The 143,286-nt window shown below is 47.9% G+C and overlaps 2 protein-coding genes and 2 long non-coding RNA genes across 11 annotated transcripts in view; 1 reads left to right on the top strand and 3 right to left on the bottom strand.

The window, feature by feature from the left end:
• KCNE1 (potassium voltage-gated channel subfamily E regulatory subunit 1) overlaps positions 1-3,066 on the bottom strand; it is a 9,766-nt gene extending 6,700 nt beyond the window's left edge. Inside the window, exon 1 of the mRNA XM_042955639.1 lies at positions 2,984-3,066. The gene's annotated coding sequence lies outside the window, so the exon portion shown is untranslated. The remainder of the gene's footprint in view (positions 1-2,983) is intronic.
• A 101-nt stretch (positions 3,067-3,167) lies between these two features.
• LOC122230310 lies at positions 3,168-6,992 on the top strand. Of its 2 annotated transcripts, XR_006207371.1 has the most exons (3): positions 3,168-3,310; positions 3,538-3,755; positions 5,866-6,992. It is a non-coding gene; the product is annotated as an uncharacterized LOC122230310 (long non-coding RNA). The 2 variants fall into 2 exon arrangements; XR_006207372.1 differs by lacking the exon at positions 3,538-3,755.
• A 20,007-nt stretch (positions 6,993-26,999) lies between these two features.
• Positions 27,000-34,501, bottom strand: LOC122230169. Of its 2 annotated transcripts, XR_006207325.1 has the most exons (3): positions 33,915-34,501; positions 32,820-33,004; positions 27,000-27,769 (listed from the first exon to the last, which is right to left on the bottom strand). It is a non-coding gene; the product is annotated as an uncharacterized LOC122230169 (long non-coding RNA). The 2 variants fall into 2 exon arrangements; XR_006207326.1 differs by lacking the exons at positions 32,820-33,004; positions 33,915-34,501 and adding an exon at positions 28,533-28,639.
• Positions 34,502-42,796: 8,295 nt separating this feature from the next.
• RCAN1 (regulator of calcineurin 1) lies at positions 42,797-142,966 on the bottom strand. 6 transcript variants are annotated; one of them, XM_042954787.1, is made up of 5 exons: positions 142,726-142,966; positions 142,153-142,299; positions 51,178-51,351; positions 47,358-47,517; positions 42,797-44,531 (listed from the first exon to the last, which is right to left on the bottom strand). In XM_042954787.1, exons 1-5 carry the CDS (start codon positions 142,732-142,734, stop codon positions 44,359-44,361), a joined length of 663 nt encoding a protein of 220 aa, XP_042810721.1. In that variant the 5' UTR covers positions 142,735-142,966; the 3' UTR covers positions 42,797-44,358. The 6 variants fall into 6 exon arrangements, with proteins under 6 accessions (XP_042810721.1, XP_042810724.1, XP_042810722.1 ...); XM_042954790.1 differs by having other exon boundaries at positions 142,688-142,962; XM_042954788.1 differs by lacking the exons at positions 142,153-142,299; positions 142,726-142,966 and adding exons at positions 54,591-54,799; positions 55,711-56,168.
• Between the last annotated feature and the right edge of the window lie 320 nt (positions 142,967-143,286).

Below are 143,286 nucleotides of genomic sequence, written 5' to 3'. Positions count from 1 at the left end.
ATAAAACACAGGGTTCCCCTGGGCCCTTACTTTCCTTATGGGGGTAGAGCAAGGATAACATTCCTATGGTCTTAACAGCATTCCTTCAGCATTTCCTCAAAGAGCATCCAGTCTTGAAATCCTCACTGGCCTTCATTTGCATCAGGAAGCAGAATGAGGGTAAAACTGATCATGAATTAACCTAATTTTGGTGCATATGATCTTACTGATTCCAGAACTCTGCAAGCATGTTTTCCCTGGAAGCAACTATCAATTATTTTCATCTTTATCTCAACACTGTGTCCAAATTCTGGAGGCATATTTATCCCTGAGCAGAAAAGAAGCCAACAGGGGCCCCCAGACCCTTCCAGGATGGGAATATGAACCAGTGAGCTGGTGAGAGGGACCCAGCCCAACATAATATGGGGAAACGGACGAGCATTTTGGTGTGGAGAATGGACGGCAGGATTCCCAGACTCTGGAGGGCTGCTGAAGTCAGAAGGAAGGCAGGTGGGTTATCACCTTCAGCAAATTTAAAAAAAAAAAAAAAAAAAAAATCAGGAGCCTCAGTATTCTTATCTGAAAACTGGACATAATGGAATCTCCCCTGACTACACCACAGGATTCTGTGAGATATGGAACAAACCCACAACTTTCCTACCTCTAACTTCTGCTGCTCTCTCGGCAAGAGATCCGTGACCGCCATATTTCCTTGTCAAAATTCTACTGGCCCTCCAAATGCCTCCTCCTATGCCAACCTGGGTGTCAACACCCCATTCAGATGTCCCCTCCTTTAACCACATGGCGCCTTGTCTATATGACTCATATTCTAATTGGTATTGTAGCAATTTGTACATTTGTCTGGGCATTTCCTTCCAGAAGCTCAGGAAGGTCAGAGACTATCTTGCTCACCTTGTCCCCACTCCAGCACCCAGAATGGCTCAATAAGAGATTGCTGGATTAAATGTGAATGCAAAGTATTAGGTTCGTTACAACTACAATGTGATTGCGAGTGCAAATAACCAACAAGGAATAATAAATACACTCTTGAAAGAAATTGGGTGGGTCGCCAAATGAAAACCTCTTTCAATAGAGCATGTTTTTTTTCAGTATGTTTTCATATAATAAAATGTAAGCTATTTTTATTTATATTTATATCATTAGTATTATTTATTTTGTATATTAAAATTTAATATTTTAATTAAATTGTACAATTTAAATTACATTTAAAAATGTACATTGTACATTTAAAGTACATTGTAAAATGTACAATTAAAATTAAAATTTTAATTAATTGTACATAAAATACAACATCATTTTCTTATTTATTTTTTTTATTTATTTGTTTTTTCAACGTTTTTTATTTATTTTTGGGACAGAGAGAGACAGAGCATGAACGGGAGAGGGGCAGAGAGAGAGGGAGACACAGAATCGGAAACAGGCTCCAGGCTCCGAGCCATCAGCCCAGAGCCCGACGCGGGGCTCGAACTCAAGGACCGTGAGATCGTGACCTGAGCTGAAGTCGGACGCTTAACCGACTGCGCCACCCAGGCGCCCCTCATTTTCTTATTTATTATGTCCATTGCTTGTTGTTTGTCTTCTCCGCCAAAGCCTACGCATTGGACAAGGGCGTTTGCGTGTGATCTTCCGCATGTATCTCAAGGACTAGAACAGTACCTGGCATATGGTAGGAGCAGAATAAATATTCATAGGACGCAGGCATGCATGCATGAATGCATGAATGAATAAATGTTCCACTCAACTACCAGAAAGCCCTGAGCCACCAGCTCTACCTTCAGAGACTTAAGATGAGAAGACTGAGTCCCTCTGATGTCCTCACGATGTACTTTATTTTCAAAACAGTCCACTTGCTAAGAACCTGTCAAAAGCGAGACATCCCGGGGACATTCTCGAAAGGTAGACTGCCTTCCTTGGACCCATCCTTAGCTCACCTCTGGCGAGTATATGAAATAGATTACAGAAAGCAGGTTTTTTGCCACCTCCTTAGATACCCACAGATCAGAGTCAAGGTGCTTTCTGGCAACTCGGCACATATGAATTTAAACAATTGTGTGACCACAGCAAAGTTCCCCACCAGCCTGAACATAAATGGCCCTGGTGGCTACTGGCCAGAACCTTCATTAATGGAACCAGAAGCTCCTTCTTAACCTAAATGTGGACTCGAAATAAACAGCTTACATCTAGCAGTTTAAAAAATCCAGGTGGGAGGGGGCACTTGGGTGGCTCAGTCAGTTAAGCATCCAACTTCAGCTCAGGTCGTGATCTCACCCTTGGAGAGTTCGAGCTCTGCTTCGGGCTCTGTGCTGACAGCTCAGAGCCTAGAGCCTGCTTGGGATTCTGTGTCTCCCTCCCTCCCTCCCCAATTTACAATCTCTCTCTCTCTCTCAAAATAAGTAAACATTAAATTCTATTTTTTTTTAATCCAGGAAGGGACAATGTAACCAAAACACCACCGCAGGCAGCTTGCTTCCAGAAGTTCCACATTTCCCCCAATTACTACAATCAAGATCAGATACCAACAATGATTGCCCCATGCCTTTTCCCCAGGGAGAGGCCAAGGCCCAAGACCCTTCCTGGTCAAAAAAATTCTAACGTTCCCTCCGAGGCTGGGTGTATATGTAAGTATTGCCCGAGCTGGATGGAGGTCTTCGAAAGAGTGGGGACTGGGATCTTGGGCGTCTTTAGTTCTCTTTGGATGCTTTTAGGCACTTGCCGAGTTTTCTACAAGAATGGCTGAGATTTAATAAAAATGGGGAAGTGTGGTCGTTAGTGGCGGGTGAGATCGTTTTCTGTGCGTGCGCCTCTAAGTGAAGCCGGCAGAGCCGAGAGCGGAGAGGGGGCGCGGGCCGCTCGCCGCAGTACGCGGGTCGCGGCGCCTCCTGCCCTGCGGCTGAGACCGGGGCCCTGGAGCCCCCGTCCGGGTCGCCCGATTGCGGCGCCGGCGCGCGGGGCGAGGAGCCGGGAGGCGGGAGAGTGGACTTACCGGGTCTGGCGCGTCCAGGCGGCCGGGTGCGCAGCGGGTCCGCCGGCCGCGCGCAGGACACCGACAGCCGAGCCCGAGGCGGCGCCCTCCGGGGCAAGTGCACCGCGCTGGCGGGCGGGGCCTCCCGGAGCCGGCGGGCGCCCCGCCCCGTGCCCGCGCGTCCCCGCCCCCGCCCCCGGCCGACCCCAGGCCAGATCCCGGCCCCCTCGGCCCTCCACAGCCTGCGATCCCCTTGGATGGCGCCGGTGGGCTCAGCGCCGGCAGAAAGTCGCTGTTACTGCAACTGCCAGCCGGCCAGCCAGCTCTACCTTCCTGCAGGAGTTTGAGGTTGGCAGGCGAGAAGGGGCTAAGGCCAAGAGAAGGGCATTCCGGGAATCCCCCGCCCCCCCCCCCCCAGCCCACCCCACCCCCACCCCCACCGCCGCCACCACCCTGGGCCCAGCGCCACATCCCTTCCAACAGCTCCAAACAGTAACTTAAAGACGCTCCAAGCCCCGCAGACTCCTTTTCACCGCATCCCGCACCCCAGCTCTGGCCGCGCATCTCTTCGGCAGATGTATCGAGCGCCTACTGACGGGGTGTCCAGCCCCGAGCTGGAGGGGCAGCTATGGAGCACAGGTGCGGTCCCCGCCCGCGGGAGTCGGTCGCCGGAGCCACCCACGCACGCTTTGGCCCTGGCTCTCCAAAGTCCTGGGGGCGGTGGGACCGGCCACGAGGGGCAAACCGCACACCCGCCGAGTGACCTGCCAGCAACTTCCCAGCAGCTGCTCAGGTTTGGGAGGCGAGAATGAGACTGGGCTATTCCCAGTCCTGCTAGAGCCCCGGGGTGGGGGGGGGGCGGGGGGGGGGTAAGGTCCTGGCTCAAGGTCTGCAGGCAGGTAACAGAGAAAGAAGGTTCCTGACCTAGAGCCAGAAGACGCTCCCTCTGCTTGGTCTGCCTCTTTCCTTCTCCTTCTCAGGCCTTGGCCCCCGTCCTCTCCCGGGGAGGAAGCTCTGGGAAGGGTCCACCCCATGTGACAGACACTCCAGGGCTCAGCTCCGCCGGCCAAGGCCGAGCAGGCACCTCCAGGCTCCAGGGGCACCAGTACGAACCCTCATCAGACACTCTGGAAAGCCCTAAAATGTCCTCAGCCTCGATGTGTAATTGTACTGTGTGAAATCTGTTCTGTGGGGAGGGATAATGGATGAAGCTTAGAAAAGCTTTATGCATAGAAAGGTTCTTTGAGTTTTACTTGCAGTAACTAGAATCTGAAGGTCTCAAAATCTAAAAGTGGTTAAAGATGGGGCGCCTGGGTGGCTCAGTCGGTTAGTGGGATTTCGGCCCAGGCCATGATCTCCTGGTCTGTGAATTAAAGCCCCAGTGGGGCTCAGTGCTGACAGCTCAGAGCCTGGAGCCTGCTTCAGATTCTGTGTCTCCCTCTCTCTCTGCCCCTTCCCTGCTCACACTCCTGTCTCTCTCTCAAAAATGAATCAATGTTAAAAAAAATTTTTTTTTTTTAAAAGTGGTTAAAGGGGCGCCTGGGTGGCTCGGTCAGCTGAGCGCTGGACTTCGGGTCAGATCATGATCTCACCCTTAGTGAGTTCGAGCCCTGCACAGGGCCCTGTGCTGACAGCTCAGAGCCTGGAGCCTGCTTCCTGATTCTGTGTCTCCCTCTCTCTCTGTCCCTCCCTGACTTACAATCTGTCTGTCTCTCTCTCTCGAAATAAGTAAACATTGAAAAAAATTTTTTTAATAAAATAATAAAAAAAGTGGTTAAGGGTGGCACCTATGGGTATTCTTCTCCATACCGGAATATTACATGCGGTCATCAAGACAATGTTTACAAATAGTTGGTAACAACACGAGGGATCCTTCTATTGTAATGTTAAACGTGAGAAATAACGAGGCTCTAAATTGCACACACGGGATGCTATGCATTATTTGAAGACTGAAAAAACACACCACAATGTCAATATTGTCTGTAAATGGTGGGCTTATATGCGATCTGTTTTCTTATTTACACTATTCTGTGTTTTCCTTTTTTTTGGGGGGGCAATAACTCTTTATTCTTTAATATTTAGGGGAAAAAATACATACACTGTATCTGGAAAGTCCCTAGGTTCACCGTGCTCAAGGTCAGGCTGCATGGAGGTGGTCTCTTTTTGCCCACCTGTCCAAAAAAGGACTCCACTAGGGGGGAAATGGGTTATGGGTCGAAGCAAAAATGTTTATCTGCCAAATTTATGTAGAGCCCCTTCAGTGTCAACTCACGGGCCGGGTAACTGTGCGTGGCGTGCCCCCCACCAGCCGTGACGTTACTATCTCCCCGGACGGTGGGGGACAATGCCTGCCGCCTGTCACCCCGTTATTGTGGAGACACCGTGTATGTCAGCGTTTGCAAAAGGTGATACGTATGGGAGTGGCGGTCTTCATACCTCTCTTCCTGGTTCTCCCCGGACCACATGTGATGGATTGTTGGATCACGACGATACTGTTTTTGTCACTTATTTTTAATGATGCATTATGATTACAGATGAGAAAGAAGGCACTTTGTGACTTGAAATGGTTTCTTCTTTTCTCTTTCTCTTCCCTCTTTTGCCCTCTTAGTCTCACCTTTGCCCAAGGAGCAGGTGTGACTGAACTTAAAATAATCCTAACAATAGAGCTACAGCCCATCAAGCCCTTGGGTCATTTCTCCCTCTCTTCTCTTTCTCTCTCTGGCTCCCCCACCTTCTGTGCTCTTCTTGGTCCCTTCGTTGGGAACTGGGTCTTGGGAAAGGGGTGGCAAACGTAGCCCCCTTCTCTTCTGAGTGGGTTTATCTTCCTCTTCTGTGAGTTCCCACCTCGAGGCAGGTGGCATCGGAAGTCAGAGCTCCGGCCACTTTTCATTCTTTTTTTTTAGGGAAATCTCATATCTTCATTTGCAATGTGGATGTCGTGCTTCTGTTTCTAACCTTGCTCTGGGGAGGGAAAGGCTCTGCCCTCCGAAGGGACTGATCTTCAGTGTAACCCACCCGGGGTGTTTCACGGACCGTGGACCAAGATCTGTGGACGGTTCATTGCTGTTCCCTCCGGCTGCCCTTCGGTCGGCGTCCAGATGCCCCTGGATTAGCCTGAGGACATGCCCTGCCCCGTGACCCCTCCTTCTTCTTGCCTGTCCTCCCCTCTCCCCCATGGCTTTACCCTCCCACGGGAAACTCTCATTTCTCAGTGAGAAACACAGCTGTAAAGCAAACAACCTTTCTTGAGTAACAACAGAGCATATCCTGGGCGCAGTCACATGCTCCGTTGCATTTGCCACGGGAAGGACAAAGAGGAGGAAGGACACGGAAGTCCTCATTCTGCCCTGCTGGTGACAGATGAGGAGGTGTCGAGTGATGGAAGAGGAGAGGCTCACCCCGCCTGCCCCCTGGGGCGCCGCCCCCCACTGCCCTCCACAGCTCCGTTGGCACTGCACGCAGGTGGCCTGGCACACGTGTCCGTGTCTTCTCTGACGGCCACACAGCGCCCTCATCCCTTCTGCCTCGTTTCCTCGGCCAGAATCTCCCCATCTGATCCACTTGGTTGTAGGAGGCCTGCCTCAGTTTCCTCCCAGGGCTCCTCTTTGGCTGGGCGTCCTGCACACAAGGGGCATCCTTCCCAAATGCTGAGGTCTCCTGGTATTCTCCTAAACCCTCCTAGAGGATTGCTCTTGTTCTGATGAAAAGAAACCCCCCTCAAGCTGTGTATAAGCCATTCCAGCTCCGTGAGCTCACTTCCCACTGCTCTGCCTCACCCCCCCCCCCCCCAAGCTTCCAGACCAGCAAACGAGGCACCTCCATTCTCTGGGCACAGCCCGCCTTTCCCGCCTCCAGGTGGATGATCGTCCTCCAACGTGGGCCCAGGACATCTTTAAACCCCAGATCTCCAGCAAAGGTCTAGGCCAAGGGGCCAGGGGCCAGCTCTGTGCCTCCTGGCATAGGGTCAATTTGTTTGCTTAGGCTTTGAGTTTGTTTCCAAGATTAAAAAATCGAGATCTCCTGCTTCGGATTCTGTGTCTCCCTCTCTCTCTGACCCTCCCCTATTCATGCTCTGTCTCTCTCTGTCTCAAAAATAAATAAACGTTAGAAAAAATTAAAAAAAAAAATCGAGATCTCTCCTACTAAACACTGAGATGTCTGGCTTCCTCTATACAACTCTAGATCTTAGAAACTTTATGCTCGCCTTTGGCAGGGTGACAAGTGACAGGAGCGTCATTTTCCACAAAAATACACGCTAGAGAATTTGCCACACGCCCTACCATTGCACAATCAGCAGGACCCACTGACCCTGCCTGTCTGTAGGGATTGAGTCTGTCGCTCCTGTTCTAGGCCTTTCCCTTCCGGGACAAAGCCCCCTCACCTGGCTGTTCCTTCCCTTTGCGTTCCTAGGAACTCAGGTCCTCCCTTGCTTTGGCCTTGCTAATTTGTTGTGTTGCAGGTGCCAAGTTGGAGACGGAGGTTTTGTTTATCCTTTTAGAGCAGCGCTTCCTAATTTTTCAGGAATCTTCTCGGGAATCTATGGCTTTCCTCCCATCCCTCCAAATGCACGCATGTGCAACACTTTGCTTACAGCTCAGGAGACTTAGGGCCCCCTGGTGTGGTAGGTTCGCGGCTGCCGTATGAGGAGCCACAGGGCAAAGACTCTCTTTTCCGTGGATCAAACTCGACCCCGTGGTACTGATTCCGTGGGTCTCCCCTGTATGCCAAGTGTGGCTGGACTGCTGGACAGCAAGACTGTCCACAAAACCAGTCATCTCAGCTGCCTCTGCTCAGGTCCTGGGAGCATCAGTCCTCCTTCTTAGCATCCCGGAGTCACCTAAGGAAGATGATGTACCAGTTACAGACCCACCGACTCAGGCCTCACAGCTGCCCTTGCCTTTCCCAGCCTTCACCTTGCTATGAAAAGAGCACAGATCCAATTAAGAATGCTTTTCTAAAAGAAATAACAGCGTGGTTCACCACCACCCCCCCCCCCCCACCTCCTTTCTGTCCCGGAATAACGATATGCTGATAGGAACATGGATAAATTAATTACACTCTGGAATGCTATTCATTGCTAGGAAAGAACACTGAATCTACACATAAGGCGCTTGACATTTGAATACACACATTGCCCTTATAAGGTTTCTTTTAACACCCTATTGATCCAGTTTACGCAGGATTTATAGGTATAATCCTTTTAAATGCCGTGGCTTCAGAATCACAGAGGTGGCACTATGCCGAGGGCCAGAGTCAGCCAAAGAGCAAGGCAACTGCGGGAACGAGATTAGCATCTCTTCAGTTCCTTGTATGTCTGATATTATTTTGCGTTCCTCCAATTCCTGATTATACAGAAGCCCCGTTGTGGCCCACAGTCCCTGAAAAGCAAGGACACCGGCAAGCCTGAACCGAGAACCAGCGCAGGCAGCCTTTCTGGGAATGTGTGCGAAGGTCACTTTTTAGAGATGGGACCGTCCACAGCCATTGTCGTGATTTCGGTGCTGTTGCCACCAGGACCTTCTGCCTGGGAGTCCGGATTAATGCCGGAGGCCGTGAGCGGGGATTGAAGCGATAGGCGAAGAAATCAGAGGTGCTATCTATCTGGCATGACTCGGAGGAGGAGAGGAAATGTATTCAGAGGGAATCTTTAGAAAAGCGAATTCCAGGGGCGCCTCTGTGGCTCCGTCGGCTAAGCGGCCGGCTTCGGCTCAGATCGTGATCTCACGGTTCGCGAGTTCGAGCCCCACGTCAGGCTCTGCGCTGACAGCGCGGAGCTTGCTTGGGATTCTCTCTCTCTCTCTCTCTCTCTCTCTCTCTCTCTCTCTCTCCCCGCCCCTCCCCCACTCGCACTCTCTCTCTGTCTCTCTCTCGAAATAAATAAACTTAAAAAAAAAAAGCAAATTCCAAAATACCTTCAACTGTGAAATATGTAAACAGTGAAAAGATTTTGATGACAACCTTGATCTTCGAATCCTTATTCTAAGGAATATCTAGTCTGAACTCAGACTCCCTCCCTTACCATTTGTCTCAATAAATGAATCTTCTCTTTTGATAACTGCTCAGTTTGTTTATTTGTCATGCTTATCTGCTTTTGAGAGAGAGAGAGAGAGAGAGAGAGAGTTGGGGAGGGGCAGAGAGAGAGGGAGACGCAGAATCGGAAGCAGGCTCCAGGCTCGGAACTGTCAGCACCGAGCCTGACGTGGGGCTCGAACTTGTGAACCTCGAGATCGTGACCTGAGCCGAAGTCAGAAGCTCGACCCACCGAGTCACCCAGGCGCCCCAGATGACTTGTCAGTTTAACTCAGTATTTGCCGAGCTCTTCCTAGATGGGCGGGGTGGAGGGCCCCCAATCAAAGATATGTCCAACTTCATCCACCTTGCAGAGTAGAGCTGAGAGGCCACCCTGTTCTCTTCACCAGTCTCCCCCTGCCCCTCCTCAACACACACAAAGTCTTTCTGGCAGAAGTGCAGTCTCTCCCTGCTGGGGACTGCTGTGACAACATTGCCCTTATGTTTTATTTATTTATTTATTTATTTATCTATCTATTTTGAGAGAGACGGAGAGCATTCAAGACTGTGCGTGCAAGTGGGGGAGAAGCAGAGAGAGGCTCGAAGGCAGGCCCTACACTGTCAGCGTGGACTCCATGGCGGGGTTTGAGCCCACGAACCAAGAGGCCATGACCTGAGCCAAAACCAAAAGTTGGACACTTAACCAACTGAGCCACCCAGGCACCCGTCGTTGTTGTTTTTAAGCCCAATCAGTTCCGATAGCACACGATGTCACCTTTGACCATGGCCTTCTGTCCCCCAAAGCTCTCAGAACTATTCTTTTCTCATTTCTGAAGCACCCACCACCCCCACCCCCCGCCCCCACCACCACCAAAAGACGAGCACATATCAGCTTTTGCCAGGAATCGAACAAGGGTTTCCAGGCTGATCTCCTAGCCCAGGAGACCCTCTCCCTCTATCCTTGAGAGGTCCATTTTACCACGCTTCCTTTTCTCGCTCATGTGACAGTGATTGACCATCACATCCGCTGTCCTTGTCAGCTGCCCCAAAGGACAAGCTCTATCAGCTGATTTGCCTTCAGTCCCCTGCTGTAACCAGCAAGGCACGTAACAAGTGGACGGGGATTCATGGATATTTCTTGAGGAAACAGCTGGTTACTTGTCCCTGATGTGGGGGACACCCCTTTCGGGACCAGCCGTAGACCAGACTGTATCACCCGGTGGTCCTGAGCATGACAGAATCTCCGTGAACATCTGCTGAGTCAAGTTGAATTTAATGGAATGTCAGAGTGTGGAAATTTGGACTAGAAAAGCAAGTAGGAGGAATAAGTGTGAATGGCAGTATCTAAATTAAAATCTGTGTTGTGCCAGTAGATCAGACCTTTTCTACACGGATTTTGCTCGTTTGGAAATCCCAAAATGCCCAAGGTATCAGAAGCACTGACCACTGGGCAAGGGAACTGTCGATAACAAATGCCACGATTATTTAGTGTTCCATCTCCCGTGGCAGCGAGTGACCTGAGACTAAAATGAGAAAGAACTCGGAGCCCTGGGGGGGGGGGGGGGGTGTTCTGCCTCTACAGCTAACCGGCCGGTCACTAGAGCTGAGCCGAGGCACCCAAACTCTCCCTTTCTTGTTTTGCTCATTTGCGACTCAGGTGGTAAGAAGTCTTGCTCTGTTTGACTTGGCTTGGTGTGCTGAGTAAAATAGCTTCTTTCAATCCCTGTGCAACAAGGCAGGGAATTTAAAATAAGAAAGATAGGGGAGGAGTGTTCTGGACAAGACGGCTCAATGAGTTCATGCTTTGATCCATCGTTCAGCTGTGAGCACAGCCATGGCAGATAAGGTACAAAAATAGAAAGCTAAAAAGGGACGCCTGGCTCACAGAGGCAGTGAAAAACTGCCGGAAGCCTCTGACCCACGGGGGCTCTTTGGCTAAAATCAGCAGGGGGTTTAGCTCCTCTGGGCAAACCCAACAGGCAAACGCCCAAGATGCCAGACAGGCACCAAGTTACTTGAAGCCAGGAGCCGGGTGGGAGCCCTGAAAGAAAGAAATTGTGGAAAGAAACCATTGCCTGGAGACTCAGGTTCTAGAAGAATGAGGGTCTAAGAATGCGGGGCTGGAGACCCAACCCCCCCCCCCCACCGGAAACTGAGCCTGGTCACATAGTGGCCTCAAGACTGCATGGATGTCCCCAGGATCACTATGGGACAGAACCCCCAAAGTCCCCTTATCAAATCTGGTCCAGGATGACATTCCAGAGTCAGGGTGAAAGTTATGACAACATGCTGGCCAGGGAAGGGCTGGCTGGGTGAGGGGGAGGCAGATAGAAATGAAAATAAGGTACAAAAAGAAGCCCAAAAAAAACCCCAAAACCCCATTCAAAAGGAGCCTAAAAATAAGAATTCTAAAACATGTGAAAACATCTATTATTAAGGACAAGTCAAAAGTCCTTAACTCATTTTATGAAGCAGGAACACTGATACTAAACCGCTTGAGGACAGGACAAAAATGGAAAATCACCCGTCAGCATCAACCCTGAAAATGATTGCAGGGAGGCTGGGTAAAAATATTAGCAAACTGAATTCAACAAGTCTTTTTTTTTTTTTTTTTTTAAATGTTTATTGATGTTTGACAGACAGAGACAGAGTGTGAGTGGGGTAGAGGCAGAGAGAGGGAGAGACACAGAATCCGAAGCAGGCTTCAGGCTCCGAGCCCTCCGCACAGAGCCCGATGTGGGGTTTGAACCCATGAACCGCGAGATCATGACCTGAGCCGAAGTCAGAGGCTTAACCGACTGAGCCACCCAGGTGCCCCCGAATTCAGCAATTCTTAAATCAACACTATATCATAACAAAGGTAGGTTCATTCCGGGAATGCCAGGTTGGTTTAACATGGTCTAATATAAGAAAATCGATGTATAGAAGTAACATATTAGTAGTATTAATATTGACATGAATATGAATGATGTAATGATTAATTTAATTTAGTTTATTTTTTAAATATTTAGTTTGGGGGGGGGGGGGGGAGACAGACAGAGAATCCCAAACAGGCTCCGTGCTGACAGCAGAGAGCCCGATGTGGAGCTTGAACTCACGCACCATGAGATCATGACCTGAGGTGAAGTTGGACACTTAACCGACTGAGCTACCCAGGTGCCCCATGTAATGATTAATTTTATATTACAACTTGGCTGGGCCACACGGTGCCCAGGTATTTGGTCAAACATTATTCTGGGTATTTCTGTGAGTGTGTTTTGCAATGAGATTATCATTAACATCTATAGACTGAGTAAAGCAAATTATACTCCTCAATGTGGGTGGGCCTTACCCAATCAGTGGAAGACCTGATAAGAACAAAAGTCTGACTCTCAAGTAAGAGAGAATTCTCCTGCCTGAAAGCCTTTGAAATAGGACATAGGCTCTTCCTGGTTCTACAGCAGCCTACGGCCCCTCAGACTAAAATTGGGACAGCAGCTCTGTAGATTTTCTATTTGTCAGGTGATCCAATTCCTTAAAATAAATTTTTTTGTAATCTATTGGTCCTGTTTCTCTGGAGAACTTCAACCTATGCATATGTTATTAGCATTAAATTTACTTAAGTGATTAATTTTACAGGGGAAAAACCACATGAGCATTCATTTCTTTTTTTTCTTTTTTTTTAATGCTTATTATTTTTTGAGAGAGAGACAGAGAGACAGAGTGTGAGCGGGGAGGGACGGAGTGAGAGGGAGACATAGAATCTGAAGCAGGTTTCAGGCTCTGAGCTGCCAGCATAGAGCCCGACGCGGGGGTGGAACCCACGAACCGTGAGATCATGACCTGAGCCGAAGTCAGACACTTAAGCCACTGAGCCACCCAGGCACCCCTGAGCATTCATTTCTTTATTTAGTTAACATCTGTGTATTGAGCACGTATTATGTGCGGGCATTGTTTATTTATTTTGAGAGAGAGAGAGCACAGGAGCAGGGGAGGGGCAGACAGAGAAGGAGACAGAGAATCCCAAACAGCCTCCAAGCGGCCGGCGCAGAGCCTGCCTTGGGGCTCGGACTCACGAATGTGAGATCAAGACGTGAGCTGAAATCAAGAGTCGGATGCTTAACCGACTGAGCCACCCAGGCACCCCTGCAGGCACTGTCTTAAGACGTCGGGAGAGAGGGATCAACAAAGCAGACAAAAATCTCTTTTCTAAAGGGGTTTATGTTTAATGTGGTGGGGGAGGTGTAGACAGAGCAGCGGTCAACAAAATAAATAACACTCATAATATGTTAAAAATGTAGAAGTGTTGGGGCACCTGGTGGCTCAGTCAGTTAAGTATCTTGGTTTCAGCTCAGGTCATGATCTCACGTCATGGGATTGAGCCCCACATTGGGCTCTGCACTGTCAGTGCAAAGCCTTCTTGGGGTTCTCTCTCTCCCTCCCTCTCTCTGCCCCTCCTCTGCTCTCCCTCTCTGTCTCAAAATAAATACATAAACACGAAAAAAAAAATGCAGAAGTGTTACGGAAAAAAAAAAAAAAAAACAACAACAACAAGCAGAGAAAAGGGATAGGGAGTGTTGGCCAGGAGTTAGGGGAGGTTGTAATTAAAACAATTTTTTTTTTAATGTTCATTTGTTTTTAAAGGAAAGAGAGACAGAGCGTGAGCAGGGAAGGGTCAGAGAGAGGGAGACACAGAATCTGAACCCAGCTCCAGGCTCTGGGCTGTCAGCACAGAGCCTGACGTGGGGCTGGAACTCACAAACCTCGGGATCATGACCTGAGCCGAAGCCGGTGGCTACACTGACTGAGCCCCCCAGGGGACCCATGAGGGAGGTTGTAATTTTCAATAAGAGGGCGGGGGAAATCCTCACGGAAACTGAGCGATTTGAGTAAAGGTCTTAAGGCAGCAAGGAGCAAGTCATGCAGGCACCTGGGAGGAGGCAGAGGGAGCAGCCAATGCCAGGACCCCGGGATGGGACCTCACACTAGAGGAGGAAGAAATTCATCACCGTGGCAGGAGAGAGGGAACAGGAAGTGGAGGGAAGAAAAGGGAAGTCCTCGAGAGGTGGCGGAAAGGCCTTGGAGGTACTTGGAGAAGATGGGAACATTGGATGGTGTTCAACAGGGGAATGATACGCTTTGATATTTAATGTGCTCGCGGTGGTTACCGTGTTGAGAATTGGCTGAAGACACTGAAGAAGGGAGACTAGTCAGGAGGCCAAACAGCGACGGGGGTGGCTCCGACCAAGAGAGTATCACAGGAAACGGTGTAAAGGGATCAGAGCCTGGATTAAATTCATATGTATCTTTCGATACACATCAGCATGTTTCCTGACGTGTAATTTACATTCAATAAAATGTATCTCTTTGGGGCGCCTGGGTGGCTCGGGGAGTTAAGCCTCTGACTTTGGCTCAGGTCATGATCTCACAGTTGGTGAGTTTGAATCCTGCATCAGCTCCCTGCTGTCAGCACAGAGCCCCCTCTGGATCCTCTGTACCCCCCTCTCTCTGCCTCTCCCCACCTTGTCCTCTGTCTCTCTCAAAAATGAATAAATAAACTTAAAAAAAAAAATGATCTCTTTGAGATATGACATGTGAGGAGTTTTGACAAATGTACAGTCACATAGTCACAATCATAATAAAGGTACGGAGTCTTTCCTTCCCCTCAAAAAATTCCAATGTGCCCCTCTGTAACTATCTGTTGTCCTAACCCTCGTTCCCAGCAACCCTTGATCTGATTTCTGTCCACAGAGTTTCGCCTGTTCCAGAATCTCACACAAATGGAATCGTAGTCTTTTATATTTGGCTTCTTTCACTTGGCATAAGGATTTGGAGATTCATATGTGTTGCATTGGGTTTCAGTAGTCTGTTCCTTATACTGCTGGTCAGTTGTGGATGTGCCACAGTATTTTTCTGTCATTAGTTCACAGACGGTAACATTACATTACTTTCAGGGCTACTTTACGGTTCTTTTCTTCTCCTTCTCCTCCTCCTCCTTTTTCTTCTTCAAATTTTTATTTAAATTCTAGTTAGGGAACGTAGAGTGTAATATTAGTTTCAGGAGTAGAACTTAGCGATTCCACTCCAGGGCTCTTATAAATAAAATTGCCAAAACCACCCACTTACAGGTCTCCGTTTTCATTTTTATCAGGTTAATACTTAAAAAATAGTTGGAGTTGCATATTTATTTATTTTTTAATGTGTATTTATTTTTGAGAGAGAGAGAGAGAGGGAGAGAGAGCATGAGCGGGGGAGGGCAGAGAGAGAGGGGGACAGAGGATCCGAAGCCAGCTCTGCGCCGACCGCAGAGAGCAGAGAGCCCAATGTGGGGCTCAAATTCACGAAGCACGAGATCATGACCTGAGCCAGAGTTGGATGCCCAACCCTGAGCCCCCCAGGTTCCCCAGTATGTTTAAGTTTATAAACATTTTTTCAAACGCATTACACCAAGTGACATTCCTCTTGGCGGCATATGAACGTCTTGGTTGCTCCCTATCCTTGCCAACGTTGGTATGTGCAGTTTTGGATGTTGTGTATCTTTTCATATGTCGAGTGGCCATCTGTATCTCTGGATGGGAATCTTTATCAGATAGGTATTTTGAAAATACTTTCCCCTGGGGCACCTGGGTGGCTCCGTCAGTTAAGCGTCCGACTTCGGCTCAGGTCACGATCTCGCGGTCCGTGAGTTCAAGCCCCGCGTCGGGCTCTGTGCTGACAGCTCAGAGCCTGGAGCCTGTTTCAGATTCTGTGTCTCCCTCTCTCTCTCTGACCCTCCCCTGTTCATGCTCTGTCTCTCTCTGTCTCAAAAATTAATAAACGTTAAAAAAAATTAAAAAAAAAAAAAGAAAAGAAAAAAAGAAAATACTTTCCCCAGTGTGAGAGGTGCCCCAGCCTTTCGTTTTATTGACAGTGCCTTTAAAAAAAAATTATAGGGGCGCCTGGGTGGCTCAGTTGTTTAAGCGTCCGACTTCGGCTCAGGTCACGATCTCGCGGTCCGTGGGTTCGAGCCCCGCATCGGGCTCTGTGCTGATGGCTCAGAGCCTGGAGCCTGTTTCAGATTCTGTGTCTCCCTCTTTCTCTGACCCTCCCCTGTTCATGCTCTCTCTCTCTCTGTCTCAAAAATAAATACATGTTAAAAAAAAAATTATAAGGGGCACCTGGGTGGCTCAGTCAGTTGAGCGTCCCACTTTGGCTCAGGTCATGATCTGGAGGTTCATGGGTTAGAGCCCCGTACTGGGCTCGCTGCTGTCAGCTCAGAGCCCTCTTCAGATCCTCTGAGCCCCCCCCCCGCCCCTCCCCTGCTTGCACCCTCTCAAAAATAAATACACATTTAAAAAATAATAACAAAATTTTAAAAATTAAAAAATGATGAAATCTAAATTATTAAATTTAATTTTTGATGCTTTTTTAATCTTAGCTAAGTGTCTAACCCGAGATCGCTGTGACTTTGTTCTATGTTTTCTCTTAGAAATTTTTATAGTTTTAGATGTATAGTTGATGATCCAATTTGAGTTGAAATTTTTATAAAAGGGAAAGAAGAGGTTGAAGATCCCGCTTTTGCATGGCAATATCCAGTTTTTTCAGTAAGATTTGTTGAAAAGACTGACCTTCCTCCACTGAATTACTTGGGCTTAGAATACTACAACCAGATTAACTACCATTCTGGAATAAAGCAAAATAAACAGATTTTAAGAATTTCAAAGATAAAGAGAATTCACATTTACTAAAAGTGCACGTTAATAATGCACAATTATACATAGTATGTCTTCTGTAACATTAATAGATGTATGTACATGCCTAATATTCATGGGGGAGATCAATAATGCACGATTATACATAGGGCTTGAAAAATACACCTTACTTTTGATTTTAAAAAAGCTATAAATGGGGCACCTGGGTGGCTCAGTCGGTTAAGCGTCCGAGTTCAGCCCGGGTCACGATCTCGCGGTCAGTGAGTTCGAGCCCCGCGTCGGGCTCTGGGCTGATGGCTCAGAGCCTGGAGCCTGCTTCCGATTCTGTGTCTCCCTCTTTCTCTGCCCTACCCCCGTTCATGATCTGTCTCTCTCTGTCTCAAAAATAAATAAACGTTAAAAAAAAAAAAAAAAAAAAAGCTATAAATTGGGACGCCTGGGTGGCTCAGTCGGTTGAGTGTCCGACTTCGGCTCAGGTCATGCTTTTGCAGTTTGTGAGTTCAGGCCCTGCGTTGGGCTCTGTGCTGATGGCTTGGAGCCTGGAGCCTGCTTCGGATTCTGTGTCTTCCTCTCTCTGCCCCTTCCCCGCTCATGCTCTGTCTCTCTCTGTCTCTCAAAGATGAATAAACGTTTAAAAAAATTTTTTAAAGCTATAAATTAATGATAAATATATAGTCAATGAACATTTATATATCTGGAAACTAAAAATTAATTCATGTTTACTTAACACATTGGTTAAAGCAGAAAACATTGTAAAAATAAAAAGATCTCAAAGGACATAGGAAATATTACATATGAAATCCTTTGGGTTCAAAAGTGGTTCTTAGAGGTAAATTTATAGCATTAAATACATTTTTAAAAAGAAACAATGATAGAAAACAAATTTAACCCAAAAAGCAAAAGAACTGTAAGATAAACTAAAGGAAACAGAATAAATTAAATTTTCAACTAAGAACATAAATTAAAAAAAAAAAAAAAGACAGGAAAATAAAATAGATAGACCAAATGAAAAGCCCCTCAAGAAATACAATTTGAATATTTGGATGAAATATACTTTTTTTTTTTGAGAAAAAACCCATAAATTTCCAAAGTTAATTCACGAGTAAACAGAAGTTCAGAAGAAAGCTAGAGTCTATAAAAAGGATCACATCAGTGGCTGGATTTACTAGCAGATTAGGCACAGCCAAAGAAAAGATTAATGAATTAGAAAAGTCGGTTTAAAACACATAGAGTGACGCACAAGAGGAAAAAATTATGGGAAATACAAAAAACAAGGAGCAAGAAAAAGGATCAACAGAGTGCAGCTGCAGTCCTAGAAATACAGAAGCAAGTGAATGGAACAGAGGCAATATTCGGAGACACGGGGGATCGAGAAAGTTCCGAACCTGGTTTTTTAAAATCAACACGTGGGTTTCTCAGAATTGGGCTTGGAGTTTATAGATCAGCAAGGGGAGGAAAGCCAGAATTATCCATGTGGTAATGGATTTGAGTTGGCGATGCCAGCATGAACTCATGGTTAGCTTAATACAGGTAGAGATATGCGAGTGTTTGTAGGTCAGCACGTGTACATAGCGTAGTCTAAACGTGCATATTTTATGCTCTGTCCTCGGAGGGCTCCACAAGAGAGGACATCCGGGTAACAGCAAGCACACCTCAGCACCCAGACCCTAATATTATTCTCTGGCAAAGGGACAAGGCTCTTTGGAGAAATGGCTGTTTCTAGAACTGGGGTAGGAAATGTATGAGCCGAGCCCGGAGGACCTGGTATTCCCAGAAGGTAAGGAAATGCTCAAAACAGAACATCGAGGGGGGTCAAAAGACCACAGGAGCCAACTGAGAGGGTTCGCGATGGTCAAAGCTGAACTTCTGGGCTGCAAAATCATCAAGTAAATATCCACAAGGCCATACTGATATAAATAAAGGACTGAATAAATTGATAAATGAGGAAGACACCAATCTCCCACGCAGAAGGATTCCGAAGAATTCATGTAGTTACGGTGCCTCCGAGGAGAGGGAGTCAAACTCCCCATCCTGTGAGTGACTTCCTCCCAAACTGCACAGTATAGAAAGGGAGGGAGAAAAACTAACTTTCCACTGGAGACACATGACAAACGCAGCCTCGGCCGGGTGAACGGGGCCACCAACAGTCATAAATCATGTTGACCAGGACGTACGCTTGCCACGATGTGGTGAAAACAGCGCTTGACCTCTGTGGTCTTCCTCCCCGTCATATCACAAGAGAAACATCAGACAAATCCCAGTAGTGGGTGGGTGGGCACCCCACAGAGCACCTGACCAGTCCTCCTCAAAACTCTCAGGGGCACCCCAAGAGGGAATGTCTGAGAAGCTCCCACAGCCATGAAGGGCCTGGGGCCTAAAGCCACGTGACAACTAAATGCAATGTGGGATCCAAGAAGAGAAAAAAAAAAAAAAAAAGAACATTTGGTGAAGACTAAGAAAATCAAAATAAATTGTGAATTTACGTTAATGATGTACCAGTATGGGTTCATTAATTGCAGCAAATGCACCAAACAAATACACAAAAACACAAAATACCAATACAAATACAAAAACACAAAATACAAATACAAATACACAAAAACAAATGCAAAAGGCTAATAATAGCAGGGGAAACTGAATGGGAGGTATATGGGAACTCTGTGTTCTATCTTCTCAATTTTTCTGAAAATCTAAAACTCACCTAAAAAGTAAAGTCTGTTAAAAAGAAACAAAGTCAAGGGGCGCCTGGGTGGCTCAGTCGGTTAAACGTCCAACTTCGGCTCAGGTCATGATCTTGTGGTCCGTGAGTTCGAGCCCCGTGCCGTGTCAGGCTCTGTGCTGACAGCTCGGAGCCTGGAGCCTGCTTCAGATGCTGTGTTTACCTCTCTCTCTGTTCCTCCCCTGCTCACACTCTGTCTCTCTCTCTCAAAAATAAAGATTTTTTAAAAATTAAAAAAAAAAAAAAAGAAAAAATGTTTAGGGTGGTTCAGTGGGTTGAGCATCCAACTCTTGATTTCATCTCAGATCGCAGGGTTCCTGGGCTGCTTGTATAGCCTGCTTGGGATTCTTTTTCTCCCTCTCTCTCTGTCCTGCCCACCCCCCACCGGCTCAAGTTCACTTGAGCATATGCGCTCTCTCTCGCTCTCTCTCTCTCAAAATATATGAATAAACATTGAAAAAAATTTAATTTTTTTTTTTAACGTTTATTTATTTTTGAGACAGAGAGAGACAGAGCATGAACGGGGGAGGGGCAGAGAGAGAGGGAGACACAGCATCGGAAGCAGGCTCCAGGCTCTGAGCCGTCAGCCCAGAGCCCGACGCGGGGCTCGAACTCACGGACCGCGAGATCGTGACCTGAGCTGAAGTCGGACGCTTAACCGACTGAGCCACCCAGGCGCCCCCATTGAAAAAAATTTAAATGAACAAACTACTAACCCACAAGAAAAGACAGATGAATCTCTCTCACAGGAAGTTGAGCAAACGAAGCCAGACAAGCCTACAACTTCTAGGATTTCTTGCATATAGGATTCTTAGGCTGGAGACCACGGCATGAGAAGTTAGGAAGTTTTTCTTTGGGAAGTTCGGCAGATGGTGACCAGATGATGTCACGCAAGGGGCTTCGGGAGTGTAATTAACATCTTCTTTCTTGCTCTCGCTGGTGGTTCCATGGATATGTTCACTTTACGAAAATTAATTGAGCTGACGCTCATTACTTGTGTGTTAATAAACCTGAATGGTAGGAAAGAAGGAAGAATGCACAAAGAATGAATCAGAATGTGTATCCACATGGATAAATGTTAAAAAATGTTGAATTTTAAAAAGTAATTTGCCCAATAATACCGAAAAATATCTATTTCTAAATTGATTTTTTTAACGTTTATTTATTTTTGAGACAGAGAGAGACAGAGCATGAGTGGAGGAGGGGGTGAGAGAGAGAGAGAGAGAGAGAGAGAGAGACACAGAATCCGAGGCAGGCTCCAGGCTCTGAGCTGTCAGCACCGAGCCCGACGCGGGGCTCGAACTCACGCACCGTGAGATCATGACCTGAGCCAAAGTTGGACACTCAACCGACTGAGCCACCCCGGCGCCCCCCTGTTTTTAAAATTTACCATTGGTAAAATAAACTATACCTTTGTTCCATGACAGGGAGGCGTCTGTAAAAAGACCTCAGAAGGCCGGAAGAGCTGTAAGACAAAAGAAAAAGGCTAACAAGTGGGGCTGGATGAGAAATGGTTTATTCACAGGATTTACAGACAGAGGTATGTCCTGGATGGCCGCCAGTCAACTAGATCTCCCCAACCCCACCTCGTTTAAGCCCAGCTTTTATAACCCTAGAGGCTGGGAGTATAGCTGAGGGACCACCTAAGAGGAGAATGTCTGAAAATAGTTGCGTGTCATTGTCCTATCTCCAGGGCAGATCAAGGATGTTATGCCCTGAGGGTGCATTTAAAGGTGCCCTTAAACAAAAGGAGAGAATGTGGGTGAAGTGCTATGCTTAAGACCGTTTCAAAGAATCACAGACCAGGGTCAGCCCAGCAGGTTTGTCCAAGATGGCCTTAGTCTGGTTCACACCATCTTGCTTACTGACTTAGAAAATTTAGTCTAAATACATACAAATGATAGGAGAAGATAGGATTCAGTAGGCAGAGAGGGAAAGATTAGGACCTGAGGTCCCTGGGTGGGGAAAAACACCTCTTTTGGAACAATCCTGGGAGTATCTGACCACAGCAAGCCCCCTCCAGAGTAAGGTTCCTCTGAAGAATGGAACAGACCCCACCTACTCCCCCTCGGATTTTCCTCAGGAATTTGACTATAAAGACCTAAGTATGGCCATAGACCACCCCTCATGCAATGGAAACGAGCCAATCAGGAATGGACACCTCAGAACCTAGAGCTACAAGCCAATAAGGGTAGAACGTGAGAAGGAACAAGGGGAAAGCGGAGGAAGAGGGCTGACCAGAACCTTAGAAAACAAGGACCCTTGCCTACAGTCCTCGGGCATCCGCTTTCCGATGTCCCCTCTCTGTAAAGAGAGTTTTCCTACTATTCTTCCTTTCTGATCTTATGCTCTAACAGACTTTTGCCTGCTGCTCACTTTGTGTCCGCCTCTTTATTCTTCTAAGCGTTGAGACCATGAATCCCAAGAATTGTGGTCAAACAAACGAACAAACAAACAAACAAAAAAAAGCCTTGCAACAGAAACCCACATGAGATTATAAACACCAAGTTCCTGATTGCAGTTACCTCTGCAGAGGGAGGAAGGGAAATAGAATCTAGGAAGGGGCGACAGAGGGTCTCATTTCTACCGATCATATTTTAAATTTATTTATTTATTTTGAGAGAGGGAGAGAGAGAGTGGGGGGGAGAGGCAGAGGGAGTGGGAGAGAATCCCAAGCAGGCTCCGCACTGAGCATAGAGCCTGATATGGGGCTCTATCTCACAAACCCAAGATCACTACTTGAGCTGAAATCAAGAGTTGGCTGCTTAAGTGACTGAGCCACTCAGGTGCCCCTGTACTATTTTATATGTATATAAAATCTGAAGCACAAATTGCAAAATATTAAGTTACAATACAGTTGGGTTCAGCTACATGGGTAATAATGATATTATTCTCTATTCTTTTTCTAGTTTTGAGATATGTACAGATTTGTGTATGTATATATCTCGATAACATGTAACAGCCTAGGAGAATTAAGAAGCATTTTATGATCAACACTTGGCCTCCATGTTGCTGAGGATGAATGGATCCATCGGTCCTTTGCAATACAGAAGCTGTTAGTCTCTCTTTTTTTTTTTTTTATCAGGAGGACTTGCAACTCAAAGACTAATGACCTCTGCATTTCACCAGCCCCTTGTTAACATCATATCTTTCATGACATGTAATTTCAAAGTTTCCTGGAAGATAAATTTCATCTGCTGATAAGGCTTTTTAGAACCACTGGGAACAGGCACATATTAGAGGTCAATGAGAAACCAACCCCGTTGCTCATTCATTCTCTCCAGAGCATGAACTGAGCACCCACACGGTCTATGTGAGATATTATGGGGCTTGAACGATGCTGGTTTCAGAGGAGAGACAGAAGTAAACAGCTCTGAGAAACATTTCGGGGCAGAGCTGTTAGCAGTCCCTGAATGGCTCTGAATAATGTGGTTGAGCCCAAGAGGTTGGGAGAGCCATCAAGGACAGCAAGAGTTGACTTGAGTGAGCATGTGGAGGCTGGCGCCATTAACTGCGATGGGGAAGTTGGGGGGAAATTTTAAGAAGTGTGTCTTTTGAACACGCGAAGTTTGGGATGCCCTCCAAAGTCCACCTCTAGATGTGGGCAGTTGTAGGTTGAATATGAAGCTCAGAGGGGGGTCGGGCTAGGGACACACACGTGGGTGTCGTGATGGTCCTCGATGCCAAGGGACTTGCTGAGACCCCCCCTTGGAGAAGAGAGGTCTGAGGATCCAGTCCTGGCCAGTGGTCCAACAGCAGAGCAGCCAGCCAGTGGGGAAAGGAGGGCCATTCCCCTGGACCACATGGGCTCTTCGAGCAGCGACCTGGGACTACCGTCCCAGGCAGCATCAGGGAAACACAGGTCAAAAGAAAGAGGATTTTCCCTGGGCCCAAAGGGAAAGAAAACTCCCTCCCTCCCTTTTCTTAGGGTGTTTCCTTTAGAATCTTTGCTGTCTCTTTGAGACGCATGAAAGTCTTTCAAAAAATGAAGTAAGCCCCTTACCAGTTTTGCTTCTCAGGAATGTCTCTCTTGGGGGCCTTGGAGCCACCTCTTTGAAACACGAACACTGAGGTGGCCGGTGGCCGGTGTGCCGGTTTCTCTGGGAGCTTAGCCCAGGTGCCCGGCTTCAAGTCGTAACTTCCTACTTATCCAAAAGGTAGGTTAACATTAGTGTTCCCTAAAATTAGCTGCTTTGGGGCGCCTGGGTGGCTCAGACGTTTAAGCAGGTGACTCTTGATTTCAGCTCAGGTCATGATCTCACCGTTGTGATGCCGGGGTAGGAGCATAAGGCAGGCTGACACGTGGTGACACCCTTCCACCCCCAGGTGGGATCTGTGTACCATTCCTCAGGCACTCTTGGCTGCCCAAGAACAAAGGAAAGGACAGAAAACAAATGGTTAAACTGATAGCGTCTCCGTCAATTTACAAACATCTTGGTAAATTACAAGAAAAAGGCAAACTCATCAATAGCTTCATCTCCAGGAACTCCCTACTGTCTTAATGTTAATGCTTTGCTAGAGGGAAAAATAACCTTAGCTTGACAATAGCTAGGGCTCCAGTCACCTGTGAGCCTCCTTGGTATATGGAAATCCCTTTAAGAAACTTCCTCTTGACTGTATCTCCCCCAACTCCATAGTATATAACCAGTCACGCTTCATAACCCCAGTGTAGCTCTTTCTGCCCACGGGTCCTGTCCCTGTGCTCTAAAAAAAAATGACCTTTCCTGTACCAAAGACATCTCAAAAATACTTTCTTGGCCATTGGCTCCGGATTCCCATGACTCCAAAACCTCATCAGTGAGACTGAGCTCCAAGTTGGGCTCAGCACTGGGCTCTGAGCTGGGGGTGCAGCCTGCTTAAGAGTCTCTCTCTCTCAAAAAGAGAGAGAGAGAATATTAGGTGCTTCAACAGCCTGCCAACTTCTGCTCTGGGGTGGATGAGGGAGGTGAGCCTTTGGGGGACATCCCTCCAGAGTCAGCCACCCTGGACCCAAAGCCGCAGGACCTGTTCTGGCCCATCACTGCTGTCCCCAGCTTCAGCAAGGGGGGGTCCAGCACGGGTAAACGCCAGGTAAGGAGCTGCACTGCTGTGGAAGTTGGGCGGTCCAAGAAACCCAAAGGAGCTGATCAGAGGAAGGCCGTCCCCAGTCTCACGGAAGGGGAATTATGTACGAGTCACAGCAGAGAGTAGGATGGGGCAAGTCACGGCTGTCCGTGTGATAAGTTACTGCTCAGAGAGAAAATGGAAAAAGGGCTCCCACATTCTTCAACTCAGAAGCAGTCTGCTCCAGGCAGAGGATGACAGCAGTTCTCCAGGTAGAACTTGTCCCAGAAGGAGACACTCAATGGTCTGAGAAGGAAAATGAGATCATCTTACTGGTTTCGGGGCCTGCGGACAGCATCTCAGGCCCCTGAGGGCAGGGTGGGGCGGGTGACCTCTGGGTCCGACAGGCATGGTTGTTGGTAAGCTTACGGGAATATTACAGAAGCGTGGGGGTGTGTAAGGCTTGGTAAAAGCTTTAAGTAGTCGGGCCAGTGCCAGTGTCCCAGGGACAAACCCAGACATGAGAACCCGCCGTGAACTATGATCTTATCCTTGGCAGGTCCCCACTCTGCAGCTTGAGTGTCCAGAGCTTCTGCAGACGAAAGGCAGCCTCTGTTAACCTTTAGTCAAGAGGTTAACACACCTCTGCTACATTCGGGGCTCCAGAAACAGTGGGCTCCATACCAACCCCACACTTCTGTAAGCCCTGGAGGATCACTAGATCTCAAGGCGGGCTTTGAACTTGGTGTCATCACCAACCATGGGTGTGGGCCTGGAAGTCTCAAGCCTCAAGAGTAGGAATGCTGATGCCTGGGAATTGGGGGCATAGGAGACAAACACTCTACTTCTACATGTGTTTACTGTTTGGGCCAACCATCTCAGGGGCCTTTCCTTTCTTGATCTTTGTGCCAGAGTCCTTCTCATGAGAATCAACATTAGCATCGCCTTAGCCGAAGGAGCCTCTCTTGGGTCGAAAGGCCAAACCCTTCCCCTCGCATTCAATCCTGGCTGGATTGTAAGGATTTTTGCCTTCTCTCTCTCTCTCCAGCGTTTAGCCCTGTTTTGGGCACCTAGTTGGTACCCAATAACTGTTCAGAGGTGAATGAATGAATTCAACAGGTGAAGAAGAAGCTGGCCTAAGGGTGGTTTGCTTATTTGAGAAAGTCACTGAGCTTGTTAGTTTCTCATCTCTTTCCACCAACCAGGAATAGAGACCAAAACCCAGATTAGTCTTTTCATGCCAGGACGTGTCCTGTCCTTTATATGGTGTACTCTTAACCTTGGAGTCCTTGCTTTTAGCCACTCCTAATACCCTAATACTCTGGTGCTTACCTGGATGGAGCTCACCTTGTGCTCTGATTGGGGAAGCCCATCCTCACCCAACCCCAACCTTCCACACCCCCTCACCTGACTCCGCCTGACAACTCGGCCCACTGGCCCCTCCATCCGTTGGCAAGAGTGCACTGTCGACGGTTCTCTACTGACACGTAAGTACAAACTGATGCTCAGGGCACCGCCTAAGACTGGAATTCAACCCAGGCTGCTAATGGCACACGGCCAGAGATCATGACATTCCTTATTAAGCCACAGCAGTTTCCCTTCTTCTAGAATTTCCGAGCTTCCATACGAATCTCATCATGGCTTACCACCAGGTGTGGGTGAATTTCTCGTCTTCCTGAGCCTCCCCCTTCCTTCGAAAACCATCTGTTTTTACCTTAAGGGAAATAAATCTTTAGGAAAAGTGGGCTGTTTGGGGGTCCAGAATTTCAACATATGGCACCAAACCCTTTCCTTCCCGCTGAATTTTTGGAGGAGCTCCTCGCCTTGTGAATTTGTAGCACTCCAAAGCAGTGAACCCATATAAACACCTGTACATGCAAAGGGCCATCTACTAGTAGGCCCCTGCTGTATACCAGTTACGCAGAGGGGAAGAAGATAGAGAACACTTCATCCAAGCAGCTGCTGTGAGAAGCCTTGGCTTTGTCAGGCAAGCCCACTGTGGCAGACCCTGAGCCGTGCTGACTGGCACTGGGCCTTCGGGGGGGGGGGGGGGGGGGAGTGAAAAGTCTGGATCTGAGTGCGTGTTTGGGTTGGGTGGGATTCAGGAGGGCAGAAGAGGAGGCGGCAGGGGGAGGGAGAATGAGATGGTAGAATGTTCTGCAAGATGAAACCCCTCCTCTCGAGCCAAAATGAGTAGCCCCTCATGCACAGGAAAAGATGCTTCACATCACTTGCCCCAGGGAAAAGGAAACGCACACCACAGTGAGATGTCACTTCATACCCACTGGGTGACCAGACCGAAAAAGTCAGGTCACACTAAGCATCGGTGAGGAGGTGGAGAAAATCCAAGCCCTCATACACTCCTGGTGGGCATGCAAAATGGTTCAGCTGCTTTGGGAGACAGGCCAGTCCTCAAATGATTAAACATAGAGTTACCATATGACCCAGCAATTCTGCTCCTACGCATAGACCCAAGAGTAACAAAAGTGTGTCCACACACTTTTATGCAAGTATTCATAGCAGCATGATTCATAATAGCCGAAAAGTGGCAACAGCCAAATGCCCCTCTACTAATTAATGGGTAAAGAAAATGTGCCAAAGTATACAACAGAGTATTATTCCATCATACAAAGGAACGAAGTGCTGATACGTGACACAACGTGGATGAACCACGTAACTGTTCATGATGGGTGACAGGAACCAGTCACGAAAAGATCACATGTTCTAGGATTCCATTCGCACGAAAGTCCAGGACCGGGAAATCTACAGGAACAGGAAGTAGATTCATGGTTGCTTACGACTACGTTGGGGGTGGGGTTTGGGGCGGGGGGTTGGAGGAAGGTTGGGGGATAATAGCTAAAGAGTTCGGAGGTTTTTTTGAGGTGACAAAAATCCTCTAAAACAGACGGTGGTGTGCTGGTTGCACACGTGTGTGAATACACCCAACGCCCTGAACTGTACACGTTAAACGGGTGAATCGTGTGCAATTACGTGTCAACGAAACCATTTACGAAGAAACAAAGCGAAATGAAACCAAAAGTCTTCTTCCCGCCTTGTTGATTTCTTGTGGAAATTAACGAGGGAGGCACACTTTGCCACCGGGGAGGTGTGGCAGAAAGGGAGGCAGAGGCTGGTGGGAAAAGTGCAAACAGGCGCCACGCGAGGCCTTGGGCTCCCCCAGGCTGGCCAGTGCGCCTTGCTCTTTCCCTGGCAGGATGCTTTGACATCGGGGTCGCACCCAGACGTTCTCCAAGCGGCACCACAATCCTCCGGAGCGATGTGCAGTGTCTTCCTGTTCGTGCTCTGACCGTGTGTCCTGAAGGTCGCGGAGCATCAGCGTGCAGACTTCTCCATCCCTCACTTCGCCTGAAAAAGGTACAATCGAGTGGGTGCCAAAACTCTCACTGGCTAATCCCTCTCGGGAGGGCTTGGACAAGATCCCCAAGAAGGACCCGGGCGGGGAGGGGAGTTCCTTAGAATATTTAAAAAAAAAAGAAAGAAAGATGTCGCTAGGGTGCCTGGGTGGCTCAGTGGGTTGAGCATCTGACTCTTGATTTTGGCTCAGATCATGATCCCAGGGCCGTGGGATCAAGTCCCAAATCAGGTGCTGTGCCACACAACACGCTTGGGATTCTCTCTCTGCCCCTCTCCCCTGCTTGTGCGCTCCCTCTCTTTAAGAAAAAAAAAAAAAGACATTGCTTGGCAATGATTTCAACATATAATATTTGTCAGTTGAGTTGTGTAAGCACTTGGATGTCAAATGGCTTACATCGGGGGATTATTTGGTTCTCAGCCCCTATAGGAAAGTGCTCAGGAATGAATTGTTACTGTGCATTCAGAAGCAAGCGGCTGCAGCTGTTGCAGATTGCAGGTCAAGGTCAGTAGCTCAGCAATGTCCCCTCTGTGCCAGCTCTTTTAAGCTGGGCCCTGCAGATCCCACCGGGACAACTTTTCAGACACCTGCAGGGTGCCTCGACTAATCATGTCTTTGAAATGTTTTCTCATCACTCAGTGATGTCCTACTTCAGCTCAGTTCCACTGGCCAGATAGACGGGGCAGATACGGACGCAACATGGGCACAGCCAGAGGCTGTGGAGATGAGAACCGGCGCCCCCGGCCCCCGGAGCACCTGTGGAAAACCAGGCTGGAGTTTCCGTGTTGGATGCATGGTCTCCGTTAAGAAAACACCTCCTGTAAGATATTTTTGTCATCTGCTTTGCCTGAGGTCCCACCAGCCACACGGACACAGCCTGCTCCATAGTGTTGGGGGAGGCTCTGTATCTTTATGGAAGAAAAAAGAATCAAGTTGGTTCGTAAGCAGTTCAGCCAACAAGTATTTATTGAATGACTATTTCTCTCCAAGCTTCCTATGGGGTGCTAGCAAATCAGCGACAAATAAATTGAAACACTTGGCAAACTGGCTGGGGGTTGGAAGGGAAGCCGGCCGCCAGTTCGGGGTGGTTGGATATGAGCTGGGGACACATCAGATTGCAGGAGCCCAGAGCAGGGACACACAGAGTAGTTTAGTGCGACTTGAGGACATCAGACAAGCGTCCCCAAAGGAAAAGACGCTTGAGAAGGGTCCTGGAGAATGACTAGAAGCTGGAAAATCAGAGAAACCATTGCAGGTGAAGACACAGAGGGAGGGGAGGCGGGACCAGAGCAGTGTGGGTGCCCCATGGCGCCTGCTGGCGAGAAAAAATCCCAAGCAGGGTCCACACCATCAGCACAGAGGCCGACGCGAGGCTTGAACTCGCGAACCGTGAGATTGTGACCTGAGCTAAAACCGGGAGTCGGAGGCTTTAACCGACTGAGCCACCCGAGTGCCCTTCATTTTCGTTTTTTGTTCAAAGGGTTCAGTACTCTGAGTATAAAGCATTTTTGTGAAATGTGCAAAATAAAGTTGCTGTGATTTTCAAAATCGGGCTTCCCGTGATTGTTTGAGCTACTGGGAGAACAGACGCTGTGGTGAAGAAAATGACCCCAGTCTCTCTGTGTGTGGGAACACTAGGGTGAGTATGCTTAACAGATTCATAAAAAGGGAAGAAAGTTCTCTCGTTGTGTTGCATTTCTTACTATTTATATTCACTTCCATGGATTTTTTTTTTTTTCTTTTTTTTTTTTATGAAGCTGCCTATTGGCTGCTCCCTCACTCTTTGCCTCGTCCGTGCTTTAAAAAACATATTCTGGGGGCGCCTGGGTGGCTCAGTCGGTTGAGCGGCCAACTTCAGCTCAGGTCACGATCTCGCGGTCCGTGAGTTCGAGCCCCGCATCGGGCTCTGTGCTGACAGCTCAGAGCCTGGAGCCTGCTTCCGATTCTGTGTCTCCCTCTCTCTCTGCCCCTCCCCTGTTCATGCTCTGTCTCTCTCTGTCTCAAAAATAAATAAACGTTAAAAAAAAATTAAAAAAAAAAAAAAACAAAAAACATATTCTGTCCAAATGTCAGCTTGGTCCCTCTGAAAGCTTCCGAGAGACTTCCTTCCTACATGTTCTTCCAGAAACGCCGAAAGCGTGAGTGGGACAGATTAGCTGACTTAGACCTGAGGTACTGTCTTAGACTCCAAAGAAAGATGACGTACAACTCCAGCTAGTGGTGTCATCACGCATAGTCCCTGTTTGTAACGATATCTAAGAGTCAGAGTGGGTGTCTTTAAATTTTTTCAGATGCATGCCAAGACTGCTAAGTCACCGGTAAGCCCTCCTGCCTCCTTTCTGGTTCATGATGCAATGGAGGTTTCGTTTTGCTTTGTTTTAATCAATTGCTTTTTTTAAGGTGGTTTATTTATTTTGAGAGAGAGAGAGAGAGAGAGCACGAGCCGGGGAGGGGCAGGGAGAGGGAGAGACAGAATCGCAAGCAGGCTCTGCAAAGCCCGACTTCAGGCTCGAAACCACGAACCGTGAGATCATGACCTGAGCCTAGATCAAGAGTCGGATGCTTAGCCCACTCAGTCACCCCAGAGCCCCAGTTTATTTTTTTAAATAAAATAAAAAGTTAGTTAACACACAGTGTACTATTGGTTTCAGGAGCAGAACTTCAGCGATTCATCTCGTACGTAGAACACCCAGTGCTCGTCCCCAACAAGTGCCTTTCTTACTACCCGTCACCCAGTTAGTCCATCCCCCCGCCTATCTCCCCTCCAGCAGCCCTCAATTTATTCTCTGTATTTAAGAGTCTCTTATGGTTTGCCTCCCTCTCTGTTTTTATTTTTTTCCTTCTCTTCCCCTATGTTCATCTGTTTTGTTTCTTAAATTCTACATACGAGCAAAGTCATATATGGTATCTGTCTTTCTCGGACTTATTTTGCTTAGCATAATACACTCTAGTTCCATCCACATTGTTGCAAGTGGCAAGATTTCATTCTTTTTCGTTGCCAAGTAGTATTTCATTGTGTATATACACCACATCTTCTTTGTCCATTCATCCATCGATGGACATTTAGGCTCTTCCATAATTTGGCCATTGTAGATAGGGCTGCTATAAACATCGGGGAGCATATGCCCCTTCGAATCAGCACTTCTTATCCTCTGGATAAATACCTAGCGGTGCAATTGCTGGGTCGTAGGAGAGTTCTATTTTTAATTTGTTGAGGAGCCTCCATACTGTTTCCCAGACAGGCTGCACCAGCTTGCATTCCTACCAACAGAGCAAAAGGGTTCCCCTTTCGCCTCATCCTTGCCAACATCTGTCGTTTCCTGAGCTGTTAGTTTTAGGCATTTATTCTGACTAGTGTGAGGTGGTATCTCTTTGTGATTCTGGTTTGTCTTTCCCTGATGATGAATGATGTTGAGCGTCTTTTCACGTGCCTGCCGGCCATCGGGATGTCTGCTTTGGAAAAGTGTCTATTCACGTCTTTGGCCCATTTCTTCACTGGATTATTTGGTTTTGGGGTGTTGAGTTTGATAAGTTCTTCACAGATTTTGGATAGTAGCCCTTCATCTGGTTTGTCACGGATGCGGTGGAGTTTGAAGCAAGGCATTGCATTAAACCAATTATGACCTGCTCAGAGCTTCCTCACCATCCTGGCTTAGATCTTCTTGGGGGCAAGGGAAGTCCTGGGATACTCCACCCCTAGGGCCTCATTTAAGAAAGAGATTCAAGGGGCGCCTGGGTGGCGCAGTCGGTTAAGCGTCCGACTTCAGCCAGGTCACCATCTCGCGGTCCGTGAGTTCGAGCCCCGCGTCAGGCTCTGGGCTGATGGCTCGGAGCCTGGAGCCTGCTTCTGATTCTGTGTCTCCCTCTCTCTCTGCCCCTCCCCCGTTCATGCTCTGTCTCTCTCTGTCCCAAAAATAAATAAAAAACGTTGAAAAAAAAAATTTTAATAAAAAAAAAAAAAGAAAGAGATTCAAGGCTGACACGCAGATGTGCGTTTGTTTCTGTCACCATTAGAGATGAACTTCTCTGACATCGGAGGGAAGTCTTAACGTGCCCGGGGGGCCCAGACCCTTGTTCTCCACGACACTGCCCCCAGCCCTCTCCCAGGGACCCCACAATTGGATATTCTCCATGTTTCCACATCTCCGATGGGGAGCCCTCCCCCTAGTGACTCAAGGTAGGGCGCTGGGAGGTGTCCTGTCTCCTTGTCCCCGCTTCATTCATTCAGGGCCCCCTCAGTTCTCACTTCGTTTTCAGCAAAGCCTCCCCCATCCACTCTCACATTCCTGCCAGAGTGAGCTTTCTTTTCTTTTTTTTTTTTTAATTTTTTTAAATGTTTTTATTTATTTTGGAAGGAGAGAGAGAAAGACAGAGCATGAGCAGGGGAGGAGCAGAGAGGGAGGGAGACACAGGGTCCGAAGCAGGCTCCAGGCTCTGAGCCGTCAGCCCAGAGCCCGAGGCTGGGCTCGAACTCATGAACTGTGAGATCGTGACCTGAGCCAAAGCCGGACGCTCAACCGGCTGAGCCACCCAGGCGCCCCCAGAGTGAGCTTTTAACACATATGTCTGATCTTCATACTCCCCTTCACCTTCATGCCCAGGCCAAACTCAATCTCCCGACACACCTTCCTCTACCCTGGGAATTCTTTCTCGCCAGCAGGCACCATGGGGCACCCACACTGCTCTGGTCCTGCCTCCCCTCCCTCTGTGTCTTCACCTGCAATGGTTTCTCTGATTTTCCAGCTTCTGGTCATTCTCCAGGACCCTTCTCAAGCGTCTTTTCCTTTGGGGACGCTTGTCTGATGTCCTCAAGTCGCACTAAACTGCTCTGTGTCCCTGCTCTGGGCTCCTGCAACCTGATGCGTCCGCAGCTCAGATCCAACCACTCGACTAATCATGTCTTTGAAATGTTTTCTCATCACTCAGTGATGTCCTACTTCAGCTCAATTCCACTGGCCAGATAGACGGGGCAGATACGGACACAACATGGGCACAGCCAGAGGCTGTGGAGATGAGAACCGGCGCCCCCGGCCCCCGGAGCACCTGTGGAAAACCAGGCTGGAGTTTCCGTGTTGGATGCATGGTCTCCGTTGAGAAAACACCTCCTGTAAGATATTTTCGTCATCTGCTTTGCCTGAGGTCCCACCAGCCACATGGACACAGCCTGCTCCATAGTGTTGGGATTTTTCTGTCTCTGTCTCTCTCTGCTCCTCCATGGCTTGCTCTCCCTCAAAAAATAAACAAAACCAGAAATGAAACCTACCACTCATGCATAGCTATATCTTTTCGCAGAACTGCTTAGGAAACAGCTTACTAAAATATTTTTGTAAACGTATTCGTTACAAAAGAGGCAAGAGAAGCACGCGTTTGGCTCAGTCAGTTGAGCATCCAACCCTTGATTTTTGGCTCAGGTCACGATCCCAGGGTCATGGGATCGAGCCCTACACCGGGCTCCATGCTGAGCATGGAACCCGCTTGAAATTCTGTCTCTCTCCCTCTGTCCCTCTCCTTCACGCTCTCTCCCTTCCTCTCAAAAAAAGAGAGAGAGGCAAGAAATCAATGTTTAAATAGTCATGGCCTGGGGCGCCTGGGTGGCTCAGTCAGTTAAGTGTCCAACTTCAGCTCAGGTTATGATCTCACGGTTCATGAGTTCGAGCCCCACCTGGGGCTCTGCGCTGACAGCTCAGAGTCTGGAGCCCGCTTCGGATTCTATGTCTCTCTCTGTCTGCCCCTCCTCCGTGCACTCTCTCTCTCCCTCTTTCTCAAAAATAAATAAATGTTAAAAAAAAGTTAAATTGTGGCATGCAGTACAGGGATAGTTTGAGGACGGCTCAGGTCTGTTTGGGGTTGATGGCTCCCAAGAGCCCAATGGCCTCCCAAGAGGGGTGCTGGCCTTCTGGCCATGTGAGCCTGGCCTCAATGAAGAGGTCACACGCCCCCTCTGAGGTGACACCTTACACCCTACTGCTGCACAACTAATTACCAACAACACAGAAGTCTAAAACAAGACACATTGATCACCTCGCAGTTTTTGTGGGTCGGGCGTCCCGGTGTGGGTTGGCTGGGTCCTCTGCTTAGGGTCTCTCCCTAGGTGAGACCACCATGAAATCAAGGTGTTAGGCAGAGCCAGGGTCTTACCTGTGCTCAGGGCCCTTTTCCACACTCATGCAGTTGTTAGCAGAATTCATTTCCTTGCAGTTTTAGGACCAAGGTCTTCTTTTTCTTACTGGCTGCTGGCCAGGGACAGCTCCCAGCTTCTAGAAGCTGCCCTGTGAGGGTCCTTGTCACCTGGTCCTCCTCTCACAACCGGGCAGCTCACCTCTTCCTGCTAGCAGGAGAGCCTTGCTGCAGCTTCTTTTCAACTTTAAGGGCTCCCCTGATTAAGCCAGGCCCACCCAAGACAATTTTCCTTTTGATTAACCCAGTCAGTGAGTAGGGCACTGAGTTCTAAAGGCAAAATCCCTTTTGCCACATAAAGTAATATAATCATGGGGGGTGATATCCCCTCAGGTCCTGTTCACCGGGAGCAGGGTTGGGAATCTTGGGGGCCATTTTGACCATGCTGCCCTAACCACACCCCCTCGACCCCCACACAGCTTCACTGTCCAACCCTGGGACACACGCCTCAGCCCAGTTAAGCCCAGGGAACTCTCTGGTGGCTGGGGATAAAGGCACTAGCTCTTCAGACCAGGGACACCCCGCTGTGGACCTCTCGTACCTCCCCCCACGACCAGCCCACGTCCCTCTCTTTGCCCTTCCGGAGCCCCCCTGAGAACTTCCGGTTCCTCTTCCTGCTCTCTGAATGAGTGCGGCTCAGTTCGGGCAGCAGGGGGCGCTGCTGGCTTGGCCGGCGGGCAGGCACTGGAGGCTGCAGCTCAGGGGCGTCCCCCAGGCCCAGGCTCAGCTTCCTAGACCCTCAGCCTTCTCCCAGTCATTTGTCCTCCATCATCGGGACCCTGGCACTGGGAGGGGGCAGGCAGCGCGTATGCCTGAGGCCTCCTCTCTCCCAGCCCGTGTCTCTGCCAGGGATCTCTGTCCGTGTGGCCTTGTAGAGCTCCCCACCCAACCCACCCAGACCCTTGCTTCAAGTGACTTGGGTTCTCTGCTGCAAGCACCCAAGACTGAGCATTAGGAGTGGGAATGTCCCCCAAACTTGAGCCCTTAGGGCCATCTGTCGGTCACTTGTTTCTGCCTCACTGAAAACCGCTATCCTCGTTCGGAGCATCCCAGGCGTGACTCCCAGGCAAGATTCAAATGACCTGCTCCCTGGGGAGGAAACTTTATTTCCAGAAAGCACTCTGAATTTTTTTGGTGATTCAGGATTTCCAAAGCTGGCTCGGTGGTCCACCTGCTGCCTCGCCCACCTGGCATCACCAGGCTGGGGCAATAGGGGTCATCTCACGCCCTGGGGGTCTGACACCATCCGTCCGTGGGGAACTTTCCTCCCCCGGAAGAAACTCAGTATTTCTAGTATTCGGGGCCCACGGTGAAGGCCTGAAATTTGCCATCCATGCCTCTCTCAGCATGTTTGCTGGGAACTGCACGGAAGCATTATCTTTGGCAAACTTGAACACGAGGGAGTGTTCGGATGTTGGTGTAGCTGGACGGGGTCGCGCCAGGGAGAGAGAGTACGTGAGGAGGTCTCAGAGCCAGGTAAGGATTTTAAATTGCATTATATATATATATATATATATATATATATATATACATAAAATTATATTATATTATATTATATTATTATATTATTATATTATATTATATTATTATATATATATATAATATATATTATTATAATATAATATATATATATGTATTTTTAAAGTTTATTTATTTACTTTAAGAGAGAGAGAGTGCAAGGCAGGGGAGGGGCAGAGAGAAAGGGAGAGAGAATCCCAAGCGGGCTCCATTCTGTCAGTTCAGAGCCCGATGCCGGGCTTGAACTCACGCACCACGAGACGATGACCTGAGTCGAAGAGTCAGGTGCTTAACTGACTGAGCCACGCAGGCGCCCCTAAATTGCATTCTAAGTCAGAGGGGGTATTAGCTTCCTACTGTTGCTGTAGCAGATTACCACACACCTGATGGCTTAATCCACATTCATTCTCTTTCGGTTCTTTCTGGAGGCCAGAGTAAAATGAGTTTCACAGGGCGGAAGTCAAGGCGTTGGCAAAGCTGACCTCCCTCTGGATGTTCGAAGGGAGACTCCTTTTCCTCGCCTGTTCCAGCTTCGGGGGTCGTGTTCCTTACATGTCTGGGCTCAGGGCCCCTCCATCCTCAAAGCCAGGAGCATAGCATCTCAATCTTTTCTGTAGTCAACTCTCTTTGCTTCCTTCTTATAAGGACCCTCGTGGTTGCATTTAGGCCCTACACTGTTAATCCAGGATAATCTCATCGCAAGGGGGGGAGTGCGAACGAGGACAGAGTGACCCCAGGATTTCCAGGCTGATCTGGGTGAAGGGTATCACCAGTCCCGGGGACAAGGAACAGTGGAGGAGGGACAGGCCTAATGGTCCTGCGTAGAAATAAAGACATTAAAAGAAAAAAAAAAAAAAAGAGTTTGGATCTGGGCACATTTTGCCTGAATGAATGAAAAAAAAACCCCAAACCAAACCAATAAGCCCAAGATGCAATGAAGTCTGGTTCAGGAACTCACCTTCTGAGATTGGCAGGCAGCTCAGTCCACCTGTTTACTTTCTCTTTCCATGTGATCTCCTATTTTCCCAAAGGTAAACGGTGCCTTGAGCTTCCTGGGTACTCGGCTTCCTTAGTGCCCAGTATCAGCAAAGGAGCTGGTGGCAAACCCAGATTGGGGGGTGTTGGGGGTGAAGGCGGTGAATGCATTTGCCCTCATCACATTTGTTTCCTCGATAGCATTCCCCGTGATTGGGTTTGTCGAATGTAATGCGTTCATAGAAACGAGCTATATTGTGCCAGCTGCAATTTAATCTATGTGATGTTCTCCATTCTTGGTTATTCAACATGAGTGTGGTTTTTTGTTTTTTTTTAATTTTTGAATGTTTATTTATTTTTGAGAGAGAGAGACAGGGCGCAAGCAGGAAAGGGGCAGAGAGAGAGGGAGACACAGAATCCAAAGGCAGGTTCCAGGCTCCGTGCTGTCAGCACACAGCCCGATGCGGGGCTTGAACTCACAAACCGTGAGATCATGACCTGAGCCAAAGTCGGACGCTTAACCAACTGAGCCACCCAGGCACCCCTCAACATAAGTGTATTTTAACAAAATTCTCCATACTCACTTGCTAGCACCTCTGCAAACAGTTGCTTTTTCACAAAACACTTGCTATAAAGACCAACTGGAACTATGTACTGTGTAAAAATTGTGAATTTAACTCAATTAAAAGAGGATATTTGGCAACTGAGCCCATAATAAAACCACATGAAGAATGCCAGAATTTGTAAAGCATAAACATGCGTGTGTGGTACAAGCCATTATTTGTAATGGTTATGGGTGATCCTATGTAGCTTTTAAAAATTATTTCTCCATCATTTGTGGTGCTTAAACATTTTTTTTTTATCTCTGTAAGCAAAAGATTGATGATGCACATTTTGCGTAATTTGCAAGAAAAATGTTTTAGAAGCTTCAAAAAGAAAACTGACCTAGCAGAAAAGTGGAGTTTTTGTTTGTGTCTTTTTCCAGTGGTTTATTTCCAATGGTTCATCACTGCAAATGTATTTCCTGGTCCCATATGTCACTGTGGCCCGAGGCCTCATGAGAGTCTGGGTTGGCATTAAAGACACTCTATAAAGTCCATTTCATTTACCACTGATTATATGTATGTAATTATTGAATTAGCAATGTGTTCGTTCTGAACATGTAAAAAGAATTAGTCCTGTACATGAAACTTTAAGAAAATAAATATGACTTAAAAATCAACTTGGGACATACCAAGTTCTTCTAGAAAAGCTCATTTGAATGTTTACACTCTAATTTGGGATGCTGCTTTGCCTTGCTGTATAATATTGTTTTAAAAATATTAAAGCATTTTAGGGGTGCCTGGGTGGCTCAGTCAGGTTGGGCATCTGGCTTTTGACTTTGGCTTGGGTCATGATCTCACAGTTGTGGGATTGAGTCCCACATCAGGCTCTTCACTGACTGTGCAAAGCCTGCTTGGGATTCTCTCTCTCTTTCTCTCTGCCCCTCCCCCCTCAAAATAACTAAACAAACATTAAAAAAAGCACTATACACTTGGGAAATATTTCTACTAGGATGTGGAGAATGAAGACTTTCCCTCAATTGTTGTCCATGGAACAGGTTTTGGAATTTTTTCCCCCTTTATCCTGATTTTTAAAATTCAAGTCAACTTTATTGAGGTGTACTTTATATATAATAAAATGCACCCAGTGTAAGTATGCAGTTTGGTGAGTTTTGGGCAAATGCACACTTGTTGCTGCTTTTATTCCACGTGTTGCTCAGTCAAGGCATGGAGCATTTCCATCCTCTGGCACGTTCTTTCCTGCCCTTCTCAGTCACTCACTCTTTAGCTAATCACTCTGAGAATAAAAATTTAAAAACAAAGCTTTTCTTTTCTCATCTATTGCCCTATCCCAACACAATTATGTCTCTTTTTCTCCCTCTTTCATTCTTGTTGTTCTAGCAGCCTGGCAATTTGTATTAAAACACCGAGCTGCTTAATGCTCTATTGACTAGGGAGAGGAGAACATGCCCCATTATTTTCCTATTCTTTCTCAATGGCCTCTTGCTCCTCTGCATCTGAAATCCCCATCCATCCATCCATCCATCCACTCATCTATCCATGCATCCATCAATCCATGCATCCATCCTTCCATCTATCCATCCATCCATCAATCCTTCCGTCCATCCATCTGTCCATCAATCCATCTATCCTTCCATCCATCCACCCATCCCTCCATCCTTCTGTCCATCCACTTATCCATTCACTCATCTATCCATGCATCCATCAATCCATGCATCCATCCATCCATCCTTCTGTCCGTCTATCCATCCATCCATCCATCTTTCCGTCCACCCATCCATCCACTCACCCATTCACTCATCTATCCATGCATCCATCTATCCATGCATCCATCCATCCTTCCATCCATCCATCCATCCATCCATCCATCCATCTCTCCATTCTTCTGTCCATCCACTCATCCATTTACTCATCTATCCATGCATCCATCTATCCATGCATCCATCTATCCATGCATCCATCAATCCATGCTTCCATCCATGCATCCATCAATCCATTCTTCCATCCATCCATCCATCCATCCATCCATCCACTCATCCATTCACTCATCTATCCATGCATCCATCAATCCATGCATGCATGCATGCATCCATCCATCTATCCATCCATGCATCCATGCAGCCATGCTTCCATCCATCCACTCATCCATTCACTCATCTATCCATGCATCCATCTGTCTATGCATCCATCAATCCACGCTTCCATCCATGCATCCATAAATCCATTCTTCCATCCATCCATCCATCCATCCACTCATCCATTCACTCATCTATCCATGCATCCATCAATCCATGCATGCATGCATGCATGCATCCATCCATCTATCCATCCATGCATCCATCCATCCATCCTTCCATCTATCCAATCCATCCTTCCATCCATCCATGCACCCATCCATCCAACTTGTGTTGAATGTCTATTCTGAGGCACAGACTACCAGAAATCCTGCCTCCACTTGACTTAGGTTCTAACAAGGAAGACAAACAATTTAATTCTTATGCTAAGAAGTCAATCCATATTACAAAGGGGAAGTATGGCACATAATGGGAGACTCAGCAGTAGCAGCTAGAAATGATTCTCAGGGGGAGGGAGACATCAGTGATGCAACTGTAGGACAACTATCAGTGAGTCAGTTAATCATCTCAGCAATATTTATTGGTCGCCACTGGCCAGGCACAGTGGTAGCTGCTAGTGATTCAGAGAGAGGTGGCTAGGACAGACATGGGCCTGCTCTCGTGGGGGTCACATCATTACGGAGTTAGCCTGGGCTGGGCTGGGGCAACGGGATAAGGGTCTAGGCACAGGGAACATGGGGGATGGTGCATAGGAAAGAGAGAATATGGTGAGTTAGACACACGGAAAATTCCATGTGACCAGAGCTTAAATGTCAGCCGGGAGGGGGTTCCTGATGGCACCGAAGGACAGAACGGTGAGCAGCGGCTACGGCAGCCGGTCAGCTCTCATTCGCTGTGTCAAACGGTCATTGTATCCCTAACCAGAATCTGGAAAAAGAAATGTGGAATGTAGACACCACATCTCAATCGCTTTCACATAATTTCCTTCTGCCGTTCATAAACACAGCCACGATTAAAATGACCTTTCACGCACAGCAGAGAGGCGGCGCTGAAGAAAATGAGGTATGTGAGAATAAAATCCATCTACCTGATTGCCATGTAGCTTTGGTGAGTCACAAGAGTGAGAATTTCAGACGTGAATTAGAGATTGCCAAGAGGGGTGGCGTTACTTGAAAAGAAAAAAACATCCCCTACGTGTCTTTAAGGAGTCAGAAGACCAGAGAATTAGGGGAGAAAGAATGTATTTCTTACATATATTCCGACTTCTTCCCAAATAATTTTCAGGTTATTTATAATTTCAGGTCTGAATTGACCTTTCGATGACTGTTACTTGATAGGCACTTAATATATTGAGGCAAATATTGCACAGAGTTCTGCAAACCTATGACAATACATTTAGAGCACGACATGCCCCAGCTGCTGATTCATTTTTTGGCCATAACGTGTCCATATACTGTAGTTAATCCTTTGCAATTTCATATTTGATAAGATCTATTTCCTTTGTAGCGAATTCTGTACATGTCACTGAAAATTAAAGTTCTCCGAAAACCCCCATCACCTGTGGGCACTGATTTCACACTCCATTCTGGAAATATAAAATCTTAAATGCTTGCTGACTGCAAATCAATGTTCATAATCCAAATATTAATAGCCACATGAAATGTTAATACTTCTCCATCGATTACCACCCTTCACTTGGATTTAGCATACATTTCACGGAGGCTGGGTTTCTTTTCTTGGATGACCCTAGGCTGGTTACTGCCAGATCAGAAATATATCCTATCGGGGCACCTGGGGGGCTCTCAGTCAGTTGGGTGACAGACTCTTGATTTCTGCTCAGGTCATGGTCTCACGCGGTTCATGGGTTGGAGCCCCATGTCAGGCTCTGTACTGGCAGAGCGGAGCCTGCTTGGGATTCCTCTCTCTCTCTCTTTCTCTCTCTCTCCCCCTCCCTCTTTCTCTCTGCCCCTTCCCTGCTTGCTCTCTCTCTCTCTCAAAATAAATAAAAATAAACTTTTTTTTTTTTTAATGTTTACTTATTGAGAGATAGACAGAGCACGAGTGGGGTTGGGGCAGACAGGGAGGAAGGCACAGAATCCAAAGCAGGCTCCATCCAGGCTCTGAGCTGTCAGCACAGAGCCCGAGGCAGGGCTTGAACCCACGAACTGTGAGATCATGACCTGAGCCAAAGCCGGCCGCTCAGCCGACTGGGCCAACCAGGTGCCCTATAAAAATAAACTTAAAAAAAAAAAAAAAAGGAAATATAGTCCATCAAAATCTATCTGAGGAACACGTTCAATCAGTGGCAAAGGGCGTGTTCTGCACGGTTCCGCCTGTTTTGGGTCTGTTGCTTTGCATTTCACGGAGCCCTCTGAGGAGCAGGGCCAAAGAGATGTCTGAGTCTTGAGCATGCTTGTGACCGGGGGCCCTTCATGGCTATCAGCCTGGTAACCAGCAATCACATGCACTGTGGGTTTCAGAAGCTCAGCTGAGGCTGCCACAGAACTGCTCACCTGACATCACTGTCCTGAGTGAAGATGTTCGTTGACTTGTGATTTCTACTCTAGGTTTTGTCGGCTCTGTGGGCAGTGGGACCGTCTGCTTACATTTTCCCAGGTGGGCAAAGGGGACCGACGGGAAATCTGAGTTTACTGACTAATGTTAACACTTCTCCATCCATCACGACCCGTCCCTTGGATTTAGCATGCCTTTCGTGGGGGGCCGGGTTTCTTTCCTCGGATGACCCTTAAGCCGGTTACCCCCAGATCAGAAATACGTCCTATCAAAATCTAGTTAAGGGACACATTCAATCAGTGGCGAAGGGTGACAGCTGACAACACGGTTTGATTTTATTCCAGGGTTATTTATGAAATAGGATCCTGGGCTGGCACACTGGGCTTACTGGGCTCCCAGCTACTCAACAGGACGATGAATGGCAGCCCCCTCCCTCACGAGGCGGTCACTTAGTGAATCTGCTCGATAATCAGATTTGGCCACCCGACTGAAAGATGGATTTTCCAACATGTTTAAGCGCCATGTTAAAAACATGTTTAAGTGCCGGCGGGTTGAAAATATGTAAATTCTCCTGGACACGACCAGAGGAGCTATTCTTAGAGGAAAAAACACAAGAGCATGTGAGCGTTCACGGAAAAGTGCCCAATGTTAACCTTGATCAAGATTAATGTCGTCTGCTAGAGTTCAGCCAATAAACCCTGGATTGTCTGGGCCTCTGTGGGCACGCACAGAAAGCACGCCGCCACGTGTCATAAGGGCTCCGGGGGGAAAGGCTGCTTGGGATTCAGACGGAAGGCTCAGAGACAGACTTCCGGAACATTAACTGGCCTTTGTCATTCAGTGTCTTGCCTGGGCTTCTAGCAGGAAAGACAGCTCCTCCTATGACCGATCAGAAACGTTGTTGCTTATTGGAGCTGGTGGTTTTGCTGGGGAACAGGGTTTTCCTCGTCTCCCTCCACAAAGCAAATACCCAGACTCCCGATTTCAGTTTTCTCCATTTTCCGCTTTACTAGGTGCTAATGCGGTTAACCCTCCACGAACCACAGGAAAGCATCACACGTTTCTCAATGGCAGCTGACGAAGGAAGGAGTCCTTTGGAGACGGCAAGGTTCACAGGGTTCACAGACCGATCATCAGAAATAAAAGGGCACAGAGATCAAGCTTTCCGTAAAGAGGATATTGTGTTGATTTATTATAGACTGCAGTTAAAAAAAATATTTTGAGGTTAGCCTCTCCAGTTTAAAAGCACTTAGCCAGGAACACTTGAACAGCTAGGCAATGGTCTCTCCCTCACGGCCCCCCAACACCTCACCAAGTACTGTAAACAGGGTTTTGAGAACATCCCGTCAATTTCTTGACACGAACAACCTAATGCCTTTGCTTCTTAAAGAAAACCACCTTCCAAATTTCCAAAGCATGCACTGTTACTGGGCGTTAGGGATTTCAAAATGACAAATTTCGTTACGGTGTTGTAAGGCCAAAATAGAATACCTGTTTACCAGACACACACATTACGACCAGAAAAAAATTACAGACGTTAACCTAGTGTAACAATTCCATCAGGAATCAATGGGGAAAAAGGCACTGAGTCCCTAGCATTCCACCACATATCTACTATCCACTTGACATGCTTTGAATTCAAGTCCTGTCCGACATTTAACAGCGTTTTCTACAACATACAAGTCACAGGTAGGGTAATATTCTGACACTACAATTCCACTGCCGTATTTTTCACCCGAGTGTACAAATGGGACTGAAAATATGCTATCGGCTTTATTTACAGGTTTCTCTCGATGTTTTAGTGGGGTTAAAAAAACAAAAATCAACTATCTCCACCAACGGTTCCCCAGAAAGGTATTTTGGCTACGATTCATGTGTACGAACCACCACGGAAAAGAAAGAAATGGAACCGATGTCTGACCCCAAACACCTAACCTAAAATTTCTCACCCACTAAATGCTGGCAGTGAAACTGCTGTTCTCTGCACTTTACGAAGTGAAACTCTATGTGGGAATTTCAGATCGACTTCTTTTGTCAAAGCACAAGGGCTATGTTGCAATGGATAGGATGCTGAATGAACGTATTCCAGGTGCATTCCACGCGTGAGTGCTGTCGCAGAGAAATCATGAATCTGGAAAGGTGATCGGTTGTTCAAGCTTTCCTATCTTCCCAAAAGATGTAACACAACAATGGCATAACTATACACAAACAGAGGTTAGTTCTGAAAATCCGTAATATACATGCACAAACATTAGAACGTGATGGGGAGAAAAATGAAACACTACAATTCCCACACTGCATTGTTGCTTCCACAGCCTGTCTGCACCGGCCGCTTTGTGGCTTCGCGGTGCCTTTTCCTACCAGTAGAGAGAGTCTGCCCATTGGGCTGGTTGGAAACAGAAGGTTCTCCCCACACCCAGGGATCAAGCCGCCCTTGACAAAAGACAGAACCTACCAGAAAAGAACAAGTACAAAACACGATCGGTTATCGGTTTTCTCGAGACGTGCCCAAATGTCCTCGTGCGATCACCTTAAACTTCAGTGATTGGCCCAGGACATTCCCGGAAGCCATGAACATTGACGGATGCCCAGCATTAGAACCAGAGGACAAAGCCTTGATTCTCTTCTGAGCAACGCGAACTGGAATTTCTGCCGCAGCGATCACGGCTGCCACCTCCCCAGTCGTGAGCGGCCACTTGCACAGAAAAAGATTCCTCTCCGTGAGTGTGATTCGGAATACTTCTTCCTCCGGGCGCCAGTTCAGCTTAAGTGGAGAGGCGTATACTCTGGCCTTCTGGTCTGGATAATTTTTGGTTTGGGTCTCTTCATTCTTTCTGTCTCCTCCTCCTCCTCGTTCTCCTGATCGCTCTCACAGACGTGGACCACCACGCTGGGGGTGGTGTCGGTCGCTGCGTGCAATTCATACTTTTCCCCTGGGGAAAGAAGAGAAATGCAGGGTAACTCGGGCAAGGACCGGAGAGCCAAGAAACAAAAGCAAACGGAAGAGCATGTATGGGTCTGCTCGGCCTGGCTTCTGCGGACGTTCAATGGGGACCGAGGGACACAGCCAGATATGCTCTGGATTGGTATTTCTTTGGTGGCTCTAGTGGGGGAAAAAAAAAAAATTACACACACACACACACACACACACACACACACACAGAGTCACCGTTATATATTATTCTGCTTTCAAACACTGAATCCAGGCATATGAAAGCAACGGAAGGAGGATATTTTTTAATGACACTTAACGTGTCCACCAGGCCTCCTAAAATACCCAGATGGCTTCCCCATTGTGGTGCAATGTGTTCGGGGAGACAGTACACGAATAAAACGCGTTAGGAAAGGACATCGAGAGCTTCCGTCTTTTTTAAGTTTATTTATTTATTTTAAGACAGAGAGAGAGAGAGAGAACTCATGAACTGTGAGATCATAACCCGAGCAGAAATCAAGAGTCGGGGGGCACCTGGGTGGCACAGGGGGTTGAGCGTCAGACTTCGGCTCAGGTCATGACCTCACGATCCGTGAGTTCGAGGCCCGCGTCGGGCTCTGTGCTGACAGCTCGGAGCCTGGAGAACTGCTTTCAATTCCGTGTCTCCCTCTCTCTCTGCCCCTCCCCTGCTTGCACTCTGTCTCTCCCTCCCTCTCAAAAATAAGTAAACATTATTAAAAAAAAAAAAAGAAATCAAGAGTTGGATGGTTAACCAACTGAGCCACCCAGGCACCCCATGAGCCTCCCTCTTGAGGCTCCCACCGAGGCGGTTCGCACTGGAGACAGGCCACAAAGGGGGCCCACACGTGGCCTGTGATTCCCTCCACTCAGGACCTGGAGCCCGTGCGAAGGCACGTCCCCTCGCATTCCTGTGACCCTCCACGGCCTCCTCCGAGAAATGGGATAATTATGGCACTGACCTCACAGAGCTGCTCGGGTAAGTACAAGCTAAGTGCCTGGGACCTGCTGCATGGTCCACAGGCCCATGGTCCACAGTCACCTGGTTTTACTAATGTTGACAAATAGGGCGCGGATCCTGACTGGTGGGAAGCGGGGAGTAGTAGAAATGCTAGGATTTAAGCAGGTGGGGAGGGGGGCGGTTTGCTTCGGCTGGCTCCGCCCCCTCGGGGTGCAGAGGTGGGTTTTCCTTCAAGTTCTGTGTGTTCTTCCCCAGCCGGATTCCAGACCTTCCCGCCCCCCGCTGCTTTGGGGACGCCTCTGAACACAGAAGGCACTTTTCCTCATAAGAAAGGAAATTGCCTGTTCTCTATCTGGAACGTTCATGGCAATTGCATCTGAAAAGGTGAGTGAGCCTCAGTTCTGTCAGGGAGGGAATTGAGGTGGAAGGTCACGAGATCACGGCTGTCCGGTCAGGGTCCTTATCTACCTGCCCATCAGGGTCCAGAAAGCCTCAGTGTAGGGCCACATTTGCAAACTCTTTGCAATGCTGCTGGCGGCAAAGCACGGCCCAGTATGAGATCTGGTTCCAGCTCACTGTCACGTAAACTAAGGGCGAATGGATTGGATTATGTCTTTTCTGAAAGGGCTTCTCAAATCAGAAAGGAGGGGTAGATTCTGGAGTGGGAAGAACTGCCTTCAGCAGCACTCCTTGCCCTTGGAGGAGTCTGTCACCTCCCCCAGCTGGAGGACCCGTTTCTTCTCTTGTCTAGCGTCCCGGCAGACTCCAGCCCTCAGCTCGGCTAAGGCACCTCAGCCAGGAGCTCGCGCTTCCTCGGACTGGCCAGGTCCACCTTGACCTTGACACCACCAGCGGCAGTGAGTAGTGGGATTCTAGCTTTCTCCCACGGAGGCGATTTCCGCTGGGGGCAGTGTGTTCAGAAATGTAATCTTTTCAACACGAAACTGCTGATGGTCCGTGAAATAAAACCCTCAATCCAAAGGAGTATCATCAGATTTCTGGTCCAGAAGAAATGGTCTCAGTATTTGTTTGCTCTGTGGATAGGGCAGGAGCTCAAACTGCTTCACCCCAAGACGTCCTCACGAACCTGCCCGCTCGCTCACCCCAAACCCAGCAGGTAGGACAGGAACCACCAATATCGGATTGTTTCCAAAAATCATGTGTTGGGCGCAGCCTATGGGCCAGGCACGTTTTGAAGTGCTTTCTACACAACGGTCTCAACGTATGGCTCACAGCTCCACTGGGTAATACCCACTCTATGGAGAAGAAGACTGAGGCCAGAACACCTGTTATCTCCCTGAACACTCACACGTTCGTCCCATCGGAGGACTGAAGACTCTTCTTTCTCAGCTGGGGAGCACCCCAATGGGGCCAAGAGGGGGCGTGCATGACTGGGGCCCTTTCTTCACTACGCCCTACAGTTCCCTTGAACATTCAAAGGAGCAGGTGAGAATCAGACCAACCACCTTGACTAAAGATGAAATTTCTAACGTGTAGGGTGGTTTGTTTTCCCTTTCCAAGTCTAATTGCTCATCCTGGAGTGACAGGGCCTGGGGCTGGTGCTCAGTGGGTGACGGGAAGGATTCCCGTGACGCTGGCAACGAGGGGTCACCGTGCTTGGTACCCATGACCCGCTAAGGAATGAGGCCAGAGGCAGGCAGGTGTGCGTGTCCCCAGCAACCTGAGTTACAGTCGCAGATGAAAACAACTAGAAACCATTCACAAAACACGCGGGGGGGCCACAGTGGGGGGAGGCGCTCCCTGAGGCAGGTGAGCATCTCCGTCTGGGCCCGTGAACGCCACCTCTGCCCATCTGTCTCCCTGCTCCCACCCAAGAGCACCGCTTACCTGGCCCTAGCTTGGAGATAGCGTATAACAGATCATAATTTATGACAGGAGTAGCGTCTTCCACTTGTTTCCAACCAACGGGCGGCGAGGCAGGAGGAGAGATCAGAAACTGCTTGTCCGGATTCGGGGGGGCCAGGTGGGAACTTCCTATGTGTAACGTCTGCGGAGAGAAAAAAATACAGGCGCATGGTTTCTGGAGGACAGAACCCAAGCGAGGCGGCAGCGCTCAGTGACAGCTTGTGGAGGACAGGCGCAAAAGGACAAGCCTACGCCTGGGCGGCAGAACGCATGCGGTTCCGGAGGGGGCTCGTGACCCAGTCCGTATGGAGAAGGCAAAGGGGTGACGGCACAAGCATGGTCAGAGCGCCCTCCCAGGACTGGGACCCACAGGCACAGGGACTGCCAGGAATCACCACGGACCGAGACTGGTGGAAAAGGAGTAGCGTCGTAGTAGAAATGGACCAAGTAAAGCACTATTGCTGACGCCACAGGGATCTCAGCCACTTCTTCTAGCTCCTCAGGTCACAAAGGCAGAACAGAGGCTCCAAGAGGCTAAGCGACAGCTCTAAGATGATACAGCCTCTGGGAGGGCAAAGTGGGGCTGGGGTCCCAGGGCCCCCGCCCACCCGGTGGTACCCCGCAATTCCCTTCCTCTGCGGTTCCAAATCAGATGCCAAAAGCAAAGAAGGAAAAAAAGATCCACCTGCCAGGAGATTAAAAAAAAAAAAAAAATACTATCTTGAGAATGCGAACTGGTGCAGCCCCTCTGGAAAATAGCATGGAGGTTCCTCAAAAAATTCAAAATAGAACTACCCTACGATCCAGCAATTGCACTACGAGGCATTTATCCGCGGGATACAGGTGTGCTGTTTCGAAGGGACACATGCACCCCCATGTTTATAGCAGCCCTATCGACAATAGCCAAAGTATGGAGAGAGCCCAAATGTCATTAATCAACTGATGAATGGATGAAGATGCGGTATGTATGTATGTACGTATCGGCAATCAAAAAGAATGAAATCTTGCCATTTGCAACGTGGATGGAACTAGAGGGTATTATGCTAAGTGAAATTAAAGACAGACGAGTATCATAAGACTGAATATGTGGAATTTAAGATACAAAAGAGATGAACATAGAGGAAGGGAAGCAAAAATAATATAAAAATAGGGAGGGGGACAAAACATAAGAGACTCCAACTGAGGGCTGCTGGAGGGGTTGTGGCTGGGGGGATGGGCTAAATGGACAGGGGGCATCGAGGAGGAACTTGTTGGGATGAGCACTGGGTGTGGTGCGTAGGGGATGAAACACTGGATTCTACTCCTGAAATCATTATTGCACTATATGCTAATGACTGGGATGTAAACCTAAAAAAGTTAAATTAAATTAAGAAAAACTAAAAAATAGCATGAAACGATAACCCATGGTTCTAGTCTGGGCTTAGAAGTCCTCTCCGTGCAGTTAGAGGGCTGCCCAGAAAGATGTTGTATCAAAATCTTACCAGTTTGGGTTTTATTTGTATTTTAATCTCCCACTCCCCCCCCCACCCCCCCCACCCCCGCCAAATTTTCACACTGAGTGTGCATTTACTTTAATAATCAGAAAAAGTGGAAGGACAAAATCATTCTAAAGAGCCAAGGTCAAAAACCCGTGCTTTGCTCCGCCACCAGGGGGCAGCGCATCCTAGCTCTAATTTATACTTGAAGGGCCTGCAAGGTGGCCTCCTCCCAGGGTCAGGAAGTGTCTCCACAGGTTCCGCTCCTCTACTGGCCTGGGGAGCTCAGAGCTCCCGTGGGGACGAGCCGTAACCAGAAAGCTGCACCTGAGAAGCTCCTTCCCCTTCCACAACCAACCTGTTGGACCCCAGATGCAACAGCATATAGAACTTTGTGAGCTGCCTTGAAAATGGGTCACCTTATCATTGAAGGTCTGGAGGGTGGGGGAGAACCAGAAGGGTGGTGAGCAGGAGAAACGGCAAACCCATTCACAGCCCATTCACAGCCCTTCGAGAGCGACCCGGGGCTGGGACTCCTGCCACCAGGAGGCTTTCTTCGCGTTTGCTACCTGTCTGGTTAACTCTTTTTTTTTTTTTTTTCCTTTTCCAGCCAGGCCTGGCAGCCTTGTGCCGACGTGGCTGCCTGCACTTGGCAGAAGGCTGGTTCTCCACCGAGGGAGGCTCGGGGCTGCTGAGAACCTGCACAGAGTGAGGCCCCGCTCAGGTCTGCTCTTGGTCTGAAACAAGTCAGTAGCCCTAACCCTTGAGCCAGTTCCTGGAAACATGCTGCACAAATCTTAGAGTGTTAGACTAGCCAGGCCCACAGCCTTGTACTCTTAACTACCACCCTCCTGAATGAGCACGAAAAGTTCTCCCAGCGCTACTCATCCCAAGGTCAAGGGCCATTTTGGAGGTCGCTTGCTTTTAAACACATGCTGTTGTTTGATTTCTTTCTTTTCTTTCTTTCTTTCTTTCTTTCTCTTTCTCTCTTTCTTTCTTTCTTTTCTTTCTCTTTTCTTTCTTTTTCTTTCTTTCCTTTTTTCTTTTTCTTTCTCTTTCTTTCTTTTTCTTTCTCTCTCTCTCTTTCCTCCCTTCCTTCCTTCCTTCTTTCCTCTCTCTTCCTCTCCCTCCCTCCCTTTCTTTTTTATTTTGAGAGAGTGAGAGAGAGAGAGCGTGCAAGCGGGAGAGGAACAGAGAGAGAGAATCCCAAGCAGGCTCCACGTTCAGTGCAGAATCCAACACGGGGCTCGATCTCAAAACTGTGAGATCATGACCTGGGCTGAAATCAAGAGTCCGGCACTCAACCGACTGAGCCACCCAGGCACCCCATGTTGATGTTTTCTTAAATAGGCGGGACATTCAAAATTTCGAGTATGAATTTTGCCTTCCTCAAAATGAATTCTTAAGAGTTTTTAATCAACCCAGCCGGGCACGTTGACCAGAAAGGCTGTCCATGATACACTGCTAAGTAAAAGAGAAGGCTGTAGTAATTCCATTTTTTTTTTTTTTTTTGTGCAAGCAAATTAACTCATACTCATGCACTTGTGTGTTTGTATATGTGAAGGGGAAAGTGGGTGAGGATTCACACTAGATTTTCAAAGGTGGTTATGTGAGGCGATGGCTTTGAAGGGGGAGTGGGGAAATGTATCTACCTATTTAACTTTAGGGACTTTTGTACCATACTTGGATTGTTTCAGTTAATCCGTGTTGCTTTTGTCATTTAAGTGACAAAATAAACATGCTTAAAAAAAGGGTGGAGATGTAACAATGTTCACTGCAGGGTTATCTGTGATAGTGAAACATTGGAAAACAAGACAAATGTCTGACAGTAAAGACTGCTTAAATATGTCTGAAATATCTATATGGTAGAATATTACGTACCTGGAAATGATCTTATTAAACACATTTTAATGTTGTGGTAGAATGATCACGGATGATACACAGTGAAAAAGGAAGGGTACAGAATAAGATCTACTTAACAAATTTTTTTTTTTAATGTTTATTTTCAAGGAGAGAGAGTGTGAGCAGAGGAGGGGCAGAGAGAGGGAGACAGGGAATCTGAAGCAGGTTCCAGGCTCTGAGCTGTCAGCACAGAGCCGGACGCGGGGCCCAAACCCACGAACCGTGAGATCATGACCTGAGTTGAAGTCGGACGCTTAACTGTCTGAGCCACCCAGGCGCCCCCAGGATATACTTTTAATTCCAACATTGCAATTGAAATGCGTATGCATTAAAAAAAAAAAATCAATGTATAACATAATCAATGTCTAAGATACTTTTAAAAAGGGTGAGAGGGAGAAGCAGGTGTATCACTGCATTCAACTCACCTGGGCAAAATATAATTTCATTTCCTTTCCAAGAAATTCAGTCTTATGCAGCTGGAGTCTGGCATCCGCCGCAGATAAGGGGTTGCTGAAGTTTATTCTGACCCGTTTGAAGCTCTTAAAATACTGAAAGGTGATATCCTTGTCATATGTCCTAAAGAGGGATTCAAATTTGGCCTGAAAAGTAATAACAAAAATACAAGGAGTTAAAATATACCCGCATAGGAGTCCTGACGACTACATCGCATTTCCACTTGAGGAAGGGAATTATTCGTGTCATTTCGAGAACACCCAACTTCTTTCTTAGACAAGAAAAGCCAGCCTTACCCCTTCAAGGAAGATTTGCTTTTGGCCCCTTTAAATTCTAATACAGGTGATTTTCTCAGAAAGTTAGAATGTAGGATTTCTTAAGTTTATTCAGTCAGCGAAACAATTACCAGTGGCAGAAACATTCTTTTGAAAGTAGGAAAGGAGGACATTCCAAGGATGTCCAGCTTGGTAATTTGTCACCCCCCCCCCCCCCCCAACAATTCCTTATGTCCAACAACCTTCCCAGGCCTAGTGATCTCCCACCCCCACTACTCAACACAGGGAGTGGCTGTGTAGATCAGATGTTTCTTTAGGGCTTAAAAACACTGGAACTCATTTGAAAAAAACAAAACAAAACACTGGGGGGTGCACCTGGGTGGCTCAGTCGGTTAAGCAGCCAACTTCAGCTCAGGTCATGATCTCGTGGTCTGTGGGTTTAAGCCCCGAGTCAGGCTCTGTGCTGGCAGCTCAGAGTCTGGAGCCTGCTTCTGATTCTGTGTCTCCCTCTCTCTCTCTGCCCCTCCCCTGCTTGCTCTCCGTCTCTCTCTGTCTCTCTCTCTCTCAAATAATAAACATTAAAAAATTTTTTCTTTTTAATTTTATTGCATTGGGAAACAATGAAGTTAATAAGACACCCTGCATTTCTCAGGGTAAAGGAAGAGGTTTAAAAAGAAATCTCCCTATTATTTTCCCACTGAGTCTGTTACTTTTTAACTCTCTAAAATAATACTGGTTTAAAAATTAATGTACTACCAATGGACCCACTTCTTTCTTTCCTTTCAAAAAATTTTTTTACTTATTTAAATTCAAGCTAGTTAACATACAGCGTAGTATTGGTTTCAGGAGTAGAACCCCCACCCAGTGCTCATCCCCACCCAGTGCTCGTCCCAACAAGTGACCTCCTTTATGCCCAGCACCCATTTAGCCCATCCCCCGCCCTGCTCCCCTCCAGCAAACCCTCAGTTTGTTCTCTGCAGTTAAGAGTCTCTTACGGTTTGCCTCCCACAAATGGATCCATTTCTGCATGCGGGCTACAATGTATGTATATTTCTAGCTCTAGTGTTACAACACCTAGTGAAAATTACAAAACAGCATGAGTTCTTAGGATGGAAATGCCCAAGTCCAAGGGTGTTAGGCTTAGATTCAGGAAGGAGCTCATCAGCTTTCTGGGAGAAGCTGTGTGGAGAGTCCCCTGCTGGGCTGGGTCCTAGGGTGGTGGCTTTTGCTGGAGGGTGTGGGGCGAGATGGGAGACCACAGCGAGGTCTCAAGGCTCCAACCAGAGACCGAGTTGATAGACAGTCAAAACTTCCAGAAAGATTGTATGGACGGTGAGGCGTCCTACCCTCCGAGCCTTTTCTTCCAGACTGAACAGGAAGGACAGGTGGTGGGAAGTCTGCGCAAGGCAGAAAGGGCCGGCTGAGGGTCCCATTGGGGGAGGGGCGCGCCTTCTACAAAGGGGACCGAGGTCGAGGAGGAGGCGGGCGGGGCGCACCGAGTACCTTGGAAACCTGCGGAAAGCAGTTTCTGCAGAGGGGAGAGGGGACGCCTTACAAGAGAGAACATTTTCAAGAATGTTCAGTGCTAGAGAGAGGCAAGGGCCTGGGACTTCCAGGCGCAAGAGGCTTCACGGGCAGGACAGGACTTGTGTTCCAGCGCGGGGGCGGGGGCGGTCAGCCCGTGCGCACCAGGCAGGTTGTTCCAAGGGTGGGGGTGGTAACAACTCACCAACTTTCTCTCTCTGAATCCCGTGGCTTTGCTTTCGTTTATGCAAACCTCTGAGGGGTTTTGCAGAGGCAAAGAATGAGAAAAATGTTACACAGCAGATGCTTCCCAGAGGATTTCATCTGGCTGCTGGCGGACGTTTTCCCCACCTCTCTCCAGAGGGAGCTCAAGCAAGTTTCTGGCGCAGGGTCTGTGCATATATATTTGGAATTTTGCATGACCTCATCAATAGGCATTGTGACCCACTGTTTAGTTTTGGAGTTATGATTCAGAATTTAGGGGCGATGACTTTGAGGAATATTTTTAGAATACAAGTCAGGGCTCAGGACCAGACCACAAGAGAAAGCACAGAGTCTGTTAAATCCACATCACTATGACGCCATTCTCCAAAAAAAAAAAAAAAAATCTTATTTGTTCTGACAGCTGGGATCTAGCTCTTATAGTTGCTGGACGCTGTCACTCTTTGATTGAATAAAGAATGATTTTACTCACATAAGGCTAATATGAAATACGTAGCTTTTGTGGGATTTTCACACATAGAATGTGCTGATATCTCGTTCAGAAACCACAGTCCTAGCTGTCAAGCATCATACACACTCGTGCAGTTCAATTTGATAAAAAAAAAAAAAAAAAAAAAAAAAAAAAAATCCTTCACATGTCCCAATATGGCATGGGCTCTAAAGCCTATAGCACGAACACCACTCCCCAAACACAACACACAGAACTCACTCATATACAATATTGTTAAAGATCAATTAGACAGCTGGGTAGCTACTGATGGAAATCTTACATCTTAATCGAATGAAGAAGAAAAGCACGGTGATTACAATGACTAATTATACTGATTACCACCAATGAGAGCTGCTTCCCCACACTTAAACTTAAGATATTTATCCAGTTTTATTGTTTGCTATGGCTGCATTTTCCCTAGCTAAAGGAAGCTGAAAACTTGAGGACAGGCCCTTGTAATTACCACAGACATACAAATAGCTTTGCGATATTTATTTCCTAAGATAAAATTACATTGTTCTGATCTCTAGATGTCAAAGTGAAACGCTCTGTTCACGGCCAGAAAAAGCTTCCGTCTAAAAGTTTGCTTACAACCTACACAGAATGAAAAATACAAACCATGTTAAAACGTTGCATTACTGATTGGTCAAGGGACCTGGATGTTGTCAAATATTGAGAGTTTTAAACATTCCTTCACAGTAATCCCTCGGGCAACAGCTTTGTTTGATAAAGCACCAAATATTTTGGACTTATTTCAAAACCCCCAAACCCGCAAGACAGCCACATCACACCCCCGCAAATATTTCAGCTGCTAGTTCCAATTAACACAGTGCTTTGAAACCTCTCAAAAATCACATTATATTAGAAGCCTTACCCTGGTTTCACTTTCGCTGAAGATCTCACTGTTTGCCACACAGGCAATCAGGGAGCTAAAGCTGTAGTTGAAGTTTCTAAAGTGCATCTTGCTTTCTTAGGGCGAAAGCACTAGCGACTCAGGCAGTCAAGCCCCAAGTGACGGTCCCTTGCAAGAGGCTGGAGGTTGTCGCTCCAGCAGGCCCTTATAAAGCACCGAAGTCCAGCCCCCTGGGAAAAAAAAGCACCGCGTCTAGAGCATCCTGTTTGGACAGCAAATTCCTGAGTCAAGTCCTGCATGCTTTTAGGCAGACAGAGACAGAGTGTAAGTTTCTACTGGAAAGAGGTGACGTCAACACCTTAGTCATTTTCCCTATGCTAATTAACTTTGCTTGGGGAGGATGGAAAAAACAGCCAAGGTTTGCCTTGCAGCTGCTTTATCAACTCCTCTTGCAACATAGTTTCCACTGGTAGTAATTCCATTCAGCCACTCAGACACCATGCTCCTCAGCTGAATGGGACCACCCTTCTTAAGATGGAAAATGTTACAGAAGAAAAATGAGGAAGGTCTCAGCAGTAAACAGTAATTAGCCTCTGGGGGAGTTTTGAGCCTTTGGGAAACCTGGAAACTCAAGCCTTGGCTAGTTGTTTGATCCCTGTAATTCCCTGAAAACCTCAATCCAAGTTTCATGTTGGGGTATTAGAGAAAACGTTTTGAAATCTTTCTTGGTCAATGAACTCTGTTTTTAAAGAAAAAAGAAAGTGGAATTCATTTTGAAATATGGCGCTTTTTTTCCACCCTAATTGAACTTTACTGGATGAATGTCCCCATTCTCACTTGTATTCCACAGTGGGAATGTGAGAAGAGCTCCTCAAGCAATCCTGGGATTCTTCACTGGAAAATTTTACTATTGTAATCTGGAAACCAGGAAGATGCAACACTTTGATCATTTTCTAGGAGCTACTAGATTCAGAAAAAGATACAAACACATTTTAGAGAATCTAGCTTCTGGAGTTGAGAAAAGAAAACACTGAGATCAGCTGTCCTGTTTTTGAGACACATAGACTGAAAGTTGCATTTTTCTTCTCATAGAAAAGGAAGAAGAAATGGAAGGAATGCATGCTACGGTTGGAGAGCGTACCTGAAAACGGGCCCCTTTTCAGGTGAAACATCTGCCCCTTCTTCCCAAAGGCTGCAACTCTGAGGTGCTGAGCACTTTTCCAGTTTAGATCCCTGTGGCAGCCTGGGTCCTCCGTCCTTCCCAATCTCCCCAGTTGCATTATCACCTAAAAGCACTCAAGTTACTTCTAAAAGCATTGTCTAGTCCAGCGGCACACAGAGACACCTCCTAAGCTTCCAGAAGTTAACTAGAACTCTGCCATTCACATGTAAGAATTAACTTCAGAGAACCATTAAAGTTAGCCAATAATATTACAGTCTCCAATAATGGAGCAAAACGAAACCGGAGCATTTATCCCTCCAAAGGAGGAAAAGTCAAGTCTTCTTGGATGAATGAGCATTGCTTAATTTCAATGCGCGCTGCCTTACCGCCAACTGTAGAGTTATGTAAGAAACCAGTTATGGCGTTCGCTTTGCCAAATTACCCATAACTCCCAACCCGAAAAGATCTAAATGCATATATTCTAAAACAGTTGGGAACACTGCGAATAGTACGGGTATGCCTCAAACCGCACGGGGATACGGTCGCATGAGGTGGTGCTTGGCGATGGGTAGCGTGTGTTTGGGCGTGCCGTATTTTCAGTGCTGTCGGCAGCCTGTCCCTGACACACGCACGTTGTGGCGGTGGTAGTGCGGGTATGGGAGGCGTTGGTGGGGGCGGGGGGGAGGCGCTAAGGGGAAAGAAAGGGAGGGGGAGGTAGGACACAGGAGCCTCCTTCAGAGAGGCTGGGGAGGGCTCTGAGGTGCACCGCCCCTCCCCCCTGCCCCCGCCACGTCCACGTCCACCCCATGGTCCCCCTCCACCCCCCACCCCCCACCCCCTCACCCCCTGCTTTTTCTCTTTCTCCTGGAATCCACCTTAGCAAATAGAGTTAAACAGTGGTCAGAGGAGAAAGAAGAGGCAAATTTCTGCTCTGAAAAATAAATGATAAATGATTGCTCTCTCACTAGGCTGCCCCAAAAGCCTAATGTGTGATTCTGTACCTGCCTTTGACTTGATTTTAAGGTCCATTTGGATCAAATTGTGATCCTGAGTGCTCCCATGTTTACACCCAGAAGAGGCGCTCAAACCAGTGACCAACTGTAGGGGGGCTGAAAAGAATGCTTTTCGGCAAAACTCCTTGGGTCACAAAGTGACCAGGGCCTTGGACCAGAGAGGGGCACCTACGGTCCCCCAGCACCGGCTTCCTCAGCCACTGTGTGAGAGGCGTGGAGCAGATAAGGGTTTTCGAAGTACGTCACTGAGTGGCAAGGCTCCTTCATGGCGCTCCAGCCCTGGCTGCAGGGACGTTATAAAGGGATAGGACACCTGTCTCGTCCCTGTACCCAGAGGCAACACTGCTTTAAACGCATCTCAGTTTCCCTTCATCTGCTAATCTGACAGTTCTCATCAGGAATGCCCACTCTTCAGGGCAACTGGGTGGCTCAGTCGGTTAAGCGTCCAACTTCAGCTCAGGTCATGATCTTACGGTTCGTGGTCATGATCTTACGGTTCGTGGTCATGATCTTACGGTTCGTGAGTTCAAGCCCTGTGTCCGGCTCTGTGCTGACAGCTCAGAGCCGGATCCTAGTTCAGATTCTGTTTTTCCCTCTCTCTCTGCCCCTCCCCATGCTCTCTCTCTCTCTCAAGAATAAACATTAAAAAAAATTTTTTTTTAGGAATGTCCGCTCTTCAGCTGCGTGTCTATTATACGGGAACTTGGATTTCTAAATGTCCTATGCAAAAGCATTACATTGTAAACAGTGCCTGTCCTCATGGAGGATAAAAATTGTTCCAAAACAAGTATTAAAAAAAAGTAGACGTTCCTACATGTGTATCCCTTGTCATTTGGGAGGCAAGTGCATTCCTGATTCTTGTTTGCTAGTCGGATAGAAGTGATTTGAAGAAAGCAGGGCCTAATGTCTCATTAGAGCTCTTGAGAAGCATACCAAAAATTGCACTTAAAATAGTAAAACTGACACCAGAAGTTGAAGAAGAAATGAAATGCTTTAGTCAACTGAAAGCTTTAGATGTTTTGCATTTCTTCCATTCGTGCCACAAAAATCCTAAATTCATCTCTTTAACTTGCAGTAAGAGCATATTTTCACTAAGAAGTTTTTTATTTTCAGGGAGGAAAAACTGAGGTTTAGGGTGAATTCCACCATTTCCATTACAGCATTCCCGAAGCAGAGTTAGGATGACCTCAGCGCGTCCTTATAAACCCCAAGGAGGTTGCACCTCTGCCAAGAATGTGCCACCACCAGGGAAACGGTTCTACGAAACGACCAGAAAGGGAAACTGAGTGTGGACCTTGATGTGCAAACCAAAGCAGAGCAAAGAACGGGGCAATTCACAAAAGATCGGGGCGGGGGGGGGGGGGGGGGGGGCCGGAGGGCGGGGCGGGGGACATACCTGACTGAGATAAAAGGTACGCGTTTAAAGAGCATTCATCTTGAACGCTAAGAAACTCAGGGCTTAGGTGAGTTTTTAGCTTCTGAGATAATGGAATTGTTTTATTGTTGCTTCATATTTGGAGCCCTTTCTGCCTCTGACGTGGAGCTTTGTTCCTCCAACCTCGGTTACTGTACAATGGAGAGACCTAGGACCTCACGCTTACTCATCTTTACCGTTTTCCCAGTCTGATCGATGCTACTAACCGAGGGGAGTGTTCCTGTCCTCAGCTTGTAAGCCTGGTTAACATCCAATTCAGCGGTGGAGCGGGATCGAACAATGTGATGCTGGCAGAGCGCTGAGCAGGGCGCCTGAAACACTACCGCGTCTCTGTTTCCTACTTCACCTGTCGTGATACTGAGGTTGAGAAGGGCACAGTTTATTTAAGGGAGCCAGGACTCACCCTGGTCTATCAACGGCAGATTCCAGGCTGGTTCCAGGGAACCACGGCACCGTGCTCCCCTGGCAGCTGCGCCTTCTGGTGTCGGAGCTCATTTCCCCACCTCTGTTCTCTCAGTTGCTCTGGCTGGACTGTCTAGGACATCTTGGATGTCTTCCTCTTCTAGGTGCCCTGCCCGCAGGTCCGGGGAGAGGTCTGTGGATTCTCAGTACCACCCTCCACTTTGCACTCCCCGCACAGCACTTCAGGCGGCTTCTGAGACTGCGGTACCTTTCTAACAGGCCTCACGGTGGCCAATTTCTTATGGCTCCAGGATAGTACATAATTCCCACAACAGGTAACTTCCCGAAGCCGAGCTTGATCATGTTTCTCTCCCATGGGACGAACTTCAGCGACTTCCCATTGTTCCTTAGGTTGAAGATGACGACTTTTACTAAGTATTCATGCATGCATGCATGCATCCACCCATCCAACTATCCATCCATCTGTCCATCCATCCATCCATCCATCCACCCATCAACCCACCCATCCCATCCATCCACCCATCCATTCTTTCACCCAAGCAGTTTCTTAGGTATTGGGGATTCAAGGGTGCACAAAACAGACAAAACCCTCTGCTTTCACGGAGCTGACATTCTAAATGGGAAGAGAAGGAAAAGAAAAGAAACAAGATAATTGGGTAAAGTACACAGTGTGTTTAGACGGTGGTAAGTGCTGGGGGAAAGGCACAGAGAGGAAAAGCTGGGGAAAGACGTTGAAAGAGAGACTGGTCAGAGAAGGCATCCCTGAGAAGGTGACATGTCGATGCATCAGATCTGAAGGAAGTGGGAGACTGAACTGTGGGATGCTGGGGAACAGCATTCTGGGCCTGGGAACAGAATACACCAAGGCGCCCAGCCAAGAGAATCTTGGCACATTCAAGGCCCTGCAGGGGAGAAGCGTGGAGAAAGCGGTTGGGAACAAGGCCATGGGAGCCTTTGAGCCCTGAAAGAACTCTGGCTTAAATTCTGATTGAGGTGGCAGCCATCAGGGGGTTTTGAGCAGGACTTGACTTCCATACAACAGAACCACTCCAGTATCTTAGTTCAGAATAGAGCAAATGGCAGGGTGGAAGCAAGATGCCCAGTGAGGCTTGAGGCCTTTCCCGGCCATGGAGCCCTCAGCTGTGCCTGTTTTCCTCACTGCCCTCAGCCAGCTACTCTCTTGTCTCTCTCTTCTGCCCATCAGACCCCTATATATCCTTTAAAGCCCATCACAAACACTGCTTCTCTAGGAGACGCCCTTCCGTTAACCCAGTGACCCTCTGGGCTCTCCTCCTAGTTACCTTCTTATCTGGCAAATTTCCCTGACTGCAGCGAAAGCCACATGGGGGCAACAGCACTCATTCTGTGCTTCCTGGAGATGCTGGTAAATGTTTGTGACATTCAGAGACTGCCCCAGGGAGGGCCCATCTGAGTCCCACAAAGAGCCAGAATTCACCTGGCATCAAAGGGCCATGGCCCTTGGTGTTCCTGACTGAACGGTGTCCCTGTGTCTTTGGTTTAAGCAAAGGCCATGCCACTCCTTTTTGTCACAGGACGTGGTGTAGCATCGGTAAAGGCACATGTGTGCTCAGAGGGTGCCAGTCCCATTCCGGGACATATGTTCTCCGTCCCTGCTGTGTGGGAGCCCGCAGGTCACCCAGGCGGGGGTGGGGGGGGGCACTGAGCCATCAAGTCCAAACTTGGGGGCCCCACCCCTGGGACGCTACTGGAGGCCTATGATTCTTCGGGGTCTCTGGCAGCCGTCTTGAAAATCTTCTGCATGTGGGAAGAACATATTCAGCTTACTATATTTTCACTTCTTTTAATGCCACTGATGTCTTTTTAAAATGCCTATTTTTAGGGTATGTTTTATAAGGTGCCCAGTGTAGAGCTGAAATCGTGTAGAATTTATGAACAAAAATGCTTTCACTGGCAGATGTACTAAAAACTCTTTTACCAATGAGATTCATGATCAAAACCCACGGAGACCATTTGTCTATGCGGCAGTGTGATTAAATCCCCATTTTTCTTTGAGCTTTGCCCTAACGATCCAGGAGAAGAAGGAGAGCAGGAAAAATATTCTTCTTTTTGATCTCGGAAGGAATCTCCATTCTTGTTCTCTGTCAGGAGGAATCAGGGAATGAGCTCAGGGAGGAGGCCAGATTTGGGCTCAGGAATTTATTGCTTTTAGCACTACTTTATTACTGGTAAAATCGGCTGTGTCACAGGGAGGGGCCTCCATTTCAAAGCAAACGTAAAACAAAGCAGGTGACCTTTCTGCTGATGGGCTCCAAGGTTCTAACCAGAACCCCCTAAAAAAACAGGCAGGTTGGGGTTCTTCCACGACAGAGGGTGACGCCCGCCGTAAGAATTCCAAATCTGCAATAAGAAAACCGTCTTAAGTGAAGATCACTTCTACGTTTAATAAGCACTAATCCTCTGGATCTGCAGGGTAACGCAGAAGAAATGAAGCTTCAGCCTGGCGCATTTCTGATAATTTGAAAAATAGAAGAGTCTGACGTATCTGCTACTTTGCACGGATTAGTACAAGAGAGTATACACATAATTAGTATTTCTGGGAGAACACAGAGCTTTCAAGGACTTAAATATAGAATATGGGTGGCGTATTGAAGCCAGTGTCAAAAAGGATCGATGTATTTTTTTTTAATGTTTATTTATTTTTGAGACAGAGAGAGACAGAGCATGAATGGGGGAGGATCAGAGAGAGAGGGAGACACAGAATCCGAAACAGGCTCCAGGCTCTGAGCTGTCAGCACAGAGCCTGACGTGGGGCTTGAACTCACGGACCGTGAGATCATGACGTGAGCCAAAGTCGGACGCTTAACCGACTGAGCCACCCAGGCACCCGAGGATCGATGTATTTTAGCAGAAGGGCAGGCATACTCTGTTAAAGGTTATGGTAGAGTGTTAAAAAAAAATGCAATCATCAAAAAAGAAGAAGAAGAAGAAGAAGAAGAAGAAGAAGAAGAAATAAAATGAAATAATCAGTTGATTAGGAAAAACTAGGGATGAGAAGCATGTTCGAATTTATACCTTAAAAAGGAGGTCAGGGCTCAGGCAAGATTTCATCTCGGTTGTTAAACTCCACGTGAGCTCAAAATCCCATTAACTTTTGTTTCCTTATTACCTCAATCTTTCCTTAGTACAGAAAGGTTAAACAACCCTCTGTGACTTTTTGGAAACGCACGGCTTAGGAGGCCGAAGACGGAGAAAACAGCCATAGGCAAATCGGAACTATGCTTAATGAGTGGCCTGGAGACCAGCGGACGTGGATTAAGGGAGGTAACGTTTATTCAGAGGTGACTGTGGCCAAAGCCACCCTAATTAATCATCCCTTATTTGCTCTCTTTTGTCGAGTCCTTTCCCGACCCACCTCGCTTTAATTGCTGATTTTAATTTCTGCCTTGATGCCTTCCTCAATTGGGGCACAATCTTGTGGCAGCAAAAACCCCTGGGCAGGAAGTGTATGGGAGCAGGCTAGCGACAATCTGCCCCTGTGCTTACCGCTCATGGGGCTGGTTATCTCTCATTCCAGCCCTGCATTGATTCATTCCCATCAACTAAACCAACCCCCCTTTTAAGTTCATTTACTTATTTATTTAGAGAGCAGGGGAGGAGCAGAGACAGAGAGACAGAGAGAGAGAGAGAATCCCAAGCACGCTCCACGCTGTCAGCACAGAGCCCAACTTGGGGCTCAAACTCACAAACCGTGAGATCACGACCTGAGCCGAAATCAAGAGTCGGACGCTCAACTGACTGAGCCATCCAGGCGCCCCATAAACCCCCTTCCATTCAAAGTATGAGCTCTACTTTTTAGTGTGAACGCTGACGGAAGAACCAGGATCCTTTCGTTGCATATTCCATGCTCATCCGGAAGAACTGACCCAACCAGACGTGGGCAGGACGTGGGCCGCCGGGAGGCAGAAGCCACGTGTCATTCTAGTAGCTTCTCCCGAGGAACCTGGCACAGTGCTGGGGTCACGCAACAGCCTATCGATACCCGGTGAATGTCTGGTTAAACAAGCAGAAGATGAAAAAGTGAGAAGGTTGTGCAAGAGAGAGGAAAGAGGGGAGCAAAATCAAAATCCGTAAAACCAGATAGAAAACACAGTTTTCAAAACCTTTGCTCTGCAGAGTTTGTATCCACACCCAATTTAAAAACTCCGGAGTCAGCTCAGAAATTGTTCCTTGCCAAATGCGGGAGAAGAGAAAACTGTGTCATGAGTGCTTTCCTACTATTTCCATTACCGCCCCCAGGCCCTGTTTTCCTGTCTGTAGCCGAGAAGTTTCTAACAAGGCCACAGCTTAGGCTGCCTTTTTATGCTTTCGTTGCCTTCTTCCCTGATTATTTAAAGTCTGAAAATAAGTTGCACGAGGAAGTATATCCTGTCTTCGTAAGAATGGCACAATGATTTAAAATACGCTAACGTATATTTAAAAGGAAATATACTGGGGCTCCTGGGGGGCTCAGTCAGTTAAGCGTCCGACTTCGGCTCAGGTCATGATCTCCCAGTCTGTGAGTTCGAGCCCCGCGTCGGGCTCTGTGCTGACAGCTCGGAGCCTGGAGCCTGCTTCGGATTCTGTGTCTCCCTCTCTCTGTTCCTCCCCCACTCTCTCTCTCTCAAAAATAAAGATTTAAAAAATTAAAAAAAAAAAGAAATATACTAAAGTATACTTAAAAAGAAAAAAATTATCAACACAGAACAAAGGAGACTCCACCGCAACTTGGATATTAACACGCACCATCAAAAAAGAGAATGGTTGCACCAGGTTTGTTGTTAAGGAAATTTGGGCATTCCTGTCAAGTGACTAGAACTTGGGCACACATCTTACTCCGTAGCATCTGGGATAGAAGAGCTGTCCCCTTAGGTCTAGAATTGCCAGCTCCCCAACACTTAAAAAAGTTAGTTGTCAATATTGAAAAACTGGGAAGTTTCACATAGAAACAGAATGTTTAAAATTTTTTAAATGTTTTTTTTGGGGGGGGGGGTAGGGGAGGGGCAGAGAGAGAGGGAGACACAGAATCCGAAGCAGGCTCCAGGCTCTGAGCTGTCAGCACAGAGCCTGACGTGGGGCTCAAACTCACAAATCACGAGATCATGACCTGAGCCGAAGTCAGACCCTTAACCGACTGAGACACCTAGGTGGCCCTAGAAATAGAATTTCTGGCTTCTTTGCGGGGGAGGGAGGGGAAGGGAAGATGTGTCAACTCAGGGCCCAGAGACCCATATGGTGATGGCTGAACTGGTGGCTAAACCCTGTGCTCTCCAGATATCATTGTCCCCATCACTCCAGACCCCAAAGGCATTTGAGCTTTTGGCCTCTGGCTTAATTTAGGAAGTCATCAAAAATAGCTTAGTCCCTTGCTGTGAGCCAGACACTGAGAGATAAGGATACACACGAAGGCGCTCACCCATCCACCCCCCTGGCTCAAAGTGTTTTATGTCACATAATCTACTTCAAATAATGCATTTATTTGTTAAGAAAATGTTTTAAATATTTATTTTTGAGAGAGAGAGAGAGAGAGAGAGAGCAAGCTCCAGCGGGGGAGGGGCAGAGGGAGAGGGAGACACAGAATCTGAAGCAGGTTCCGGGCTCTGAGCTGTCAGCACAGAGCCCGACGCGGGGCTAGAACCCACGAACCGTGAGATCATGACCTGAGCCGAAGTTGGACGCTTAACCAACTGAGCCACCCAGGGGCCCCTCAAATAATACATTTAGACAGCATGTCCGTTACGCCTCACAAGGCAATTCTTCGTCTTTTTCCTTCTGGCCCATTCACTGGCACAACACATTTTCATAAGTGACTTCCTGGGCATTTGCTGAACGTTCTCTCCCGCCTCTGAAATTGTACAGTAATGAAAGCGACTGGTGGAGACATTATTATAGGGATTACGTAGATTCGGCTCAAACAACTACAAACCACAGTTGGTTTCTTTAGCAATTGTTAGGAAGACATTGGGTCATACCAGAGACGCAGCCAGCATGGCTAAGAATCAGAACCTTAACCCACTTACAGATTTCTGCAGAACTCGTTTGTGATTGATGGAGGCAGAAAGGTTCTGTCGTGAATGGCCTTAGAAGACAGGGTTAGAGATGATCCGAAAGTAGACAGAGTTCCAGGTCTTTTCAGAGTGAGGCTTTTAAGACAGTTCTTTAACAGACCATTTAAACTGCCTTTGTAAAAATCTAGGATCCAGTTTAATCGAACTTCTTATGTTGAAATAAGTCTTAGGAAGATGGTGCCTGACTTCATCCTTTATGTTATTTTATTTTTAACGTTTATTTGTTTATTTTGAGAGAGGGAGAGGAAGCATGAGCAGGGGAGGGGCAGAGAGAGAGGGAGAAAGAGAATCCTAAGCGGGCTCCACACTGTCAGCACGGAGCCCAATGGGGGGGGGGGGGCAATCCCACAAACCATGAGATCACGACCTGAGCTGAGGTCAGGAGTTGGACGCTCAACGTGCTGAACCATCCAGGTGCCCCCTGACTTCATCCTTTAAAGAAACCTCCCCCAAGAGTCTATAGATGGAATACAGGGTCATCAACCGCTGGGGGGTGGGGTGGGGGTGGGGGTTCTGAGGACGACGCGACCCTCACTGGAGCAGAAGAAGGGCTCGTGCTGATGCCCCCACACTGGTCAGCTCTGGGAAGGCAGCGACCTTGAGAAGGGGTGGGGAACTTAGAGAGATGGGTGGCTCTGCTCAGCTGATATAATCCCCCAAAGGGACAACTGCCAAGGGCAGCTGGGTGGCAAATCCTCTATTCCTGAAGGGTCCTGGAGCGTGTCACTGTGTTCGCCAACCAACCAACCGAAGAGGGAAACAAAGGCAAGAAAAACATAGTTTAAGTTAAATGTCCTTACAGCTTGCAGCCCACTGGTAGACGTCTGAAACATGGAAAGCATGACCTTCCTCAAGGACCTCATGGCTGCCTTAGTGCCTTAACGTGTGTGTTTTATTAAAGACTAAAAGTAACCTTATCTTAACAGCGCCAGCCCCTCAAGGTCCTGAAAAGCCTTGCTTCCAAATTCCCTAGAAACTTACTGTCTCTCTATCCCTTCTCCCTCCGCAAACTCGAAAGTATTTAATCAGTCCCTCCTCACAATCCTGGCACAGCTCTTTCTGCCCAGGGGTCCTGTCCCCATACTGTAATGAAATCGCCTTTTTGCACCAAAAACGTCTCAAGAATTCTTCTCTTCTTCCTCCTCCTTCTCCTCCTCCCCTTCTTCTCCTTCTTTTTGAAGTTTATTTATTTTGAGAGAGAGAGAGAATGAGAGAGAGAACAAGGGAGGGACAAAGAGAGAGGAAGAGAGGGAGAATCCCAAGCAGGTTCCACGCTGCCAGCACGGGGCTCAAACTCACAAACCATGAGATCATGACCTGAGCCAAAATCGAGAGTCAGACGCTTAACCGACTGAGCCACCCAGACGCCTCTCGAGAATTCTTTCTTAGCCATTCGCTCACGAACCCCATTTTATAATTTCATCACAACCAACCACCAATCGTTCCCAAGATCAAGGAACCAACAAGTTCCAAGGTCAAAGATTCGTACACTAAGTTAATCATCTGAACTATCCCACAAGTAGGACAGACTTTAAACTGGACTCCATGAAAATACTACTGATTTTACTCCAGATCATTAGGTCATTGATCCACGTTAAGGAACTTGAAAAAAATACAGTTAAAAAAAAAGGTAGTAAACTCAACAGTTTCAGAATCTCAGTATTTACCATGTCAGTTGAAGCCCCGACAATTTTACTCCTACGAATTTATTCTACAGAAAGTACAGAGCTGTGGGCAAAGGTTTAGATGCAAACATATACCCTGCAATCCTGCTTGTGCAAATAACATACCAAAACCAACCAGTGGCCGGCTAATATGCTGAATCCATTCCACAGGCTACAGAGCCCTTCACACCAAGGAGGTGAAAACTAACGACATAAAAAAAAGATGTTCACAACTTACTGTTAAGAGAAAAGAAAAGCAGGTTACAAAGCGACGTTTATTGCTGGGATCCATTGTGGCGAAAAGAAAAAATATGCATGTTAGTTACGACTGCAGGGTTTTCCTTTTGTGCCTATTTGGACTGACTAGTATTACTGTTTGGACTTACAGTGAACATTTATTACTTTTGTAATAACACGAAGGCTTCTCTGTCTGCCCTCCCTTCACTTTCTCTTATGTATCGATGGTCACAGAAACCGTGGTTAACAGATAACACTCTTGCAAAGTTAGACGGTTAGGGGGAGAGGAAATTTACCCCCCTATTTCTTGCACAGCGGTGTGTGGCTTGTGGCTTTCATTTCTTTGCCCTGTGAATGTTTGTTACCCACGATTTCCAAACCTGGTGTTCTTAACTCGTTAATATTTTGGGGGTGCCAACTGTTGAGAGAATCCCCTTTCTTACTTACCTAAATACTTTTCAAAAACAGGGATTTCACCAGAAAATACTGCTTTTGTGTTTTCTTCGATAACCTCCTTGGCCAGCCATTTTTATCCCGTGAAGTGACCAACCACTTAGTTGTGTTGGCTGGGACATTCTCACCGGAGTCCGGGCCACCGCGTGCCAGGAGACGGTCACGTGACTGTCCTGCTCCCTGGTGTTGAGCTGCGCGTTAGCATGACCAGATCTTAAGCAGCACACTCAACTCAGCAGGCTCTAGGGCGGTGGCTGGCAGAGAGTTATCTGCTGGTTTTTGGAAAATCTCCTATCCGGGCTTTGCAAATGACCTCCAGCATGATGCCTTCTCCGAGCAGAGCCGTCAGATTCTTTCTTGTCACTCCCATGTCCCCACATCTACCCCTTCCTCATCTGTGTTTTCCCCACTCTTCTTGCTGACCCAGAATCACAATCGGAGCTCTTCCTTTCTCCTTGGGACGGCCCTGCCCTCTGCGTCTCCCTTCTAACGAGACTGGAATGTTACCTAATGAGCCTTTTCCCCCCCATTACAGCGTTAATGATGACAGCTGTTCAAGTATAAGAGCTCTCAGAGAATTTGTATTTAATCAGCATATTATGGAGATCAAAATCTCGTCCCCAAAGGAATGACTGCATTGCTAAGAGGAAAATTCCAGACAGCAAATCGGTTACAGGGGGGAAAGTCCCCTAGACAGGTGGGCTTTTCTGAGGCAGGGTTCTACCTACGTGGAGATATTTTGAGCACCTATATTGAGTAGGTTCTTATGTGAGCTGTTTGGGATATAGAGCAGACGTTCGAGCATCAAGAAAAATGATTCATTTGTGTGTTCATTCAACTATCATTTATTAATCTCCAGCCTTGTATGACCTTGAGCAGAGAACCCAGGTGCCCACGTTTGGGCTTCTGACCACAGACCTGTCAGCTAATAGATGCGTGTTGCTTTAAGCCACTGAATCTGCAGTAACTGATTATGCAGTTACAGAACATATTTAATGAATCAGGATCTGGGTTTTTATAAGTCCTCTAAGTGATAGGATACACACTCAAGTTGGAACACCTCTGGTGTACATAAAGGGCCCACACAGCAGAGCTCGGCAGGCAGCTCTGAAAAAGTTTTTAAGAGTACAAAAGAGGGGCGCCTGGGTGGCTCAGGCGGTTAAGCATCTGACTTCAGCTCAGGTCATGATCTCGAGGTTCCTGAGGTCCAGTCCTGTGTTCAGCTCTGTGCTGACAGCTCAGAGCCTGGAGCCCGCTTCAGATTCTGTGTCTCCCTCTCTCTCTTCCTCTTCCCCGCTCGCGCTCTCTCGCGCTCAAAAATAAATACACATTTTAAAAAATTTTTTTAAAAAAGAGCACAAAAGAAAAAAAAAAAATCCCTCGACTTGCCCTTCAGGTGTAAGATCAGACTGACTGCTGGACGTTCTGTAAATGCCAGACAAGGGGGCCATGCAAAATTCCCTTTCCCCCCATTCAACCTAAGGGTCACGGGCAGTTAGAGCTAATACTGATAAAGTAGCTGCAGAAGAAAAGTTCTAACGGAAGCGGGACCAGGAAGGTGGACCGTGTCCCATATTCTGAGAGGCTGAGAGGGAGGTTGACCTGAGTCTCTGAAACTATGAAGGTAGGACCTACTTCACAGGGTGGTTGTGGGGCCCCTGTCGTTAAGACCCCTGGTGTTCAAAGCGATTGCTCATTTAGTTGGATTCATAGCTACCATTTTGGTTACAATTTCTGGCTCTTGCTAAAATCCCTGCCTGTTTCTTTTCCCCATCCTTCTTTCCATCTCTCTAGTTTGTTCTTCCACCCCCCCTTTCACTGCCAGGAGGGCGCCTTCACCTGGGGCTGCCTCGGGAGTGACATGGAGGACACCATCTTGTGGGTACCGCCTTGAGGGTACCGTCTTGTGGGTACCGTCTTGTGGATGGCCATGGGCGCCTTTACGTAAGCTTAGGGCAGCTCTGTTTATAGGAGCGGATGTCCGGAAATCCTCGCCCAGTTCTCTGCGTGCTACTGGACAGCAGTAGAGCGATAGGACCTGGCATACAAGGAGGAAGACGTGCCTTGGGAACATTCTAGAAGGTGAGTCTTGGAAAATGCACCACCACAGCCTCTTTGAGACGTTCCTAACTTGGATATTACAAAACAGCCTGTCTCTCTCTTCCTGCCAGCACTGCTTGGGCCTCCGTTCACTCCCAGGAGAAAATCCAGCATCCAGACCACGAGTGGCTCCTGGGACCTCTCGGCGCAGGTCCTGCCTTGCCCTTGCCACAGCCCAGGTCCAGCCACACTGACCTGGTTCATCACTGCTCCCCAGGCTTCTAAGGCTCAGGGCTTTCATCCAAGCTTCTTCCTCTGCCTGGATCACCTCCTGCATCTCCTCCTAGCCAAGTCCCACTTGAATAATAATTTAAATATCATCTCTGGGGGCACAAAAGTTGCTCCTGGGCCCCCAGATGTGGCAAACTCTTCTGTTAAGCATTCCTATTCTTTCCTGGCACCTATGATGACTACAGTTGGTTGTGGGCTTATCTTTTCAACATCTGTCTTCCCTGCTGTGCACTCCCCAAGAGTTGGAAAATGGCCGTCCAACCATGTTTTCAATGACTTGAAAACGTGACATAGAGCACGGAGTTAGCAATTTACACGTGCCGTTGGGGGTACAGGACTCCAGCACACTGTGCTGAATTCTGCAGTAGATTTACGCTGGTGGTCTGCACCACGGTTGTTCCTTTTGCCATAACAACTTATACGGAGGGTGGGATCTAAGTACAGTGTGTCAAAGTCAAGGGTTCGAATTTGCTACAGGAATAGAATACCTATTGAACTCTCTGTTTAAATTATATAGCTAGGCTATCTTGCCACATTGAAGATGAATTCAGAAGAGGTCCTAAAAAATTAAAATCAGGAACATGTGTGGATATATGTTTAATTTTTTTTAATGTTTATTTATTTTTGAGAGAGAGAGAGAGAGAGCACAAGCAGGGGAGGAGCAGAGAGAGAGGGAGACACAGGGTCCGAAGCAGGCTCCAGGCTCTGAGCTGTCAGCACAGAGCCCGATGTGGGGCTCAAACCCACGAACCGTGGGATCATGACCTGAGCCGAAGTTGGACGTCCAATTGACTGAGCCACCCAGGTGCTCCAATGTGCGTATATATGTTTAGATGTCTACTGTACATTTGCATAGCATGATGGGAATATAAGTGAAAGGCAGAATGGTTGCTAAAGAGTTAAAACACAGGGCTGACCCTGAAGAGTCAAAGCAACGTTGAGAAAGAAGAACAAAGCTGGAGGCACCATGTTTTCTGATTTCAAACTATACTACAAAACAGTGATAATCAAAACAGTATGGTACTGGCACCCAAACAGGTGCATAGCTCAATGGAACAGAATGGAGGAGCTCAGAGGTAAACCCATGGCATATGGTCAATTAATGGATGACAGAGGAGGCCAGAATATATAATGGGGAAAAGACAGTCTCTTCAATAAATGGTGCTGGGAAAACTGGAGAGCTACATGCAAAAGAATGAAACTGGACCGCTTTCTTATATACAAAAATAATTCCAAATGGATTAAAGACCTCCATGTAAGACCTGAAACCATAGAACTCCTAGAAGGAAACACAGGCAGTAAGCTCTTGGACAGCAACCTTAGTAATGTATTTTTTTAAACGTATTTTCTTTTCTAAACATTTATTTATGCACGTATGTATTTTAAGTAGGCTTCGTGTCTAGTGAGGAGCCCAACGCAGGGCTTTGGGCCACGCTCACAACCCTGAGATCCAGACCTGAGGTCAAGAGCTGGACGCTCAACCTACTGAACCACCCAGGCGCCCTGACGGAGGCATTTATATGTGACTTTATGTTGACAAAGCTGAATAGAATTCTCTGGCCCGCTGTCACTGGGGTCACAGCTGCTGGGACCTTCTCTCCTGAGCCTTGTGCCTGAAGTCAGGGACAGGCTGGACTGGCCTTGGTTCAGCAGCCCCATATACTTCTCAGTGGGATGTGATCCCGCAGAGAAACCAGATCAGAAAGCAAAAGCACAGCAAAGTTACAAAAGCAGCACCCCCACCCCCACCCCAGCCTTGTTTCAAGGTCATCTCAAGCTTGCCTCTTGCTCATGTGGGACATAACAGCATTGCACCAGCCGGACAGCGTGTGTTCCCCACGCTTCCAGAACCAGCAAGAGGACAGTCTGAACACCGCCTGGCATTTGCTAACAAAAGCTTGTACTGGTGGAGTACTTGCGTGTTGGTCCCCCACAGAAAAATGACGTGAGCCATAACCAAGAAAGTCGTTCTAGAAATGAGGAAGTAGATCTCAGGCTCCTTGTGGTTTCTCGTGAAAACTGCAGCAATGTGGGGCAGGGGTGAAAGGAAACCCTGATGGCACAAAAACAGACACTCAGATCAGTGGAACAGAACAGAAAACGGACCCACAAACATAAGGCCAACTAATCTTTGACAAAGCGGGAAAGAATATCCAATGGAATAAAGACAGTCTCTTCAGCAGGTGGTGCTGGGAAAACTGGACAGCGACAGGCAGAAAAATGAACCTGGACCACTTTCTTACACCAGACACAAAAATAAACTCAAAATGGATGAAAGACCTCAATGTAAGACAGGAAGCCATCAAAATCCTCAAGGAGAAAGCAGGCAAAAAACCTCTTTGATCTTGGCCGCAGCAACTTCTTACTCAACACGTCTCCAGAGGTAAGGGAAACAAAAGCAAAAATGAACTACTGGGACCTCATCAAAATAAAAAGCTTCTGCACAGCGAAGGAAACAATCAGCAAAACTAAAAGGCAACCGACAGAACGGGAGAAGATATTTGCAAATGACATAGCAGATAAAGGGTTAGTATCCCAAATCTATAAAGAACTTATCAAACTCAACACCCGAAAAAACAAATAATCCAGTGGAGAAATGGGCGAAATACATGAATAGACACTTCTCCAAGGAAGGCATCCAGATGGCCAACTGACACATGAAAAAATGCTCAACACCACTCACCATCAGGGAAATACAAATCAAAACCACGATAAGATACCACCTCACACCTGTCAGAATGGCTAACATGAACAACTCGGGCAACAACAGATGTTGGCAAGGAGGTGGAGAGAGAGGATCTCTTTTGCACTTCTGATGGGAATGAAGTTGGTGCAGCCACCCTAGAAGGAGGTTCCTCAAAAAATTAAAAATAGAACTACCCTACTACGACCCAGCAATTGCACCACGAGGTATTTATCCAAGGGATACGGGTGCGCTGTTTCAAAGGGGCACATGCACCCCCATGTTTATAGCAGCACTATCAACAGTAGCCAAAGTACGGAAAGAGCCCAAATATTCATCGATGGATGAATGGATAAAGAAGATGTGGTATATATATATACAATGGAGTATTACTCGGCAATCAAAAAGAATGAAAGCTTGCCATTTGCAACTACATGGATAGAGCTGGAGGGTATTATGCTGAGCGAAACTAGTCAGTCAGAGAAAGGCAAATATACGACTTCACTCATATGAGGACTTCAAGAGACAAAACAGATGAACATAAGTGAAGGGAAGCAAAAACAATATAAAAACAGGGAGGGGGACAAAACAGAAGAGATTCTTATATATGGGGAACAAACAGAGGGTTGCTGGAGGGGTTGTGGGAGGGGGGATGGGCTAAATGGGGAAGGGGCATTAAGGAATCTACTCCTGAAATCATTGTTGCACTAGATGCTAACTAATTTGGATGTAAATTAAAAAAATAAAATGAAAAAAATAGTAATAAAAAAAGGGAAACCTTGAAAAACAACGACGACAACAACAACAACAAGAACAACAACAACCAGATGTGTGTGCTGTTTCCTCTTGTGTAGAGGAGGGAGATGAGCCTGATGGGGAAGATGCTTTATATCCCAATTTTTCTGAGCCTAGGATTTCTCCCAATGCTTCCCAGTACTTACACTAACCATGTTTGGGATGAAATCATGTTTCCTTGCGTGGCCCTGTGCTTTGCAGTCTAGAATGTTTATCACTATGAGGGGCTCTACCCCCCACCCCCGCCAAGTACCAGCAGCTCACCCGCCATTGCTGCGATCCCGATGAATGTCTCCCATGGCTTTTCAAGTGCCCCTGGGAAGACAACTCTGGGATCCGAGATGAAGTTGGTTTGTTCTAACACGCTAAGACTAGCCCCAGCATGCCAGCGCATTCCTACGTTCTGTTAATTTCTTTTCAAAAGGCAAGGGTGGCCTCTCTTCATACAGGGCTCCTTTAAAACATGTCATTTCAAATGGGTCCAAAGAAGATATCATCTGCATTGAGAAACGCAGGCAGAAACGTTAAAAAGATTTCAGTCGACCCTGAATAAAATGAAATCCTTCGGAGATATAACATGCTCTTTGATATCTGAAGGATGGCAAAAGAAAGAGATTTACAGAAATAAAATGGCTAATAGCAAAGGGTCTCTGTGACTCAGAAAATGGTTAGCAGTCACATGAGGCAAAAGTTCATTTTTTTCTATAAACCCCCCCCCCCCACAGACCCAAAATTCCGCCTAATAGCAATCTCTGCATCCAAACATTTACCCGCACACTCACTAACCTTTGGCCCTAAGAACTTTCCGGATTTATTAGATGTTGGCTTTAAGAAGAAATGACCTAAAAATACTGACTCTATGTACTTGCTCGCAGTTTCTTCTTTATCATTAATTTTTTTCCCTTTTTTTTTGTTTTTAAATGTGGACATTAAAACACTTTCTTTGTTTCAAACTAAATAGCTTTTAACTTCAAGTCACTAGCCGGTATAAGGGAGCAATGAGTTACTCGAAAAATCCCAGTATGGTCAGCAAGGCATGTAACTACCACCTATTTCAGAAGCTGATGTGAAAAACGTACCATCAATGTTCACAGGAAAGAACAATCACCGTGGCTTCAAAGCCCAGCCGTCTTCGTGGTTTGCAAATAAACACAGCATTCTCAAATACTAATAGGCAAATAAGTTATGACAGCTCTCAGAGCAGAAAATAGAAGTCAGAGCGCATGGCGACTTCCACTGTGCCAGGAACCAGAGAATAGGAGGAAGTAGCTAAGCACAGCAGCGGGGTTTTCCCTGAGATGTAGACTTTACAAGAAGGGTTCAATTCCATTTGAGATATGGAAAGACAGAGTGTTTTTTTCCCATGAAAAGGGGAAACAGGAAAAGGCAGAAGTTGCTTGACCCATTACTATGTCGTGTCTGGAAAATGAAACCGATGGGGAAAATGATTAGGCGCGAGTGCGTGACTTATTAAAAGGGACCTGCGTGAACGCTTCCCGGAAGCTCTGTTTTGGGGTCCACGCTCTTGAAGGCTCTACGTGGTCAACAAACATAGTGGGTTCCCGGGGTGGTGTTTTCTTTGGAACCCAAAGGGTCACAGAAAGATTCCCACCAGGCCGCAGCCACGCCGCCTCCAGAATCAAGGGGGCGGTGGAGTCCCCAAGGGCCCAGGAGTGTCAGGAGCTTGAACCCAGGCGAGGGGGAGCCCCTAGCACACCCAAGAGAAAGGGGCATTTCCAGTGGAGCCAAGAGGAGAGCTTTCAGGGGCAACCAGGCGGGCACTCAGGCCTACTGCTCTGTGCACACCACACATCCCCCTCTCTGCTCACCCTTTACCCACTCCTGCCACGCGGGCAAAGAGCCCCTAGAAGACAGAGAATCTGGAAAAAATAGTCCCGACAGGAAAAGCAAAAAGGCCAAGAAAATGAGATAAATTAAGTGCCTTGCCCACTGCAATGGATTGAACTGTGTCCTCCCCAAATTCGTATGTTGAAGCTCAAACTCCCATTGTGGTGGTCTTAGGAGGTGCGGCCTTTGGGACCTAATTAGACGTCTAGACGAGGTCATGAGGATGGGGACCCTAAGATGGGATTGGTGTCCTCACAAGGAGAGAAAGGGAGGCCAGGCCTCACTCTCTCTGCCACGTGAGGACACAGCAAGAAGGCAGTCATCTTCAGGATGCCTGGGTGGCTCAGTCGGTTGAGCACTGAACTTCAGCTCAGGTCATGATCTTGGCAGTTCGTGAGTTCAAGCCCCGCGTCGGGCTCTGTGCTGACAGCTCGGAGCCTGGAGCCCGCTTCGGATTCTGTGTCTCCCTCTCTCTCTGCCCTCCCTCGTTCACGCTCTGTCTCTCTGTCTCTCTCAAAAATAAATAAAGCTTAAAAAAATTTAAATTGGGAAGGTAGAGTTTTCAAAAGGGTACACACGATTAAAAAAATGTCAAGTCAGTTCGTGCTCGGGATTTTAAATTCTCTGCAATATCGAAATTTTCCAAATATGAGTATGCTACTTTTAAAAACAGCCTTATTTGAGATGTAATTTAAAAATCATTATACTACCTTGAAAATCTCTGCCTTTAACCATATCGTTATAAACCGGTATTTTGCTTAACATTGTAAGAAATACTGTATAACTGAAAAATACTGTTCACGATAATTTCAAAAGCGATTTTTTTTTTTTACAGTCTGTTTTATTTATTTTGAGAGAGACAGAGACAGTGCGAGTGGGGGAGGGGCAGGGAGAGAGGGAGAGACAGAGAATCCCCAGCAGCCTCTGCACTGGCAGCACAGAGCCCCCTGCGGGGCTCAAACCCACGACACCGTGAGATCATGACCTGAGCCGAAACCAAGAGCTGGACCCTTAACCGAATGAGCCACCCAGGCACCCCTCAAAAGCGATTATTAACCTCTGTATCTATCCATGAATCTGGTCTGTCTGGTTCAAAATGCGCCGGCCAGAAGAACGTTGAATTCTGTTTGAATGCCGCCTAGATAACACGTTATTTCTCCTAAGTCACATTGCAAATCCAAGTAACAGGGTATTAAGCAATTACAGAGAAATGCACGCTTTTCCCGTCTGCACTTACTTTGTGTGTTTCTTTCTTATTTTGTGTAGTTTGGATGATTTTGCTAAATTGCACTGCCAGCTGGCTTGTTGCTGTCCATCACCCAGAAGGAGTTGGGAGATTTCGTTTGCTGCATGCTGAGATGTGACCAAGCAGTCATGTCTGAAGCTCTCTTTCGTCTGCCTTCTGTTCCTCCTGCTCTCTGCGGTCTCCATCCTCCGTGAAGAGAGGAGGCTGCCTGTCCCTGGCCAGTGACTGAGGTGCTCTGCTGGGCACGCTGTGGGGGGGGCTCAGGGCACTCTGACCCATGCTGGCAGTGACCCTGGAAGGCACTGGGCAGAAGAAGGCAGCCAGCCAGGGGCCGTGGTTGTGGCAGCCTGCATGCAAGAAGATGAAATCTGCCACGAAGGCACTTTCTAGGAGAGCCTGTGACTTTCTGGAATGTTGTTGTTAGTTCTTTCGAGCGGTGTTCACTTGCTAGCCCGGTGGCGGTTCAGGTGACGCTCTAATTTGCTTTCGAGTTGCGAAATGGGTCTGCTAGATGATTCGCCGTGGTTGTTCAAAATCGGCATTAGTGGCGGCCGCCTAACCAAAAGACACCAAAGTGACAATTTATGGAGGTAAGCTTGGAAGATTAACACTCACAGCCAGGGTGGTGCTGGCACCCCTCGAGTCCGGGTTAACACGGGGCTGCACGATACCTGCCTCGTTTCCACCATCCGCAAAGCAAACAGGGTTTAACTCCACTGGTGGCATCTACCCCAGCAGAGCCTCCCTAAAGGACTGCACTGGGAGCCCAAGGGAGGGGGACTGGCAGGAGGGCCACAGCCTCCGTGGCTGACCTTCCGAAATGCTGCCATGTGCGGGTTGCCGTTGTCATTCATTCGTTCATTCGCTCATTCATCCACTCATTGGCCATCTACTACAGGACCGGCATGGGCTCTGCCAGGTGCTGGGGCCCAGAACAGACTCCACCAGGGTTCCTTGAGGTGCCGATCGGCCCGCAGACTGAGCCCAGGAGCTACTGAACGCAGAATCCGTGTGTGACCCTGATGCCCCTCCCCCAGGTGCTCCTGCCTGGTGGTGGGCAGCGTGGGGACGAGCAAGTCAGAATAGAGGAAGCACAACCAAGACTCCTCATAAGTGGCCAAGGTCCACCCTGTTCTCTGCAAAACACCTGGGCCTATTTCTACAGAAATCTTCTCATCTCCAGTGGGTTACACTATCGCTTCGAGAATTATGTTGCTGTTGTTGCACTTCTTTTGAAGAAAAAATTTTTTTTTAACGTTTATTTATTTTTGAGACAGAGAGAGACAGAGCATGAACGGGGGAGGGGCAGAGAGAGAGGGAGACACAGCATCGGAAGCAGGCTCCAGGCTCTGAGCCGTCAGCCCAGAGCCGGACGCGGGGCTCGAACTCACGGACCGTGAGATCGTGACCTGAGCCGAGGTCGGACGCTTAGCCGACTGAGCCACCCAGGGCGCCCCTGTTGTTGCGATTCTTAACTTCTGTGCTAGGATTCCAGACCTGCACCCACAGTGGAAAGACCGCTGGGGGAAAGCCGCCTTCTCCAAGCCAGGGAGAGAGAGGCCTCAGAAAAAACCCATCCCTGCTGACACCTTGGACTTGGACTGCCAGCCTCCTGAACCGTGAGAGCACAAATGTCTGCTGTTTAAGTCCCCCTCCCCACCCCACAGGAACCTAATACAACCTCTACTTTAAGAGTATGTGACAATATACAATGCACCCATCCTGAACTACCACTCCTATGTCAATATCCTCACATAAGGACTCTGCAGAGCACAGGTTTCCTGCCTATGGTCTGTCTTCACATCTTCAGGGAGAACTTTCTGGAAGAAAATGATCAGATAGGAATGTAACGACAGCCCCAGTCCACCACTGGAAGGCACACCCGGCTGTCTCTGGAGAAGTTTGGTGGTGTGGGCAGAGCTTTATGGTGCATCTGATGGGATTCGCCTCCTGCCATCATCCAGCACCACGCTGTAAGTCTGTCCTTCAGGGATGCAAAACCACACAACTCTGATGTTGATAAAGTAAGACCAGCAATTCTGATAGTGATTAAACTCACCTTTTCAAATGCCGCCTTCTTGGCAACCATTTGGAATGGGGACTTTGTTTTTTTCCCCCTAAACAAAGACCCAAAGAAAACAGTGGAAAGGCTTTCAGAGGCACCCATTACACTCAGGGAAACCATCAAGGATATACACACATGCCAGTGGTGACTATTTTTACTCTTACATTCTGAACACTGTTTCTTTTCAAACAGAGTTTATGAAAGGTCAGCCCGGCTGCCTTCTAACCGGAAAAGTCACAGAAATGTACCCGTCCAGAAAATCTATACCAGTTTCTTCCTTGGAAAAAATAATGACAAATCCTGAATCATATTTCCTAGGATCTTAAAATAATGAGGTCGGTTTGCCGGTTTATTTGTAAATTCCATGGTACTAAAATAACCAGTTAAAGATTTAACCTACTTCCACTGGGGCAATTAGGGGGAAAAGGCAGCGGAAATCAGCCCTGTCACTTTGGCTTAAGGATTCTTCAGGCTGGTCCAAACGCATATTCTGATGATGGGTGGTTCTTAATCACAGCAACAGCTCAAATTTCTGGGCTGGGATACTCCCCTTGTGAATATTCTTTCTTGATTCTTTCTTTAAATCAGCCTTAAGGAATTCATAAATCTCTTAGACCTTCTTTCCCAGAACATCTAGCACCGCCCCCTTGGTCCGTGAAGTTGAAGTCCCCTACTGTCTTTCTGAACTTTGTGAGCCCTTTCCCTGCATGTCAGAGGATAAAGACGAGGGGTACGTAACACATTTTTAGAATGGAGGCTTAAGTGTAGGTCCTGTGGGTCCCATGAGGAGACCTGGATGACCAATAGTTGTAGAAATCGTCCTCATACTAAGGAAGCGTTTAGTCAGTGGAGAAAGGGAGGGAATTGCCAGAACCTTCCAAGGCCTTGGCAGAATTTGGGGCACACAGTCACGTACTCAGAGGATGAAATGGAGTTTGAGATGCTAGGTGGGAAGGTCAGCAGGGGACTCATGCCATGGGCCTCTGAGGGCTCCTCCGTCCCGGGGTGTTTCCTGGTCCTGCCGGGGGTAGTGTTATTGGGATGTAGAGAGACGCGAGGTCACGGACACACAAGGGTTCTGCACACACTGGCACAGGGTAGCAAGGTTTGGCACCCTGCTAACTTTGCAGACACAGCTCATTTATACAGCAAGTGGCCAGGACGGCCTGGATTCTCACAGGGTGGCCCTGAGCCAGCAGCACTGGCATCACCTGTGAGCTTGTGAGAAAGGCAGAACAGCCGGGCCCCGCCTGAGATCTACCGAAGCACAGTCTGCATTTTAACAAGACGCCCAGGTCACCTATGCACGCTATCTGGCAGCTTATAAACAAGAGATGTCGAGTTTGCACGGTTCTGGAGGTTGGAAAGCCCAAGGTCAAGACACTAGCTGATCTGGTGTCTGGTGGGGTGCCCTTCCTGGTTCGCAGAAGGCTATCTCCTTGCTGTGTCATCACGCGGTAGAAGGGGAGAGGGAGTTCTCTGGGGTCTCTCTGGTAAGGGCACTAATTTCATCCATGGGGGCTCTGCCCTCATAACTTAATCACCCCCAAAGGCCCTGCCTCCGGTACCATCACCTTGGGAGGCTAGGATTTCAACACTTGAGTTTCCAGTGTGGGGGGACCCAAACATTCCATCCATGGCACACAGTAAGGTGTGAGAGGCACTGGTCCAGGGTTGCGGGGGGGGGGGGGGGGGGGGGGGGGAGGGGGAGGAAGATTTGCCAATTACCATCTGATCGCTAAGTGCTACCATGTGACAAGCACGTTCAACTGTCCTCGGATAACTTGTGGACCAATAATTCTCCAGGGGAATCTTGCCAGATTGCCACGAATGCCAAACAAGGCAAACCTGGTTTACAGGATTCTTCCAGAGAAATGTTTACCGGGTTGCCAAGGACATCAGAGTCAACTAGAATTTCGTCGATGTTGAATGGGGAGTGTGAACGCTCACAGATAGGTTCCACTCTTATTGAATTCTCCCATTAGATACACTGGTAAATAAATAAATAAATAAATAAATAAATAAATAAATAAATAAAATATATATATATATATATATATATATATATATATATTTATAGGCGTCTGCGTGGCTCAGTAAGTACAGCGTCCGACTCTTGATTTCAGCTCAGGTCGTGATCCCAGGGTCCAGGATCGAGCCCTGCACTGGGCTCCATGCTGAGCATGAAGGGTGCTTAAGATTCTCTCTCTCTCCCTCTGCCCCTCTCCCTGCCTTGCACTCTCTCTCTACATATATATATATATATATTATATATATATAATATATATGTAGATAGATAGATAATATATATATTAGATATATAATATATAATACATTATATATATCTAATATCTAATATCTAATATATATTACATATATCTAATATATATATAATATATAATATATATTACATATATGTCTTATATATATAATATATAATATATATTACATATATGTCTTATATATATATAATATATAATATATATTACATATATGTCATATATATATATATATATAATATATATATTTCCCAAGCTATAATGATTGAATGCCATGTGTACTTATCAAGCAGTCAAGCATAGGAGGCAGGAAAGAGGTGATGTGATTACGTGACTCGTATTCCAGAAAAAACAACAACCTTATTTCCCTCCCCGTACAGTTTTAATAGGTGACTATATATGTTCAGCATTTTCCTCTAATGATATAGTTTTCCAGACCTTACATGACTCAAACTTTCAATCCACTGCATTTCCATAAGTTTTTCTTCTCTCCTTAACAGGACGACAGGAGACTGGAACACGCTGCCTTATTCTGAATTTCCGAGTGCCTTTCTACACACGCACAACTCAGGGAGGAAGACCTCTGCTGGAGACCACAAAGGGCATGGTTGTATGAGCCTGCAAGACCTGAGGTTCCAGAGAAAGTATTAGAAAATGAAAGAAAGAGACGGATTCCTCCCTTTGTAATGTGACTCTGTCAAGGCCAACTGCTTTCTCAACTTGACAGGGCTGTGGGGGCAAATGTCCTTGTCTCCACCAGAGTGGGGATGGGTGGAAATCCCCACCAGTCCCTACAGCTGACTTTAGGGACAGCCAACTACTGGAAGGAATATAGCACTTTCCAGTTTTATCTCGAAAAATATGATTAAAAAAAAAAAAAGACTCCAGGTGCCTCAGAGCCTTAGGCCACATGATTTACAGCACAAAAAATCATGGAAAGTCGCACCGCTTCCTGATAGCGCACGGCTCATGCTGGCCACTGAAGCCCTTCTTCTGACTAATTCATTCCATGCTGTAGTTTTCCATGTCTGACTCATAACCATATCCTACTTTTCTCATTTCCTGAAGTGATTCGGATGAAGGTTATTCCACATAAAAAGTGGAATGATCTATAAAACCCAGAAACCTATGCAGAATTTTGAAGTCTTGACTGTAGGTCCTGAATAAGCTTTTGGCCATAAATTCATGAGATGGGCCCATGTTTCTGGGTCCTAAAGGGCGTCATGTACGCCAGTAGAAGAGCCTGGAGCACGATGCCGGGCTCGTGAGCAAAACTCACTGAATTCCGCTCCAGAATCAGATCTACTTGTGACGGAACAAAGAAGCTATAAAGCAAAAATCTTTTCAGAACCAAAGGGAGGTCTGCATTTAGGAAGGATGATTAGGATACAAAGAGGAGTAGAAGCAGTGGAGATGTACCTCTCTATGAGAAGGTGCACCATTAGGCTTTACTTAAAGGGGTATTTCAATATTTAACCACCGACTTTTTTTTTTACAGTATTACCAAAAGGAATATGGAGTATTTTAAATTGCCTTGACTTGCTTGTGCTTTAAGGGGGATAAATGACTTAAAATCACTGTGTTCTCTTAAAAAAAATTCTCGGGGCGGGGGGGGCCTGGGTGGCTCAGTTGGTTAAATGTCTGACTCTTGATTTCGGCTCAGGTGATGATCTCACTCACGGTTGGTGAGATGGATCCCTGAGTCAGGCTCTGTGCTGACAGTGTGGAGTCTGCTTGAGATTTTCTCTTTTCCTTTCTCTCTCTCTCCCTCTCTCTGCCCTCCTCCCCCACTCATGCTCTCTCTCTCTCTCTCTCTCTCTCCAACAAATAAACATTAAAAAAAAATCTTGGGGACGCCCGGATGGCTCAGTTGGTGGAGAGTCCTACTTTGGCTCAGGTCATGATCTCACAGTCTGTGAGTTCAAGCCCCGCGTCGGGCTCTGTGCCGACAGCTCAGAGCCCGGAGCCTGCTTCAGATTCTGTGTCTCCCTCTCTTTCTGCCCCTTCCCTGCTCACACTCTGTCTCTCACTCTCTCTCTCAATAATAAATAAACACTGAAACAAACAAAAAGAAAGCCCCTCCCCTGCTCTCTCTGCCCCTCCCCTGCTCATGTCTCTCACTCTCTCTCTCAATAATAAATAAACACTGAAACAAACAAAAAGAAAGCACTTTAGTCTTTTTTTTTTTTAAAGAAAAGAGTCCTTATCTCTTTGAGATGCATACAGTTGAAATGATATGATACCTGGAAGTGTGTTTAAAATTACCCCATGGAGTGAGGATGGGAAGGGGGGTTCCGTGTGTTAACGATTGTTGAAACTGGGTGATGAGTTGAGCGCATGGGATACATTGGCTCATCTCTACTTTCGCACACATTTGAAAAACTACATAGGCGACAAATTCTTTTTAAAGAGTTCGAAGGCAAATAAAAAAAAAAGGTAAAGAGCTGGTAAGTGACTTAAAACAAAGTCAGCACTCCGTACAAATTCTACACAGACATGCGTAAGATGGTCTTCATAATAAAATGTAGAAATTCACACGAGGTGAAAATACGTAATTTAATTTTTAACAGTTTTTCAAGAGAGTGAGGTCTCTGATGAAAAATTGCATCCTTTGACGCTAAAAGTACACAACAGAATTCTCTTGGATTTGGTTTCCTTTTGCAATGACTGGCAATACAGTCAGCAGGGAAAATATTGAGAACACGTTTCCAAATGCTGGAAAACAGGAGCGGAGAAACACCTCAGCTCACCTTTTGGAGGAGGACCAAGTAATATGGACCTTTTTGTTTCCTGCTGTGTAACAGACCTGTGTCAGGTCAGTCACGTGACCTGAGTGGTCTCAGGGCCACGTTCAGAAGAATGCTTTTACTGCACTGCTGATGAGACATTTGGATACTTTGTGAGTGTTTCCTTTTTAAAAACGTTTATTTATTTATTTTGAGAGAGAGGGAGAGAAGGAGAGAGAGAGAGAGAATTCCAAGTAAGTTCTGCACTCTTTGTGCAGAGCCTGATGCTGGGCTCGATTTCACCAACCGTGAGACCGTGATCTGAGCCGAAATCAAGAGTCGGACGCTTTTCCAACTGAGCCCCCCAGGCGCCCCCACTTTATGGTACTCTAATTTGAAGCTGTGAAACCCACACCAGAGTCATCGAAAGGCAATGCCCATTCGCCCAGACCCTTGGTGCATACACGGCTCATTCCTGGAGCCCGTTTGGGATGCAGCAGCCCCTGACTCGTGCAACAATCCGACCAGGTGTGGCTTGTTTCACCCGTGGATGTCTTTTTTTCACCCATGGAAAGGCTGACGCAGATCATGTGAAGGTTCAAGTCAAGGGAGTGACTCAAGAGGAAGGCCAGAAATCAAACCCGACCCGAACACCGCGAAATCCCGGCGTCCCACTTCAACCATCACAACGCACTCTTCCCAGGCCCAGGGGTGCAGGGGGAAGCCGCGAGGCTGAAGGACATGTTAACATGCATGTTAGCCAGTACAGGTGGTGGGTCTTCAAATTTCCAGATAATTCTAAAAAATAACGAACACTAACTCAACGTTAGCATTTAACGGTACCTAAAAGATGAGGAAGGTGGTGTCCATCTGTCACCGGCAGTGACGTTGAAAGACTTAGCAAATAACGACGGTGACGATGGCGAAGGCGATGGCAACAGTAGCCGTCGTGAACTTGACAGCTCCCTGTCTCCCGGGTTCCAAGGCAGGTACTCTGCAGGCACCGACCTACTCCGTGAGAGAGGCATCGTTCCTCTCTCATGGATGAGGAACTAAGGCTGTGCCTCGTGCTGAATTCTCTCGGATGTTTGACTCAGAATCAGAATCTGAAGAAAGGCGACAATGAAATTGTACCCAGGCTAACGCAAATTCTTAAAATAGTGAAGAACGATCTATCATAGCCAGTGGAAAACCATGTTGACAGTTCAAGCTGTCAAGGAGGTGCCTGTGGTCTCATGTACTACTGATGGGAAAAAAGCACAGTTCTTTTCTTTTCTTTTTTTATTTTAGAGAGAGAAAGAATCTGAAGCAGGCTCCGTGCTCAGCACGGAGCTGGATGTGGGGCTCGATCCCACAACCCTAAGACCACGACCTGAGCTGAAATCGAGAGTCGGATGCTTAACTGACTGAGCCACCCAGGCGCCCCCAGACTGTCCATTTTACACACTGATCTCAAAATGATTAAATATTAAGCTTTCGACCATTGTTATATATTCCCTTCTCTACAGAAAACTTGGCTGTCTAAAGAGTTTTGAATAGCAGAGGTTTTACTCTGGCTTTCCAAAGAGGCATGGCGTCTTAGAAGGGATGCTGGTCCAGGAGGTGGGTTTGGTTTCTAGCCCCAGCTTTGGCAAAAACAAGCTGAGCTGCACTGGGCAGAACATTCCATCTCCCCGGATCACGGTCTCATGTGTTGCAAAGTCAATGGGTAAAGGATCCTTCAGCCCCAGCGCTCTGAATCCAGAGCATCTAAAAGGACAATGGCAGAGATGGCAAAGATTACAATCCTGAATAATATGATTCAGCTTATATAATGGAACCAAGTGCGGGAAAGCAGGCAGAGATAGTAACACTCAAGTGTATTAAATTCTATGCTAATGGAGCGCTATAAAAACATTTTACCTGGACACTAAAAACAGGCTTCCAAGTAATCATAATAATAAAAAAACCCATAAATTGCTGTCAACCCAGCTGCATGAAACTCCCATCGGAGTCACTGGAAATTGTGAGAAGGCATAGATGAATAAATGTAGCCTACTTATTCCAGGAATCGTTGGAAAATTCAGAACAAGGCCAGGATTGGGAAAAAAATAAAAGAAACTTGTCTGACAAATTAAGTAGCGTCAGGAAGTTTCATACAGGCTGTTTGATTCACACAGCACAGGATTCTTTCTGTAAGAACTTTCAATAAAGCCTGTTTGTTCTGGATAAAGACCGATATGCTCACAAATGAGTTCAGACAAGCACAAGCTCCGTGAGGAATCCTATTATGTAGGCGTTTCTGTAAATTTCACAGGCAAAGCAAGAAGATAAAGGGCTTGTTTGTGAGGTGCACAAATGTCCTGCTGGTAATGGGCTAATCAGCCTAATGCTTTAAATGCCACGCTCTCAAACGTCCCCTTGTTCCAGCGGATTAAGTCCTTCCAAATACACGGAACTGGGTCCCACAGAAGGTCCTGATGTTCCTCTGAGAACGTGGCTCAGGTATTTCCAGTTTATTACGCCGGCTCTGACATAATGATCCTAAGTTACACTCAAACTATGCTTTGCAGTCTACAAGGTCTTTTCAAACGCATGAACTCATTTGAGTTTCCCGAAACCGGTGGAGAGGACGAAGGGAAGGCATTCTTATCTTTACCTTCGCAGAAATGAGAGGCTCGGGGAGCTCAGATTACTCGCCCAAGGTCGTGCAGCTCACAACTGGCGGAGTCTACATGCACTTGCGTGCCCTCTCACTGTGACCCAAGACGGCTGTACCCAAATACGCCTTCCTGTAAATCCCCGAGATAGTACCGAAAAAGGGACGACAGTTTGGGTACGTGGACCCGCCCTCAGATTACAGTGGTGAGTCAGCAAACACTACTTAACAGGAACTTTGGTGAGCTCATTTAGGTCTCGGGCTCTGACCCGACATAGGGGTAGGATCGCTAAAAAAAAATCCCCCCCCCCCCCCCCCCGCGAGTGTATCTTTTAATGCAAGAAGTCAGATGCTAGGTATTTTTGAGCACTCTGATACAAACCTAGAATCTGCTTAAGTGAGGAATAGAGGTTGCACGATTTATGACTAACAAGCAAGCATGAGGCTTTAGTCTGAGCGTGTGGCTGACCAAAGGCATCTATTGGCACAGACACCGGCCTCCACGAAGGTGCTAGTGAGGAAGAACACACATAGGAAAGGATGCAAGTACCTGTGAGACGGCGAATTTTATTTTGTTTTTTAAAGTTTATGTATTTATTTTGAGAGAGAGCGCACAGGAGGGGCAGAAAGAGAGGGAGAGAGACCGAATCCCAAGCAGGCTCCACGCTGTCAGTGCAGAGCCCTAATGTGGGGCTCGAACTCAGAAACTGGGAGATCGTGGCCTAAGCGGAAATCAAAAGACTCGGGCCACCTAACGGACTGAGCCACCCAGGTGCCCTGAAGGCAAATGTTAAAACTCCTTCTGCGAACTGTTCCACATAAAGATACCAACCTCAACATCTGTAAGAATTTAAAAGCAGGATCTTCCTTTATCATTTCCCCGTATTCTACACTTAGAACAAACAGGGAATCGAGAATATGAGGGAAAAATGAGGAAGAAGAACAGAAGCGAACGATGAATATCCAGACTGATCTTCAGCTCAAGGTTGTTGACTTTTGTGGGACCTCCATTTACTGGAAAACCTCGTTGTAAGAGGATTGCTGTAAAGTTGTAAACGATGAAAGCAGGGTTTTATAATGGAAACTATTTTGCAATTCTCTAATAATTTTAATACTTAATATAATAGCTTAAGATGTACCAGAAGAACATTTGGTTGAAGTGGCAACAACAACAAAAAAATAGTGTGTTAAAAATCGGAACTATTGACACGATTTCACAAAGACATCAGAAGAACGTTACGTCTGTTGGGGAAACGCTGTGAGTGCCTGGGGGGGACGTCAATGGAGAATTAGTGGCGAAATAAAAGAATAAATAAGAGTAATGTCCGGCAAAGCGGTATATACCCCACTTTTCGAAAGTTCGCGTTCTGGCCCTCTGCTTTTACCAAAGACCTATGTAGTACCTGCTTTCTCTTAACCACAAGAAATTGAACAGGACTTTCACTTCTATGAAAGAAGGCAAAAAGCTACGAGAGCGTTCAGCATTGGTTTTGCAGCAAGTCACATGGAGGCGGCGCGCGCCCTGAGCGACCAGAGTGACGCCCCCAAGCGCCTTCCCCCGGAACTACACCCAGCATCTTCGCGATTAGTCCCTGGAGCACTGAGCTTGCCTCTCGGTGCTCTATCTTGATTGATTTTGCGCATCCTTTATTTAGCAAGATACGTCCTAAGAAAAGAAAATGCAAAGACAGTGGAGTTTTGGGGGTGTCTGGAAACGCCCGAAACTTTTCCATACAAATGCTAATTGCTTCTTTGCTTTACGCCACTTCAGCTTAGGAAAGTTTTCACAGGGACACGCCACGTTCAGAGCGTGGGGGAACCTGTCCTTACAAACTAATGCTGTGTTGAGATCGCGATCAGTGTAAATACAGGATAAAAGTTCCCAATCTCTGCCCTTTTCTCCAGCACCAAGAAACTCTTCTTGACAAGTGGGTTATTTTAAAACTTTTATTTTTAGTACAAAGAAAAATAATCCCCCAAGTATATCTGTAAGCCTGGTTGGACTGTTTGCAATGTCAGAAATAGTGATCTGCCCTCATACCCTGTTTATTTTAAATAGCGTTCGAATGCTCCGTAGGTGAACAAAAATACATTTGAATAGTTTTATCTTCCTCCAAGAGTGAAAAAATATTGTCGTTGGTTTCACTCGGCTGGTTGAACGCTTGAAAGCACAATGGCGAAGGGCAAGCACTTTCTGGAGAATGGTTACCTCTTTCTGGATTATTTCACATGGAAATTAGTTACCTGAGTAATCTGTTTACGAAAGGAAGAGAAGCTAATACACAGTGTCAATGCCAAGAAAATCTGAATTCTAACGCCAAAATATCGTCAATAATGGCCCCGTGGGGGGGGGGCGGGTGCACAATAGTCCTACTGTTCTGAAGAGTTGACCCATTTTCCACAGGCACTGAGGATTCGGGTTCTGGGCTCCTGAAAAGGCCCAAGATGCTATCGTTTCCAATTCAGGAATCTGCCCAGAAAATTCCAGGCTGCGCTGCACTCAAGTACATCTTCTCTAACGTGAGCACGTTAGCTGACGTGGAGCACTCCCAGATGAGCCTCGTATTTTCTGGGAGGTCACGCAGAAGAAGCACTTCAAGGAAATCTGACGGAACGCTCGGTGAATTCCATAATGAAAGCACATAAAAACAATCATCTTCCCCCGGTGTCCCTCAGGGGTAATTTCTTAAGGTTCCATTTTGGCTAAGAATCAATAAAGGCTTCATGGAGCACTGATGTACTCGGCAGTGACATCAGTTTGGGTACCTTCTTATGCTCCTGGAAAATCAAATTACTCTCTATTTTATAATTTCCCCCAAGGGTTTGCTTTATTATGTCATCACTGATTGCATACCTACTACGTGCCAGGCGTTCCTAAGAAAGTGTCTTTCTCGCGGTGGGGGCAGATCCACAGTGGCACACGGAATCACGGGACAAATGCCCTGGGGAGGCACCTGCAAAGGGCCACAGGACCATACAGGGGGAAGACTGGGGGAGGGAGGGCTGGTCTCGTCTACCTGAAACGTCTAGCACGCTCACAAAAGCACGCTTTTACACAACTTAACACAACCGGATTGTCCATTAAAAAACATTTTTTTTAAATGTTTGTTTATTTTTGAGAGAGAGAGCGCAAGTGGGGGATGGGGAGAGAGAGGAGGCACAGAATCTGAAGCAGGCTCCAGGCTCTGGGCTGTCAGCACAGAGCCCGACGTGGGGCTCGAACTCACGGACTGCGAGATCATGACCTGAGCGGAAGTCAGAGGCTTAACCGACTGAGCCACCACGCGCCCCCTGGGCTGTCCATTTGAAAATGGTTGGGGCGCCCGGGTGGCTCAGTCGGTTAAGCCCCTGACTCTTGATCTCGGCTCAGGTCATGATCTCACAGTTCGTGAGACGGAGAGGGGGCTCTGTGCTGACGGCTCGGAGCCCGCTTGGGATTCTCTACCTCTCCCCCTCCTTCTGCCCCTCCACTGCTCGCTCTCTCTCTTTCTCAAAACTAAATAACTAAACCTTAAAATAAAAATTAAAAAAAAAAATGGTTAGGAATGGTAAATTTTGTCATATGTATTGTTGCAATTGAAAAAAAAAAAAAAAAGGACACACAGTCTCCGTCTAGTCCCGGGGAAACATCAGACAGATCCAGGCTGAAGGAAGTTCTACAAAACGATGGGCTGCAGCTTTCAAAAGTGTCCAGGTCATGAGAATGCACGAGAAAGACTGGGGCACGGCTCTGGGCTGAAGGAGACTCGAGACAAGACGCCCACTGCAATGTTCAAGCCTCAGCTGGATCCTTTCATTACGGCCGACATCCCTGAGACAAATGGGGCGCTGTCAGGGGAATCTCACGGTGGCATGGCAGTGACGCATCAGCCCTAACGTCCTGATCCTGAGAGTTTCATTGTGATTATGTAGAAGCACAGCCGGGTCGTGAGGAGATATCCCACGGTATTCGGGCACCAGGTGGGTAACCACTTTCCGGCAGCTCAGAAAAAAGAAAGTTATCTGTGCTGAACTTGTAACTTTTCTAGAGGGGCGCCGGGGTGGCTCAGTCGGTTGAGCGTCTGACTTCGGCTCAGGTCATGATCTCACGGTCCAGGAGTTCGAGCCCCGCGTCGGGGCTCTGTGCTGGCAGCTCGGAGCCTGGAGCCTGTTTGGGATTCTGTGTCTCACTCTTTCTCTTGACCCTCCCCCGTTCATGCTCTGTCTCAAAAATAAACGTTAAAAAAAAAAAAGTTAAAAAAAAAAACTTTTCTAGAGTAATAACAACCCTCACAATGGTAAGTGCCCCAAAAAAAGCCCCACAGAAGAACTATGCCATCAAGCTGGGCAGAGGCTAAACCCAGCATTGTCTCAGGGTGGTGGGGGGCTCTGGGCTGCCCAGGGTCGCATCCCAGCCTCACTGTGTGCGCTACGAACTCACCACCTTGGGCAAGGTATGGAAGCTCTATGCGCTCTAGTTTTCTCATCTGTAAATATGACACATAATCAAAGACCCCGGTGATGGCGTACCCAGGTCAACCCTGCCAGCAGCGCGCCTAGGCGTATCTTACGCGGTGAACTGGCTGTCTGTTATCACTCCTCTCCCCGCTTTGCCGGACACACAACGAGGGACATCTTCCGAAAACAAAGCTTTTATCTTCATTTCTGCTCACCTCACTTGACGTCATCATCATCATGTATTGATTACGTGTCCGTTGTTTTCAGGGCAAAGGGATGTTGGGAGACAGGCCCCGACCTTTGTAGAACGAGCATCTAAAGTGGGAAGCCAATCCGTTTGACATTAGCTATTACAAACATAAGAACCCACCATACACTCTAGCTTAAAACTTATTTTGAGGCCGATGGTGGCACAATATTTCTGAGTTAAAATTCAGGATTTACTGATGTTGACACTGAAATGTGGTTCAACCTTTCTGGAAGACAAGTCTGCAATATGCAACAACGTTTATAAAGGCTCCATAAGCTGGGACTCTCTAATTCCATTTGGAGGAATTAATTCCTATGTTTAAAAAAAAAAAAAAAAAGAGGTTGTAGAAAAGTGTTTTGATTCAGTGCTGTTTGTGATAGAAAAATATCTGGGGGGAAAGGCAACGAAATGCAGAGTTCTCCATAAGAGCAAACAGCTACCGTTTGCCGAGGGCCAGCGCAGAGGCTGGTTTACGGGGAGCCCCAGGCAGGGAGGCATGGAAAGGCAGGAACCTGCCAGAACTGCATAGGGCTCAGCAGCTGAAGCACATGGGGTGGGAGTGGTCACAGCGGAGGAAATAAATAAGAAATGAAGCCGGAGAGGCAAGAGGGGGCCAGAGGCGAAGGAAGGAGACCAATTTGTGACTCGAGCAGATACTCAGGCACCTCAGAGAGCTTGAACGGGGAACAGAGGGGAGAGGGGAGAACAGTGCGCAAGCTGGGACAGCCACCAGGTGACTGGGTGGCCGGTGAGAAGGCTCAGACCCAGGAAGGGGTTCTGGGGGTGTACATGTGAGAAAAGGGCCAGTGAGTAAAAGCAGAATATAAACACAGTTGGGGGCTATAACGCCGTAAAATGTGTGCTTGCTAACCAGAAAAGATTTGAAAGCAGATTAAAAATAAAGCAAATTGAATATGATGTGCATTGATTTTTTTTCCTGAAAATTTAATGAAAACCTCATAATCATAAATATACGTATTTTAAATCCCGGCTTTTGACCTCTACTTGTCATTCAGCATAAGGCTGCCCAAGTGTGTCTGTGACCGGGGGCCGGTCTGCAATGAGGTCAGAAGAGAACCAAGGGAAGGCGTTTAGAAACTTTTAAAAGCCATTTATCAGAAAAATTGTATGTCTGTTGCATCTGAGAATAAGACGTTGAGGCTTGTGTATTGTAGGTCTTTCTGTTCCACGCCATTCTTCTAGCAATGTATTTTTATCATGTTGCCTTTAGTTGGCAAGGGGTTGAAAACTGCAACAAATCTGGTCAAAGTCACAGGCAGTTTGGGAAGCGTGGCCCGCCATCCCGGCGGCGGAGCGGGTCGCCCAGAGCCACCCGCCAGCCCCGCCTCCCAGCCCATCCCCGGCCCCCCAAACCCGGGTGCTGCTCCATTTCCGGGGCGGACACTTGTGTTCCCAGCACTCGGCCAGGGACACAGAGCGAGGGCTACCCCCTCACGTTTCAATGGCACGTCACTGTTTAAGGCCATTTCCTGCGTATCGTCTCAGGGACCTGCACCCCGTCTCTTGCACCCAAGGCTGGCTGCTACCCTCTCTCGGGAACACCTTCGACTCCCTGCCTGAACTGCCGCCTTTCTGGATCATACTAGACAGTGCCACGGTGGAAACGGGGATGACTTGGGCCAAAGAGAAGAGGGGAGTATCTCAGAGCCATGTAAGGATGCAGCGGGCTGCCGGCGAACACAGGAAGCTGCCCTTGCCCCAGCAGAGGCCCGGCGACCGTGAACATGGACGGGCACGGGCCCGGCAAGGCAGACCCGCACACGTGGCTTCGGGACCCGGAAAGCCTCTTCCCAACCCCGGGTCTCCCAATCCTGCACGGAGAACCCCACACCTGCTCCATATCACAGCACTTGGGTTGAGGGCCAGCTGCCTTTCTTGAACCAACGGAGGCCCGCACACCAGGCACCTAAACGGTTAAAAGCCTTCATCAGTCAAAAGTTTCAAATAAAATATGTTCTGTCTTCCTAACTTGAAAAAAAAAAAAAAAAAACAAAACAGGTTACTGCAGTGTATTGAACGTGCCCCCTTCTGCCATCTGTTGAAGCGCTAATGTCAATGTGACAGTATCTGGGCGAGGGGCCTTTGGGAGGTACCTAGAGGACCGTGGTGGGGCCGTCATGAATGGGGTTGGTGTTTTTACCAGAGGTCCTAGAGCTCGGACCTGGGTAGGAGACCCACAGAGACCTTGGCAGTGGATCTGGGTCATCTAGCGAGGGAGGTGCGGGGTCCTGGGTATCCACAGTGCGGCGGAAATGGAGAGGTGTAGGGCCTCGATGGTGTGTCCCTTTGGGAACTGGGGACGTGGCCAGAGGAGGGTTCCACCGGGGAAGCCCACTGCCGGGGTCCACCGTGGGAGGCTGACTACAAGCCACACGCCGCCACGTTCCCCGCCCCAAACCCCCAAAACATGGCTCCTCTGTCCTCCAGCTTCTCCGAGGCACAAGTAAACTGTCCTTGCTTTTTCTTCCCCGCCCCTTTTTCTTTCTCCCTTCTCAGCGTGCGCACACGCACAGGGCGACTTCTGCGCACGCGCACAGCCAGGGCGCCCACGCACATAAGCGCACGCCGGTAGGTAGGTGCGAAAGGTAGGTGGCAAACCAATCACTTGCTCCCCCCGGTCGGAGGGAGCACGGCACACTCCCAAGACACACAGGCCCTGTTTGGCTCACACCCTCACCTGGAGGAGGGGCCAGGATCGTGGTTTGCGCCCTCACTTCAGAGTTGTTTGACCGGACGGCTTTAAACTAAAAATCTGACCCACGGTGTTGCTTTGACTTCCACCCACCCCCAAGCCCCCAAACGCCATGATGATTCCGAGTGTTTCTGCATTTGAGGCTCCGTGTGGGCGCAACCCACATGCTTTCGAGCAAGAGAGGCAGAGATCGTTTCCACTAAAGAGAAACTTGGAATACTTAAAAGATTGGGAATACAAGCTCTAAGAGGCATCACTCTGTTACAAAAAGGTAACCCAAGTACTCAGAATAACCTCAAATCAACTTTGAAACAAAACTTCAAGGGCACCTGGGTGGCTCAGTCAGTTCAGCGTCTGACTCTTGGTTTCCACTCAGGTCATGACCTCGCCATTCCTGAGATCAAGCCCAGAGTCCCAGCATGGGGCTCTACAATGACAGAGTGGAGTCTGGTTGGGATTCTCTCTCTCTCCCGCTCTCTGCCCCTCCTGCTCTCTCTCTCTCTCTCTCTCAAATAAATTAACTTAAAAAAAAAAATTAAAACTTCAGCCTAGTTACTGGCAGGAAAAATGCTTGGGAAAATCTTTGTAAGGTTTAACCTACAACCAACTGAAGAAGTCTCTAGCAAGTCTGGGCTTCATTAGAATTTCCTACTTGCTGCCGCTGCTGCAATGAAATAGTAACCTAAGAGGAAACGTGGGGAGGAATCATGTGCTTCTCTTTTTCCATTTCTATTCCAGAGTTCTGTCTGCTACGTGGACAGCAGATAATCAGAGTGAAAGAGATACTGTTGTCCTGTGTCTCATGCATTTGGTCGGTTCTCACAGTCAGGACCAAATTCCACCCGATGGATGACTGCATAGGAGGACTAAGCTCTGAGAGCAGGGGAGGTGTTGGCGGACCCGTGTGGCACTGCACTTAACGCAGCTTCCAGGGGGACGTGAGCCTTCCACTCGAGACCTGGGCTCCGGCTTTGAAAACCCACCACAGTCCCATCAAGAGGAAGTTCAACACGCACGCTGAAAGCTGACTTCCGGCTTCAGCACTCCAGCTGGCTACTCGTGCTTTGGCCAATGCTTCCCGGGCCCCTTCAAGTCAGAATTCCATCTGGAAGTCCGCAGACTTTTTTTCTGCACTCGCTTTAGGCAGCAGAAAGGGCAAACCGAAGACACTCTTTATTGGATGCAGCTCTTCCTCCCCCACCAAAGCCATCAACAGACCTCGCTAATTGAATTAGACTGGCTGTTAAGAGCTTGACCTCGAATGTGTTTTAACCTTTCGGTTAACTGTGAGAATTCAGTGTTCCAAGTTCGCAATGACAACGAGGCCGTAATTGAGTCTAAAAAGTGTGTCTGCTGGTGAGAGATGGCAGGGTGCCAGGGAGCAGAAGAGCGTTGGGGCCACCTTAGTTCCCGGACATTTCCAGTAGACGGGCTCCTCAGAAGGGTTTCCTGACACCAACGCGGGAATCCCAAGTGGATCGTATGTTAAGGGTGAGGGGCTGTCAGTGGAAGGGAGCTTTGTTGCTCTAAGCTTCTGTGCTCGGGGACAAGTGGGGCAGAACCAGCTGAACGGGACGCATTTGGACCTGCCTTTTCACGGGGCAGGTGGCCAAGTGCCTTTCGAGGACTAAGTGGTAGGCTCACAGGGAGAATCTTTGGAATAAAACTTAGTTTTGAAGTTGGAGAAACTGCTGTGTAGGAATCACCACAAATCCTGAAAGACTGATCCTCAAATAAGAGTCCGTTTCCTTCCAGGAATTTAAAATAATTTAATCCGAACACTAACGGATGCTGCCTTTAGTCTGTGTGATTCTTTACAAGTTAGCCTATCTTAGATTAGAGGCCATTTTTAAAAAAAAGTTTATTTATTTTGCGTGTGTGTGTGTGTGTGTGTGTGTGTGTGAAAGAGAGAGAGAGAGAGAGAGAGAGAGAGAGAGAACCAGCGGGGGAGGGGCAGAAAGGAGGACAGAGGATCTGAAGCAGGCTCTGAGATGTCAGCACAGAGCCCGACGTGGGGTTTGAACTCACAGTGAGGACGGGGCGTGTGAGGGGTGGGGATGATTGGATAAAAGGGAAGGGAGGGGGAGGAGAGGGGAGGGAAAGGAAAGCAATGAACAATTTAAGCATGTCCTGTGTGCCAGCAACTGTGTGTAGGTGTTCATGTGTCTTATCCTTTTAAATTTCTCCCCTTTGGGAAATGTATAAAATGGTTGAATTATTGGGGCACCTGTCGGTTAAGGCACCTGGGGCTCAGTCGGTTAAGCATCCGACTTGGCTCAGGTCATGATTTCATGGTCCGAGGGTTCAAGCCCCATGTCGGGCTCTGTGCTGACAGCTCAGAGTCTGGAGAACTGCTTCAGATTCTGTGTCTCCCTCTCTCTCTGCCCCTCCCCAGCTCACACTCTGTCCCTCTCTGTCTCTTAAAAAATAAAGCGTTAAACAAAATTAAAGAAAAAAACAACAAAAAAACCCTGATTAAGTGTATTCTATAGAACTTAAACTTACGTTTACCTCTCAAAAAGAGGTATTGTGTCAAAACGTGAATGTACTTTCAATTAATGAAACTAAATCTCCCTAATAATGTCAATCAATTCATTTAAAATTAAAACAATACAGCTAATACAGATAAAACATGTAAATGACTTCACAATTAGTCACTAAGACTAATTTGGTAAATTACAACAAACTGATTTTACTTGCTTGCCAATCAAAGACCTAATTTAATTATCAGTAACATAATAGGTGACCAAGAAAGGGCAGAGAATGGTCATCCCAGTGCCAGAAGAGCCGGTTTATAAAGCTAGGGAAACACAGTGCCCAGTGGTTCCCAGGATGTAGGCTGGGAAACTTGCAGAATTCACCTGCACTGTCTGAAGGGCTCGCATGTGTCTCTGGGACTAGAACACAAGCAGTTAAGTCCCTTATGAGATCCTGGGGGATTTGGTAAGAGCCTAAGGCAAAAAAAAAAAAAGCCTTGGATTAAAACTCTCCCGAGACAGCTCCTTTCATTCCCGTGAGGAGCTAGAATGGCAAAATCTGGATTCATCCACAGCTCTTTTCTGTCCGGGGTTTGCTGTCTCTCGCTGGCGGGAGAACACAGAGAAGAGAAAGCAGGAAGTGCAGTTCTGACCCCACCTGCCCTCGTCTGGATTCCGCGTCCTCGATTATAAAATAAGGGGAACTTGGGGCGCCTGGGTGGCTCAGTCGGTTGAGCTTCTGACTTCGGCTCAGGTCATGATCTTGCGGTTTGTGAGTTCGAGCCCCGCGTCGGGCTCTGTGCTCACAGCTCGGAGCCTGGAACCTGCTTCGGATTCTGTGTCTCCCTCTCTCTCTCTGCCTCTCCCCTGCTCATGCTCTCTCTCTGTCTCTCAATAATAAATAAATGTTAAAAAAATTTTTTTAAATAAAATATGGGGAACTACTAGGAGTCTGTGGATGTGATGGGGAACTCCGTGGGGGGTTCCAAGGCAGACCGCTACTGCACAACGGGGCAACTCCTCTCTGCTCTGCTTACGTGTTGGGTTCAGTGAGAGAGTTCGTTTGAAAAACGAATCTTGATTTCATTAAAAACAACAACAAAACCCCAAAATGAGACCATTTCAAAACCGCTTGGCTGGATCTCTGAGGTTTCTTCCAGCTTCAACAATTCTGAAGTCAATGAAAGTGAGTGAATTTGACTTATCTGGTCTCTGTTCCTAGATCCAAGCCAACGTCACCTAGAATTTATGGTACAAGATGAAATTACTTTGGATTTACGATGCTGATCCAAGGATAATGTCTGAAAACAGACTTGAGGTATATGGAAAGATTTTAGCAGACTGCCTCGAATTTGGGGGACCAAAAGCTTCCAACTTCTTCCTTTTTGCCTCCTTTTTGCTTCCGGGACAAAGGTTGGCATCGTGATGGTGACTGAGGGAGCAGGGAAGGACACAGAGAGGACATTGAATCACGGACTTGGATAAAGTCAAGATTAGGTAGCTAATCTCTCGTATTCACATCGCTGATGACAATATTTTGCCTTGGTTGAGTTCCCTCATCAATGTCCGGTCACATGCTGGCCTTGCTCAATTTCCAACTCACTCCTGCTCACAGGTTCTGATTATTGGACGTAAAGCCAGGCCAACCAATCCCACTACAAAGACATCCTATACAACTTCAGGTGCATCTTCAAGGCTTCCGGGGCAAACTTCCATTCACCACTGTTGCCTCAGCAGGTGTTTCCGTACCTTTTTCTACCCCTGAGACTTTAGCCCCCGTCAATGACCTGAACATCCACTTTTTAAGACTATCAAAGCCGAGAAACTTGCATTAACTTCTCCCTTTGTACGACACCATTTTTCTGTATTTTCACTCATTCTTGGCTCCTTCTCTATCTTGCCAATAAGGACCATCGCTCCTGCCTCCTGTAAGGCCTTACTGTATCCCATAATAACTTCTCCTGGTAATTTTCATTATTGCTGTTAACAATATACATTGCCTCTCTAGTTGGTAGAACACTGTCAAAATTATCTGTGTCACAAAAACACATATAGAAAATATAAGAGAGGGTACCAATTTAGGAGGCCCGACATGAAATTGCCAGGGTTCCAGAAAGAGGAGAAATAAATTAAGGGGAAGAGATTAAGAATGCTTAAAAAAAAAAAAAAAAAAAAACCAAACATTCCTCGGGCCTAAAGGAAATGATTGTTGAGATGGAAATAAATTGGCAAATGAAGACCACCATGAATAAAGATTCACATGTAAACCTATCTGCAAAGCATTTCAGAACAGAAATGATGAAGAAAAATGCTTTAAGAGAAAAACAAATAAGTTCCCTACAAAGGTGTGTGAGTCAGACTGACCTCAGCCTTTACATCAGCCAAACTCGTCCCTAGAGGACAATGAGCTTCCCGAAAAGTTCTGGGAGAGAACAGTATTCACTAGACAATTCTACGTGCAGAGAAAAACTAGCAATCAAGTGGGATGGTGCCTATTTTTTTTGAGATATTTCAAGAAGTCACATCATTTACTTTTCATTCTCTCTTGGGTGTTGGGGAGAGTTAAGATGAATGTAGTCCGGCCAGATGAAGGCATGAACCACAGAAGACAACGACAGGGGATCTCGGGAACGCTCAGGGAGGAGTGAAGAAAAGTGCCCAGGTGGCAGGAAAGCCTCAGATCTTGAGAAGAGCCAGGCCAGAATGCAAAAATGTGAATAACAGAAAGTTTCCCATAATTGAGAAGACACAAAGACTTCAGACTATGATAAAGCCTCTCTCTCTCTGTCTCTCTGTCTCTCTGTCTCTGTCTCTGTCTCTGTCTCTCTCTCTCTCACACACACACACACACACACACACACACACACACACACACACAGAAATTAAGAAAAATAAAAATACTACCCAAGTAAGTCAGGTCCAAAAATCACAGGATTTTAAACCGGCAGATTTTTGAGTGTTACAAAAGGAGAATCCATTTGCCTTTGATGTTAGATACTTTCTCTTCCAGTGCCTCCTGAGTCGTGAAGTTGGACTTACTTAGAAGGAAATGAATCCGAACCAACTGGTTGGCCCAGTGCTGAAGAACATTTTCAGAGTTATAATAGCATAAACCCTGCTTACTGACGTTCCGGTTTTAGAATCAACTTATGAACAAAACATGGACAACGGTCACAGGCACAGAATGTAAACATTAGTCACCTGAATATAAAAGCAGGGGCCCTAGAAGGTGGAACTGGACAGATGGGAGGAAATCGCGAAGAGCTGAGAGGGAAAGGGAAGTGGACGCTGTCAGCTGTAAAATTTGAGGGCCTCTCCTAAAACTAGTCCCCTTCCATCAGGTGAGTTTTTTAAGCAACATCATGCGTCACTTTTTACCCAAACTGGTCCTGGGGCTTTGCAGAGAGGTGGTCAGAAGGCGCCTCTCCCTGCAGCAGCTACCTGGCCCCTCCCCCACAACCATGGCCCACCCTCAGCAGGGGCGCGGGACTCCTCAGGAAAACACCAGCTCTCCACCTCGTCCCTGCCCCGCCGGGAACTACCACACTCAACTTGCTCACGACAGCATTTCCTTCTTCCCTCCTCCTCTTCCTAACCCCTCTCTCTCCCTCTCCTGATCACGCAGCTTCTTGTAGACGCCCGACGTCATGGCGGAGGTGATCTTGCTCCTGAGGGGAGCCCATTTTAAGGACGTCCAGACAGAGCCTGAGAAATCTCTGCCTGGAGGGTGACAAAGCAGAAAGTGTGAAGTAAAAGTGTTTTCTAAAAGGCAGAGCGGGGCGCCTGGGTGGCTCAGTCGGTTAAGCATCCGCCTGATTGCGGCTCGGGTCATGACCTCCCAGTTCTTGAGATCGAGCCCCACGTCGGGCTCTGGGCCGACAGCGCGGAGCCGGCTGGGGCTTCTGGTTCTTTTTTCGGCCCCTCCCCCACGTGTGCGTGGCTCGCTCTCAAAATAAATAAATACACATTAAAAAAAAAAAAATAAGTGAAAATAAAAGGCATTTCACACGGGAAGGGCAGCGACGAGGCCTTCCTCAGCAGGATTCTGCCAATTGGAAGGACCTGCGCAAAAAAATCCCCCAACCGAGACACGGGAGGGTGGACGAGGAGGCAGCTCGCCGGGCGGGCCTCAAACACCTCGTTTTCGTTTCCTCCTCCGGACAGCCCTTCGAGGTGGGTGTCGGTTCCCTGACCAGGAAACGAACTCAGAACAAAGCGAGGTGGTCCGACCCAGGCCTGCGCGGCCAGAGCTCGGGTTCCTTTCGTCACACGGTCCGGGACGGTCAGCTCTCGGTCGCTCTGGGTGCGCGAGCGGGCCAGGGTCCGGTGAAGCCTCCCAGATGCCGCAGCCCAGATGTGGGGGCTGGAGGAGGGGGGAGGTCAGCAGGAGGGAGAGCTTGAGGGAGATGTGGCCTGGGGTCCAGGAGCTCAACAACGGAGCTGACCCGAGACGGTCCCAGGCCGCTGCCCGGTGACACAATTCACTGATTTCAGAACTGGCCTCCTAGTTCTTCCTTCTGTTTCCCAACACGGGCGCGGGGGTTTCATGCTTCGCCAGATCAGCGCAGTAACGGAGTCAGGGAGCCCTCCAGGATCACGCCTGCCCCACTCGCGCCCCCGGGGGGCCGTGTCCTCTCCCCGACCCGTTCCTTCCCGCAAGGAGATCCGAGGCCTCTGCGAGGACCGGGCTCTGGACGGCTTCCAGGGGGGCCTGTGACAAGGAGAAGAGAGCCTCCGGGACACCATCCAACTCGGACCCTAGCGAACCGGGGCGGGGGGCGCCTCTGAGGAGTTCCAAGCGTGGCGGGGTCCTCCTGTTCCTTTAATAAAGCCACCTACCGGGGCGCCTGTGTGGTTCAGTCGGTTAAGCGTCCGACTTCAGCTCAGGTATCGATCTCGCGGTCCGTGGGTTCGAGCCCCGCGTCGGCTCTGGGCTGATGGCTCGGAGCCTGGAGCCTGCTTCCGATTCTGTGTCTCCCTCTCTCTCTCTGCCCCTCCCCCGTTCATGCTCTGTCTCTCTCTGTCTCAAAAATAAATAAAACGTTAAAAAAAAAAAACAAAAAAAAAACTTTAGAGGCAACTACGAATGCCTCCTGTCCCTCTCCACTCGGCCTTTCTTTTTAAGGAAGGATGCTGAATTTTACTACAAATAAAACCCAAACCAGCCAGGAACTAGAGTCTTCAGAAGAGAGAAATTGTAGTAGGTTGAGAGTGAGCCACTGGCACCGGAGAAGTCGGCACATTTGGGTGAACACATAACGATGTTTTAAAGTATAAACTGGGCAGATTTCCAGGGGGTCTAATGGCTTGCTTGGCGGGGAATCTATTGCAGTCGAATGAATATTATAATACAAAGGCATGGGTGGGAGAAGACGCAAAGACACCCAGCGACTTATGCTATCCCCTTGGGCTCAGTCATGACTTGGCTTTTAAGCGTATGGCCAACTCATGCATGCATGCGTTCATGCGTTCATTCATCAAACACTTACTAACAATATATCACAAGGCGAGCAGAGAACGTGTGTTAGGAACGAGCAGGGCAGTACCAAGACAGGCTTTTCACTGGAGAAGATCAGAGGTTAGCTGGGAAGAGTCTGCCTCTCTGTCTTACAATCAACAGGCCGCACAAGGAGGATTTGGAGGGCAGCGGAAATACTCTGTGTGACGCTGTAACGGCAGATGCATTTCGCCGTACATTTGTCCAGACCCCCAGAACGTACAACACGACACCAAGAGGGAGCCCTACCGTAAACTGTGGACTCTGGGTGGTGATGATGTGTCCGTGCAGGGCCATCAACCGTGGTAAAGGCACCCTCTGGTACAGGCTGTGGATAATGGGGAGGTTGTGGATAATGGGGAGGTTGTGCATGGCGGGGGCGGGAGGGGGAGTGGAGCAGGGCCATATGGAAAATCTGCACCGTCCGTACAATTTTGCTGTGAACATAAAACTAGTCTAAAACATGAAGTCTCTTGATTTTTATTTTTATTTTATTATTATTTTTTAAAGTTTATTTCTTAGAGAGAGAGACAGCACGAGTGGGGGAGGGGCAGAGAGAGAGGGAGAGAGAGAGAATCCCAAGCAGGCTCCGCGCTGCCAGCACAGAACCCTACGCAGGGCTGGAACTCACCAAACCGCGAGACCGTGACCTGAGCCGAAACCAAGAGTAGGATGCTTAACCGACTGAGCCACCTGGGCGCCCCTATTTTATTTTATTTCAACGTTTATTTTGAGAAAGAGAGTGAGCATGTGTACGAGCAGGTGGGCGCAGAGAGAGACTCCCAAGCAGGCTCTACACTCACCACAGAGCCCAACGCAGACCTCGATCTCACAATCCACGAGATCATGACCCCCGCGCTGAAATCAGGAGTCGAACACTGAACCGACTGAGCCACCCAGGTGCCCCTCTAAAACATGAAGTCTCTTTAAAGAAAAAAAACAATCTTAAGAGGCTACCAGAAGGACCGAAGGGGGCCAACTGGATGCAGAAGCAGGGAGAGGCATCCCAGGCAGACCCACCACCAGCTTCATCATACAGCTGCCTGCATCCTGGGGACCCCACTGGGTCCACACCCCTGCATTAAACGAGCCATGCTAGGGAAAGGCAGGGGAGGAACAGAGACGTAAGCAGGAGCCAAACAAAAGGCCTGTTTGCCAAGTAAGGATCTTGAACTTCAACTTCTAGACTGTGGATAAGTGTGAACGAGTTCTTCATAGCAGGACAGTGAGATGCTTAAACAGATCTTCAGAAAGATCTCTCAGGGAGCAGGCTAGAGGTAGATCGGGGGTCACGGGAGCGGACGGCAAAGTCAGGTATGAGGCTGTTGCAGTCACCTAGGCAAGGGACGGTCTCAGAGACCGAACTGAGGCAGTTCTAGTGAGGACAGGGAAGTGGAAACGGGAGGGACGCATGGTTAGATGTGAAATCTACAGAACTTTTGGCTGAATCAGTGATGGTGAGAGAGAAGGTATCAACAACGCTCTCCCTTGTTTCTGACCCGAACAGCTCAGTGGTTGGGAGAAAACAAAGGAGAGGTGGACAAGTTTAGGAGCAGAGCCGGCGGCCCAGGTTTGGACACACACAGCTTTCGAGGTTTGTGAGCGTCCGAACGGAAGTCCCGCTGGGACGTGTCGGGAGTCCGTGGAGAGGTCTGGATGTCAGTCTGTAGACTACTGACAGGGGCTGAAGAGGAGGAAGAGGCCGAGCCAGCTAAGGTCGGAGTCCAGGGGCCCACCAGCCGACATGAGAAATCTGCGACAGGCCACACTACCTATTCTTCTTTTTTTTTTAACGTTTATTCATTTTTTGATAGAGACCCAGCATGAGCGGGGGAAGGGCAGAGAGAGAGGGAGACACAGAATCCGAAGCAGGCTCCAGGCTCTGAGCTGGGTCAGCACAGAGCCCGACGCGGGGCTCGAACCCACGGGCCGTGAGATCGTGACCTGAGCCGAAGTCGGACGCTCAACCGACTGAGCCCCAACCACACTACATATTCTTATCATCTCTCCACTGAGCCGAGAAAGTAAGAAGATAACCAGTGTGCATCCAAAGCCTACTGGACAATCATTTTTATAAATGGGCCATTTGGCTGAAGCCATTGACAGTGGAAATGCTTTGTCACAGACAACTGAACTGGTTGTCTAAGGCTCGATTCCCATGCAGCTTGCCGTCACGGGGCAGCAGGTGGATTGGACAGACCAGCTCTATTCTGGGGCCAACCGTGACATCTGCTCCCGTCCTGGCAGCCCCTCTCTGGGCCCTGGGGTGATGGGTCCGCCCAGAGAGGGAGAGGAGACTTTGTAGACAGTCTTCCCTACAAGTAACCTTTCCTAAGGGTTAGAGAAGAATCTCTGGAACTTAGTGGGTCCTCTGGGAGGTCCATCTTGGCCGGAGCGACACTGCAGGGGCATCGGTCACACTACAGAATGTTCCAGGTGGTCTGTGTGGCTGTGCACACAGCGTCTCGGCCACCAGCCTCTCCTGGCCTGGGAAGAGCAGGGCTGGGTTACCAGTCCCAACTCAACACTTGTGAGTCCCTGTGACCCCTGGGGCAAGGTCACCCAGTACTTAGGCGCCTCGCGTGAGGAACAACAAAACCAAGCAGACAAAAAAAAAAAAAAAACAACAAAAAACCCAGGAAATGAAAAAGGATCTGTATTTAGCGATTCTGGAAGGTGGGTCCCTGAGAGATGTTTAGGCCGGCTGTTTAGGGATTGCTTGGGAAGGTGATTCAACTTGCAGTGCTGAGGGCCAAGTCCAGATCACTGGCCCCGGGCCTGGAGCAAGGATGGGGGCCTCTGAATTTCTCATGAGCTCAGGACCCATTCAATAATCATGACCCCAAACCTAACACAGTGTAGCTGCATTCCTCAGACGTTACTTACGCTTGCTGATGGATAACACTCTTTGCTTTACAGAAAACAGAATAAAATGAATTAGTCAAGGGTCCTAAAATAGACCCACCTCTCAGTTCCCCGGAATGAATTCTCTAAAACGGAAACAGAGTGTCAGCTACGTCCCTGGGCTCAGGGGAGGGCCGTGGTGGGTTGGCCAGGTTCAGGGCCGCGAGCTCCGACTCCATCGGGGCCGCCGGTTTTCAGTAATGACCGTGAGCTGAAGAATTTTTGTTTGGTTTGGTTGGTTTTTTTTTTTTCCTTGGAATTGCCTGTCTGCTCTATCAAACAGAAATGACCACCACCGATCTTTCCCCCCCGTGGAAGAATTCATATGGGATTTGCTACCAGTCTGACTCTTTTCAAGTGACAGCAGGCGTCAGGGAGCAGAGAGGAGAAGGTCGCATCGCATTCCTTTCAGACCCAAAGTGTCCGCACTGCCCTCACTTCAGTGGCTCAGAATAAAAAGCGAACTTGGCCACAGGTTCCCAAGGAGAGGGGAGGAGGCCCCGTTCATCTTGCTTTTGCAGGTAAGGTGAGTCCGGCTTTAGAACACGAAGAGCCGCCTTATCTCCCCTCAAGCGTGCTGGAAACGGAAGCCGGTCTGCGCAGCCCGGTCGGCACTTGCAGCTTCCTTGAGCTGAACGTGCTGGCGCTCAGGCCTGATAGCGAGTGGGGTCAGCACGAATGGAAAGAATGACAGTGTGTCCCTCCATCTTCCTGAGACTCCGGCTGATATGGAAACCGGCTGGCGCAGGCAGCAGTGGAAAGTATGAATCTGTTCTTGCCGGGGTTGAATGACTGAAGAATAATCAGATCGGGGCTCATGTTCAAATATCACCGTGGCTCACTTGACAGGCTATTATCCAGTCACGTCCTCTGGGCTGCAGGGATTGTATGCTGTAACCCGACGCAGCCGAAAGGCAGCGCTTGCAAAAACAGGCGCGGGACACTGGACAGACTCCCTGGAACCAGCGTGGGGAGGGGACATGGGTGTGGGGGTTGCCCTGGGGGCTCTGGATGCTTTTCTTCGGCCCCTCACCTCTGACCCTGGGGTCCAAAGAGGCATGCAGTATTCATCCCACTTTATGGATGAGGGAATCCAACCCCAGAGAGGTTAACCAACTTGCCCGAGGTTGCACAGAGCAGGGATCCAAAGCCCAGGCGCTGTGAGTCTGAGACCCCCGAGACCTTGGAGGCTTCCTCCTTCCTTGGCTCCTGTCCATTGATGACATATGTATAAAAGCTGGCTGGTTGCAAGTCAAGAAAAAGCATAGAAAGTCACCCCAGGGGATGTTTGTAAACAAGACCGGCGAGGAGGGCGAGGAAGGAGACTTTTAGGCCAAAAGACTTCAAAAATGTCTTTTGACAAGCACTAGAAAAATCCTGAAAACCAAAAACACTGAGCAGTGAGTCGGAGTTCTAGGCCCTTCTAGGGATGGGCCCAGGGGCCTCAGGGGAGTCTTAGGCTCTGTGGGAAAGATCAATATTGGAAATCACTTCAAGCTGGAGAGTTTAAATAGCCAACGGCCTTCCTTGTGATTTTGTTTTCAAAGACTACCTCACAGTTCAAAGATACCAGTTCCAACGTCCCAACAGCCAAATGAAGATGCTGTTTCTAGGATCTTGACTGTCCTGCTCAGGAAGCTCCAGGACCGGGCACAGGAAGGAAGGCTAGAAGGAGAGTCTTGTTAAAAAACAGAACAAGGGTGCCCGAGTTGCCCAGTCGGTTAAGCGTCCCACTCTTGGTTTCGCTCAGGTCATGATCTTGAGGTCTGTGGGTTCCAGCACCGCGTCAGGCTCTGTGCTGACAGTGGGAGCCTGCTTGGGATTCTCTCTCTCTCTCTCTCTCTCTCTCTCTCTCTGCCCCTTATTGCCTGTCTCTCTCTGTCTCTCTCTCAAAATAAATAAATAAACTTAAAAAAAAATTGAAAAAACTGAACAGAACAGGGGTGCCTGACTGGCTCAGCTGGAAGAACATGCAGCTCTTGATCTCAGGGTTGTGAGTTTGAGCCCCATGTTGGGTGTAGACATAAATAAATTAAAAAAAAAATGTTTTTTAAGTTTATTTATTTATTTTTGAGAGAGAGAGAGAGAGAGAGAGAGGGAGGAAGGGAGGAAGGGAGGGAGGGAGGGAGGGAGGGAAGGAGAGAGAAAGAGAGAGACAGAATGCCGGGAAGGGGCAGAGAGAAAGTAAGAGAAACAATCCCAAGCAGACTCCACGCTGCCAGCACAGAGCCTGATGCAGGGTTCGAACTCACGGAACCGTGAGATCATGACCCGAGCCGAAGTTGGATGCTGAACCGACTGAGCCACCCAGGCGCCCCACAAACGAACAAACTTAAAACAAACAAACAAACAGAACGAAGATGAACATCTCCGAGAGTCAAAAAATGAGTTGATAGTGCCCCTTAATGATCTTTCGAATCTGAGAAAGTATTACTCACACCCTCTCTTTCCTCTTATTTGAAAAGTTTCCTCAAACGGGAGAAGAGGAGGAAGAGGAAGGGGAAGTTCCCACTCTTGGCTCTCCGTGTACTAAAGTCTGACCTTGGAGATGAAGAAGCCCAAAGAAAAACAAGCAGTCATCCCCAGACGTCAGTGCCATTACTAAGGACAAAGAAATCACTAAGAATGAAAAGCCTCCATTGTTTGCAGCCCTAAAAAGTATGAGACACAATCAGGATACCCAGTGTGACAGTTTCAGTGGTGGAGTATTCATGGGAAGAAAAAAAAAAAAAAAAATCTAAAAATAAAAAGTCGGGAAGATGGGCAAGTGGCCTGGTGCCCACGGAGGGTGCACCCAGCAAGGGCGCCTCCCAGGGGACCTGCCACATTCTTGCAAAGCAGGTGCCTTCCTATTTAGGTCACAGAATCAGGGAGTGACCTGGGGGCTCTGATTTTGTTATCAAAAGGCCAACAGGGCTGCTCTCTTCCAAGCCAGATGAGGCATTTACTCTAGCACCTGGGCTGGATGGAGTTTGGTGCCATTTTAAAGAATGTCTGTGAGACTGTGATTTATAAGAAATAGATATTTCGTCTTCATCTCAGTGTCCCTGTCGGTCAGGGAACTCCTAAAACCCTTGCAATTTGCTAAGCGTTGGAGGGCAGAAAGGTGTCTTTGTTATGTTAATGAGGCGAGTTTTAGACCACTTCTCAGAATGGGGGGGGGGGTGGGGGGGGAGGCGGCGGGACTGGTTGAAGTTGCTGGGTGAACCCACTGGGTGATTGGAGGGCTGGAAGTTTCAGCCCCACCCCTTGACCTAGGGAGGGCAGGGGGTCTGGAGGCCAAGGATTTCATCCATCATGCTCCTGCAATGAAGCCTCCGTAAGAACCCAAAAGGACGGTGTTCAGATAGCTTCTGGGTCGGGGGACACATAGAGATTAACAAAAGGGCGTGCCCAGAGATACGGAAGCTCCGTGCCCTTTCCCCACACCTTGTCCTGTGCCTCCCTTCCGTCTGGCCGCTCCTGACTTGGAGCCTCTAATAATACACCAGTAGTCTAGTACGTCAAATGCTCCTCTGAGTTCTGTGAGCCGCTCTAGTGAATGAATCAGACCCAAGGCGAGGGCCGTGGGAGCCTCCGATTTATAGCTGGGTGGTCGGGAACACAGGTGGCAGCCTGGACTTGGGGCTGGCACCTGAAGTGCACGGGTGTGGGGCTGGGGGGCAGTCTGGTAGGGCTGAGCCCTGAACCTGGGAGATCCGACGCCACCTCCAAGTAGATGGTGTCGGAATGGAGTCGGATCGTTGGACACCCAGCTGGTGTCTGAGAACTGGTGTGGTGGGGAAATTCCTCCCCACCCAGACACGTTCGAATTGGGTCCAGGGTCACTAGTTTCAGAGAACAGCCTGATACTTGTTCTAGAACAATAGTGCTAAGAAATTCCTACAGGTAGTCTCCACCCCCCCCCCCCCCGGGGTTTATTGGTTGACTGATAAAACCATACTGATTAATAAAAATCTTATATATTTAAGATGAATAAATCTATCTATCTATCTATCTATCTATCTATCTATCTATCTATCTTGTCAAAGGAGTCCTACAATCAAGCTTATTTACATAACAGTGGTTAACCTCTGGGGCGCTTGAGTGGTTCAGTTGGTCAAGGGACTCTCGATTTCCACTCAGGTCAGTTCCCAGGACCCTGGGATAGAGCCCTGCATGGGAGTCTGTGCTGAGTGTGGAGCCGGCTTGGGATTCTCTCTTTCTCCCTCTGCCCCCTCCCCTTCTGGCTTTCTCTCTCTCTCTCTGAAAAAAACAAAAAACATTACTTACCCCCTTTTGTGTGTGTGTGTGGTGAGAACACTTAAGATCTACTCTCTTAGCAAATTTCAAGTATATAATACAGTGTTATTAACTAGAGTCACCATGCTGTATATTAGATCCCTAGACCTTATTCCTCTTATGACCAAAAACGTACCCTTGACCAACATGTCCCCATTTTGCCCACACCCCCTAGCCCCTGATAACCAATAGATTACTCTAGTAGTGTTATAGGTTAAATTGCACCTGCCTCCCTAAATTCACATGTTGAGGTTCTAACCCTCAGGACCTCAGAATGTGACTCTATTTGGAGAGAGGGCCTTTAAAAGGTAATTAAGTTAAAATGAGGCTCTTAGAGTGAGTCCTAATCCAGTCTGACTGGTGTCCTCTTATGAAGAGATTAGAAAGGGTGCATGGCTGGCTCAGTTTGTAGAGCATGTGACTTTTGATGTGAGGTCATAAGTTCAGGCCCCATGTTGGGCAGAGAGCTTCTTTAAAAAAAAATGGGGACGCCTTGGTGGCTCCGTTGGTTAAGGGTCCGACTCTTTTTTTTTAAATTTTTTTTTTTAACGTTTATTTATTTTTGAGACAGAGAGAGACAGAGCATGAACGGGGGAGGGTCACAGAGAGAGGGAGACACAGAATCTGAAACAGGCTCCAGGCTCTGAGCTGTCAGCACAGAGCCCGACGCGGGGCTCGAACCCACGGACCGTGAGATCATGACCTGAGCAGAAGTCGGACGCTTAACGGACCGAGCCACCCAGGCGCCCCAAGGGTCCAACTCTTGATCTCTGCTCAGGTCTTGACTTCAGGGTCTTGTGTTCAAGCCCCGCAATGGGCTCCACACTGGGTGTGAAGCCTACTTAGAAAAAAAAGTGGGGGGTGGCGCCTGGGTGGCTCAGTAGGTTGAGTGTCTGACTTCAGCTCAGGTCATGATCTCACGGCTCACGAGTTCGAGCCCCGCGTTGGGCTCTGTACTGACAGCTCAGATCCTGGAACCTGCTTCGGGTTCTGTGCCTCCTTCTCTCTCTTTGCCCCTCCCCCGCTCGTGCTTTGTCTCTCTCTCTCTCAAAAAATAAAGGTTAAGAAAAATAAAAAAAAGATTAGGATTCATAAAGGGACATCAGACATATGCATACAGGGGAAAGACTACACCCGGACACACAAGAAGGTGGCCATCCGCAAGCCAGTGAGAAAGAAAGAACTCAGGAGAAACCAAACCTGCCACCATCTTGACCTTAGACTTCAACCTCCAAAACTGCTGGAAAATAAACGTATTTTGTTGTTAAAGACACCCAGTCTGTGGCACTTTGATACGGCAGCTCTCGTAAACTAACACAAAGAGCCTCTGTTTTGCTTTGCATCTCAACAGGTCGATAAACATAACCCTGATTTACAGAGATCCCATGACCAGACCAGGTAACAGAGACCTGAAGGCTGACTATTAAGAAACAAACTACACACACACACGAGCAAAAGTTCATACGGATTATGAAGTCTAACGAGGAGCTACCAGTTTACTCCCAAATACCTTAGGATGACTTTTCTTTGAACCTTCTGCTGAAGAGCATGCCTCCTCCTTCCCCCCTCCTGCCCACCCAACCACCCACCTGAGGACAGGGCTGGCCAAAGGCAGCTTGCTAGAGCCATCTGGAGTGCCCCAGCCTGCTGGCTGACATCATGCGACAATTTGTTGACTTTACCTTTTGCCCATATTCTAGAGGCAGAAAAATCTCACACCTTGTTTCAAGTAATCTCTGTTAATATCCCTCCCTAGCCTTCAGAAGGTATTAAGAATCCAAAGGGAGGGCACTTGGGGTGCTCAGTCATTAAGCATCTGACTTCGGCTCAGGTCATGATCTCAGGGTTCGTGAGTTCAAGCCCCACGTCAGGTGAGCTTGAGCCCTGCTTCGGGTGAGCCCCGCTTCTCTCTCCCTCTCTCTCTCTCTCTCTCTCTCTCTCTCTCTCTCTGCCCCTCCTGTGACTCTCTCCCTCTGCCCCTCGCTCACTTGTGCCCTCTCTCTCTCTCAAAAAAAAAAAAAAAAAAAAAGAATCTGAAGGGAAATCAGAAATTCAGTTAGCTAGAAATAACCAAAATGTCTCATTCAGAGTGAATTCACCAAACAACTTCAAAGCAAAATAATAATGGAAAACAAGACTTCCAACACCAAAGTATCTCTTTCCAAATGCTGCCACCAAATCTAAGAAAACAGACATCACCAAGGTTAAAAAAATTTTTCCTTTGTAGAAATAAAGCTTCGTAATTATAGTTTGTTCTTGTGAATGACTCCTCAAATACAACCTTCTTGCAAAAGGGTTTCTTTTACCAGCCTACTCGTCTTCCATTGCTGACGGCAGTGGAAAATTACATTCCCCTATGAAATATAATCTTGTTGATATTAACACCTACTGAGGTTTGCATCAAATTGCCAGGTGAGATGGTATAATTAGGAACAGGTCGGGGGAAAATTACAAAGGATGCAGAGGACATCAGTCCTCTTTATGAAAAGATCATAAGTTGCTTTTAACTTTGGGTCAGGTGCTTACAAATTAGAAGGAGTTCATAGGCTAGGCTTCTTCAAACTCTGCAGAAGCATGTACCTGCTTGCCTGGTGCCAGGGTCTTGTTGAAAATAAACCTGTATGTTTTCCATGTCTGACTTTTCACCAGAGGATTCATGAGAGCATCATGAATCCAAAGGACAAAATCAAACGCACACTGACCACGAGTCCCCACTGCTGCATGTAAATGTGTGGCATTAGGAACTAAAACGAGAATTATATGTTATCAGAGGGTCATGCTTTGATACATATTTAACAGATACTAATTCTGTATGCTGAAAGGGCAATGCTCCAAGATTTTACCTCAACTGTGTACTTGGATTATTATAAAAATAATTTATAAATCATTCTTGTTTAAGATGAATTTTATCTTTTTCTAGAAAAATTAATAGCAGAATTTCAAAAGAGTTGAATGATTTCTAAAGATTATATAAGATTTCAACTTTACTCTTAATTCATTCTGGTGATTATTAAAACATTAACAGTTGCAAGAGGTCTTTTAAGAACCTTACTGACACACATACACAAAAAGCAAATTTACATGTTTTTCCAGAATAATACATTAGCTACAGAAGCAGCACATGCTAAGATAGTATTTCTACTCTCTAATTCATATCAGACCTTAATAAGTCAAGGATGCATGTTGTAATCTCTACAACAACCACTATGAGAACACTAAAAGAATAGTAAAGGAATGCATAATGGACAAAGTAGGGGAGGGAATGAAATAATGAAACAAAATAATTTTAAAAATGATGTCTTCTTTTGCGTCATTTTTTAAGGTTATTTTATTGTTATATATACGGGGGGAGGGGGGTGTGGGAAGGAAAGAGTGAACATGTAAAAGTGGAGAGAAAGGAGAAAAACATCCCAACCACAGTTTTATTTTAACTGTGTTTCAATTTTAACACACTTCTCTTGGCATCATGAATACAAACTCAGTAAGGCAACAGATGATATGAACAACACAAATGACAAATTTAACCCAATTGACTATAAGTTGTTGTTCAGTGCATCCAACAAGCTACAAAATACACATTCTTTTCAGGGTGCCTGGCTGGCTCAGTCAGAAGAGCACGTGACTCTTGATCTTGGGGTTGTGAGTTCCAGCCCCACACTGGGTGTAGAGGTTACTTAAAAACAAAATCATTAAAAAAAAAAAATACACATGCTTTTCAAGCGTACATGAAACTGGCCCTTAGTGGAGCTATGAAGCAAATCTGAAAAAATGTCAAGGGACTGAGACAGAGTGTTCTCTGATCACATAGAATTATGCTGGGGATCAATGACACAAAAGATAAGTAGAATACTCCCAAATATTTGTAAATGAAGCAATGCACTTATAAAGAATCCATGGGTCAAAGAAGAAACTACAATGGACATCATAATATATCTTCAAGTGAAAGGTAAAAGATATGACATACCAAAACTTGGAAGATGCAACAGAACTAACATTGTAGAGGGAAACTTACAGCCTTATATTGAAAAAGAAGAAAGACTAAAAATCAATGATTTACTTATTAATCTCAAAAAGCAAGAAAACAGAACACAAATATAACCCAAAGAAAAGAAGGGAGAGGGGAAGAGGGAAAAAAAATTGAAATAGAAAATTAATATACAATAGAAAAAAAATGAACAGTCAAGGGTTGGCTCTTTGAAAACATTAATAAATTCAATAAACCTTTGACAGGACACATGAAGCACAAGTTGTCATTGTCAGAGTTGAAATCAGGAGACATCACTATAGGTCCTACAGATACTTAAAAGCCTATAAAAATGCAATACAATTTTTATGAAAATATATTTGAGATTTCAAATAAAATGGACAAATTCCAAGAAAATTGCAACTTAACAAAACAGACAAGAGAAAATCAATTAGTTTTATCTCTGTTAAAGAAACTGACTCTTTAATTTTAAAACCTTCTCAGAATAAGACTCCAGGCCCTCACAGAAGATCCATGAAGTCTTCTAACCATTTAAGTAAGAAATAACACATCAATTTTACATAAAATCTTCAATAGACACAAAAAGGGGAACTCTTCTCACCTGTTTTATGATTTTAGCATAACTTTAATCCTAAAACCTGACAAGGATATCATAAGAAAAAAATTACTGACCCATGTCTTTCAGGAGCCTAGACATAAAATTCCAAAACAAAAGAGTAATAAAGCAAAGCTGGACTTGTAAAAAAGGAACACTGTACCACAATCAAGGAAATATGAAGATATGTATGTCAAAAGACATGTAGGAGAATGTTATAGAGGGATTATTATGATACCCCAACTGGAAAACATCCAAATGGCATCAATAACAGAATAATAAATAAATAAATTGTGATATATTCATAGATAGAAACAACAATGAAAATGAACTATTACTACAGGTGTGATGGTTAATTTTATGTGTCAACTGGCTGGGTCATGGTGTCCATATATGTGGTCAAACATTATTCTGAATGCTTCTGCAAGTGTGTTTTTTTGAAGAGATGAATATTTAAATTGGTGAACTTTGAGTAAGCAGATTGCTCTCCCTAATGTGGTGGGCCTCATCCAATTAGTTGAAGGCCTGAGTACAAAAAAAAGACTGACCTCCTCCAAGCAAGAGTAAGTTCTGCAACAGAAGGCTTTCAGACTTGAACTGCAACACCGGGTCTCTCTCTAGTCTCCAGCCAGACTTTCTTTGGACTCGAATTGCAACATCACCTCACCTTTGGGTCTGCAGCCTGCTGGCCAACCCTGCAGATTTTGGGCTTGCCAGCCTCCACAATCATGTGAGCCAATTCCTTAATGTAAATCTCTCTATATAAATATACACATCCTATTGGTTCTGTCTCTCTGGAGCACTCTAATACCACATGCAACAGAATGCTGAACAAAAAAACCGAGATACAAATAATTAAAAACATGCTTCCATTTAAGTTAAAAACAAACAAAACTAATCTAAGATAGTCTATATATGCATATTATTAATTAATATACATTATATAGTTATACATTCATACTTAATACACATTATATAATATATAGGAAAGGGGATTAGTTTTGTATCTCTATGTATCTCTATCTCTCTGTATATGTCTCTCTCTCTCACTTAGTTCTGTGCAGAACCCCAACTAATATAGAAGTCTAGCAAACACTTTTCAATACTTACCCATTTCCCCTTTCCTCCCTATTTTCTGCTCACACTGGTTTCCTGTGTGAACACTCTTTCTGCCAGAGGCCTGTGAGCAGGCCCCCACCTCTTCCTGGACTTTAACTGGCTCTTTGTAGCCCTGAGACCGCAGTTTAAATGTCATCTCCTCAAAAAGATCTTCAGGGGGCCCCACTAGGTGCCTCCCATTATTGCTTATCAGGCCCTCATTTGGTTTATTCATGGCAGTAATCCATCTATCACCAATAAACTTAAAAAAAAAAAAAAAACCTGTCTCTCCCATGAAAAATGCACATTCCAAGAGGGCAAAGACATTGCTATGTTTTCTCCCGGGTCTATGGACATTGCCAGGAGCGTTCAATAAATATTTGTTGGATAAGCAAGTGAATGAATAAAGGAATGTCTAATGAGCACACCTCTCAGAGTATTAAGTTCAGCATTCTGATCTGGAAGGGAATAAGAACTAGAAACCTCAGAAAAAATGTTCTGAATCCCCTTTCTAAATTGGATCTCTTCAACGTTATCCTGAAACATCTCCCCACATTGACAAAGCCCCTCCATCCCAGCCATGGCCAGCACCTGGTAGCCTACAGGGCTCCACCATTCCAGGACCCTGTATTTCAGCCCATATCCCCTCCTAAGGCAGAGCCAGGACTAAGGGCTGATCCATCACAAGCGTGACGGTCCCTGTGTGCAAGGCCACAGAAGGAAATTTACAAAAAGATGAGAAGACATGCTTCCTCTACTTGAGAAGCCAGGAGCCTCAAGGATAAGTCAAACTACGCCCCTATTGTAAGATAAAGTGTATCTAGCCAATCAAAGCATCAGGATGACTGGATCTGGATGGCCTAGAAAATTCTGGGCACAATAATATTCTCTGTCTTGACCTGAGGGGCAATGATGAAGATTCTTTCTTTAGTAAAAACCCATCAAGCTGTACCTTTATAATCTGTGTACAGGTGATGGCTGCACAGTGTTCAGAGAAGAAACCCGCCAGGACCCACATAAGGGACTTCCTTACAAAGGGCGTGGACTCAAGTGGGAACTCGGGTCCAGTCCTCACTTCCAGAATGCTACCCAGCTGACGCCAGTATAAATCTTTGTCAGGAAGGATTCATCCCTTCATTTGATAAATATTGGTTTGGGCACATCCTGTGTGCCAGGGAGAGCTCTGGAACTGGAGATACACGACAGTGAACACAAATACAGCCCCCCCCCCCACATGCGGTTCACAGTCTGGAAAGCAGAGTTGGACAATAAATAATAAGTAAAACACACGGTGTGTCACATGGGGGAGAAGCGGCCTGGAGGACGACGGAGTAGCACGTGGGACCGAGAGTGCAGGGGAGGGGGTACACCTGAAATAAGATGGCCAGGGACCGTCTCCCTGGGAAGGTGACATCTGAGCCAGGACCCAAAGGAGGTGAGGAAGCCAGCGATGGCCTTCTGGGCACCAACTGTTCCAGGAGGAGGGAAGAGCAAGCAGAGAGGCCTGGGGCGGGACCTCGGAGCACGAGGTGTTCACTGAACACGTGCGGGGGAACGCGGGCACAGGGGCTGGCCAGCTACCGCAGGGACGCCCCAAAGTCCAGGGGCCCTTGGACGGCGTACGTAAAAGGGACAGAAATGAAAGGTGAGCTTCAAACACAGCTACTTCAAGACTAAACGGCGCTTAAGTCTTTCAAGCTACCACTGAATTCCAGTTTGATTAACTGATCTATTTAAAGGATTCAAGGTTCCCACAAGCGGGATCCTATGACCGTCAGGCTGATACCAGAATGGCCATTAGTTTACATGTGTGGGCAGAACGGGCCATCATGGGGGCGCCCGACTGGCTCAGTTGGTTGAGCCCACGACTCCTGATTTCGGCTAAGGTCATAATCTCATGGTTGGTGAGATCAAACCCCGCATTGGGCTCTGAGCTGATAGCACAGTCTGCTTGGAATTCTCTCTCTCTCTCTCTTTCTCTCTCTCTCAAAATAAATAAATAAATAAATAAATACATACATACATACATAAATACATAAACAAAGAAACAAACAAACTTAAAAAAAAAAAAGAATAGGCCATCATGGAATTCTACCCATGCCCCCAATACCACCCCCCCCTTACAATAAACGTGGTCACGTACGGAACTAGAGAAGGATCTGGATTCCGGCTGTGAGGTGTCATCACAGGTAATGCAGAAGTGCTCCCGCCCCCTTACGCCCTGTCAGACCCCACCGTCTTTTTAAAAATGTTTATTTAAGAAAAAAGTTTTCAATGTTTATTTTTGAGAGAGAGACAGAGCATGAGCGGGGGAAGGGCAGAGAGAGAGGGAGACACAAAATCTGAAGCAGCTCCAGGCTCTAAGCTGTCAGAGCCCGATGTGGGGCTCGAACTCACAAACCATGAGATCATGACCTGAGCTGGTCAGACGCTCGACTGACTGAGCCACCCAGGTGCCCCCCCAGATCCCCCTGTCTTTACAGAGTCTTCCTCTGTTTGGGTTTACGGAGATGAGAGAAAAATGATGGGAAACCAGAAAACCTGAGAAACTGCCCCAATTCACCCACACGTCTGAACTTGCATTCTGGAGGGATGTTCTGCTTACAGGGTTGGGGGTGGGGGGGCTCCTAGCCTCGCAAGTGCTCCTGGGTGTCAGGACCCCCTCTAGCAGTCAGCCCTGCTTCATTATTTCAGGATGGTAGTGCCTGAACCCATGGCCAAACCCTGTTAAAACTCTCCTCTGATTGGCTAAGAAAAGATGTGATTAAGCCCAAGGATCAGCATTTAGGCTGCTGTTTTTCGGAATCAAATGCCGCCAGGAGGTGATTACGTTCAAGCAGAGGGGGGATGTCCCGCCTTCCCAGCACTAGGGGCAGTCTGTTCCCTCACACACCCACACAAACCCCTGACCTCCTTTTCCACCCAAGCCACCTTTCTGGGGCCATCCAGGTGCCTGTCATTGTTCTACACCGAGGCCTCAAAGTCTGTTAAGAATAGAACCATTTATCAAGGGCCCACGTTGATTTATGAAGCCTTGAAAAGCGAAAAGAAACCAATCATTGTTCCTTGTGTTTTCTGATTCCGTGGGAAAAAAAAAAAACAAACAAAAAAACAACCACACATTTCTTGGCTGGGGCCATCTGTCCCCGACCAGATTTTCCTATGTAACTTTTACGTGCTCTAGTGATTAATACAGAGATGCCAATCTCCAATAACAGGAAAGCCTCAACGGCTGGACTTAACTGGAGCTCCAGGAGGACATGGGAATGGACTGTGACGCTGTTTCTCTTAAGTGTGTGGGGACATAAAGACCCGGAGGATGGGCGCTGGGCCTTGAGCAGTCACGAGGGCTTCAATACACAGAAGACCCGTGCCCGTGGGCTCTGCACCAACACTGAGCGGAATCACAAATAAACCTCGGTGGCCTTCGTTCTAAAATGAGATCGACCTTCCCTCTAGGTAGATTACACCAGGACTTGACCCAGTCTGCACACGGTAGGACTTCGTATGATGCTTTCAGTCTTGCTCAGTTACGGAGATGGTCTCCAATGCCAGCCTGGTCGTGGACAGCGGCAGAATAGTGAAGCGCCAACGTCTTTGGGTGAAAAATGCTCAGACACCGGCAATGCCACGTGTTTCGACCTGATACTAATTAGCTCTCGGCCCCCCGGCCACGAGCCTGCAGAGCGCCTACGACCGACTGCCAGACAAGGCACAGCGTACTTTTACCATATGCCAGCTCACCCTCCCTCGGCCGATCCTCTAAGTGCGTCGTCACAGATTATAAAATAAATTAAACGGTTAGGAATAAGATTTGGTTTATGACTCGGGTGAGTTGTCACCCCGAATCACGAGCTTCCCTTAGAGCTGTGTCAAAGGGATCCTAACCGAGCGAGCGTGTCCGCTCTGTTTTGCGCATACTAAGCATGGGAAGTGCTCCTGGATGATGAGCCTGCTCGGCCTCTCTCCCAGGCGAGGGAGGGGGCTCGAGGCAGCCCGAATAGAAACAGCCGTGCCAGCTTCATAGGTGAAGACATCGAGCCCCCAAGAGATGGAAGCATGGAGTCCCAATGGGCCACAGGGTCGGGGTGAGGAGCCCCCTGGCTGCTGAGCCAAGCACAGAGAAAGGACACGCACAGCTTCCGGAACAGCAGGTAGGTTTAGTAAAACGTCTAGAAGACAGAAGAAAATTGTTGTGGGCGTTCTCTTTGTGAAAGTTCTGGGCTAGTTCCTGGCTTCCTGGGTCCCCCTTCCCACCAAATATGTGTGAGCTGCCTGCTGTCATTCCCTGGACAGACACTGATGGAGTGCTCCCGCACACCAGGTCTCAGGTCGGGGTACAGGGTGGCCACCAGGGAGAGTCCTGCCCTCAAGCAGCAGGTGTACAGACTACAGAAGGGGCTCATGCTCTGGGCAACCACGGCCCCAGGCATGCTTATAATTCTGTCGCCCGTGTAGGAAAAAACTGCTAGCTGACACTTATTTTTTGTTCTGAGGCTGGAGGGCTGGGCGACGGGTGACATCTGCATTCTTAGGCTCTTATTTAGCACGACAGGCAAGTGATTATTTTCAGAATCGTGGCAAAACAGAAAAGGTACTGAAATGTTACGTATCGAGTGATGAGACTGGAGGACCCTGACCCTTGAGTCGGAAACTAGATCTACCTAAACTCGACAGTCCGATCACTGAATCAGGCAAAGGATACAAACTGTCCAGAGGAAACAGAAGCAGTAAACAAGCACGTGGGGAGACAGAACGATTTTGCAGTCAGAGACGCAGCTGGAAAAGAAGAGACTGTTTCATGAAGATGAGCAGAGAGGTGCCCTTTAAGGGGAGCCTTGAGCCCCTGAGAGTCTGTCAGGTGCATTCGACCTGATGGGTGTAACGTGAGGGTAGGGGCTGAGACAAAGTCCAGGGACTTGGATGGCAATGATGGTTGGGCAGCCGGGTGCCCGGGGAGCAGCAGTGTTCGGATCTGGGCCCACGGGCATCACTTCTGAATCCCAGGCCGGCTACCGGCCTTCACAGGAACTTTCCAGGCCACACGTAACGACAGTGTGTACCTCACAGGGATGCTGGAATCAAACTAAACGGGGGACCAGAATGAAGAGGCAGCAGGGGGCAGTGGTCAAGGACTCTGGGCTCTGGGATAGAACAGCCTGGGCTCAAATCCTGCCCCGCCCCCAACTTAGCTGTGCAACACGGAGCCGGCGACTTCACCTCTGGGGGCCTCGGTTAGTCCATCCATAAAAGGGAGACGAGAGCAGCTTTTCTGTGTGTTTGTGTCAGGATGTGTCCATATTTCGAAGCACGTTCAACAGTGCCTGGCACAGAACAAAGGCTCTAGAAGCATTTACTTGGCCACAACACACAGAGGAGCCAGCTGCTGTGTGGACTGGCACACAGTAGGTGCTGAGCAGGGTGGCTGGGGAAAAGTCACGACAGCCCTTCTCTGGATGTGCTGGGGGCGGGGACAGGAAAAGAGAGTCCCCAAAGCCGGAGGACAATGACTTAGTTTTTAAGCTCTAAGGAAGTACACCAAGACCTTTCAAGGTCTTGCCTGACCATGGGAAAAAAAAGAAAAAAAAAAAAAAAAGAGCACGTGGGGCAGAAGACTAGAATCCTAGTGATTTTGTGTTCTGCTCAAGCCGAGTTTGACCTTTTCGCAAATTACTGACTCGGCCCGGAGTGAACACAAGCCGTCTATTCGCCACAAGTTCCAGCGTCTGGGAACGGTCCGGTCCGAAGGCCAGGCTCTGCAGGTAGGCCCTGCTATCTCAGCCACTGTGGAAACCGGGAGAAACAGAACCCCCAGGCTTTGCTTGCTCCCGGGAGGCGGGTCCTCTTCCTAGCTGGCAGCTGACTTCCCAGATGGCAAACAGGTTCAGACATGCAAACTCCTTCACCGGCCCCTGGGACAGCATCACTCCCCAGACCAACGCGCCGCCCGGACAGGCCCGTGAGCCGGCGTCCTGACAGCTCCAGTGGGGTCGCTGGTGCTGGACAAGCCGCCCCCAGGGCCCTGGGACCCTGCTGTCAGAAAGCAGCTGTCCCTCTGCCCCACCGAGACATGCATGTGACCCGGCCAGGAAAGGGGACTCCCTGGGGGCCACTGGTGCAGCCATCCGCACGTACCCTGGCAGTGCTCTCAATACGCCTGCATGGAGGGCTCTCACCGAGGGGCAGGGGCGGACGGAGCCTAGAGGTCACCTGCCCTGGGGGCAGGGAGAGTGTCCCCTGTGTGGAGAGCTAACATTTGTGGAGGGCATACTGGGGAGCCGGGCCCTCTGAGCACCTTCCAGCTACGGACTCGTGGAATGTTCACGGCGGCCCTACCCACGAGGTGGCCATTACCATCTTCCAGGCCAGTGAGCCGAGGCACAGAGAAGGTGAGCACAGAGAGGGTGAGCAAGCTGCCCAGAGTCACACGACGAGTGAGTGGCAGGGCAGGCGCTCGGCACCGTCACCACTAAGCTCCCACCAACGACCTCCGGGTGTGAGCGCCGGGTCTTCCTCTCGGCCAGAAAGAGTGAGGAGTCCCTCATGGGGTAAGGTCACTCCTGCTTCATGTCAACGAGTGGCCGGCAGGAAGGGAAAGTCCAGGAGAATGCCAGCTGTGGCCCAAAGTGACCGCCTAGGAAATCTCCACGGGGAGAGGCGGAGGGTCGGCTCAAGTAGGAAAATTCCAAGTGACTTGTGAGCACCACTATGGTTTCTCTGTCACCGGGAGACCCACCCTGGGCTGGAGCCCTGGCCTGAGGGTCTTCCTTTTTTTTTTTTTTTTTTAATGTTTTTTTTTTTTTTTTTTTTAACGTTTATTTATTTTTGAGACAGAGAGAGAGACAGAGCATGAACGGGGGAGGAGCAGAGAGAGAGGGAGACACAGAATCGGAAGCAGGCTCCAGGCTCTGAGCCCAGAGCCCCACGCGGGGCTCGAACTCACGGACAGCGAGATCGCGAGATAGTGACCTGAGCTGAAGTCAGAGGCTTAACCGACTGAGACACCCAGGCGCCCCCCCCCCCCCCCCCCCCGCCGCCCGAAGGCCTTCCTAAAGGCTCTCCTTTCTTTATTCTCTCCCCCACACCCCAACTCAGCAGACGCGAATTGCTTTTCCGGTTTGGATCAGTCACAGGGGTAGGAGCCACACGCTGCTGTGTTGCTGAAGTGCGCATGTTCACAGTCTTGAAGGAAGAAGACTAGAAAATACATGTGGACCCGGAGGGCACGGTTACTAGCATCTCCTGAGGATGCTAGAACACAGTGCCAAGGGCTGCCTTCAACCCCACCTGCCGAGAGGCCAGGCGCAGGGCCCGGATGGGCTCTTGGATGGGCTCCAGCACCGCACCACCCCAACCCCAAGGGAACCGTGCAGAGCAGAGCAGGGAAACTCAGCTGAAACTCACCAACCGCGCAAGCCTCAGGGTCAACCCACCCGGTGAAGAAGTCAGCGGGGTCTGGCACGTTCACCGACCGCTTGTTGGTCTGCACACCCCACGACGTGATTGTCACTTCAAGAAGGGAAACAGGAAGTGAGGAGGAAGGTGGGGGTCAGGCCTAGCGGGAAAAGCTTGAGACGAGAACGAGGCGCCTGCCTGGGCGTCTCTTTGCCATCAGCCATGAACTTGCGCGCGAGACTGCTTGCAATCTCAACCTCTCTGAGCGCACCGAGGGGCCACCAGGTGGTTTCCAGAGCTCGCGTCCTATCCTCTCACGATACGAAGGCGGAATCGTGCTGCCCGGTTCTGTGGCCACAAGCCGTGTGTGGCTATTTCAGTTAAAGTTACTTACACAGAAAATAAGAAATTCCGTTTCTCAGCAGCACCAGCCACATTTTGAGCACTCAATAGCATGTGACAATTTAAAGTAATCTAAGTGAAATAAAATAAAAAATTCAGCTCCTCAATCGTATCCACCACGTTTCTTAGGCTCAGTGGCTCAGTGGCTCTTGCCCTGGGCAGCACAGATAAAGAACCTTTCCATCAACACAGAGTTGGTGGGTTGGGCAGTGTCGAGACTGGGCAGAGACATATGGTTCATAGAACATCCTTCCAGTCACTTCTTTAAAGGAGGATCAAGTCTACTTAAAAGCAACAAGAGAACTTGGGGCACCTGGATGGCTCAGTCACTTAAGCATCCAACTCTTGATTTCGGCTCAGGTTATGATCTCATGGTTTGTGGGTGCAAGCCCCGCGTCGGGCTCTGGGCCAACAGTGCAGAGCCTGCTTGGGATTCTCTCTCTCTGCCTCTCCTCTGCTCTCTCTCTCTCTCTCTCTCTCTCTCTCAAAAACGAAAAAATAAACATTGAAACAAACAAACAAAAAAAAACAGCAAGAAGAGAGCTGGATGTGTTTGTTGTGCACAAGCAGGTTTAGACCAGGAAAGGACCATATTCATCAAAGTTACTTGCAGGTGAGTTAAACTACCATACCGCCATCCCAAGGTTATGGTCAATGGTAAGATACGAGCACACTCCCCTTAAAAGTTCGGTACAAGATAAAGATGCCATCTGACACCACTATAATCATTGTTAAAGTGCCATGTGGCTAAGAAATTAAGCCACAAGTTTTGTAAAGCACGTGTCAAATTATCACTAGTTTCAGAGGGTATGACTTTACAGCTGGAAAATACAAAAGAATCAACTGAACCCCTGTTAGAAACAGTAAGAGGCTCAGTGTGGTGGTTAGTTACAAAGCTAATCCATAGAAACAACACTTTTCTTTATATGACAGTAGAAGTCAGTATAATAGTAAAAGAGAGCTCGCATTTTAATACATTTCCTACGTTTGCATAAAAAATATTTACACCCAACAATCTGAAACATGAATACAAACTACAAACAACAGACAGGATCTACATGAAGAAAATGTCAAATCTCTATTGGTGGCAAAAAGGTGGCCCAAATAGGTAGAACATTATAGAAACGGAACATTCCGGGATGAGAATATTCACTTAAATAACTATAAGCCCAAAGCAATCTCACTCCAAATCCTAACAGGTTTGCTTGTTGCACTTCTTATTCCATTCTTTGTAGGGGGTGGAGGAGAGTTTGAACGTGACAGAATGAATGATTCTGAAGTTTAGGAAGAATAAGCAAATGAGGGGCACCTGGGTGGCTCAGCTGGTTGAGCAAAATGGCAAGTTTTGATGGAGCTACGTAAATCAAGTGAGATACTGTCATTTAAAAGGTGCTGAGGGGCGCCTGGGTGGCTCAGTCAGTTAAGTGTCCGACTTTGGCTCAGGTCACGATCTCGCCATTCCTGACTTTGAGCCCCCCACTGGGCTCTCTGCTGTCAGCACAGAGCCTGCTTGGGATCCTCTGTGCCAACCCCCCCCCCCGCCCCCCCCCGCCGCTTCTCACCCACGTATGTGCGCGAGTTCTCTCTCTCTCTCTCTCGCTCTCAAAAATAATAAACATTTAAAAACTAAACCAAAATAAAATAATAAGAGTCCATTGTTTTATAAAAAATGCTGAGTTTGAGGAGTCTGGGTGGCTCAGTCAACTGAGCATCGGACTCTTATTTTTTTTAATGGTTATTTATTTTTGAGAGAGACAGAGCATGAGTAGGGGAGGGGCAGAGAGAGGGAGACCCAGAATCCGAGGCAGTCAGCACTGGGCTGTCAGCACAGAACCCGACGTGGGACTTGAATTCACAAACCGTGAGATCATGACCTGAGCCGGAGTCGGACGTTTAACAGACTGAGCCACGCAGGTACCCCTTGAGCACTGGACTCTTGATTTCAGCTCAGGTCACGATCCCAGGGCTGTGGGATCGAGCCCCACGTCAGGTTCCACGCTGAGCATGGAGCCCCCTCGAGAGTCTCTCTCCCCTCTCCCCTGCTTGCACACACACACTCTCTCAAAAATAAAAATTAAGAAAAAAAAAAAAAACAGTAAGAAATGAAACTGGCTGGAAAATGAAACGCTGAGAGAGAAGAATGGGGGAGAATTAGACCCATTAATTGTTAAAGAAGGCTAACATGTTAGGCCACAGCCACTAAAATAGCATGAAATAGGTTCAGAAATGGGAAAAAAGATTAACACCCTGATTAATACCGACGTGTATTTCAAATCTGTGGGATTTGGAATGCACAGGTAACATGCAAAAAGAAAACCAGAAATCTGCCTTACTCCTTATACCAAAATACCCAATGAATTAATGGCAAACATCAGAATATATATATATATACAAATATATACAAAGCCCAGGAAAGGACTTTGTAGGTATGAGACAAACCCAGAAGACTGGAAGGCAAAAAAAAGTTCCACATCTGAACTACAAATAAAAAGAGTAAACATTTCTGTGGGATAAAAACCACATACATTCAAATGGCAAACTGGGGGCAATGTCTGCAATATACGTGATAAAATACCAACTTCTTTAATATACAGGAAATTCTTACACATTCTTAAGTCCACAAACTTACCAGAAAAGTAGCAAAAAGATATAAACAATCAACTCACAGGAACAACAACAACAACCCAACAAGAGTTCGAGAAGCATAAAAGATGATCAACCCTGTTCCTACTTTAGGAAAAACCGGTTCAAACAAAGAGATACTATTTTTCACCTCTGAACGACGATCTTGGCAGTGATCTAAAATGCTTTAGAATCCCTTTTGTTGGCAAGCATGTGGGGAAAGAGGAAGTTTGATGCAGTGTAGGGGTTAATATACAGGAGTGTAAACATTTTGGAGAGCAAGCTGGCAGCATCTATTGAGACGCAAAATCACTAAACCCTCTGACTCAGAAATTCCACTTCTAGAAATGTAACATACACATTTGCACAAGTAAACAAAGATATATGTATAAGGAGCTGCTTGCAAGAATGTTTATATAGAGGGAAAAACCCACAAACAACGTAAATGTCTATCAGTAGGAATTGTGGTTAAATGTTATATTCTTTTTTTTTTTTAATGTTATATTCTTATATTGAAATGCCAGGTAGCCATCAAAAGAAATGCAGTCTATTGGAAAGATAGCCACAGTATTTTAAAAAGGCAAGTAGGAAAAGAGCGTATAGTATGACATTACATGAATATATATACATGGTATATATCTAAGTGCATTTATCTCTTTATCTACACCACATACACATTGATGCATGCATAGAACATGCATGAAACAGTATACATAAAACTTAACAGAGGCTATCTTTAAGAAACAGGTTGCGAGAAGAGGATGGGGAATTTTTAGTAAGTGCCTTCATTTATTTTTATGGCCAAGTATTACTTCTATAATGAATTATTCTTCAGATCAAATAGCAATCTAGACGAATGAAAAAACCCATGGATGGTACTCAGAAATGTGTTATGAGTTGTGCTCTTCAGAAAGTTCTCCCTAATGCCATTAGATACTGTTACACCAGCACGCTGTGGACCTAACGCAATGGTGCGTAAACTCTTTGCTAAAGCCAGCTTAGAATGGCAGTGCTCTCTGGCAAGAAGGTTAAGGGGTGAGTTATCCCGGACCCAAAGCACAGAGAACTGGCTCTAAGAAGTATGAGCCCAGATCATACAGTGCTAAAGTCCAACCTTCAGTCCCCACTGGTGCCACCCTATGATGTAATCATCTGGAATTACTGTAACCGGGGACAGACTGCGGGGTGACAGGCTGCTGTGGGGCTAACCATAAAGCTTTTAAAGATTGGTTCATTTAATTAAAAGCACAGCAGGCCGCTGAGTACTAAGTAGACAGCATGCATCTCATTAAGGAAGGTCATCTTTCCTGGCACGAAGTAATGGAAACCAGGGCAGCATTCAGAGATAAGATCACAAGTTGATTTTGCCCTCTTAGGGACAAGATTTGGCAGAGAATGACCAGCCACCTTCTATCAAGGGTGCTAGAGTCTGGCTGGTGCAGTAAGTGGAGATTTAGCAGATGACAGTGAATTTCTGAAAAGATGTGTCTCCTAAAAGGCATTCTAAGAACAGTGAAAGAGAAAAGAGGGAGAGAAAACGAAAGGATATAAGGAAAGAAGAGAGGGAGGGCAAGAGAGAGTGAAAGACTCCCAAGCAAACATGGTATTTACTTTTCAATTACAGAATTTTTTAAAAAAATTGTGCCGGAAAGGGGCGTCTGGGTGGCTTAGTCGGTTAAGCATCCGACTTCGGCTTAGTCACGATCTCAACGGTTCGTGAGTTCGAGCTCCTTGTTGGGCTCTGTACTGACAGCTCAGAGCCTGGAGCCTGCTTTGGAATCTGTCACTCCGAATTCGAACATTTATTAATAAATGTCTAAAAATAATTTTTTTTAATAATAAAAAAAAGAATAAAAATTGTGCTGGGAAGTCTAGGATTTTTTTTTTTTTTTAACGTTTATTTAGTTTTAAGAGCAGAGAGAGACAGAGAGTGAGCAGGGGAGGGGCAGAGAGAGAGGGAGACACAGAATCCCAAGCAGGCTCCAGGCTCTGAGCTGTCAGCACAGAGGCCGATGCAGGGCTCGAACCCACAAACCGCGAGATCATGACCTGGGCCGAAGTCAGACACTTAACTGACTGAACTCCCCAGACGCCCCTAGGATTTCTCATCATCAGCATTAATGATTTTATGCTTTAGGGCTCATGGATTTTTACATCCATTGTCTTGAGATTTGTTTTTACAGTGTTTCGGGGTTTTTTTGTTGCCATTGTTTATTTATTTATTTCGAGAGAGAGAGAAGGGGAGAGGGAGAGAGAGAGGAAGACTGAGAATCCCAAGCAGGCTCCACATTGTCAGCGCAGAGCCGCACATGGGGCTCGATCCCACAAACCGTGAGATCATGACGTGAGCTGAGATCAAGAGTCAGAGGCTTCATCCACTGAGCCACCCAGGCGCCCCACCGCGTTTTGTTTCTTAAGTTGTTTTCAACTTTGTAGCAGAGTTCATTCCACGGTAAAGCATACTTGAGCTAAGCTTTTACAAGTGATGACAGGCCACGCTAGCCTCCTGGTGTGACACATCCTGCTACAGTGTTCCTAATGTTGAGCAGCACCTCAGCCAGTTAATCTCATACACATGCTCCCATGTGCGGGAACCTCCTGGGAAAATAAGGCTTAGTATTTAATGGACTTAAAAGAGCAATACTTTGATTTTTATGTTAGTGTTTTACTTCTACCGCCGTACTTAATATTTATTAAGTGCCTACTGTGTGGCAGGCACTGTCCTAGGCACAAGATAAATAGCAGTGAGCGACTCAGACACCGTAGTATTTAGATTTTAAGACTAGTTTTAATAAAATTGCTAGCATGTACTAAACACTTACTTTGAGCCTGGTGTTATTCTTAGCTCTTTATTTTGTGAAAATTAATCAAGGGAAACCTGGCCAAAATGGGAGGCCAGAAGGGGGAGCGCTAACACCTTACCTCCGATCAAATGGAGGGAGGGAGGAACCTTGCACCAGGATACTACTTGATCACAGCCAATAGGAGGAAGAAAGGGTTTCTCCTGCCCCAGCAACAGCTCAGCCAATGAGAAGCCACAATACTTGAATTCCCTGTTTAGGCCAATGGCTTTTTTGTTTACACAGCCCTCCCAACCTCCCCTTTCTTGATGTAAGAACATTCTTCTCCTTTGTTCTCCAGGCTTGTCTGTGGTTTAGCCTTAGTTTGCTTCTCTGGAATTGCAATTCTGTTATTCCGGAATTAACGCATTTTTGTTGGTAAAACAACTAACAGCTTTATTTAATTTATTTTATTTACATTATTTTATTTTTAATTTTATTATTTTTAGTTACCTGGACACCACTGTTTATTTTTTTTTTTAATTGAAGTACACTTGACATATAATATGGAGTTTTATTTTTAAGGTTAACAATTTATATTTATCCTTATTTAGGGAAGGAAGAATTCTTCCTCTACCCTTTAAAGTCTTCCAGCTGGACCAAAAATTACTTTGACCTGAGACAGATCAACAGGAGAAGTTTTATTATGTGTGCATGGAGACCCAATAGTGAAATTGAGACCCAGAGAAATGACCAAGGCATACGGTTTTCATACTTTTTAGACAAAGAAACAATACATCTGTAAGGAATTGACAGGACAAAGAAAAACTTAACTTTTGGGAGCTTCAATTAGTAAGGAACTCTTTTTTTTTTTTTTATTTTTGAGAGAGAAAGGGAGAGAGTGCGAGCAGGGGAGGGGCAGAGAGAGAGGGAGACAGAATCGGAAGCAGGGTCCAGGCCCTGAGCTATCAGCCCAGAGCCCAACGCGGGGCTCGAACCCACAAACCCATGAGATCACGACTTGAGCCGAAGTCGGATGCTCAACCGACTGAGCCACCCAGTCGCCTCTAATTAGTAAGGAATTCTAATCAGAATTTGGACTAGGGTCATAAGTTAGTAAAAAGTAACAGGGTTATTTGTACAGCTTTCTCAGCTCCGAATTTCTCTCTGATGGTAAGGATGTCTCTTCTCTTTACCTCCTAGTACAGGGAGGGTACCTTCTGCGTGGGAGGATTATATCAGGGGCAGAGGGCAGTCTGAGTGTCTTCTTGCACGGGCCGTCTCTTAAGTAACCTTTTTAAAAAAGAGTCAGTATGCCAAAGTGGCACATTTTGGGGTGGCCTGCCCTTATTCCCTATATTCACAACCCCGGGAGGTAGGTACTTTAAAAACAAAGAGACCAGGGATGCCTGGGTGGCTCAGTTGGTTAAGCGTTCAACTCTTGATCTCAGCTCAGGTCTTGATCTCAGGGTCATGAGTTCAAGGCCCGCACCGGGCTCTGGGCTGGGAGTGAGGCCTACTTAAAGACACCAAAGCGCAAAAAAGTCACTCGCCCAAGGTCACACAGCCAGTTGCTGGCAGAGCTGGGATTTGAACTCAGGCTGACTTAGCTTTGGGACCCACCCTCCTATTCCCAACATCATAACACCTTTAAGCATTCAGGACTCTAAAGCAAGGTAGCCGTGTGCCCGTAACAAATGGCACTTAAGGATCTTCCAGGCGCACACGCCTGGACCTTTCCACTTTCAGCAGAGCCATAAGAGTTAAGATTAATACCAAGCAGCAAAGGAACCTGCCATCAGGTGATCCTGCCAGTGTGGCCCCTGTGCTATCTAGTAGAGAAAACGAAGGAGGAAAAGGAAATAAATGACAAGGGAATGAGTTAACAAACAAATTAAATGGCAACCCAACACGAATCATCATCCAGTAATATAATCATGGCCGTTAAAGTGGGGTCGTTGATAAAGACAAAACAAATACTTTCGGAGTATCTCGTGCCTTCAGATACTAGTACAGACACTGCTGTGCTGTATTTAACACCTCACCGCATCCAGGAAAGGTGAACGCACCCCCTCGCCCTCCTTTTACAGACTGAAGATGAAGCTTGGAATCTCGGCCACAGCCCTCGAGGTGACCAAGCCGCTACTGAGGCATGTACCGCCCCGTTCTGTCCTCTGCACGATGGCCCCCCGACCCCAGCAAGTGCGGGGAGTCATCCCCCCCATACAATGTCTCTACCTCCCACCCCACCTCACTCACGCCACCGTCTCAGGCGGGCTCACCATGTGGAGGACCAGGTCATTTTCCCCAACTTGCTCTACACAACTGAAATGCTCCAAATGGGGAGGCTACAAAGTATTCTGCCGATGAGCAGTTATTTCCCAGTACGTGTCAAGAATAAATATTTGACAAAACAGAGCAAATCAGGGTCAAAGTGTTAGCCCCCTGCAAATGTATTGGCCATTTCAAAGAAATACACCACTCCAGGATTGATTTTAAAAATAAAAACAGTCTGGAAATCCTGTGTCGGGATCAACAGGGGGCTGAGTTTGAAGGCTACGTTCACCCCAGGACAGGGGCTCCCATGTGAGAGAACACTTCCTGCTGCACAGGTCTGGAGACTGATCTGCCAGCACAAGCTTTACTTTTATAAGTAGTCTATGTGGTAACCTAAAATCGGAAGCCAGCTCAGAAAATCCCCATTATCTCTGAAATGGTGTCTGATTCATCTGAATGAGTTCCCTTTGTATTTCTTTATGCTGATAACTTGAATGTTTATTTTGAGACAGAGAGAGAGAGCACGTGTGCAAGAACGTGCATGTGGGGGAGGTCCAGAGAGAGAGGGAGAGAGAGAATCCCAAGCAGGCTCTACACTGTCAGCAAAGAGCCTGATGCGGGCCTCGATCCCACAAACCCTGAGATCATGACCTGAGCTGAAATCAAGAGTCAGATGCTCAACCGACTGAGCCACCCGGGTGCCCCTTTGTTGATGGTTGTTTTAACTATTATTTTTTTATTTTTTTAAGTTTATTTATTTATTTATTTTGAGAGAGACAGAGAGTGCAGGAGGGGTAGAGAGAGTGAGGGAGAGAGAGAATCCCAAGCAGGCTCCACACTGTCAGCACAGAGCCCGATGCAGGGCTCGATCCCACAAACCGTGAGATCATGAACTGAGCTGAGACCAAGAGTCTGACACTTAACCGACTGAGCCACACAGGTGCCCCTCCGCTGATAATTGGAGTCACAGTCCCGACAAACCTCAAACCTGAGCCTGAGGCAGAGGAAGTGCCAAACTCGAACCAGGCATGGCTGGAGTAGGAGGACCACATGCCCCTGTGCTTCCTGTTCCCACCGAAGGCCCGGCATGGCCCGGCGGCAGGGAAGGGGCCACTCGGGAGGTGGCTCTCGCTCCCTTGGTCTTCTGTGGGCAGGGGAGGCGGTCCCTCCGCGTGAAAGTTTCAACTACAAACTAATCTTTAAATAGCTTCTTTTGCGGTACAGGCGTGACTTCTTCCTGCTGAAAATGCACTTTCTGTCCTGATGCCTGAATTAAAGTCTAAGTCAACAGACGGGCTCCATCGCAGAACATACGCGAAGTTACTTCCCCCTGGTGGCCAGTGCCGTGTTTTGAACAGCATGGGACTGGCTCAGGGGCAAAGCTCTCTGCTTCTCGGGCCAGGAGGGGCCCCGGATACCCTGCTCTGTGGCAGCCCCCTAACAGTGGCACTGGGACAGTTTTGCCTGTCCTGGCTGACTTGTCTCTAGCTGTCCTCATTATTCATGTGCTCTGGGTTCTTTGGGTGGGGCGGGGGTGGGAGAGGGGAGGACGTTACTTCCGGGGAATTACACGGGCAGTAGTACAAAAGGCAGCAGGTAGGGGCCAGGAGACCTGTTCTAGTTCCAGCCAATGTCCCGGGAGCACCCCTGAGGAGACATCATCCCCTCTCTGAGCCTTGATTCCTCCTGAGAGAAAAGCAGGGTGTAGGCTGAGGGGCCCTTCCTGCCCTGGTTCTGCGAGAGTGCCCACGGTCAGAGGCCCAGTTGCAGCGGGATTCTATGTGCTGAGTAGTTTTGCAAAGGGGGAAGAAGCCTTCTTCTACAAAAGAGGCAAAGATAGTATTTTTCTTAGAAGGTTGTAAGAAGGATTAAATGATGTGCTGGGTACCCCGGGGGCTCAGTCAGTTAAGCGCCTCACTTGGGCTCAGGTCATGATCTCACGGTTTGTGAGCTCGAGCCCCACGTCGGGCTCTGCACTGATAGTGTGGAGCCTTCTTGGGATCCTCTCTCTCTCCCTATCTCTCTCTCAAAATAAACAAATAAACTTAAAAAAAAATAAATGATGTGCATAAAATATTTGGAACAAATGGTGCTTCATAAACAGGGTGCTATCATTAATTGTACTTTATCATCCAAACTTAAGAGTCAAAGGGGTACGACTGATAACTTTCCCGGGACGACGGGCATAAATCAGACGTGCAAATGGGACATATTGTCACCTGTCAATAAGTAATAGCCATCAGGAGATTTGGAAAAGTCCCAAGTAAGCAAGAGACTGTAAGAACAAACATTTCACATAAGTGGTCCGGCCCTGTGAGGCTCTCTTTGGCAGACCCTCCAATGCTGAATGGACAGAATCAATGCAGCGGTCAGTTAAACGCCCTCTGACACAGGTTTCTTTCACATCAGCCCCATGTAAATTTCTAAGTGACTGAAATTCACGTCCTCTGCAGCTACAAACCGGCAGACAGGCCTCTCACTGACCAGTGTAGGACTCGAGTATGGGTGTGAAGGAAGCAGAATATGTCACCCCCCCAAGTATCCCTCTTTGACATGAAAGTTATTTTGAGCTGAAGGCAATAAAGTTCTATCTCCTCCCTCTTTTTCTGCCTAAAGGCAGCATGTAAAGTCTCCTTTTACTGGAGACAACTCCAGACTCTTTATCAGCCCAGAGAAGACACCAAAGGAACCTTACTCCTCCCACATCTTTACCTTTCCACAGTCGGCTGCCCTTGGAAGCCTGAAATGGCTTTTCTCCACCCTGTCGTTCCTCTGCAAGTATGTCGTTCTTTGTTCAAGAGGATTGATAAGCCGAGTTCCATTCCGCTGAGGCTTCTCCCTTGTGACATGCACGGCACCCAGTAATAACGGTCTGTTTTTTCTCTTATTAATCTGTCTTTTTGTTAAAGAGCCGCAGCCGAAAACCCAGGATGAGTAGAGGTCAGGTTCTGCCTCCCCTACAGGTGGGAGAGCCGGATGGAAAACTACATTCACACTAGAGAAATTCCCTTCTTGAGCAACTTCCTGCTTGGAAAAGTCTGATTTTAACATGTGGGCGTGCTGGGGAGCAAAGGGCAAATGGGCCCTGTTCTAACCATGTGCCACTGATGTAAGAGTGTAAAGCCACCCATATCGTTTCGAGAGCCAGAAATGGCCTCACAGACATTATCCAATTCAACCTGCTCACTTTATAGAGGAAGCGACTGAGGTTTGGTTAAATAACTTGCCCAACGACATGTGGTTTTTTATGGATCTACTAAGTGCTTTGGTTACGTTGACCAACTGACCATAACACACAGGAATCAAAAGTTAATTCTGCGTCTTTGCTGCTAACCTGTGAGCCCCACGAAGGTGGGGATGGTTGGTGTCTGTCACTCACCAAAGGCTGTCTAGGGCTGCGCCCCCTCATGCTGATGTCACCATGACCGTGGGGTGGGGATGACTGTCTTCATTCTGCAACCAAGGAGGCAGGGCTTTAGGGTGGGTGGGAGACTCACCTGGGGTCCCAGGACTGGTTCTGAAACCAGCACAGTGCTCAGAATAGGCATCCAGTAAACGTTTGTTGAATGAATGGATGAACGAATGAATGAATGAACAGACGAACGAATGAATGAATGAATGAAGTGATGGAGCCAAGGTTCAAATCCAGGTCTTTCTGGCTCCAGCGCCCAGGCCCTGCCTTCTGCTTGAACACAAGAACATCACTATGGCTGTCACTGATATACCAAGAGCACTCAGATACACCGTTAAGTATAAATAAATGGCTGAAGGAGTAACAGAGCTGTAACTCATCTGAACCTCCGTTTCCTGTGGATAAAAATACTTTCTTCACCGAGCAGCCCTGGGGTTTCAATAAGATGTGAAAGACATGAAAAATTCATGTGCAGAGCTGTACTCTGTAAGATGACGAGGGCTCAAGCTCTGGAGGTTGCCAAAACGAGGCTTGAATCAGAGGACCAGCACTTCCTGGCTATGCGACCTAGGACAGGCTACTTGGCCTCTGCTGGCCTCAGTCTCCACATCTGTGCAATGGGGATGTTATTGCACCTATTGTGCAGAGTTCTTATAAGAAGATGAAAAGAAATATATTACACATAAAAAAACTTCACCGTAATGAATGGGAACTACTTTATCATCTTTAAAATAAAGCAGAGAGGCGCCTGGGTGGCTCAGTCAGTTAAGCATCTGACTCCTGATCCGTTAAGCCCCCTGCCCCTTGCGTGTGATTTCGGCTCAGGTCATGATCTTATAGTTCGTGAGTTTGAGCCCTGTGTTGGGCTCTGCGCTGACCACGTGGAGCCTGCATGGGATGGGATTCTCTCTCTCCCCCTGCCCCTCCCCAGCTCTCTCACACACACACACACACACACACACACACACACACACACTCTCCCTCTCTCTCTCTCTCTCTCTCTCTCTCCCTCCCTCCCTCTCTCTCTCTCTCTCAGAAATAAACTTAGTAAATAAATAAAATAAAGCAGGAAGTTTAACAAAAAAATATAAAGGGGGGAAGGAAAACACGCTACTGTTACGTTGAGTGAAAACAAATCCAAACTCGGCTATCTGAACTAACCGACACTTTCATTTTTTAAATCTGAATTCAGGCCAGCCTCAAATACTTGTTCCTATGGCGTTGATTAGGACTAACACAGGAGTTTCACCCCACATCTGCTGAAATTAGCACCGAAAGGAAAAATACTGTCCTGACCCTTCCCAACGTCAATGGGTCCAGTTTCCCGAGCTCTCCTTTCAGAAACGGAGTGGCTAACAGCTTTTGATACTGCAGAAACCTAATAACCGAGCTATAATCCTATCAATGGGGTATTTTATGTTCAGTGGTGCCACCTAAAACTGTGGAGAAAAGGACTTTTATAGGGTTGAAGCTTAAAAAAAAAAACAAAACAAAACAGATTAGAAAAAACCTTCATAAGCACTTGAGGGTTAGCTGCTCCAAGAAGTCAGAAGAGTTTACAAAGAAAACAGTGTCCTAACAGACGAGCTCCCGCGGCAGGCAGCCTGAGATGGCCCAGGGACCTCCACCTCCCGGGAGTCCTGCCCTGGTGGGCGCCCCCTGCCCCTGGCACGGCCTCACTTCTCACCCACAGAGCAGAGCAAAAGTGGCGGGGTTCCTTCCGCTCTGAGGTTAGGACTGCGGATCCCCTGCCTGTCACGTGCCCTTCCTCGCTCGCTCGAGGGAAGCCAGCTGCCAGGCCGGGAGGTGCCCTGTGGAGACGCCCACGTGGCAAGGAGACCGGGGAGGCCTCTGGCCAACAGCCACCAAGGAGGTGAGGCCCTCAGCCCAGGAGCCCCCCAGAAAGGCAATCCTGCGGCCAACCACGTGAGGGAGCCTGGAAGCAGACACTCCTTCTGCGTGGCCTTCGGAGGAGGCCGACCTGGAGGGAGAGGCGCCAAGCAAAGCCGTCCCTGGAATCCTGACCCTCAGAAACCGTGGGTTAATGAAATGTATTGTTTTCAAGCGCTAGGTCTTGGGGCGCCTGGGCGGCTCGGTGGGTGAAGCGTCGGACTCTTGCTTTCGGCTCAGGTCAAGGTCACGGTTCGTGGGTTCGAGCCTCACGTCGGGCTCGGTGCTGACACCGAGGAGCCTGCTTGGGATTCTCTCTCTCTCCCTCTCTCTGCCCCTCCCCAACTCTCTCTAAAGAAACGACCATGTTTTGAGTCGGTTTGTCGCACAGCTGTAGATAACTGATACACCAACGCAGGTGGTTATGTTTACTCCGTCCTAGTCAGTGATAAGCATTTTATGTACATCGTAACACGTACTGTCACCACCCCCACTTTACAGGTGGGGAAACTAAGGCACGGTGGGAGAAACAGCATCCTCAGACTCCCACTGTGGACCCGCGTGGTGAAGGTTTGCTTCAGACCTGTGCCCTCTGCTAGTGGGCGGCACTGTCTCTTCTCGCGCACACTTCAGTGGGGAGGGGAGCATATTAAACCCCATCAAATCTTTTGACATTAAAAAAACATAAGTAGGGGCGCCTGGGTGGCTCAGTCGGTTGAGCGTCCGACTTCGGCTCAGGTCATGATCTCGCGGTTCGTGAGTTCGAGCCCCGCGTCGGGCTCTGAGCTGACGGCTCGGAGCCTGGAGACTGCTTCGGATTCTGCGTCTCCCTCTCTCTCTGCCCCTCCCCCGCTCACGCTCTCTCTCAAAAATAAATAAACATTAAAAAAAAAAAGAAAAGAAAAGAAAAAAGAAAAAAGTTTGCTGTCACAGCCGAATTGTATTTCAAATGACTGGCATTCGCCCCCCCAGCCCTTGAAAGGGGTCCTGACGATCGGCACCGAAAATGTGGGCCGCGGGCCTATCTCCGCTGCCACCCTCAATGCGCACACTGATGTGCGACGCTGCTGTGTGTGCACAGCTGGCTGCTGCCCCCCAGGAGTGATGCAGTCATGCAGCCCGGCAAACGGGTCCCCTCAGGCGGCGGGGATGACAAGCGTGGGCTGGACTGTCTGAGGACCTTTTTCAAAAGTCAAGAGGCGACGAACACAACCTGAAATATGGACACAGGAATCAGACGCCAGCAGCTTCTGCTTTAGCCACTCTGTCCTCTCACGAGGCCGGTTTGTGTTTTGTTCCCTTTGGGGACTGTCTTGGGGGCCGGAAAGTCCCGGCTGCAGGGCAGTGACAGCGGATGCTACCGCTGCTGAGTGCCCGGTGGTAGGGGACAGAGCTGAAAGCGACCCACACGCTTGCTCCCACGACGGGTGACGGGGAGGGGCCCAAGGAACCTCACGGATATAAAAAATCATTTGATTCATGTAAGAGTCAGAAATTCTAAAATTAGGGATATAGTGAATAAATTCTAAAATAAACTTTGCACGGATGAAACACACGGTTGGGGTTTTTGTGGGCTTTTTTTTTGTTTTGTTTTTAACATAGAACATGCTGAACATTTCCAAAGAAATTAAACCATACCATATTGGTTTACTGTCACTCTACTCTTTGGGGGTGGGTGTCGGGGCCGGTTTACACACGGTTCAAGTTTGAGAAACCACATGCCTCCGACACTCGGGTGAGGCTAAAAATGGCCTGAGAATGCCTGGATTTGACACTGCAGAGGAAGCCGACTGCCGCTGTCCAGCTGGAATGTCGCATCTCACGACACGCTGCCACAGACTGACTTGTAACAGGAAGAGGCAGAAACACAGCCAAGGGCCCACAGTCTTGGGAGCAGAAGTCAGCCCCCAAGTAGCATCAGCCGTGCTACCCCGGACACAGACACTAAAACCATCTCCATCATCCAATTCCTATTGAATGGTATCCTGTCTACAAAAATCGGTTCTGGGAAGACAAGTCCAGCATGTGACGTCTGGAGACTGAGCAGCCGCGGAAAGGGAGGCGCACGGAGGCGAAGGGAGGCAACCCCAGGTTAAAGCACACACCCCGATCCCGCGCGTCACCTCCCAAAGGCTAGGGCTCTAGGGCAGACAGCCAATCACCCTGCTTTCCAGCTACGAGGTCAGACACCACTCAGAGAAGGGAGGCGTCAGACCACGAGCCTGACTTCTAGTTTAGACATGAGGCAATCGAGGCACGGATCTGGCTCAAAATGGAACCCAGCGGCCAATTACTCAAGGATCTTTTCATGGCCCAACAACGCCTCCGGTCAGGCAAAACCCCTTCCAGGTAGGACAACGGTCCCCAACCTGGACTCCCCATTAGAATCACCTGGGGGAGCTTCCCTGGGCAATTCTTTCCAGGCGGTTCCCAGTCCCTGAGACTGCAGCTGGTCAGGGCGGCCCGGGTCTGGACGATTTTAGAGCTCCCCAGGGACTCTCGTGTATGTAGCTAAGGTGCGATCAGTCGTCTCTGATAGACAGAAATCAAAGCCACCACTCAAACTCCTTTTAGGGCTCTCGGAATATTTCCTGTTATTAAAAGAAAGTCATGTCTGTATCACAGATCTTAAGTGGGCATCTGTTTTAAGGAAGGTGAGTTTATTCACTAGAGAAGAGTCATTTTTTTGATGATCAGTATGTTCTGACTTAGCCTTTGGGCAAAGCGCTAGCAACCTAATACACAGGGGTGCCTGGGTGGCTCAGGTGGTCGGGCATCCGACTTTGGCTCAGGTCAGGATCTCCTGATTCACGAGTACAAGCCTCACTTCGGGCTGTATGCTGCTGTCAGCACAGAGCCCGCTTTGGATCCTCTGTTTCCCCACACCCCCTCCTCGGCCCCTCCCCCCCCCTCAAAAATCAATAAACATTAAAAAGAATCAAATATGCATTCATCTTGCAGACAACAGATAAAGCGGTATTCGTTTCTATTACCGTATGGAACTATATTTGCTGCTGGGAAACTCACAGAGCATTTTTTGAGAACTCCTCTAAGTTTCTAGTTAGCTTTTATTCTAGGGAACCAGTGGACCACTGCCGACAAGCCAAAGCACCTCTAATTACTGCTTCAAAGTGCTGCTTTGCTTTCTCAGTAAAGCAAAAACAGTCTTGCAGAAAGAGGACGGTAATGGGATATGCTACATTAATATTTGTACAACAGGAACTAATTTTATTTTCATAAAAGTCTTCATTCATTTGTAATGGTGCAAATCTCTAGTAATATTACTTGAAATTAATGACCATACAGCTTCAGTTAGGTGTTAGATAAGCATTTAATGAACATGTTCATTATAAGTTATTTACAGCATCGATGATGACCCAGCTAATAGAAACAAATTCCACCTATCAGACCTAACTGTCAGGGCTAGAAAATGACCTCTGATATACATTCCCAAATGAATTGGTGCCTCAGGTCGATTTCTTTCTTTCGGGACTAAGAGAATAATACGAGCCTGGGTGAACAGTCCGGCACAGCCCTTTTCCTTCCCACCATCTGCCATGGTCTGGGTGTTTGTGGTCCCCCCAGTTTTGCATGCCGACATCTTAACCCCTGAAGGTGATGGTATTAGCAGATGAGGACTTTAGGGGGGTATTTAGGTCAAGGATGGAGCCCTCTGGCTGGGACCAGTGCCCTTATGAAAGAGCCCCCTGCCCCAGCTCCCCATCCCTGCCATGGCTTCAGGACACAGCGAGAAGTCTGCATTCCAGAAGAGGGCTGTCACCCGTGCTGGCCTCTGGGATGGTGAGGAATAAATGTCTGTTGTTTATTTATTTTATTTCATTTTTTAATTTTTTATGTTTATTTTATTTTTGAGAGAGAGAGAGAGAGAGAGACAGGCTGCGAATGGGGGAGCGGCAGAGAAAGACGGAGACACAGAATCTGAAGAGGCTCCAGGCTGAGTTGTCAGCACAGAGGCCGACGCGGGGCTCGAACTCCTGAACTGCGAGATCGTGACCTGAGCTGAAGTCGGACGCTTAACTGACTGAGGCACCCAGGCCCCCCATGTCTGTTACTTATAAGCCACTCAGTCTGTGGCATTTTGTTCTAGCGTCCCCTAACAAGCTAAGCCACCATCACTCATCCAGGTGGCCTTCTAAGAGGCTGTTGAATGAGAGGGGACCACCAGACACCCTACCCCCTGCTGGCCCTGCGACTTCTGTCAGCAATGCAGTTAGCGGCATGCCCACTAGGGGTCAGACCACACTGACCTGATGGAGAAGGACATATTCATTACACCACCTTTGGGTGATCTGGCCCGGCTGGGAGAGAGAAAAGCCTTTAAACTAATAAGGCTGTCAGAGGCCACACCTTCCCACCTAGAGGGATGGTTTTAGCTAAAGGAGAAATCCCTTTTTACTGGAAGGCTCACCAAACGCCACACGGGGATTTCTGCTCTCACCGCCTCGGTTGCCAGAACTACTTGCCCTCCGAGCCTCTGACTAGCCCAGTGAATTTTGCGTATTTGCCAATTGTTTGACATCTTACAGGACCCTATGGATGCACAACCAAAGCTCATAAAGCTCCCCCACCCCCATTCTGACAGACTCAAATAGAGTCTCTGTCCTTTGGTCCATCTCCAACACCCCATCGGAGTCCAAACACTTCCAAAGCTCCCTGGGACAAGGAAAGGCAAGAGCCGCCTAGGGGGTCTCCTTGCTTCCTCTCTTGACCCCCCCCCCCCCCCCCCCACTCTCCTTGTCCAAGAGACCTTCTTCACTCGGCTTGGCTGTTAGAATAACATCTGAATCCCTCCCATGGCCACCAAGGCCCCTCATGGAACCATTCCCCCCCGGCTGTGTCGAACCTCAGTCTCCCCCTACCATCTCCCACTCGGCCACAAGGGCCCCTTTGCGCCTTCTGAATTCACTCAGCTCACCACTGCCTCGGAACTTCTGTATTGGCTGTTCCCTCTGCCTGGAGGCCAGCCACGCGAGATCTGCACCGGGAGCTTCCTCCTGCCAGCCCAGTCCGAGCTGTGCAGAGACACCTTCCAGGGCCACTCCATCTAAAGTGGCCCCGTGCTGACTCCTCTCTGCACGTCCTCTTTGCCTGCACCGTCCCCAGGGCCCTTCTCTGCCCTCTCTCCCCTTCTCCGGGCTCTGGAAGGCTGAGCCCACCTATGGGACTGTATTGTTCGGGGCCCCCCTGCCTCCTGGCTGCCAGCTGGCTTCAGCCAAGGAGATCAGAAAGCCAGGGCAAGCGGGGGGTATTTCCTCCCTGCCAGTCCCTGCCACAGCATCTCAATCCCATCCCTTCACATCTGCCTCTCCTGCCGGGCCGCTGCTCTCCCCAGGCTCTAGCAATGCCACTTCCTCCCCTCGATACCACCCCCCCCCCCCCCCCCGGGGACTCTCTTAGTCCTGCTGCGATTAATCAGTTCTTTACTAAAACCCCTTCAACCACCACAGTGCTCCCGTGAGGACTGATTCTGACTCAGCCCCCATCCTCCCCTGGGTGGCTCTCTAGCCTACAATCCTATGTTACTTTCTCCATTGCACTTCATACTATCTGAAATGACCTTGTTCCCTTATATTCCTCTGTTACCTAACCCCCCCCCCCCTTCAACCACTAGAACATCAGCAGGAAGCTCACTGTGTTCGCTCCTCTACTCACTGGGCCCAAAACAGTGCCTGGAACGTAGTAAGCACTCGATAAACCGCAAAAGAATAAATGAAGGAATGAACGGTAGCCCACTGCCTGTTCAAAATATCCCCTCCTTAGTAAGCCCTTCCCCGATCGTCATTACTAAAACATCAATCTCCCTCCCCTCCCAGACCTCCACTCCCTCCTCCCCTATCTCCTCCTTCCTACTTTTTCCTATAGCACTGTCGCCTCGTGACAGACTCAATATTTGTTCACTGTCTGTTGCCGCCCACAAAAAGGTCAGCCCCGAAAGGCAGACTTGCTGTTCCATTCACTGCTGTGCCCTCAGAGCCCAGAATAGCGCCTGGCCCAAGCAGAGTTGCCAACATTTGTTATAAACGAATAGCTGGCAAAGCGGACCAAATTTCATACAAAGCGATCTCAGGAATGTCCCCCACACTTAACTGGGAAAACTGGAAAACTACGAATTGCTAGACACCCAAGCAAATAAACGCAGTCTCACATGACCTGACCTGGCTCCATCAGAAGGACAGCCTCGGACCCCCGGGGAAAGAGACCTGAAATGCTAGTTAGACCTTGGCTGCGGGAAGAGACAAGGTTTGAGAGTAAGACGAGCGGGACCCCGCACTTACGACAACTGTTGCTTTAGAAAGCACGCACAGGAAGTTGCCTAAGCACACGGCCCTTGTGAATCCTTTCTGAAAGTGGATGGGCACATAAATTACAAATCATTGGGACTCCAGCACACCATTCTCACCTCCCCAGTGCGTACCTCTTGGCAACAGCCTCCTACTACAAGTTCATAGACAGTATACGCAGACCCAGAGCCAAGCATGGAAAGCATCGCTTTTTTTGACGGCTGCTCTCCTCCTGAGACATATCTCTTAGAGACAGGCTTTATTCTGCAACGCCTGCGTTGTCCAAATCCTATTCTGCACACTAATTGTAGATTGGAAATAGATTCCTCCTCCCTGCCACCACCATTGATTACTCATACCTGCCCCCTCACCCTCCTAAATTTCTAAACTGGGTGGATTAAAAAAAAAAAATCAACTCCCCATGTATAGCGTGTCCCAATGGTGGCAAGTCACCCCTTCAGAGAGCAAGATTCCCGACTGTTCTAAAGGCCTAGAGAATGGGTCCCTTCCCCTCAACACCATTCGACCGAAACTGGCCAGCCACAGGATAATGAGCAACCACAGATCCTCACCCAAACATTGGTTTTTCTTCCAAGAGTGCAGATTGAGAATGCAGAGACGCTGTCCTATTTATGAACAGTGAGTCACGTCGCCGCTCCACGTCTGTTTCCTCCTCCCGGTGAATGAGGGGAGCCCCTTCCCCAAAGGAGTAAGTGCCGCCCGAGCTACCTTACATGCCCCGGGGTGGCCCTGCGAGCTCCCGGACACGCCGGGTGCTAATTCATCCCGAGATTGTCTCTTACTTCACTCCCCCCAACCCCTACTCTCCCCACCCGAGTGGACACCCGGGGGCAGGAGCTTGTCTGCGAGGTGGTGACCGGCCACCGTCAAAGGCGAGGCGCTGAAAGCCCCCCTGCGGGGTGCGCGCGCGGCCCGGCAGGTGCTCAGGGACCCGGGACCCTCCGGGAGCGCGCCCCCGCCCCACCGGGCCGTGAGTGGACCGCGGCAGGGCGGCCGGGGGCATCGCCACGTCCCCGAGGGTCGCCTCCCGGCCCCGCCGGTGGCCCGGGCTGGAGAGGCTGCCCCGGGCCGGCCGGGACCTGGGCGCCGCGACCCGCGCCGCCTCCTCCGGGCAACAAGTGTCCGCCCTCCACCCGACGGCCCGCCCGGCCCGGCCCTCACCCGGCACAGGCCGTCCACGAACACGCGCGGGTCCAGGTGGCAGGCGATGGTGGCGCTGGGCAGGTCCTGCAGGTCCACCTCTTCCATCTCGCAGTCGATGAAGCTCCAGTCGCCGCCGCCCTCGTCGGCCTCGGCCGCCCCCGAGAACTGCGCGAAGGGCCGCAGCGTCACCCCCGGCTGCGCTCGCGCCTCGGCCGCCTCGGCCGCCGCCCGGAGCCGGGGCCCGGCCACGGCGTCCTCCATCCCCGCGCCCGAGCCCGCGCGCTCCCGTCGGCTGAGCCGGGCTCGTGCGCGCGCCCCTCGCGCTCTCCCGCGCGCCGACCCGGCGGTTAACCCCCTCGGGCTCTCGTCTCAGCCGGCGGCGGTCACCACGGCTCCCCCGGACGCGGCCTCCGCGCGCCGGCCCCGCCCAGCCCCGGGGGCGGAGCTCGGGAAGGACACAGCCGCGGGGCCCTTTAAGACCGGCCCCCCGCTGGGTGATTGTATCCCGCCCTCCCAGGAGGGAAAGCCAATAAAGGAACGGGATTCTCCTCACGTGATCCTCATTCGGCCGCCCTCACCCCGAAGCCTTACGGTGGCCATGCTGGTTAGGGGCACGGGCCTCGTCAACCAGTGCCGCTTTGCAGCCGCCTGGTGTCACCTGAAAGGCGCAAGGCTGCGTCTTGGGCGCCGGGATGGTAGCTGGAGAGGCAGCGCTTCTCTGGTTCCCAGGCGGTGACGCTTTGAGGCACAAAGGCCAACTTTGGGGGATTTAAGCGAGATTCAGTTGTGGCTGTGGCTCCGAGGGCATTGGCAAGTGGTTAGATGCTTACCGTATATTATCACGTATAGTCGCAGTAAGGATTGAACTAGACCATGACGACAATACCTTACTGTTATATTTCAGCTTATTAGTCATAATATCATTGTTCAAAGTTTATGTAATCAGAAGTAAATTTTTGAGTTACCCCTTTGTGCTACGCACAAGAGAAGATAATGAAAGAAGCAAAACATTGCGCCCTACCTTTGGGGAGTTTATAGAGGGAAAGCACGAATTCTCAACTAAGACTCTCTTTTTCCCCCTGCAAAATAGGTAGATTTTTTTTTCACCGTGAAAGACCACGTGGTACAGTCAAAACTTGGGTCTGAATATCA

Source organism: Panthera leo, chromosome C2, assembly GCF_018350215.1.
Source record: "Panthera leo isolate Ple1 chromosome C2, P.leo_Ple1_pat1.1, whole genome shotgun sequence".
Lineage (NCBI taxonomy): Eukaryota > Metazoa > Chordata > Mammalia > Carnivora > Felidae > Panthera > Panthera leo.
Note: the sequence above shows the minus strand (reverse complement) of the source record. Positions and strands in the feature narration are given on the sequence as shown.

What these genes read in the sequence shown, in the direction of transcription:
- RCAN1 (XM_042954786.1), bottom strand. Translation starts at nt 142,395, where the DNA reads ATGGAGGACGCCGTGGCCGGGCCCCGGCTCCGGGCGGCGGCCGAGGCG. An exon ending in TCGTGGACGGCCTGTGCCGG is followed by an intron (nt 51,352 to 142,152) that starts GTGAGGGCCGGG and finishes ATTACTTTTCAG; the next exon opens with GCCAAATTTGAATCCCTCTT. An exon ending in TATCTCCAAGCTAGGGCCAG is followed by an intron (nt 44,532 to 47,357) that starts GTAAGCGGTGCT and finishes TTCTTTCCCCAG; the next exon opens with GGGAAAAGTATGAATTGCAC.